The following is a 144,179-nucleotide window of genomic DNA, read 5'->3' on the forward strand; positions in this document are numbered from 1 at the left end:
TATACATAGAGACCCCATTTTTCATTTCCCGTAATAATATCGAGAATCCAATCGAAACTACGCTTCCAACTGAGCAAAGACTGCGACAGGTCGCAACTGAGCTTCATCTATGCATCAGTCAGTTCATGAGAAACAACTTGTCGGTATTTTGCTATTCTTCCAGATTCTTTTAGAAGTCTGAATATTGTTGCGGACGAAGGTCCAGTATGTGAAGATACTTCACGTACACTTGATCTATGCTCATCCTCTAGGACATCAGAGATATCATCGTCGATATCTAAACGAGGCCGACCAGAATGGGACTTATCATCAAGATTGTAGTTTTCTTCTTTGAAGTTTTTGAACCAAGTTGCTGCTGTTTTATAAGATATGATGTCCACACCAACGGTTTCGCTTATATTTCGATAAGTTTTCATTTCGCTCAATCCTGGGAGGTATCCCAACAAAAAACACCTTTTTAGAGCATTGCGATCTTTGGCGAGTACTTCTGCCGTGGTACGCTGTTCTGGGGACTTGCAAAACAGAAATTTTTCTTGAGGGTAACAGTACAAGTTAATAATAAAAAAAGGTCAAAAAAATGTCATGGGGTCACAGCGCAGTACGTTGAAAAAAAGTGTAAAGACTTATGAAACACCCTAATATTATCAATGCTATAGGGATACCGATCAGAAGGATAAGGATTAAAAGGAAACCGATAAAAAGAGGAGAACAGAGTATAAGTAGGAAGCAGATAAAAATTGTGTCAGAGTTGATATCTTCAATAACACATTCATTACAGCATTCCGGACATTCAGTGCAGCAGTCATTCGAGTAAAGTACCGTACAATTCTTGAAGTCAATCTAGAAAAAATTTTAATTATTGCTGGTTTAATATTTAGAAAACAAACCATATTGTAAGTCCACGATTTATGATGGTAGTCATAAGTGAGCTTAGAACAAGTTTCAGCCTGTTTCAGAGTCATCTCTTTAACTTTTGAAACTTCTTTCGTCTCTCCGTAAACTCGAATCGTATGAGCACAAGTTTTCAAAACATTTCCATGATTTTGACGGAAATGGAATTGAACTTTTCCAATTGAAGAATGATTTGAATTGAATGGAATTGAGCAGAATTGTTCTTGTTTGTTGTCTCCAGTTGCTATATATTCACAATTTGAGACAAGTGGTTCTAGATTGTTACAGTAGTAATCGAGACAAGCCTGAAAGAATAGAAATAAATTGAATACTCACTAGATAATGAATAAACTCACAAGTACATCATATCTTCTCGGTGCACCATCTGGAACCATTCCTGACCATTTCGAGTGTTGATAAGACACTGAAATTGGTCTGATATACTTTGCCAAATCAATAGTCAGAATTGGATTCTCCTCATTTGAACACCATGCTTTATCTGATGGTGGATCAGATCTATCAATCAATACATAACCACTTTGATCTCTTCCAATTAACGGATTATTGTCTGACTTGGATGATCGACTTGAATCAACTGTTGCTCCGAGAATAAGACTTGCTGCATTTATATGGAAAACTGAGTTATTCGAAGATGAATTATCTTTAGTTGGGGTGGTTTGTTTCGGATATTCTTTCGATTTCTGATTATTCTCAATCGATGGATTCTTGATATCTTTTATCACTTGTTCTACAAATTCTTCTATTTTCTTATTTCCTCCGTCCAGATTCGTAGTGTCCGTTGGTTTGGAAGCTCGATTAGATTCAATATCTATTTTGAAGTTTCGGAATTCCGATTGAATACTTGAAATCTGAAATCAACTCAATCATAAATCAGTTTCTGTTTGATATTCCATTACCAATTCGAGAGTTTTATCATTTTGAGATGAAATATGGCATAGTTTCCATAGAATCAAAACGAGACAAATCGAAAACAAAAATTCCAGAATCAAATAATGGCGAAGTCTGTGTCTGATCCATTCATACCTAAATATTCTTTGTTTTTCAAATTTAAAATGATTCCAGACTTACCATATTTCTTTTTTGGTTGTCGATTCTTCGATTTGAAATCTATCTTTTTGAAGTTTGGCATTTGAAGATTCTTTAAAACCATTTGCTGACTCGATATCTTTTCCAAATGTTGCTTGAACCATTTTAATTGATATTGTCAGTATTCATTAGCTACCTAAAAGTATAAATTGAATTTTACATGCATATAACAATGTTAAAGAAATTGACTCACCTACTAGGGACGCGAACAGAGAAAGTAGTGACCACTCCAACTGCTGGGGGACCATGTGAGTCTCCTCATTGTAAATAAAGGGTATTTGCATACTTCTCCCTGCCTCTTCTATTGGCGTATTCTATTTGAACGTCTTTAGGTTTGCCCTAGAAGACAAATACTTGTTCAAATAGTAAAGGTTCCTGACTTTGTTAGAATCTGTTTTTTTTTGATTAACTGATTTTTTTATCAAAATGATTTAGGAAACGTTTTGTGAAACTGTCAGCTTTTTTAACTCGACATCAAATAACTGGAAGTAACACAATATACATAATTGAGCAGAAGAAAAAATAGTAGTTTCGGAAAAAGCAATTAACTTTCTCTGAAGGTAATCATTATTGAAACATATTATTTGCATGTTTCTCCAGAAAATCTTTCTCGTTCATATTCCACGCTGTGAAAAATATTGAATTCGATTGAACTTTGAATGATGCGACGTATCCATCTGATTCCCATACTATATAGTATTGACTCGAGAATTGAAGAGACTTGAACACGTTGGGATGAATCTTATTTCTGAAAGATACATTTTGAATTTACGATTGTGGTGAAAAGTGAAAATGGAGAGCTAACCTTTGTTTATAATGAAAAATTGGAAGATTTTCCATTGAATCGAAAGTTTTGAAATTGCATTGACTAATGATGATATCATGATGCAACTCGTATGATTCATTAACAATCATATTAACAACCTTCAAGTTTAGATATCCATGATTCGATTTCGAGTCATTCAAAAACTTGATCACTGTAGAATCGTTTAGTTCTCCTTTGTATACGTATAACTCTCTTCCTTTGAAATTAGCCAAAAAAATATCTCCCTTGCCACCAGTCCAGTAATACAAAACCTGCGTCTCTGCAAGTCCTGGAACTTTCTCAGTGTTCGACCCTCTCCATTCAATTAAACAGAGGTATTCTGGAACAGGAGAGTAACTCAGAAACGATGTCAACTGTGATGCCGCTGTCTTAGAGTCCAAAAGCTAAATCTGACTGCTTGTTATGTTTGTCATTCTTGGTATATAGTAACAGCTATTCAATTCGTATTTGATATTCGATCCGATCCAACTAAGGAAAAAGTTATGAATTGTTCGTAAAACTGGTTCTACTTCTCCTTCGTCGCAACAAATAATAAACTCTTCGCTCTCCGTTGGAATACTGAAATTGATGATATTCATTTACAAGTGGATACGATACAGTATAACTCACCAACACTGTAAATCCATTCCCATAAAATTCGTTTGAATTGGAATTCAATCACATATTTCTGATTTCAATCTTATTGTAAGAAAAAACTCTCCTCCTTTGTAATTAGAAGCAATTTTAGTATAATCCGGTGAGTAGCAATGATAAAAAAATGTTTCGAGTTTACTTGATTCCCATTTCATAATGTTTACCACAAATTTTCGTAATTTTCTCGAACAGAATGACATGAAATTCAGCTCAATCAGATTCATGCTTCTCATAATTTATTTTTGAACAACCCAAGGAAACTTTGAAATTTTCATCCTGAAAAACAAATGAGGTCTGGAAAAAAGTGATGTGAGTACAAAACAAAACGAAAGAAACTCCGTTTTGTATTCAGATGATGTGGACCAAATGGCAAAAGAAGAAGAAGACGAATGTCAGCTGTCGGATAATCTGAGAAACATTTGCGGTGAGTTGACCCCCAGAGGGTACAGTCATATGGGTCAGACGAGGAGAAGTGTAATCCTCGTCTTCTTTTTTTACGCAAAGAAACCAGAATTACGAAATCATTTTTTTATCATTGCTACTCACCGGATTATACTAAAATTGCATCTAATTACAAAGGAGGAGAATTTTTTCTAACAATAAAATTAAAGTCAGAAATAGGTTATCAAATTCCAATTCGAATGAACTTTATGGGAATGGATTTACAGTGCAGGTGAGCTATACCGTATATAAATAAATATAAACAATTCAAGTGTGCCAACGGGCATGACTCGGGCCGAGGCTTTCCAATGCTACACCAAAATTGATACTCTCTTATCTTTTTTCTGTAATGCCACAGCATGTTTCAGAATTTATTGGAAACGAAGGGGATTATACATATATGAACAGACAAGTTACGCTATAATATACATATTTGTATTTAACTCTGAATTATCAATGACTTACAAACAAACTTTCAACCAATGAGCCAATTCCAATTTAATACATATTCTTTCAGAGTATTCGTTTCGTTTTCTGAGTTATTACTCTATCTAAACTTAGGTAGATTGTTTTCGTTTGCAAAGCAAACTATCTATTTTCTGTTTTAGAACTTTCATCAATTCTATACTGGCAGCGATAACAAGGATTAAAGTAATACCGGTAAGAAAGATAGGAAGGATAACGATAAGAAGGATAAAAATAGGAACAAGCATCATAAATACGAAGCAGAAAGCAACTGTGTCAAAGTTGGTGTCTTTAATAACACATTCGTCACAGCATTCCGGACATTCAGTACAGCAGTCATTCGAGTAAAGTACCGTGCAATTCTTGTAGTCAAACTGTAAATAATATAAATTATTGCTGGTTTAATATTCAGAAAACAAACTATTTTGTAAATCCACGGGTTATGATGATAGTCATAAGTGAGTTCAGAACAAGTTTCAGCCCGTTTCAGAGTCATCTCTTTAACTTTTGGAACGTCTTTCGTCTCTCCGTAGACTCGAATCGTATGAGCACAAGTTTTCATGACATTTCCATGATTTTGACGGAAATGAAATTGAACTTTTCCAATTGAAGAAAGATTTGAATCGAATGGAATTGAGCAGAATTGTTCTTGTTTGTTTTCTCTAGTTGCTCTATATTCACAATTTGTGACAAGTGGTTCTAGATTGTTACAGTAGTAATCGAGGCAAGCCTAAATGAATCAAAATGAATTGAATACTCACGAGATAATGAATAAACTCACAAGTACATCATATCTGCTCGGTGCACCATCTGGAACCATTCCTGACCATTTCGAGTGTTGATAAGACACTGAAATTGGTCTGATATACTTTGCCAAATCAATAGTCAGAATTGGATTCTCCTCATTTGAACACCATGCTTTATCTGATGGTGGATCAGATCTATCAATCAATACATAACCACTTTGGTCTCTTCCAAATAATGGATTATTGTCTGAACTGGATGATCGACTCGAATCAACTGTTGCTCCGAGAATAAGACTTGCTGCATTTATTTGGAAAACTGAGTTATTTGTAGATGAATTATCTCGGGTTAGGATGACTTGTTTAGGATATTCTTTCGATGGATTCTTGATATCTTTCATCACTTGTTCTACAAATTCTTCTATTTTCTTATTTCCTCCGTTCAGATTAATAGTGTCCGTTGGTTTGGAAACTCTATTAGATTCAATATCTAGTCTGAAGTCTCGGAATTCGGAATGAATACTTGAAATCTGAGATGAAATATGGCATAGTTTCCATAGAATCAAAACGAGACAAATCGAAAACAACAATTCCAGAATCATATAATGGCGAAGTCTATTTCTGATCCATTCATACCTGAATATTCTTTGTTTTTCAAATTTAAAATGATTCCGGACTTACCATATTTCCTTTTTTGTTTTCGGTTCTTCAATGGCATTTGAAGATACTTTTGAACCATTTGCTGACTCGAGATCTTTTCCAATCGACGGTTGAACCATTTTAATTGATATTGTCAGTCAGTATTCATTAGCTACCTAAAAGTACAACTTGAATGGCTCTAACAATTTCAAAGAATTGGCTCAGCTACCAAGGAATCGAGCAGAGAAAGTAGTATCTACTTCACCTGCTTTTTGCTGAGGGCCAAGGTAGTCTCACCATTGAGTAAATAAAGAAGTATTTGCATACTTCTTCTCCGTACCTCTTCTATTGACTTATTCATTCTGTAGACTTGTCCAAGAAGACAAATATTTCATTATTACCGAATGGATTAATTTTTTTCAAATAGTAAAGGTTCCTGACTTCTTTTCTGAATTCGTTAGAATCAAAACTTATTTTTCTGATTCTTTTCTTTTTCAGTCTCTCTTCATGGTAGTCGATAGTAATTCAACTTTTCAAATTCTCAGTATCGAAATGGGCATAAACGAAAAGAACTGGAGAATGACTCACACAATGTTTGCCTCCTGATTCCGAACCTATATTCAGTTTTTGCATTCTCCCTCCCAATTTTGAGAAATTCAACTCCAAAGTTTGGGGAAGTTTTAGTGCTCAAACACATGTTGCCACTCTGCGTGTCGAACCCTCGAATCGGTAGGTATCGATTATTTCGCACCGCTAAAGTACAAAGTATAAAGAATACGCCAATAGAAGAGGCAGGGAGAAGTATGCAAATACCCTTTATTTACAATGAGGAGACTCACATGGTCCCCTAGCAGTTGGAGTGGTCACTTCTTTCTCTGTTCCATTCCCTGGTAGGTGAGTAAATTCTTTGGCACTGTTATAGACATGTAAAATGCAAGTTGTACTTTTAGGTAGCCAATGAATACTGACTGACAATATCAATTAAAATGGTTCAAGCATCATTTGGAAAAGATATCGAGTCAGCAAATGGTTCAAAGGAATCTTCAAATACCAAACTTCAAAAAGGTGGATTTCAAATCGAAGAATCGACAACCAAAAAAGAAATATGGTAAGTCTGGAATCATTTTAAATTCGAAAAACAAAGAATATTCAGGTATGAATGGATCAGAAGTAGGCTTCGTTATTATATGATTCTGGAATTGTTGTTTTCGATTTGTCTCGTGTTGATTCTATGGAAACTATGCTATATTTCATCTCAGATTTCAAGTATTCATTCCGAATTCCGAGATTTCAAACTAGATATTGAATCTAATAGAGCTTCCAAACCAACGGACACTATTAATCTGGATGGAGGAAATAAGAAAATAGAAAAATTTGTAGAACAAGTGATAAAAGATATCAAGAATCCATCGATTGAGAATAAACAGAAATCAAAAGAATATCCAAAACAAACTACCCCAACTAAAGATAATTCATCTTCGAATAACTCGGTATCCCAAATAAATGCAGCAAGTCTTATTCTCGGAGCAAAAGTTGATTCAAGTCGATCATCCAATTCAGACAATAATCCATCAATCGGAAGAGATCAAAGTGGTTATGTATTGATTGATAGATCTGATCCACCATCAGATAAAGCATGGTGTTCGAATGAGAAGAATCCAATTTTGACTATTGATTTGGCAAAGTACGTCAGACCAATTTCAGTGTCTTATCAACACTCGAAATGGTCTGGAATGGTTCCAGATGGTGCACCGAGAAGATATGATGTACTTGTGAGTTTATTCATTATCTCGAGAGTATTCAATTCATTTTTATTCGTTCAGGCTTGCCTCGATTACTACTGTAACAATCTAGAACCTCTTGTCTCAAATTGTGAATATAGAGCAACTGGAGACAACAAACAAGAACAATTCTGCTCAATTCCATTCAATCGAAATCATTCTTCAATTGGAAAAGTTCAATTTCATTTCCGTCAAAATCATGGAAATGTCATTAAAACTTGTGCTCATACGATTCGAGTCTACGGAGAGACGAAAGTTAAAGAGATGACTCGGAAACAGGCAACTTGTTCTGAACTCACTTATGACTACCATCATAACCCGTGGATTTACAAAATAGTTTGTTTTCTGAATATTAAACCAGCAATAATTTATATTATTTTCAGTTGGACAACAAGAATTGCAAGGTACTTTACTCGAATGACTGCTGTACTGAATGTCCGGAATGCTGCGATGAATGTGTTATTAAAGATATCAACTTTGACGTAATTTATTTTTACTCCGCACTTATAATCTTTTCTCCTTTTTTAATCGCTATTCTTTTTCTCAGTATTGCATTAACAATACAACATTATTTCAGCAAATGAAAGTAATCTAATTAAGTTTTGAAGAGTAATAACTCAGAAAAACGAATATTGTTAGAGACGAATATGTATTGAATTGAAATTGGCACATTGGATGAAAGTTTATTTTGTAAGCAAAATAAAACTACTTTAGGATTGAATCATTGATAATTCAGATTTAAATCCAAATATATTATGGAGACTGCTGTACTGAATTCCGGGAATGTTGTAATGAATGTCTTATTAAAGACACCAACTTTGAGACAATTCTTTTCTGCGTCGGATTAATAATCGTTGTTTCTATTCTATTCCTTCTGGGCGTTATCCTTCCTATCTTAGTTTCAGTATCTTTTTAATCTTGACTATCACTATCGGTATAGATTTGATAGAAGTTTTAAAACAGAAAATAAATAGTTTTCTGTGCAAACGAAAAAAATCTAATTAAGTTTAGAAGAGTAATAACTCAGAAAACAAAACGAATACTGTGAAAGTGAATACATAAAAATTCAGCAATTGATTATCAATTTATTCTTATCACCCTTTCTTCGCCTCTGGGTCTTCTTCTTGTTCCTCCTGTCTCGGCACTCTACGAATTGTACGAGCATAAATTTCATCATCATCGTCTGGTTCGTATCGCGCTGGCTGTCCGACTACCATCAGGTCACTACTTCTCACGAGAAATCTTGGGAATAAGCCTTCTTTTCTTTTTTTCTATTATCGAAACAAAAAAGTTCCGACATTTTTTTCCGACGCACGAGAAATGCGCCTTGAGCTTTTGGCAACGCCCACTTTTGCAACATGCGGCGCGCGCTTTTCGCAAGGTGTGGGCGCACAAGGTTGGTTTGCTGTCGACAGACTATTTTTTAATGATTTTATTCGCAAAAACTCTATTTTTCCATCAAATTTCTTTATTTTTTCAATGAAATGTTACTTAAAAACGCTGTATTGACAAGGTTTGAATGTGATTTATACAATTTTATCTGTTTTTGTGTTGAAATCGTTTGATTTTCGCCGTTTCCTTTTCCGTTCTGTTTTTTTCCCATTTATTGCATGATTTTTGTTTTATTTCAGATTCAAAAAGGCCCACATCCATTCTCCGAACAATCGAGTCTCAAGGATTCTTAGTTTTTGTGTTAGTTTGTCTCGAAACTTTTGTTTTCTCTCCGCCCAGTTTTAGTTTCAGAACCGCCGATTCATTCGAATAACCATCGGGCACTCTTGGAAACTCTTAGTCAACGACAGTCCTCAAAAACGAAAGATAAGGGATTTTAGTCGTGTTAGTTGAAGAAGAAACTATTGTTTTTCTCTCCGCCAATAATTTACAGGTCCACGTGGCGAATCGACAGAGAAGACAATCTGAACAGGAAAGAGGAAATGATTTCAGTATGAAAGGAGATGAAAGCGAAAAGGAAAACGAGAAGAATGAAGGGAGGATAGGAGGAAAGAATATGGAAAGTAAAGGTGGAGAACAGAAAGACACAAAGAAGAGATGAAGGACAAAACACTTCCTTTGTAAATGTAAAATATCCGCTTAAAGATTCAAATATATTTGTGCGAAATGACAATAAATGTTGTTCTCTTTTCATTTAAATTGTTAAACAATTGGGTGGCTGGAAGATGACGTTTCAGATGCAGAAGACATCAGCGATGATGAGATTCTGAATGGAGTTCTCGAGGAACGTGACGGTTCTGCTGGCTATGAGCTCTTCGATTAGAATTCTTGTTTTTTCATTTCACTGTCGATTCGCCACGTGGACCTGTAAATTATTGGCGGAGAGAAAAACAATAGTTTCTTCTTCAACTAACACGACTAAAATCCCTTATCTTTCGTTTTTGAGGACTGTCGTTGACTAAGAGTTTCCAAGAGTGCCCGATGGTTATTCGAATGAATCGGCGGTTCTGAAACTAAAACTGGGCGGAGAGAAAACAAAAGTTTCGAGACAAACTAACACAAAAACTAAGAATCCTTGAGACTCGATTGTTCGGAGAATGGATGTGGGCCTTTTTGAATCTGAAATAAAACAAAAATCATGCAATAAATGGGAAAAAACAGAACGGAAAAGGAAACGGCGAAAATCAAACGATTTCAACACAAAAACAGATAAAATTGTATAAATCACATTCAAACCTTGTCAATACAGCGTTTTTAAGTAACATTTCATTGAAAAAATAAAGAAATTTGATGGAAAAATAGAGTTTTTGCGAATAAAATCATTAAAAAATAGTCTGTCGACAGCAAACCAACCTTGTGCGCCCACACCTTGCGAAAAGCGCGCGCCGCATGTTGCAAAAGTGGGCGTTGCCAAAAGCTCAAGGCGCATTTCTCGTGCGTCGGAAAAAAATGTCGGAACTTTTTTGTTTCGATAATAGTAACGGGGATTGCGGTAAACCAACGGTCTGATCACTAATGTTAAGTTCTTGCATATCGAGAGAGAGATAGTGTTTCAGTGGAGGGTGGGGACGAGTCTTCTGAAGTTGTTACGTCATCAAAAGCAGATTCTGAAACGGTGCGCCATGCATCCACGTGTATTGTCCTATGAACGCGGGAGGGCATTGGGTTGGGCGGAATGACAGTTGTCGGTGAAATACCATACTTGCAAAATATCGGCCGGGCCGGCCCGGCCCGGCCCGGTCCGGCCCGGAGTCAAATAATGAGCACAATTTTTTCACAACATTTTCCGAAATTTTTTAAAATTTCCATCAAAAATAGTCAAAAATCCTATGTACACTTGAGTTTTACCGATATGTAAAAACATAGTCGAAATTTCGACTTTTTTGCGTAAAAATAAAAAAAAATTTCAAAAAAATTCAAATTTTTGTACTGTGACCCGGGCCGACCGGGCCGGTGAAAATTCTCAAATCGGCCCGGCCCGGCCCGTTGCAAGTATGTGAAATACTAGTTTTCGGTTTCGGCGCTCGAGATGTTTCCTGAAAATGTTACAAAGATAGGGATTGCGGCTTACTTTAATATTGTTACAGCCTTGCACGCAAAACATTTTAATATATCCGCGAACAAGACTGTAAACTGAGAAAGAAACAGGCCGCACAGCTCAAGGGTTTTTTCAGTTTAATTACCTTCCCCGTCTTGTATTTGTGCTTCATCGGTTTATCGCGTCCCATGCTTACTGAAAGCAATGGGTTCTGTAAAATGAGCAATTTCGATAAAGAAAATCGAGAGATCAGCGTTTTGACAAAAGAAATAAGATTATGACCGCACAACAACTTACCCTATTGAATTTTCAATAAAATGATTTTATACCGACTTATTGAATGAGTGAAGATAGAGAGAAACGTCTTTGAATATCAAAATACGAATGGATTATGAGAATAATTAAAGTTAGGCTTACAATTAATCAACAGAAATAACTGAAAATAAATAAACAAGTTGACATTTAATTATCGATTTATTTAGTGCCCTCAAGTCTCTTGCTTCTCCGTTTCATATCCTTTGGAGCTTCCTCATCGCCTTCGCACGGGTTTTCTCGTCTTCTAGATGTATTACTCGAGGATTTCGAAGACGTCGATGGCATGGGTTCATCACTTGGACGTTGACTGTAACTTGGTTCATCGAGTGGTATTGAACCGGTACCAGGTCTCGAGAAGTCTGATCCGTTGTCCGAGGTGCGACTAGATTCTCCTGAACCAGGCCTCGAACCGAACTTGGACGAAGCTGGACTGACATTACCAGATCTCATTTCTCTTCTTTGAAAACTTTCTAGGGCTGCTGAACCACGTCTTTCTGAATTGGGATTTTGACGAACTGCCTCGTCATCTACTTCCTCTTCTTCATCAGAATTTCTGTTTCTGTTGACGATGTTGGATTCCGGGGGTTCGTCATTCGATGAAGTTAATGCCATCTGAAATCATACCAACTCAATTAAATTCCTTAATTAAAATACAAACAATCACCTCAGTGGAAGATTCTGGAACGGCATGAGAAGTGGAAGTGGATGGAGCGTTGTTTGAGCTTCTGCGTCTATTTCTCCTGACTTCTGAGTCTTCTGTTGCTTCATGTGGTGTCTGAAATGAGAATTCCATGATTTTGGTATTTTCTGAGACCGCTTGACGAAAAGAGGAATTCTAGAATTGGAATTCAACCAATGGTCCGCAAAAGTGCGTCACGGTGTCGGTGGTGGTTGCAGACTGCGTACCGTAGTCGCGAAAGAATTAACTTATTGCCGGCAACTATTTTGAGAAATTGTCGCGAAAAGGTACAGAATTCCTCGGTAAACAAAATTTAACAAAATTAATTGACTCTACTCGACAAATCCCACTTTTCCGCCGCTCGAGACTCACCATTTCTTCATTGTTTCCGTCTGGAACCTCGTTCTGACCCGTCTCTTGCTTCTTATTTCCAGTGCGACCCGATGTTCTGCGTGTCATGGTTATTGAGACTGAAATATGCAAGTTCTAACACAAATAATGAGAAAAACTGGCAAAAAGCAGAGAGACAAAGGGAACGTGGTAAAAAAATGACAAAATCAGTAAAGAAATTACAAGATTCGCGGTTTCGCGGATCAATTTCATAAATATCATTGGTGATCTTCCACACAACAAATTAACAAATAAAAAGTTTTAAAATAAAAATTTTGTGGGTGTGAATAATATTTATTCCGAAATATTGAATGGAGAGACATTTTTGAATGTTATGATATGAATAGGTTATGGTATAAGTGGTTAAATTCGAGTACAAATAAATAAAAAGAAAGAAAGATACATGAGAAAATTACAAGGTATTATTAGATTACTGGAGGTAATTTATTCGCAACGCTTTTTGATCACGTTCCAACAGCCTCTGGCGATTTCTGATAGCTGGATCGGTGCGTAGTTTTTCGACAGCCGATGGCTCGGATTTTGTGTATCCAGCACACACGAATGGTCCATAGCGTTGAGGTTTTACAGAAGAGATGAGTGTATCGATGATTTCTTGACGGACATCGGAGAAGTATTTCAAGTAATCTGGCGATGGTGGCAATGTTTTCTGAAATAATAATCAATTGAATTTGAAAATATTATTTGAAAACTCACGATTTCACGGATTCTTTTCTCGGTTCTCTTCGTTTTTCTGCTATCCGTTCTCTGCGTTTGCCTGCGTTCAGTTGCCTGTATTCTTCTCTTTTCAGTCCTATTCATGTTTTTGAACTCCTTCATCTTCGGTGTATAGCGTTCCACGATCATTGCGGCGACGAAACCTGTAAATAGGAGAAATTTCAACATGAAAACAAAGTGGAAGACGGAATACGAAGAAAAGCTATTAAGGAAGCAGAAAACGAACAGACAAACAATGGGAATTTTTGAGATCGCACAAATCGGGAAAAACGCAAACCGTGCGGCAAAGTTGCGAAAAGCGCGCGGAGGTTGCAAATGTAGTATTTCAGAGGCCAAAGGGATATCCATGTCTCTGAAAATACTTTATTCGCAACCTGCGCGCGCGCTTTTCGCAGCTTTGCCGCTCGGTTTGCGTTCTTCCCGATTCGTTTCTTCTCGATTGGTACGGTCTTTTGGTTGTAAAAATTATTGAAAAGTTCTGAAAAGAAGTGTTACTTCGCTACATAATGAGAATGAGCGCAGATTTATTGCAAAAACTTCCAAAAATCGCATAAGTTCGGAGGAAAAAAACGAGGTACAGTGGAAGGCGGAATACGAAGCAGAAATCGTTTTTTTGTTGTAAAAATAACAGAAAAGTACTGAAAAAGAGTGACGCTTCACTACACAATGAAAATTAGAGCGGATGTATTGTAAAAAGTTTCAAAATCGCTAACGTTTTCGGCAAAAATTGGAATCAGGAGAGCTGAAAGCTTGGCGACGGCGGAAATCAATGAAAACCCAAAAAGAAAATGACGAAACTGTGAGAAAAGCGAAAATTATTCAGATGAATGAGAAAAAATGAACAGAAAAGACACGAAAACAATAGAAAATGGGAAGATTTGCCGCGCGGAGGTCAAATGTTGTTGGTAGGTCAAATATAATTATTTGACTGTTTTTTTTTTTAATTTTAAGTACAGAATCTTTATGAAATGAGATCAGAACTTCATTTTTTCAGCAAAACTAGTTTTAAAATTTGCATTTAAAACTTGCGCTGAAAAAAAAATTATAAAAGAAAAATAATGCAGACGCGCTTCATTGACACGCATTAGAGAGAAGAGACACAGAGATTTCAGTCATGGCGCTGCATTTTTCAAATTATTTCTCGGACGTTTCGTGCGTATTTCTCCTAAATAGTTTTCGCACAAACTTGAAGAATGTTTGTTTTTTACAATGAGTGAACAAGGGAAAAACTGAATACTACACATTTTTAACCCAGAAGTTATCTGTTCGGGTTTATAAGCCATGGCTCTGAAGTGAGCTTTTTATAATTTTAAATGAAAGATAATTATTTATAAAAAATTTTTAGAAACTCACGGGACCACCTTCCCATCCCAGAATTAATTCTAGAATTATCATGTTCGCTCATTTTTAAGAAAATGGACAGGCACAAATTGGAATCTACAGTATTCCCCTATCCCCACCCTATAAGCCCCGCCTATTTCTCATAGTAACTATAGCGACTGGCAGAACCCGTGAGAAGTCGGGCACATTGGTAGAGGTGGGTATATATATATATATATATATATATATATATATATATATATATAACTTGTCGATTCATAAATATATGTGTAGGAGTACAGAATGTTAAGCGATGAGCATCTGGTGACTGGATGTTCAGCGATGAGCATCATGTCAGCACCAGAAGGATCAGCAGCCCAGAACTTGAAGAGGAGGAGTCCTCGATAACCTTAGAACCTGAGAAGGAGCTCATGAGGAGCCCGCACTTGGAGGAGTACTCCATTCTCGGAGGAACCCACAATAATTTTTTTAATTTTCTCCGAAACTAACTAAACAACATTCTGTCAGGAAAGTGCAATGAACAAGTGGGAAACGAGTAGTTTAAGAGAAATTAATTATGAAAGAGTATCATTTCGGGTTAGACGAACTAATTCTTTAAAATTCATCCAGGAATAGCACCTCATTAATTTCTGTCAAGAAACTGTGTGTGTTGGGCCCATAATCCAAGGGTACATCGAAAAAGGGTACATCGTGATCATAGGGTACATTGAATCGAAGGGTACAGTGAATCTTAGGGTACATCGAGGACCTATGATCATGGGGTACATCCATGGGGTTATCATAGGGTATATCGAGTCAGAATTTTCATAAAATTTCAGACGTCTTAGAACTTTCATAAATTTTTGGGAAAAGCTTTACGACGGAGTTCAATTAGCATGTTACTGATTTTTTCAAAGGGATGAAGTAACATGAAAACTATTCTAATAACCATTTGCAAGATGACCATATTGGAGCTTTCATAATTGATTCAAACATCTTCTTAAATGCTAAATCTTATTATTTCATCCCTCTGAAAAAAGCAGTGACATGTTCCTTGAACTCCCTATGTAAAGCTTTTCTCAAAAATTGATGATAATTCTAAGACTTCTGAAATTTTATGAGAATTTTGACTCGATGTACCCTGTGATAACTCTATGGATGAACCCAATGATCATAGGTCCTCGATGTACCCTAAGATTCAGTGTACCATCTGATTCAATGTACCCTATGATCAAAATTTTCATAGATGTCCTTTTTCGATGTACCCTTGGATTATGGGCCTGTGTGTTGTGTTCTTTCTCTGGGACTGAATTGAAGGAAAGAAATTTCAGACAATAGATGGCAAGGTGGTCCGTGAGTTTCTAAATATCGCTTTATAAGTAATTATCTTGGCGCTAAGTTAGTTGGGGGGGGCCACTCAAATTTTCGAAATTTTAGGCAATTTTTTTGGCTGAAGGTGAGTGGCTGGAGGCGTGGGAGAGGCACTTTTTTTGCTACCGAACCTTTCTCTTAGGCTTAGGTTTCTTAGAAATTCGGGAAAAAAATGGACAAAAACTATTAATTTGTCAATTTTTGTCGTTTTTGTCAACTTTTTTCCGAATTTTTAAGAAACCTAAGCCTAAGAGAATGGTGAAAAGTGGTCCCCCACAAGAATCACACAGATTTTGTAAACTTTACTCCTCTTTCTGCAAACTGATTCGGAGTCCCCAAAAAAAAAATTTTTGAGTGGCCCCCCCCCCCCCCCCCCCCCCAACTAACTTAGCGCCATTATCTTTTATTTATATTAGGCTGGTGCATAAGTTTCTTTCTTTTTTTGAGGTTGAACTTTGATTCACGGTTTCTAGATACTGTGATTGTTTACCGACCCAAACTTTTTTGCATTCTAATGACCTTCTCAGTGGCTAACAAATACAGTTTTAAGTTGGTGCCTAGACAGTCCGCTCGTGAAAACGATAGTTTTTTCGGTGGTCAACCAAATGCCTGTTTTGAAAAGTTTTTTGGTTCTAGCAGCATTGGTGTAAAAATTTGAAGATCTTTACGAGAAGTCGAATGAAATTCATAGAAAAATACTTTATCTTGTTTTCACACTTTAGTTTTCGGTCGAAATGTTAAAAACAAAAAAGTTATAATTAGACTCTCGACAACAACGAGAAATCATTGTTGAGCTAGGTTCAAACAGATTACAGAAATAATTGAAAGCGCATTTATACCAAATTGTTTGTAAAAGTTCGAAGGTAACATGAGTAAGTTATGCCACAAAAAAAATTTATGACAAAGCCATCAAATTAAATGATAAAACTTGGGTGATGTGTTTGCAATGGTTTTTGCGCTTTTGAAAAATTTTGTGTACTAGACCTGGGTGAAGTCAAGGTCTCTTCTCAACGCCCACAAACAAGTCTGAATTATTTTGTGACAAGTGATTAACAGTAAATACATTGCTCAGTAATTGTGCAAAAAATCTAGTGGATTGCTTTAGAGGTACGAGCAGAAGGCTTCATCAAACTCAAAAATCATGTGAATTTGATAAAGTTGACTTCGCGCTTCTTGCAAAAAAAGACAAATGGCGTGAATATCTGAAACAAAGTAAATTTAGAAACATCAATGTCTACTTTACTCAATAATAAACATTTCCACCAATTACCCTATCTAACGTTAAAGAAAAATCGAAAATACTCGCACATTCCTAAATTGCTGATCTTCACCTTTCTTCAGAGGCGGGCACTGAACAAGCGTTGCTCAGTTGGAATGTCTTTTTTATTTTTTTGAACACAACTTTTCTTGCTTGTTTAAATTTTAAAAAACTGACCCTTTCTTGTCAACATTTTCTAGGAAAAAAATGGAGACGAAGAAAAAAGGGTTCCTCGAGTATTTTGACTTGTCTACGGCTGAGATTAAGCAGATGGCAGACGTCATGTCACAGGTATAATCACAATAAGTTGTAGGTACGAAATAACTATATTTCTCATTATGTGAGTTATAAGCCTTCTAGAAATTTCATGACAAAAATGATCCGAAAAAAGAAAGAAACTTATGCACCAGCCTGATAAATAGAACAAGCTAACTTCAGTTACTTTTAAACATGAACAAATAACTTCTAGGTTAACACTTTTCTAATTTCTGCTTAGAAATCACTTTTTATGTCAATTTTCGTGTCAAGTTTATAAATAGTATTCCGTTCTTCCGTAGTTTATTCAAAAAGAACAAATATTCTTTAAATTTGTGCAAAAAATATTTAGAAGAAACACGCACAAAACGGGAGAGAAATAATTTGAAAAATGCAATGCCATGACTGAAATTTCTATGTCTCTTCTCTCTCATGCGTGTCAATGAAGCGCGTTTGCATTATTTTTCTTTAACAATTTTTTCTGCTCTGACATTAAAAGCGAATTTTAGAGCTAATTTTGCTAAAAAAAATGAAGTTCGGATCTCATTTCATAAAGTTTGTGCACTTAAAATACTTCAGAATCACTTCATAAACAATAAAATAATTATCGTAGACCTACCATCCACATTTGATCTCCGTGCGGCAAGTCGTCTCATTTTCCCTTGTTTTCGTCTTTTCTGTTCACACGGCCTCTTGCAGAGGCCCTCTCAAAGTACTGTGCGAAGTGCATTGAGAGGGCCTCCGTCGGAGGCCGTGTGTTCATTTTTCTTCATTAATCTGAATGATTCTTGCTTCCCCACAGTTTCTCTTTTCTTCTATCAGCGTTTCCTCAATTTCAGCCTGCGCCAATCTAAAATTTGTTTCCGCTTTCAACTCTCCTCATTTCAATTAATTTGCTCCGAACTTGTGCGATCTTTGAAATATTTTGCAATACATCTGCTCTCATTCTCATCTAGCTTCTCTCTTTTTCAGTACTTTTCAATAATTTTTACAACGAAAAATCCCATTGCTTTCTTGATCGCAAATTATAGATATATTTATCCTCGAATCCGCGAATTTTCTAATTTCCTCTTTTTTTGCTGCTGTTATTTTTCATTTTGAAATACGATTATAGAATCGTGAAAATGTGAATAAAATCAAATACAACCGATTCTAGTTCAGAATAATCAGGGTAGATGTGTCTAGTTTTGGGTAGATCATAAAACCCAAATTCCTTATAGTTTCCTCACGTCGCACTAAAGATCCATCTACGATATAGTCGAATATTTTTGGTTTGGCACCCAGCGATATCTAGGAAGTTGTATCTTTATTGAGAGCTAGCCGATGATCTTTGGACCATTTATTGATAAATTCGATGGCTCCAGGGAGAGGGCTAGCGACGGCGTCTTCTGGCAGAATCGAATACAGTTTCAGATCATCCACAAATTGCTTACAGCGAACGTAAAGCACTCGGAATAGTGTTCACAAATAGACCAAACAGAACTGGCGAGATTACGGAGCCCTGTAGAACACCAAAGACTGCTGTTCTATCGCTAGAGAACGAAGAAACCACTTTTCAAAAATGCACTTATCCACGAGACTAAATTATTTTTATCTTCAGCTCTTGGAGTTTATCGAGCAGTTGGCAGTGGGGCACGCGATCGAAAGCTTTGGCGAAATCAAAAATCTACTTGGCATCCCTTGTCCATTCATTCATTGATTCCAACATACAGGTTGTTGTAGATTTCCTAGGCAGAAAGCATCTTTCGAACATTCTACATATGTTAGATGTGATGCTAATGGGTCTGAAATCGGTGAGAGCTTTTGGTTTGCTGACTTTATTTAGCGGATTTGGGCTATTTGACTACATATTAGAGGAGCGATAAGCTTTACAATCTTGAAGGGGACTTCGTCGGGTGTTAGAGAGCAGGAGTTTTTTGCTTTGGAAGTCATAAATAGTGTTTCATAGTCACTGACCCACGGGATTTCTTGTTTCGGTGGTTAATTAGAGCTCAAGGAGAATGATTTCAACGCAATGTTAGTGTATTGCAGTTCAAAATTGAGCGCTAAGGCTTCCGCTTTTTCATAATCAGTAGTTGCAGGCAATCCATCCGGATGGGTAAGGTTGGGAACGATAACAGTTTTTGGCTTTAGTAATGCTTTTGCGTGGTGGGAAAACCTGTTGCTCCCTTTTGATTCCAAATTCTTGAATTCGGCGTTTTTCGTGAATTTAAGGAGCTTTTTCCGAAACTTCCTAGCAGCTTCGACGTAGTCAAGAAAGCACCCGGCGGTTCTGGTTTTTATGTTTTTTTTTGGTAGAGGTTCTCGGCGTAGGATTTATATGATCTCAGATAGTTGGGTAGGTTAAAAAAAAATGGCACCAGTCAACCTCCTTCAAGTATTTAGTTTTGCAGGTATCCCAATCAATTTTATTAAAACCCCAAAAGCATGATATCTCCGATTCAGTTTTGCTTAGAATATCGAAACATAATACTATTTTATTGTGGTCACTTGACCCGATTGGAGCTTGTGTTTTAGTGTGTTTGATGGCAAAGTTGGTAAATGTAATGGCTAAAGTATTCAGTTTTCTTGTCGGTGGTTAAAATGGTGCTGGAAGTTTTGCACTTTACAGAAATTTATGAGAAAATACCACAGTTTTCTTTCGGTATCTTGGTTTGGTCTATTACCGTCCACTCCAGAAATTTTTAATTTAATTCATCTTTGACGTTCCCTCACTATTTTTATCCATTTTTTCTCAGAAATTGAGTTAGAATTTTCATATTTCAGTCTCCGCCGCGTCTGTGTGACCATGACACGGAGAACATCGAGTCGCACTGGAAATAAGAAGCAAGAGACGGGTCAGAACGAGGTTCCAGACGGAAACGATGAAGAAATGGTGAGTTTCCTCTTTTGCAGGGCAGCAGAATTGGCCGAGTAGAATCTATCAATTTTGTGAACACTCTCAAAAACTTCCGCTAAAACAAAAAAACATGCATAACATCGTGGCATGCCAAAGCTTACTGTGTGACGACTTTATTTTCAAGAAAAATTGAAAATTGACTCCATATACTAAAGAATCTTGTAAATTTGTGTGTAATAGAATTCAAACTAGATAAAAAACTTCAATTCTGAAATGCTTTCCTTCCAGAAATATAATTGTTTATTTTAAACTTTCTTCAGACAGAAAGAATAGTATAAGCTTACAAAGTGAAACAAATCTACTAGCGGCTTTTTAGGCTAGTCGAGCGTTGCAAAGCTCACAGACAATTGTAATGTCGACAATCACCTTATCCATCTTTTGTACTACATTTCAATTATTTAAATAACGAAGAATCTCGTCATATTTCGCGACAATTTCTCGAAATAGTTGCGGCCCATTGGTTGAATTAGAATTTTAGAATTTCTCTTTTTGTTTCTAAAGACTACTCTTCCTTCTTCACCAGCGCGCTCAGAAAATACGAAAATTACGGAATTCTCATTTCAGACACCACGTGGAGCAACAGACGACCCAGAAGTCAGGAGAAATAGACGCAGAAGTTCAAACAACGCTCCATCCACTTCCACTTCTCATGCCGTTCCAGAATCTTCCACTGAGGTGATTGTTTGTATGTTAAGGAATTTAATTGAGTTGGTATGATTTCAGATGGCATTAACTTCATCGAATGACGAACCCCCGGCATCCAACATCGTCAACAGAAACATAAATTCTGATGAAGAAGAGGAAGTAGATGACGAGGCAGTTCCTCAAAATCCCAACGAAAAAAGTGGTTCAGCAGCCCTAGAAAGTTTTCAAAGAAGAGAGATGAAATCTGGTAATGTCAGTCCAGCTTCGTCCAAGTTCGGTTCGAGGCCTGGTTCAGGAGAATCTAGTCGCACCTCGGACAACGGATCAGACTTCTCGAGACCTGGTATCGGTTCAACACCACTCAATGGACCAAGTTACAGTCAACGTCCAAGTGGTGAACCCATGCCATCGACGTCAGATCTGGAAATCGTTGAAAGGAAACAGACTGAACACAAGGAACGAGAAACGACGCACGATGAGGTTTCAGAAGGAGACGATGAAGAATATGTATGTTTTTATGTCGGAAATTTTAGATTTTCTTCGGGGAAAAATGGAATGGGGAGCAGAAAGCCATTATGAAGAAGACAATTTCCAAAACTAGCATTATTTTTCAGACAGCGACACCTTCAGACCCCACTTTGATATGCGAATTCGTTGGACGGTTTCTTCAAACCGCAAGAATTCCGCCGTGTTTCAAAAATGAATCAAGTGTTATCTGCTCTACCTGTCTTGATTATTTCGAGTGTTACTGGGTACCTATTCTTTCATACGGGTCAGCGAGGAGATCTCGCAGATTGAATGAACTCAAACGACCACAAGGTTATCTTCTACGGAATATTGGAATTCGACCCCTTGGCGCCTACATTTCCGCCTCACAAGATTCGATAATATGTGACTGGACTGGGAGAAGTCTACGATTCGTTCGAAATCCACCATGTGTTCAGGGGAACCCCATCAATATCTGCAATACATGTCGGAAGACTTTCAAAATGAAGTGGAGGCCTCCAAACAAAATCTATCAAATCGGTGTAGCTGTCCGCAAAAGTGGAGTAGTTCCAAGGTCAAGGGGCTCTGTCATGGTTGCCAAATCCAAATCTCATGCAACTCCGAAAGTCCCACTCATCTGTGAATACTCTGGTATTCATCTTCAACCCAATCAGTGGCCACCCTGTAATTTCGACTGTTCTGTTCAGACGTTATGTTCTGTTTGTCTGAAATTCCTACAAGAAAATTATGAATTCTTAAAAGCTAAAGGGTGGCCAAAAAAAGGATTTCGGAAGTTGGTAGGGATTTTCTAAAATTTTCTTTGGGTTCCAAACTTTTTCTGTTTCAGAAGAGATCGCCAACAAAACAAGATCCAAAGCGAGTTCCAGGACCAGACAGAGTTTTGAGTCCGTCCCCGTCCGAGTTAGCACCGGGGCCCAGCCAGCCAACGCAGCCGCAAATGAATCGTCCAGCACCAAAAAGACGGAGAGACGTGGATTCAGAAGAGAGCGAATGAGATTTCTGTTTTATTATTTGACTTTCATGAAATATTTTGTATATGTACTTATTTATCGATCGGTGTTATTTATACTTAACCTTTGCGTAGGCTGAAAGCTTCTGAAATATAAAAGTTTTCTTTGAATCAATATTCTTTTAGTAACCTCTATCCAACTTTCCATTTGTTACGCGTTTCTTTTGATTTAACATGGAATGTACCAGTGTTGTTGGGAATTCCGACTTCCGACTTCCGACTTCCGACTTCCGGGTTTTTTTCACTTCCAACTTCCGACTTCCGACTTCCGGATAAGAAATTTCACTTCCGACTTCCGACTTCCGACTTCCGGATAAGGAATTTTACTTCCGACTTCTGTCATTACATAACGGTGAAATTTCGGAAAAGTAAATTTCGCAGAAATACATGGAAAAATTGTCTAGAAGGACAGAAAATAAGATTTTCTTCAGCCAAAAACTAATTTTCCACTGATTTTCGGCAATTTTATGGTTTTTCTCTTGGGGTTTTTGAATATTTGCGAAAAAATCTAATTCCTACTTCCGACTTCCGACTTCCGACTTCCGACTTCCGGGCGTTTTTTCACTTCCGACTTCCGACTTCCGGATAAGAAATTTTACTTCCGACTTCCGACTTCCGACTTCCTGATAAGAAAAATCACTTCCAACTTCCGACTTCCGACTTCCGGATAAGAAAATTTTCACTTCCCAACATCTCTGGAATGTACCCCACAACTTGCGAGTTTTTTGGCTCATTTGATAGATTCTGTGAGAAAATGACCAATCCAGAAGCTTTTTCGGTGAGTGGATCTAATTTTCGAGATATTGAGATTTTTAGAAAACCTATTTCATCATGTTTTTTGTACACAATGCAGCATGGAGAGGAAATAGATAATGATTGTACTAGATAGATAAAGTCTTTGGCTACAAAAAACAAAAATTTGAATCAAAAAATTATTTTCGAAGTTTTTGAATTTTTCTAAAAACTGAACCCTCCAAAAAAACTTTTTTAGACCGGGAAGGTGTGAGAGTTATTGATTTGTAAAAAATAACAACTCATTTGAAGCAGACTTGTCAGGGGCGGGGCCGAGCCGAAATTTAAAAAATCTCGGTCCGGTTGGACCCGGCCCGACCCGTTTTGAAATATGTTTTGAAAAAAAATTTGAATTTTTGGATTTTTTTGACATTTTTTGAAATTTTTTAGGAAAAAGTATATCTCAGCGGGATGGAAGGGGATATTAAATCGCTTTTACAACTCTACCCTTCGAGAATCAACAAAGAGCAATACAAAATACATATTATTCTAATGACTGATGAACATATTCAGTATGTCAGAAAATAAAGATTTCATGTTTTCTTGTGTTTATTTCTTTCTCTGCATCCTACAATATGATGAAGAAAGTTGTAAAAGCAATTTGAATTTTTGAAAATTTGGCAACGACACTCAGCTATACCCTTCCATCCATAAACCTTCCGGCGTCCTTCCAAACTTTCCCGCTGAGTATCAGCTCGGCCCGCTTCTTACAACCGCGCTCTACCGAAACCGAAGAAATTTGTGTGCGAAATTGAAAGACTCAGAGAAAAAGAGAAATTTTTTAAAGGCATTTCGGTGGAGCGCAGTTGTAAGAACTGTGCCGAGCTAATATGTATAAAAATTTAACATTTTCACTTTATTTTTTCGAAAAAATTCGAAAAATTTCAAAAAACTTTGGTAAAAAATGGGTACCCACTTTAAAATCCGGGCCGACCCGATTTTTGACAAGCCTGATTTGAAGTAACTTTTCAAAAAATAATTTGGGGGTAAACGCAAAAAAAAGAAATAAATTTTGTTGAAAATTTTGGTTTCTGAAGATTTTAGTTTTAAAAACATATAATTTTTGAAGAGCAGTAGTCATTTTTGGTTCGTTATGTGCTTTTGAGCCTGTTCGCTTCAGTTTTAGAGGAGTTATGAGCAATTGTTATGACAAGAGAAGACAACATTTATCTACTTTTTTCTTGAAAAAGGAACACATTCTGAAAATCATTATTCCTAACAGATTTTATTTGGAGCTTATTCAATGCCAGGAATTCGAACTCATTTCCGACATGTCTCATATTTTCGAAAAATGAAAACAATCAGAGCTATTTTTCCTTAATTTTTGATCGGGAGCAACTATACTGGAGTATAGAAAAATGATACAGATGAGTTGTATTTTTTTACCACATCTAATCACCTCTGCCGTCCTTGAAAAAAATTTTTGGAGGGTGTCACATTTTCAAATATTGGCTTTATTGGGTGTGGATGTGTGGATGTGAAAATGTGTTTCATATATTCCCCAAGAACTACATAAAATTTGCTACAATTATGTGTGAAGTCCATTTTTTTAACAAACCGGGAAAGTAGACAAAAAAATTCATGAAAATATTCCATTTTTTGTAAAATCTCAATTTTGTAAAACCATGTCACGTCACAAAAAAAATTTTTGTTTCAAAACGGGCCTTTCAAATTTTGTTTCAAAACGGGCCGAGAAAAAATGTTGATTGTGGACCGGGTCCAGTAAGACCAGTTGTTATTACTGTTCAGTTTCCCAGAACCTCTCTGTCACTCAGATCCTTCTCGAACATTTTTATTCCTCCTCCTATCACACCTCTTCTTCGTACTCATTCACATTCCTATAGCTCACTTAATTTGTTGACAGTGTAGCTAACACACATCCACACCCAATACGACCAATATTTGCCATTCCCATAGCAATCTATTCTTGACAAGAACCTTCTCGAACGTTCTTCTCTCCTCTCCATCCTTCACTCCTACTCATTATATCTCTCTCAACCTACTATTACTCGTCTGTCGATTTCCTTCTCCAAAATGAACCAACCCAAACCACTCCCAATCCTCCGTCTACCATTTCTAGCTATTGAAGAAATCTTCAAAGCAATGCACCCAACCGAAATGTAAGTTACTTAAACTTTCTCAAATTGTAAAAAAGAATTTCTCTTCCAGAATCAATTTCTCAATGATTTCCAAACGGGCAAGATCAGTAACAAAAAATAAGACTTTCTATTCAAAATATGATATCCGTCTTTATATAGATAAACCCTTGGGAATAGCAATTCAGGGAACAAATAATCTGGTGGTATGTCTTTATCTAATGGCATCAGGCGAAGAAATGAAGGAAAAAACTGCGGATATGATAGGTAGTGATTACATTATACGGAGGGTATTCAAGTATTCAAAAGATCCAATAGAGGATTGGAAACAATTGTGTAAACATGTATTGGAAATATTCAAGAGAGAGGCAATCGACGTTTTATCAATGCGAATGGATGCATTCGTAGATCAAAACATTTCGATTATTGACTTTTTGAAGACTAATGTGAAATCAGTGGACAAATGCAGTGTGCGTCAGTCGGAAGAAGAGAATGACGTAGATGAACACGCCGCATATCTTCTGGATAATTTAAAAGTTAACATTGAGTTCAATTCTTATCTACATATTAAAAACGCCAATTTCTATAAGAAAATTCCAAAAAATCTGAAGGAGTTATATATTCGCAACTCGCAATGGATCAGATATGAGAGACTGCTGGAAATAGATTGTGAGCATGTATCGCTGGAAAATAATCAGTTCACAAATACAGGATGGAATATGTTTATTAAGAAATGGATAGCAATGGAGACTCATTTGAATTTGAAATGCTTGAAATTTGATTTCAAATCACTGGAAGATCTCACAGTGTTTGTGTTGCATGATATACCGCATGAAGTGGTGGACGAAAGAGTCAAACGAACCCTGATAACGTGAGTTAATAATGGTTCAGTGTCACCTTTTTGTACAGTAGCCAGTTCGGTATATTTCCACAATCGCCCCCCACTCCGGAAGGACCCCCCACGTTATGGTATCACCCCCCATCCCACAGGTTTGGGGTATGATTCCATAGTGGGGGGTTATAACAGAGCGGGGGGTGATCATGAACTTTCGACAGTCCATGATCGCCCCCCAAGAACGGGAATGGGGGGTCATTCTGAACCCTTAGGTATACTTCCACTATCACCCCCAATGAAGTTCACAATTGCCCCCCTACTTGTACGGTATATTATCTCCCCCCCATGGGGGGCAATCATGGAATCACTATCAGAGTGGGGGAGGAAAGTGGAAGTACTATATGTTTCCACAATTGCCCCCGCCCGGTTCGAGTAAAGACTGGATCTTTGAACCTAAGCCTAAGATCTAGAAGAATCCTAAGCCTAAGATTTAGAAGAAGCCTAAGCCTAAGATCTAGAAGAAGCCTAAGCCTAAGATTTAGAAAAAAAACCTAAGCCTGAGATTTAGAAAAAGCCTAAGCCTAAGATTCAGAAGAAGCCTAAGCCTAAGATTAAGAGAAAAACTAATTGATGAGCCTGAAAATGTGGGGGAGGAATGTGGAACTACTCCAAGTTTCCACAATCACCCCTCATAGAGTTCATAATTGACCCCCTACTTCTACGTGGGGGGTAATTATGGAATCCTTATCAGAGTGGGGGAGGAATGTGGAAGTACTATATGTTTCCACAATTGCCCCCGCCCGGTTCGAGTAAAGACTGGATCTTTGAACCTAAGCCTAAGATCTAGAAGAATCCTAAGCCTAAGATTTAGAAGAAGCCTAAGCCTAAGATCTAGAAGAAGCCTAAGCCTAAGATTTAGAAAAAAAACCTAAGCCTGAGATTTAGAAAAAGCCTAAGCTTAAGATTCAGAAGAAGCCTAAGCCTAAGATTAAGAGAAAAACTAATTGATGAGCCTGAAAATGTGGGGGAGGAATGTGGAACTACTCCAAGTTTCCACAATCACCCCTCATAGAGTTCATAATTGACCCCCTACTTCTACGTGGGGGGTAATTATGGAATCCTTATCAGAGTGGGGGAGGAATGTGGAACTAGTCCATATATCCATAATCACCCCCAATAGAGTTCACACATGACCCTTACTTACCCCTAATGGTCCCTACTTGCCTCTATAACCATCCTGGAGTCTTCGATAAGTCGAAATAAATAAGAAATCCTAATAAAAACGAACTGCTACTACGAACTCGAGGGACACGCGGTGCATTGAAAGGTCACGAATTTTTAAAACTGAATCGATAATGAAAGGAAAATGGGGGGCCATTCCCTACCGTGCAGGTGGGGGGCAATTGTGATAGAGGTGGGGGATGAAAGTGAACGTACACCGCCAGTTCGACTATTATTCTTTTTGTGAAGCATAATAATCTAAACGTTTCCAGTTTTTTTTTCCCTTGAAGTTTCCATTTATTTTCAGTGATCGTGATAAAACTGAAGAGATAAGCGGAGGCGTCGACATTAGAAGAATTGATGGAAAGGCGGCAACATTCTTTGCGGAATATGATATTTTTTCGATGATGATTGTTCACTGACATTTTCTTTCAATAATTACAGCTCTTTTGCGTCTCCATGCGCACTTCTATCTCTCACACATTGTTATTTTCTTACCATTTCACCTCTCACCCTTCGTTCTACACCCGTGGGTCACTCCCACTCCCGGACCAGTATACAAAGCCAAACGCAAGCTCATTCTAGGCCGATCCGGACTCTTAACTTTTTCTTTTCCCTCAGCGCCATTTTTATTTGTAACCTCTTAAGGTATAATAAATCCTAATAACGATTTATGGTTACACGATTATTATTCTTATATATACATACCAGCATCTCTTCCCCGCCTTCGGCGGGTTCAATCGGCTCACAGGGTCTAGGGGTGAGTATTGAAATCGTATGCGCTCCACTAGACATTTGCGGCAAATTCAAATTTTAATTTTTTTCAATTCGACCTTAAGCATTGCATTTTGATACGCAGCTTAATCGACCACTTTTTGAGCCGATTTATGTCCGTTTTCCCGCATTTTTGGCCAGTTTTTCGACTGTCTCGCATATTTTCAAGATCAATTCTATTAAATAAATAAATAAAATTTTAAAATAAAACATTTATTTTGAATTTCGCGCTAAAACTTTGGCTGATTTCAGCGGAGCGCGTTTATTTTCACTACTCATCCCGAGACCCTGTGTCGGCTGGCCTCTTCACATTTACGTGGCGAACCTTTTTGAAACGTGCACGCATGGCCGAGTGGTCTAAAGCGGCGGTCTTGTTCAAACACGCTAGTTCGGTTTTGCCCGCTGGCTTAGTTTCTATTCTCTTTCCAAAACCGTTGCGGACAGCGCCTCAGACAACGCCCAATTGTCTTTTATATATAAGAATGATATACCGGCTGTAGGCTCTGTCTGTGGATGAGTGTTTTTCAGGACGTCCTCATTTTACTTTCATTTCCAAAATTAACGCGCCGAAGACGCGTCAGCCTAATTTATAAAAAGAAAAAACATTACTCTAGGAGTGTGGCACACTTATTAACACCAATAATTCTAAAACTAAAATTTTCTTACTCCCGACAAAAAGATTTACGCTAAAAATAGAAGAAATAAAGTTGTAGACCTGCAATTTTCTCAAAAATGTCGTTTTGTGAGAGTAGATCAAAAATTTCCTTGTATTTCTTTTTGGAGACTGGGAGACCTTGCATTAGTTGTTCTTATTGTTTGGTTTCCCAGAACCCCTCTGTCACTCAGACCCTTCTCGAACAGTCTTATTCCTCCTTCCTTCGACTATTGTCTCATTCTCACTCATTCCTTGTCCCTCGTTTTCCCTTTTCGTCTATCGATTTTCTTCTCAAAATGGACACTACGAAACCATTTCCGATACTCCGTCTACCGTATCTAGCTATTGAAGAAGTTTTCAAAGCTATGCACCCATTTGAAATGTAAGTTGTCTAGTGTCAAAACTACAGTACTCTTCATCGTCTTTTTTTCAGCATAAATTTCTCTCTAATCTCTAAGAGAAGCAAACAAGTTACAAAGAGGATGACCTTTTATCCGAAATATACAGTTGTACTTTCTATTGATAAAAACCTGGAAATAGAAATTCGTGGAACCAATGAGAAAATCTCTTACAGTTATGTGATGACGTCAGATGAAGAATTGGGTAGAGTAATTAAGCAATGGAAAAAGGATGATTTCTTCAAGCTGAAAATATATAAATATTCGAAGAATACTATCGAAAGATTCCAAATCTTGTGTAAATATGTATTGGAAGTATTCAAGAGGCAGAACATTGATATTTTATCAATGTATATGGATGAATCCGTAGATCATAACGTTTCAATTATTGACTTTTTGAAAACAAATGAGATATCTGTAGACGGATGTTATCTCTTTCATACCGATTCTGATATCAACGTGGATGAGCATGCCGCATATCTCCTGAAGAATATAAAAACTAATGATCTAATGTATTTCTTTCTACATATCAATAACGAGAATTTTGATTTGAAATTTCCAAAAGGTCTGAAGAAATTAGAAATGGTCAAGTCGCAATGGATTGGATATGAGCGACTACTGGAAATAGATAGTGCCCAAGTGATTCTTGGAACAAATCAATTCTCAAACAAGGACTGGAATTCGTTCTTCAAGAAATGGATTGCAATGGAGGCTCATTTGAATCTGGAATTCTTGGACTTTGAATTCAAATCAATGGAAGAATTCAAAGAATTTGCGTTGCATGATATCCCATATGAAGAGGTTGACAAAGGAGTCAAACGAATCATGAAGACGTGAGTTGATAAGTGACTTACACTAGGGAAGGATCTAGACCTAAATAAAAGTTTTCTGCCTTGATATATATCATTTGAAAGTTGACTTTGTGAGAGTTACGAATACATGCTCAAACAAAAAAGTAAAAATCATATAACTAGGTCAGTTTTGGAAATAAGCAAAGTTTGAAAACACGTTTCGAAGTCACAATTTGTTAGCTTTCAAATGATATAGATCACTTCTGAAATTCACTATTTATTTTCAGTAGTAACGATGGTCCGATAGAGATAAACGGAGGCATCGACATCAGACGTATCGATGGAAAGACTGCAACATTTTCCGTTCGTCATACTTCATTGTGGGATGATTGTTTGGTGTTTATTAATTGATTTCAATTATCTTACCTCATTATTTAAATCTTTCGTCCTTCAATAAAAGTTTATAATTTTTCAAAAGCTTTTAATTTCATAAAATCATCGATGGTTTCGGAGGGTACATTTCCAAGTTTGCTTCTTTTTTAAAAATAAATCCGGGTTTCTAAAAATGTTGGATTGTGGATTTTGTTTCCAATTGTTATCAGGAGCATTTGTACCGACTATGAACAAAATTTGATCTCCATTATTAGGCATCTGAATTTTATTTGTAGCATTGGTTCTCTGCCATTTTCTGATTTACCAATAGGTTACAATTTTCAGGAAACTCTTACAGAGAATCCAAATATATGGAATAGTAAGAAAAAGCGAAAGCATTGAGATTAGAAGTGACAGAAATGTGAGCAAATTGAATTGAAAAAGTTTGAACTATTTGTAGAAACGTTTTGAAACGGTAAGTCTTGACGCTTTTTGGAGGTTGTACACAGCGGAGAGCTATGATAAAAGTCAAGAGTTGATTATGAGATGTTTTGAAACAGTAACGTTTCAAAACTTTTATTAGCACGACACACATCTTACAACCGCGCTCTTCCAAAACCAAAGTAAATTGTGGGAGAAATCGAGAGACTCAGAGAAAAATGGATATTTCTCAAGAGGATTTCGGTGGAGCGCAGTTGTAAGAGCTGTGCTGAGCTACTAAATCATAATGAGGAGAGCCGCGCCCTTGAGTTTAAAGTCTAGAGTTTAAAGACGTTGGAAAACTATAGCATGAACTATTTGAAGCGGTAGAAATTATCAATGTATAAAAACATATATCACTGTTCCAAGACTTTCACATCATGATGCGGGTACCATGACCCATATTGTCATAGTGATTTTAAGTCGGTTTCAGTACTCAAAGCTAAATGTTCTGATACAGCCGTGTTTGATTAAATCTGGAAATTCAAGTTTCCTGTTTCACAATATTCAGAATTATTAGGCACTCTTTCTTGTTGAAGTGAACAATTTCAAAAATTCTAGTTTTAGGTAATCTCGAATTTTATATCTGAATTTTCCTGTTTCAATAATTTTTCATTACGAACACGACTAGTTGGGTAATCTTGATTTTTTGACTTCTTGACACATTGACTTTTCTGAAACTATAAACCCTGTTTCAGAAATTCTTTTTTTTTCGATTATGTAACAATTCAACATTGCGGTTCTGTATTTCAGATAAAATTTCACTGTTTCACAATTTTTTTGAATTCTATTGTAATTGTCCGTAGTTGATAATTGTTCTTTAGATAATTCCGTAAATTTCACTGTTTCATGATCTTTTTATGAGATGTTCAGAAAAACAACACATTGGTAGATTTAGAAATATAACATTTCACTAATTTCCCAACAATTGCTTATTTAAATCTTTCTCACTATGCGAAAAAGGCGCACTTCAAACAAACTGTTCTGATACCGGAAGTTATAAAAAACTCACGATTAAAAAAAAAGATTCCACTAACAAAAAAGTTCATAAGGACTTTACAAAAACATTGAAACGGTACAAAATTATAACTTCCTATAAACATTTTCTGTTTCAATAATGTTGTTTTTTTTCTAAATAAAACTATGCAATCACTCTCTGAAGCATAGAAAGAACATTTGAAACGTGTATCCAAAAACATTGACTGTTTCACAGGCGACTAATAGTTTATGAGAACTGACCCTGGAGTTCTCACAATCAGCATAATTAATGATTTTCTCCTTTTAGAGAATGTCATGTAAAAAGTGGAAACGAAAATACTGAAAATAAAAGAAATTATTTCAGATAAAATTTTATTGTTTCACAATGGTTTTCAGATCTATCGTAATTGTTCGTAATTGATAGATATTGAGATATTCAATCAAAAACATGTTACTTTTTCATATATTTTATTGTTTTATGAACTTTTTATGAGATTTTCAGAAAATACATAGTGGTAGACATTATCGCAGCATTTCAATCTTTAAAAATCATTCCCACTACGCCAAACAGGTGCACTTCAAACAAACTATTCTGTTACCGAAAGTGAAAAATCGAAGCAGTGAATGTTTTAAAAACACCTGTTTTAATTAATTTGTCAGAATCCACTAACGGCAGTTCCATTAAGAGAACGTGTTCAAAAGAACTTTACAAAAACTGTGAAACAGTACAAAACTATAACTTTCTATAAAAATTTTCTGTTTCAAAAAAGTTGCTTATTTAAAAAAAGAAACTATGTAATCAATCCCCATAGAATTTAAAAAACTGGACAAACCATATTTGGAAAGAATGGGTTTTACGCCAAGAAGCATAACGACACACAACTTTTAAATGGGCTACAAACATTTGTACGTTCTAAAGGCGTATCGTGGTCAGTTATGATATTTTGCTATAATTTCGGAAAAATGTGTCAGTTCACAAACCAAAAGTTTTCGACCCCTGAACACTCACCTGATTTTCAATAGCAGTGTGCTCAATCATCTTTTCAATCGTCAATAAATTACAGCTTCCAGTGAACTGTCTAATCGATTTCACCAGATCCTTTTCATGTTTTTTCAACTGTTGTGGGTTCAATCCATAGATAATCATCTTAAATCTATTGGTCGACTCGATTACATTCACAACAACATCTGCCTTCGAGCACAACTGCTGACCGGATATTGGCGAGTCACAAGCGGATACCTTGAAATAAATTATTTGAATTTCGAAATACTTTTCAGGTAGAACTACTTACTCTAAACTCGAATTGGCAACGGAGGAAACTGCTCCGAAGTAAGTGGTCAATCCGAGATCCGAATCATAAACAAATCTAGGCACATTGTCATTCACATCCAGTACAGTAATCGAGACAAGTGCATAGTCGGTGTGAGTTCCAGCGGTTACGGTCACATTCAGGAGGTATCTGTAATTAAGAATGAAATGGGGAAGACGATAGGGTGATTGAAATTATATTACGGCACAATACTTTATGCGATAAACGCTGCATTCTATTTGTTTCTATCACTAATAATATCACTAATAAATTCTAGATTTTTCTGTTTTTCGTTCCCTGAAAATCGTGATTTTTGTCTGCTAGCGCCAACATAAATAAAATTAAGACGCTGGGAATCTGAAAATCGTCGCTTTGAAACTTGAAAGTTTCAAAACTTAGGTGAAATTTCTGTTTTAATGTTTCGATACCAAAAATCGTTGAGAGCTATATTTTTCTCGAATACCAGGTCTCGCGGGCAAAAACTAAGTATATATTCGGAATGAGCGTTTTCTCAGCTGTCCAATTATATAAGTCACGTCCCATAGATCAAAACTGACTCCATGACCTTGGCTAGTAAATTTAGAAAATGTAAAATCATCACTCACTCATTCAACGATTAAAAATTTTCGTGAATTTTTAATAGACCTTATTGAAACAGAACATTTAAACTTTCAAATTTGAAAATAAAAAAATGCGATAATTAATTGTAATTTTCAGTAAAGTCTCCCTTTTTATTTCTGAAACAGTAAAAATAAAAACTCACCTCTCAACAGTCTCCCTATCCAACTCCATCTGCGTTCTCAGCTCACAATTTCCATCATTTCCAGCAGTGACTCCGAATGCTCCACGATAATTTCCAGATACAATATTACAAATGATAAATCTGGTATCTGTTGGTTTATTCATCACTGACAGTACTTGGACCAAATGGGGTGGACGGACAGCTTCAGATACAGAAGCACTGAAAAAGTTATAATTTTAATTGGAGTAAAAGTTTAAAACTCACGTATAATTTCTCAAACTGAACTGCAACTCTCCCTCATTCGGTGTATTCAAGACAGGCGATGCGTCAGGAATCAAGTGAGATGATGTGGCAATCACGTTGATGAGTACTGTAGTTGTGGAGGAGAGTGGTGGCATTCCACTGTCGGCTCCCTCGATTCGCAACTGAAATCAACCTTTTCCAGTCACGATAAAGACAGTAACCTACCGTAATCTTCTCCCCGGCGAATGCATCAATAGGCCTTGCCAAAGTGATCAATCCACTCTTAGCGTTCACATTGAAATGGGCTTCCAGACCACCTGCAGACAGGAGACGGTACCGGATACGGTTGTTTGGATCCTGAAAATTGGGAGAGATGATCAGAGATTTGACAATTGAGAGAAGATTTAATGATGAAACAGAAAAATATTTTGTAACAGTTTCGGAAATTGTATTATTGTTGTGAATACTGTCAGAGGTAGTCCTGGTCGCTTTTTACTCACAAAACAATCAGCACAACGATTACCTGATTTCTAGAGCTTCAATGGTTATTCTACTAAAAATATGAACAAAAAAGTGCTGTTTCTCCAGTTTCAGAAATATCAATGAAGTGTCAATCTGTCATTGGAAGCTCTGCAAGTTTTCGAGTTTCTCATTTTTTTGTGGAATGAGCTTTCAAAAAAAATAAGCGTTTTGTTTCAAATCTTACTTGACTTTTACACCAAATATCCCTGTTCCGGATGTTATATGAACGTGCATAAGGAATTTATAAGATAATAAAACTCCTGTCTAACTTCTTAAACAATTCAGGTAAAGATGGATAAAATGAAAACATAACTTTTTTTGCTGTTTCAGTCCGGTAATATTTTAACTTTACACTGATGGAAGTAGTAGAGTTCGATAAATAGAATGACCAATTAGTTAATTCGATTTTTCAGATTTTCGGTTTTAAGTTGAAAAAATTAATATGTGATTAAAATGCTCGGTTTCATAGCTTTATAAAAACAAATTCTTGTGAGTTCGTTTTACTTGAGAAATCTTGTCCATAAAACAAGGAAATAAATAATTTAAAATATGAGGAGAGAACTTGGAAACTTACATTTAACTCCTTTTTTAATATTTAAAATTACGAATTTTACAGTTTCAATAATGTTAACAAGTGTGATAGATTTTTTTTTGAATTATGGATTTTTCCGCATACTTAAAAATGCTCACAAGTGTAGCCATACAACAAAATTATGCGGTTTCAAATAAAATTTGAAGTCGGGTTTCAGAACAATTAGTAATGTGCAGAATATACACTGGACAAATAAGGTTTGTACAAAATAAATCCCTCTAATTACTTATACTGTTTCAACAGGTATGTGAATTCATCTAAAAAACTACGAAAATTTGTTGGAAACATTAAGAAAACGAAGAATTGAACAAATCCGAGAGGACTACACGGCCGCGCGGAAAAACTCTTCCACGAAGGTTCGTTCAGAGTCAGGAAAACGGGAATTGTGGCGTTCAGAGCAATTTTTAGCATATACTCTAATGATGAAAGCTTCTTAATATTGTCTGAAGAATTCTAACTAGGGAATGACTTACACAAAGTATGGAGAAACACAACATGATATATATCGCTGGAAAGCTGACGTTTCCCTGATTCCGAATCTATATTCTGTTTTTGCAGTGGCCCTCTCAGTTTTGAGAAATTCGGCTCCAAAGTTAGGGTAAATTTTAGTGCTCAAACTCAAGTTGTCAACCCGCGTGTTTTCAACCGCTGATTTGTCTACCTACCGAATGGATTCACGTTTTGGGGCAACACGCGGGTTAACAACTTGAGTTTGAGCACTAAAATTTACCCTAACTTTGGAGCCGAATTTCTCAAAACTGATGTGAGAGGGCCACTGCAAAAACAGAATATAGATTCGGAATCAGGGAAACGTCAGCTTTCCAGCGATAAAAATCATGTTGTGTTTCTCCAACCTATGTGTAAGTCATTCCCTAGTAAGCTTGAAATAAAAATTATTTCAGCCCTCCTTTAAGACATTATTAATTAAAATTTACTGTTTCATAACTTTTTAAAAAAACTAACTCTTGTGAGTTCGTTTTACTTGTGCACGCTTGTACATGTGGGTATATTTACTTTTCGTCCCCCCCTATATTGAAGAATGACCCCCCCAAAAAGGACCTGGGAAAAGCTCCCCACCTGATTGATTATTGACCCCCCACCCATTGAACATTAGCCCCCCTCCCTTTTCTCTTTTTTCGCTTATACTCCTGAACCATTTAGTCCAAAATAATTCAACTATACCCGAATCTTCAGGCTTAGGTAAAAAGACCCGGAAAGACATTTTCGGCATAATTTATATTTATGATGTTCAAGCTTATAGTCTGAAAACGTGCTTCCATTTGTTTCATTCATAGTGTGGAATTCAATAGTGGGGGCCTGATGTTCTATGATGGGGGTCTATTGTTAAACAGTGGGGGTTTTAAAGTCATTAATGGGGGACTTATATTCAATGATGGGGGTCTAATAATCCATAGGTGGGGGACCGATGTTCAATGGTGGGGGCTATCAATAAATGATTACAGCTAAAGATAAACAGTAAGAATTACGACTCCACTCCCGGTGGGGGGCTCTAGGGGGGTGGGGGCGATAAGTCATGAATACCAGGTTCTTGAACAATCGCCCCCCACTTTGTACTGGTGGGGGGTCATTGTTTCACACCAAAACAGAAGTAGAGCCCCCCGCCGTGAGGAAAAAGCCCCCACCTGTTTTGTACTGGGTGGGGGGCTCTTCCTAGGTAAATTTCAACGTGGGGGACTCTACTGATGTGGGGGGCGATAAGTAAAGAATCCCGTACATGTTTTACTTGAGTTTCACCACAACACAAAAAACGGAAATATTATTTTTTTTTAATGAGGAGAAACTTAGAAACTTACATTTAATTCCTTTTTCAATATTTAAAATTACGAATCACCGGGCCGAACTTTGGTAAAAACAACAAAATTATGCTGTTTCAAACAAAATTTGAAGTCAGGTTTCAGAAAAATTGGTAATCGACAGTAGAGACACACTTGTTACATAATAAATTCTGCTGAGTTAACCTTCAAACCTAATTACTTCTACTGTCTCGAAAACGACATGTGAATTCATCTTTAGTTTCATAAAAATATTCAATCGCTCCCAGTTGAATGTAAAATTCACAGTTCCAAAGTGTTTTCACCAAACTCACATCTCTATCCTGATCAAATGCATTGACTTGTCCCACAATAGTCCCCGGAAGAGTGTCTTCCTTAACATCGAATTCATATGATCCACTTTCAAAGTTTGGAATCCAGTCGTTCTTATCAGCGACGTTAATTGTGATGCTAACGAAATGAGCGAGTTTTGGATCCACTTCCATTGTTTGGGTTTGGAGAAAAATAAATAAATAAAAAGTAAAAATAAGAAAATAAACCTCCGAAGTGGAAACTTGAATAGTGACAGTCGAATTGGCCTCTGCATCCAATGCTCTCAATAAATTAATAGATCCAGAATAAGAAGAAACAGAGAAAAGACTGGGATCTCCTTTAGGAGCTTTCGTGCCACTTGAGACTCATTTTTATCCATTTTTTACTGTGATTATATTTCAGAACAATTTGAAAAAAACGTATTGTTATCTTCCCGTTTTGACTGACAAACAATTTCTTCATAAAAATATTTTCTGTTTCAGTTGCTTCCCAATGTATTCGAAATAGTATGTGTATTCTTAATTCCTTTTCTGCGCTTTTTGCAATAAATCCAGGTTTCTAAAAAATGTTTGAAGTTTCTTCCAATTCCAGATTTTGTTGCCAATGGTTATCAAGAGCGCTTTCTATGAGCAAATGTTGAGCTCGGCATCTGAATTTACTTTGAGGTTGCTGTGGTTTCTGGCCATTTTCTGATTTTCCAATTGGTTACGATACATTTCTCTGTTTCAGGAACTCTTGAAAAGCAAATTTGTATTATTAGCTCAATACGTTCTGTTTCTTATTCTGAATGCAGTCTATACTCGAGTGATAATCAAAAAAAAAATGTTTCAGAATAAAATTATAAGTTAATCAATTACGCATTAAAACCAATTGTATCGCAATCGGAACGCATTTTTAAGATAATTTTTTATATTTCAATTAATAAAATTATTCAAATAAACTTCATACATTAATAAATAAATACACCGTTTCAATCAATATGTATACATATTATAAATCTTTTAAAGTTTAATAATAACATTAAATATTATGATTTAAAAAAAAAAATTGTCACTGAAACGGCGGTGGACAAATCACTGGCAAATTGGAGAGAGGATTGGGAGGAGAAGTTATAGAAATTTCAGAAAGAATTGAGCACCTATGTTTGGTTCACAAGGAGAGAAAATTGAGCGGAAAAATGCTAAAACGAAAGAAAAAATGGGAGAAGAAAAAGGGGGGGGGGGAACAAATGAGATTCTGTGGGATGAAAGAAAATGAGAAATAGAAAAAGGACAAAGTTACAGTATACTTTTGTGTTGATTCGGATGAGTACGCTGATGATAGTCGGGTGTTGGAATCACGATTGCCTGTATACGTCTGAAAAAGAGAGAACTTATAGTTAGGTATGGTGATGTCATGAAACAGAGAATCCAAATATTTGGAGCAGTAACAGAAAGCGAAGATTAGAAGTGCCAGAAATGTGAGCGAATTGAATTGAAAAAAGGTTGAACTATTTGGAGAAACGCTTGAAACGGTAAGTTTTGGAAATTCAGAAGGCTGTGGAGAAGGCTGTGGAGAACTATGATAACTATGATAAAATTGAAGAGTAGATTTTGAGATGTTTTGAAAGAGTAATGTTTTCTATTAGCATTACAAACGTCTAACTCTAACGAAACGAAAGAAAATTGCGTGCATTTCTCAAAAAGATTTCGGTGGAGCGCAGTTGTAAGAGCTGTGCTGAGCTAATAAATCATAATAAGAGTAACCGGGTCCTTGAATTTGAAGTCTAATAGTCAAAAGACGTCAAAACATGAAAAGTGCTTTTTGAATCAGTAGAAGTTACCCAAGCATAAAATAAATATCCCTGTTGCAAGACTTTTAAATCATAATGAAGATGACATGACCCATATTATTATCGCGTTATTGTTTGATAGTTGTGAATAAGACTGTTAATTTAAAATCAGATTCCCACTGAGCTCAACTTTTGAAGTCAAATCGTAATTTAAAAGAAAGAAACGTGGAAGTTGCAGATATCTGAATATTCAAGTTTGCTGTTTCACAATATTCAAAAATTGAAGTTTTAATAAATTTCGAAATTCGTATCTGATTTTTTCCTGTTTTAATAACTTTTCATTATGAAGACAATTAGATGGCTAACCTTGATTTGATTAACAGTGTTGTTTCCAAATCAACTTATCTGACACTAAATAATTTCCCTGTTTCAGAAATCCAATTTTACTTTATTATGTAACAATTCCACATTGTCGTTCTGTTATCGATTGTTGTGTTGATAATTTATTGGTTTTTTACAGTAAAAACTATCGAATGAGATTTCATGTTGGGCTAATAGGTGTCTGATAAAACAGAAAAAAATTGAAAGCTCAACAATTAACAGAACTGTTCCTTGAAATTCACATTAACATTTCTCAATTTTCAGTAAATCAGTGTCTCATAGTCGGTGAGATCTTAAAATATTAAAGCGGCCATTTCTTTTATTAAACTAAAAGTTTACTAATTCAAAAAAAGCTGTTCCGCATGTACTGTCAAATAGTGTCGGAAAATTTTAAAATGGAACAGTTGAAACAGGAAGTGTTGGGGTTTAATATATTTAACTATCCCAACAAAATCTGAATTCAATTACGGAACTAGATTACTTTGAGAAGAAAACAATAGCAATAAAATTTAAAATTTTCTGTTTCCCAGAGTTTTCATCAAAAACACTAACTGTACTAACTGCGTACTACTGTAAGGCGTTTCTGGAATTCGAAGTAGGAATGAGACCTAATTTACCCATCTGATTCGATAATTGTCTATCAATGTAATTTGATTTAAAAAAAAAGAAAACATGAAACAGTAAAATGCATTTACTTTTTGAATGTAAGTTTTCTGTAGTACCAACTTCTTACTAAACGTTAGACATTCAGATTTTTTTCTCATTTTTGAGATTTATCATTGCTGATCCTTACTAGTTAAAGGTTATGACCAAATCCTACTATTTCAAACTTCATCCTTGACATTCTTAACTCCACTCTCAATTAACATTTACATTTCCTAGTCTTAGTTACAGTACCCTTTAATGAAACTGAAACAATGTAATAAAGCCATGCAAAACAGAGAAGCGCATGTCTCGTCAAGAAACCGATTGGATTAGAAAACGAAAAGAAGCATTAAAACCGAAAGCGTTTTGATATAGATATCTTACTTGTTGTTCGCGGTAAATTCGTCGGAAGAATTACTCGACTGAAAATTATATTGAGATGATACAAATGAAAGTTTAGAATTTAAAAAAAGGGCTGAAAAAAGGTTAGGAATGAAACTCACTTCGTAACCGGATCCAGTCGTCCTGATGGATTAATTGCGTACATCGATTCTTCTATGCTGAAATAAGGCATTTTTAGATAATGGGAAAAAAACGCAATATTTTTCACTGTAGAGAATCACCTTCACATTTTTGTGAAACAGTAAAATTTTGAAAAACTTATTAGCACATCACGCTTCTTCAAACCGCGCTCTACCGAAACCGAAGAAATTGTGTGCAAAATTGAGAGACTCAGAGAAAAAGAGACATTTTTCAAGAGGATTTCGGTGGAGCGCAGTTGTAAGAACTGTGGCGAGTTAATTGCTTTAGAATAAATTTTCATCCAGCTTGAAAAACGCGCGTTTTTCGTTTAAATGGACTGAAAAAGCTGAAAACAAGGCGAGTTAAAATCAGACACCAATTTGTTACAACAAACAACTTTTTAAAAAATTAGAACATTTTCACAGATTCGCGAAACAGCAGAATTTTAATAAATTTAACTTTAATTCAACTTGAAAAACACGCTAATAATGTATCAGAACAGCCGATTTCGAAGTAAGTTCTGACAGTTTGAAGTTCGGCGAGAGACACAGAGAAGCTAGACATTCTCGTTTCTCTGCGCCCTCTCACTCTCTTCTCCTGAACTTTGAATAATCATAACTACACTCAAACCTTCTCGTTTTTAAAACACTTTTTTTCTCCCTACACTCACCTAAAATCTCCTTCGTAAGCCGTACTCTGTGCAGGCCTATATCCATAAGTTCTATAACTCTGATTTCCTCCTCCTCCACCCCCTCCTCCATTCATCTGTGGTCCCCCAGGTCCTCCGAATCCAGGACCTCCAAACTGTGGCCCTCCACCACCCATTCTCTGATGTGCTGGCACTCCAATCGATCCACTCTTCATTGTCAAATCCTCATCAGAAATCAACATATTCACATTTTGTGTCTCATAATCATACTCTGTTCGTGGATCCATTCCCATTGTTGGATGATAGATTGGACCCAACTTCTGAGGATATGAGTGGGAGAAGTTGGATGCATTCCGTTGCGCTGTCTTGTATCGATTCCAGAAGACACAAATGGCACAGATTCCAATTATAGCTCCGAGAGCAACGGTGACAGCGAGGATGATCAAAAGAATGTTGGATGTCTTCCAGTTGGTTGACAGAATCCCTCCATTCGACATATTTCCTTCCTCTCCGGCCTGTAACAAATTGATTTCTGAAACTAAATGGAAAAACAATACTCACATCCTCTGAAATTCTTTCCAGTCTGAACCATGGCTGCACTTTTCCAGCAATCAATTGAACATTCGACGTCTCGAACAACTTTCGAATGTCCTGTTTCTTGCAAATCTTCTTTGTTGTGGGGTTCACTGCGTACCAGTAGATGTCCGTTCGGATCTGGAAACCGATTTTTTTGATTGTCGGAAAATTTGTAACTTGTTTTCAAAAATATCGACTGTTTTACAGGTGACTAAAAGTTTATGAGAGCTGGCCCTGGAGTTCTCAAAATGATTTACGATTTCTTTCTTTTAGAGAATGTCATGGAAAAATTGGAAGCGAAACAGTAGGATATTTCAGATAAAATTTCACTGTTTCACAAATTTTTTGAATTCTATTGTAATTGTCCGTAGTTGATAGTTCCTCTATTTAGATAATTCCATAAATTTCACTGTTTCGTGGTCTCTTTATGAGAGTTTCAGAAAAAAACACACCGGTAGACTTGGAAATATAATGTTTCACTAATTTCCCAGCAATTGCTTATTTAATTCTTTCTCACTATGCGAAAAAGGCACACTTCAAACAAACTGTTCTGGTACCGGAAGTTATAAAAAACTCACGATTAAAAAAAAAGATTCCACTAACAAAAAAAGTTCATAAGGACTTTACAAAAACATTGAAACGGTACAAAATTATAACTTCCTATAAACATTTTCTGTTTCAAAAAAGTTGCTTTTTTTTCTGAATAAAACTATGCAATCACTCCCGGATTCATAAAAAGAACATTTGAAATATGTATCCAAAAATATCGATTGTTTCACAGGCGACTAAAAGTTTATGAGAACTGACCCTGGAGTTCTCACAATCAGCATAGTTAATGATTTTCTCCTTTTAGTGAATGTCATGTAAAAAACTGGAAACGAAAATACTGAAAATAAAAGAAATTACTTCTGATAAAATTTATTGATTGAAGGACCAAAGGCCGCTTATACATATCAAGGTAAAAAAAATATATACGAAGTAAAAATACGAAACATTAAAAGTTAAAATTGTTGAGAATCAGAAAATTGTCAAAGTTATATGATGCAATATGGGATTTGAAAACAATAGATGAGGGACGTTGGGGGAAAAAGTGAGAAGGGAGGGCATTCCAACAACGCAAAGTTCTGTTAATGAGAAATTTGGAACCTATTTTAGAGGAATTCGACAGGAGAGAGCGTATATGGAAATTATGCCGACGTAAGTTAGATACATTAGAAAATTTTACAAAAGAAATATTCGGAATAATTATTTCTTTGGAGACAAGGAGTTTATGACGCACTCTCTGACTCGTTCGATCACCCATGTTCACCCGAAAAAAGTCGACCATCTCCGATTTGCCAATTCTTTTGATCGAAGATAGTATCAAGTGTTCTCCGCAAATGGGGGTACTTTTTGGCCGGGTCCGTCACCTAGGTACCTAGGAAAACCAAAAAATCTATATTTTTCGAAAATTTTTCCTGAAGTAGTTAGCTATGAAATCTTGACGGGAAATTAATGTAGACACTATTTTAAGCATTTTTTGTGTTCAAAAGAAAATTTCAGCTCAACACCTTCATAGTGAAATATTTCAAAATGTGTGGAATTTTCGGGTTTTTTTCATGAAATTGTTCTTATCTCGGCAGTGATCCGAGAAGACAGCGTTTTTTATTTGAAATTCGTAATCTACATAAAATTTGGTATTGGGTGCATGCTGTCCCTACTTGTAACTCTTTCTCCAAAGAACGGTTTTTTAGGGAAGTATGAGAAAAACTGCCATTTCAATTTTTGAGGCATTCCGGTAAATCATTTTGGATGTTTCAAAATGATGGTTTCTTTAAGTTTTTCATTCAATCATGACATTTTTCAGCAATTTCAACACAATATTCGATCATACCACAAAAAAATTTCAAAAAATTGAATTTTTGATTTTTTTGAAATTTTTTCTTGAATTGAATCATTCGAACTGAAATATTAAGGATATCATTATAAAATCAAAAGAATATAGTCAGAACATAATTTGGGTTCATGAAACAACTAGTTTCGATTATCGGGTCATCTGCAACTTACGTTTTCGAGATGAAATTTAGAGAAATGTTCCACTTGGGAAGTTGATGAAATGGTACATCACACTTTCAACGTTATTTGACAGAGGATTGCAAGGAATGTAACTGGAAAAGTAAGAAAACTGCAAAAATTGATTGATTTAGCAAAATTTTCAAAAAGAAAATTGAAAAAAATAAGACTCATACGTATGCAATGGACTGATCTTTTTGTGGAAGTCAGAAAAGTGTTTTTCAATTTTCTTTTTGAAAATTTTGCTAAATCAATCAATTTTTGCAGTTTTCTTACTTTTCCAGTTACATTCCTTGCAATCCTCTGTCAAATAACGTTGAAAGTGTGATGTACCATTTCATCAACTTCCCAAGTGGAACATTTCTCTAAATTTCATCTCGAAAACGTAAGTTGCAGATGACCCGATAATCGAAACTAGTTGTTTCATGAACCCAAATTATGTTCTGACTATATTCTTTTGATTTTATAATGATATCCTTAATATTTCAGTTCGAATGATTCAATTCAGGAAAAAATTTCAAAAAAATCAAAAATTCAATTTTTTGAAATTTTTTTGTGGTATGATCGAATATTGTGTTGAAATTGCTGAAAAATGTCATGATTGAATGAAAAACTTAAAAAAACCATCATTTTGAAACATCCAAAATGATTTACCGGAATGCCTCAAAAATTGAAATGGCAGTTTTTCTCATACTTCCCTAAAAAACCGTTCTTTGGAGAAAGAGTTACAAGTAGGGACAGCATGCACCCAATACCAAATTTTATGTAGATTACGAATTTCGAATAAAAAACGCTGTCTTCTCGGATCACTGCCGAGATAAAAACAATTTCATGAAAAAAACCCGAAAATTCCACACATTTTGAAATATTTCACTATGAAGGTGTTGAGCTGAAATTTTCTTTTAAACACAAAAAATGCTTAAAATAGTGTCTACATTAATTTCCCGTCAAGATTTCATAGCTAACTACTTCAGGAAAAATTTTCGAAAAATATAGATTTTTTGGTTTTCCTAGGTACCTAGGTGACGGACCCGGCCAAAAAGTACCCCCATTTGCGGAGAACACTTGATACTATCTTCGATCAAAAGAATTGGCAAATCGGAGATGGTCGACTTTTTTCGGGTGAACATGGTCTGTTGATCGATGCTCGATCGTCTCTGAGAGTGCGTCTTATACAGTAGCGAGCATAAGTGAGTATACCTCCATACTTTCATATGTATCTCAGCTGAAACAAGTCCGTTTTGCATAAATTTTTTTTTCAAAGATAGCTGATGTATCCAGTAAAATTGACATAAGTTTTTTGTTTGAGGTGATCAGCTGATTTTTAAGATTATCGATTTTTCCTGATCTTGATTTCAAAATCCAAAAAAAAAACTTTTTATTTTTGAACTGGACCCTACGATTTTTTAAATCAAAAATGTTGAGTAATGTTCATAAAAACAAAATATAATGTTAGAATGCTTCTGTGAATCTTCATCATCGTGCTACAGCTCCAGAAGTCCAAAGTGGTATGCTTGGCTAAATCGCCATAACTCATTGAAAAATGATTCAAATTGGTTGAAAATTGCGGGAAAAGATGCGTAATATGTTTATCAACAATCTTATATTCAAAAATAATAATTTTGAGAACTTTTTTTTTCGAATTTTTTTCACTCGAAAAATTTTGGTTTCCAACTTTTGCCCAATTTTTCATGTTTTTTGATTATAAAACAGTAACAATTTGCGAATTTTAGTTGAATTTTACATGAAACATCGAAATTAGATTTTCATTAATTCTATTACAGCTATTTTATAATCAAAAAACAGGAAAAATTGGGCAAAAGTTGGAAACCAAAATTTTTCGAGTGAAAAAAAATTCGAAAAAATGTTTTCTCAAAATTATTATTTTCAAATATAAGATTGTTGATAAAGATATCACGCATCTTTTCCCGCAATTTTCAACCAATTTGAACCATTTTTCAATGAGTTATGACGATTTAGCCAAGCATACCACTTTGGACTTCTGGAGCTGTAGCACGATGATCAAGATTCACAAAAGCATTCTAACATCATATTTTGTTTTTATGAACATTACTCAACATTTTTGATTTAAAAAATCATAGGGTCCAGTTCAAAAATAAAAAGTTTTTTTTCGGATTTTCAAATCAAGATCAGGAAAAATCGATAATCAAAAAAAATCAGCTGATCACATCAAACAAAAAACTAATGTCAATTTTACTGGATACTTCAGCTATCTTTGAAAAACAAGTTTATGCAAAACGGACTTGTTTCATCTGAGATACATATGAAAGTATGGAGGTATACTCACTTATGCTCGCTACTGTACATGAAAGAAAGATCTAATAATAGTCTGCGCCGCTCTAGCGGCTCTAAGTGGCAATGTAAAAGTGAGTCAAAATAAGAGGAGTAGTTGATATGAAATTTTTTGAAAACACGAAAAACGAAAGATTTTTGAAACGATTCTAATTTTCTAATTTGTTCTTTTGTGATAGGGGAGGAAATAATTGTGCCGTATTCTAAAAGAGGCCTAATATAGATTGTGAAACATTTAATGAAAATTTCGAAACAAGCATTTTTAAGGACATTAAAAAGAATATTTACCCTTTGGTTAGCTATTCGGATGGAATTTTCTAGATGAGATGAAAAAGTACTATCAGAAGAGAAAAGTAAGCCTAAATCTCGAATTTTGTCTGTGCTTGGGAGTAATTGATCATTGATGGTGAAATCAACTTGGCGGTTAGTTGTTTTTCTGGAGTGGACAAAAGTTATTACTTCACATTTGTTGGGTGCAACAGACATTTGCCACTCTTTGCACCACAAAGATAGACAGTTCAGATCACTCTGAATCTGGCTAGCATCTGTGGAGAAAAGCTTCAAATCATCGGCATATAGAAGGAAATCAGATTAAAAGTCGTCTCCGATATCATTGATAAACAATAGAAACAGGAGAGGTCCAAGAACTGATCCTTGGGGGACGCCAGACAGTACAGGTTTTTCGAAAGACAAAACATCGTCAACACAAACTTTTTGAGTCCTGTTTGTTAGAAAAGCGCATAACCAATTCACGTATTCCATAGCTTCTGAGTTTGGTTTGGAGTTTCGGAATGGACACCGTGTCTTCTGATAAAATTTTACTGTTTCACAATGGTTTTCAGATCTATCGTAATTGTTCGTAATTGATAATTCCTCTATTGAGATATTCAATCAAAAACATGTTACTTTTTCATATATTTTACTGTTTCATGATCTTTTTATGAGATTTTCAGAAAAAAACACAGCGGTACTGTTTCACAAATTACCCAGAAATTGCTTATTTAAACAATTCTCACTATGCCGAACAGATGCAATAAACTATCATGCTGCCGGAAGTTATAAAAAACTCGAAGACAAAAATAATCATTCCACCGAAAAAAAATATTCATAAGAATTTCATAAAAACATTGAAACGGTACAAAAATATAACTTTATATAAAAAATTTCTGTTTCAAAAAATTTGTTTATTTTTCTAAATAAAACTATGCAATCACTACCTGAAGTTTTCTAGTTCTGATAAACTTGTTATTGAAAAGAGCAGTCTATTCGAACCACTACACCACGAAAAGGACAAGATATTCATCTGGTTCTAATTTAAAGATCATCAGCAAATGCGATGGAATACACATCTGATGGAAGGGACTGAATCAGATCATTGATATAAATCAAGAACAGGAATGGACCCGTTACAGTACCTTGAAGAACACCAGAGACGTTATTAAAACTATTATCTGAAATGTAGTCGTCTATTTTGACTCGAGATTCGCGGTTGGACAAAAAGGATCTGAACCAATCGCAAAGCCTATTCGAACCACTACACCACGAAAAGGACAAGATATTCATCTGGTTCTAATTTATTCAGAACGAACCGGAAAAAACCATATCTGGAAAATGTGGTTTTTAAGCCACGAAGCATAAAGTCACACAACTTTTAATTTCGAAAAATGTGTCAGCTCTCGAACCAAAACTTTTGGACCCTGAACACTCACCTGATTTTCAATGGCAGTGTGCTCAATCATCTTTTCAATCGTCAATAAATTACAGCTTCCAGTGAATTGCCTAATCGATTTCACCAGATCCTTTTCATGTTTCTTCAACTGTTGTGGGTTCAATCCATAGATAATCATCTTAAATCTATTGGTCGACCCGATTACATTCACAACAACATCTGCCTTTGAGCACAACTGTTGACCGGATATTGGTGAGTCACAAGCGGATACCTAAAAACAAATTATTTGAATTTTGAAATACTTATTAGGTAGAACTACTCACTCTAAACTCGAAAAATTGAAGTCGATTTCTGCTTAAAATCGTTGACATGCTCTGTTTCGTACTGATTTCACCGAATGGAGAAATGGAAAAGTATTTGGAATGGGCGGAGAGTGGATCCAATGCATAGTTCACGAGACTACTGTTTCCAAGATCTGCGTCTTCAGCCTAAAATATATATTAGAGGTTAAAGGCGTATTGCGGTCAGGCGGTCAGTTATTATATTTTCATATCATGATGTATCCGTTTCGGCGAGTTCATTTTCATACTTCAATAATTTTTCAATTCGGCCCACAACCCACTGAAAATGAGCGCTGGAAAGTTTTGTCAGTTAAATGACCGAAGAAAATTGGGTGGCGGTGGCCTAGAAATTCAACTTCGGCCGCTGTGAATTTTTTGAGTTTTGAGGGTATTTGATTTTTTTTTCTCACTGACCAAACTTTTCTGCGCTCGCGTTCAGCGAGTAGGGCCCGGAATTAAAAAATTCTTGAAGTATGAAAATGAACTTGCCGAAACGCGCGCATTTTGATACGAAAATATCATAACTGATCCCAATTTACGCAGATAAGTTACTATCACAGAAAGTTTTCTAAAAACTCATATTATTAATGAAACAGTAACACTTACCTTCACTGTGAGCACCTTTGTGAACGCATTGGCCACCGAGGAAACTGCTCCGAAGTAAGTGGTCAATCCGAGATCCGAATCATAAACAAATCTAGGCACATTGTCATTCACATCCAGTACAGTAATCGAGACAAGTGCATAATCAGTTTGAGTTCCAGCGGTTACGGTCACATTTAGGAGGTATCTGTAATTAAGATTGAAAGGGGGAAGACGATAGGGTGATTGAAATTGCTTTGAAGATTCAATACTTTATGCAAAAAACTCCGCATTCTATTTGTTTCAATCACTAATAAATCCTAGATTTTTCTGTTTTCGTTCCTTGAAAATCGTGATTTTGGTCTGTTTGCTCTAACGTTATAATTTGTAGTCAAACTTTCAGACCAAAATGATGTTGGTCTGCTAGTTCGACTACAAAATACTGCTAGTAGACCAATATAGGTTTTGCGTCGAGTTTTGATATAACACTGGAATTTTTTGCTTAAAAATAGTGAATAGATAAATTAAGACGCTGAGAATCTGAAAATCGTAGCTTCGAAACTTGAAAATTTGAAAAATTAGGTGAAATTTCGGTTTTAAAGACTTAATTCTAGATACCAAAAATCGGCAAATAGTAGATAATTTTATTTTTCTCGAATACCAGGCCAAAAGTAAATAATCAGCGTTTTCACAGCTTTCCAATGATATATAACACATCCCATAACTCCAAACTGACTCCATGACTTTCTTTAGTAAATTTTGAAAAATTCAAATCATCACTCACCCACACAACGCGTAAAAAATGTCGTAATTTTTCATAAGACCTCATTGAAACAGAACATTTAAATTTTCAAATTGGAAAATAAAATAATGCGATAAGTATTGATAATTCCCGGTACAGTCTCCCTTTTCATTTTTGAAACAGTAAAAATAAAAACTCACCTCTCAACAGTCTCCCTATCCAACTCCATCTGCGTTCTCAGCTCACAATTTCCATCATTTCCAGCAGTGACTCCGAATGCTCCACGATAGTTTCCAGATACAATATTACAGATGATAAATCTGGTATCCGTTGGTTTATTCATCACTGACAGTACTTGGACCAAATGGGGTGGACGGACAGCTTCAGATACAGAGGCACTGAAAAAGTTATAATTTTAATTGGAGTAATAGTTTCTACAATTGAACTCACGTATAATTTCTCAAACTGAACTGCTATTCTCCCTCATTCGGAGTATTCGAGACAGGCGATGCGTCAGGAATCAAGTGAGATGACGTGGCAACCACGTTGATGAGTACTGTAGTTGTGGAGGAGAGTGGTGGCATTCCACTGTAGGCTCCCTCGATTCGCAGCTGAAATCAACCTTTTCCAGTCACTATAAGTACAGTAACCTACCGTAATCTTCTCCCCAGCGAATGCATCAAGAGGCCTTGCCAAAATGATCAATCCACTCTCAGCGTTCACATTGAAATGGGCTTCCAGACCACCTGCAGACAGGAGACGGTACCGGATACGGTTGTCTGGATCCTGAAAATGGGTAAGATGAAATATTGAAAAACAATTTGAAAATTGCGAGAGGATTTAGTGATGAAACAGAAAAATGTTTAGTTGCTGTTTCGGTAATTGTATTATTGCTATCACAGGTAGTCCTTGACGCATCAGCACAACGATTACCGGATTTCTAGAGCTTCAATGGTTATTCTACTAAAAATATGAACAAAAAAGTACTGTTTCTCCACGCTGTTTTGTTTCAAAATATGAAAACTAACAGCTTTGTTTTGAATCTCTCTTGAAGTTTTACGGCAAACATCCCTGTTTCAGATGTTTTTTGAATGGCACAACGAGTTTTATCGATAATATTGTTGGACGTTGAACTTAATGTACACAAATGGAAGTAGTAAACACTGTGTTCAATAGAACAATTAATTAATTAAATTGATTTTTTTTTAGCTTTTCGGTTTCAAGTTCAAGAGCTTAATAATTAAATGTACTGTGTCATAACTTTTTAAAAACAAATTCTTGTGAATTGGGTCGAAAATCTCCTTTTTCTTAGTTAGTTCAGTTCTTCTTTCAATATTAATATTACAAACTTTACTGTTTCAATAATTTTATTGAGTAGGAGATAATTTTTTGATTTATTGATTGTTCCGATAGACTACAAATTTTTACTTACGCAGCCATATTACCCATAGCCGTTGGCTGGCTGCTCGCTCAGTTCAGGATGAGGTGTAGGTCTCGTTGCGACTACCGTACTTTAAAACTTTTTTATGGGTAAAGTTCGATAGAGAGCTACCGTAAATCGAAATTCTGTAACGAGACCCACACCTCGTGTATTGACCGAACTTTGAGAGCCACTTGCAGAATGGGTAACACAACAAAATTATGCGGTTTCAAACAAAATTTGAATATTAGTTTTCAGAAAAATTATTAATCGGCAGAATAAACAGCCCTTTAACATGGTTTTTACAAAATAAATTCTGCTGAGTGAACACCTAAAACCTAATTACTTCTCTACTGTTTCAACATTCATGTGAATTCATCTTTAGTTTCATACAAATATTGACTAGATCACATCTAAAATTCACAGTTCCAAAGTGTTTTCACCAAACTCATAAATAAATAAAAAGTAAAAATAAGAAAATAAACCTCCGAAGTAGAAACTTGAATAGTGACAGTCGAATTGGCCTCTGCATCCAATGCTCTCAATAAATTAATAGATCCAGAATAAGACGAGACAGAGAAAGATCTCCTTTATGAGCTTTCGTGATACTCGACACTCATTTTCATTGATTTTTTACTGTGATTATATTTCAGAACAATTTGAAAAAAACGTATTGTTATCTTCCCGTTTTGACTGACAAAAAATGTCTTCATAAAAATATTTTCTGTTTCAGTTGCTTCCCAATGTATTCGAATTAGTATGTGTTTTCTTAATTCCTTTTCTGCGCTTTTTGCAATAAATCCAGGTTTCTAAAAAATGTTTGAAGTTTCTTCCGATTTGTTGCCAATGATTATCAAGAGGTTGTCTTGGTTTTCGGCCATTTTCTGATTTTCCAATTGGTTACGATACATTTTTCTGTTTCAGGAACTCTTGAAAATAAATTGTGTATTATTAGCTTAATACGGTTTGTTCCTTAATCTGAATGCAATCTATACTTGATAATCAGAAAAAATTAATGTTTCAGAATAAAATTATCACTTAATCAAATACGCATTAAAACCAATTGTATCGCAATCGGAACTCATTTTTAAGATAATTTTTTATTTTTCAGTTTAAAAAAAATATTCAAATAAACTTCATATATTAATAAATAAATACACCGTTTCAATCAATATGTATACATATTATAAATCTTTTAAAGTTTAATGATAACATTAAATATTATGATTAAAAAAAAAAAATAATTGTCACTGAAACGGCGGTGGACAAATCACTGGCAAATTGGAGAGAGGATTGGGAGGAGAAGTTATAGAATTTCAGAAAAAAGAAAGAATTGAGCACCTACAGTAGCGATCATAGGTGAGTACACCTGCATACTTTCATATGTATCTCAGCTGAAATAAGACCGTTTTGCAAAAACTTTTTTTTCAAAGATAGCTGAAACATTCAGCAATACGAAAATCAGTTTTTTGAAATGGTTCCAATTCTGATTTTTTTTTGATAATCGATTTTTCCAGATCGTGATTTGAAAATTCGAAAAAAAACTTTTTATTTTTCTCTTGGAGTTATTGAGTTTTTAATGTCAAAATGTTGGAAAACACTCAAATAAACAAAAAATTATGTTGAATCGGCATTCTACCTTCTGAGCATCGTGCCACAGCTCCAGAAGTCAAAAGTGGCGCCCTCGGGAAAACTTTCATAACTCATCAAAAAATGCTCCAAATTAGTCAAAACATGTACCAAAAGATGTGTCTTGAGCTTATCTACAAACAAACATCAAAAAGTTACATTTTTAGAAAAAAAAATTTTTTCTAATTTTTTTCACTCAAAAATTTTTTATTCCCATTTTTTTTCCTAATTTTCGATATTTTCTGGCTATAAAACAAAGAAAGAATGCAGAAATGTGTTTGATTATGTGTGAAAAAACACTTCGTGCCCAGTATGTGAGAGGTATGTTCGTTTTGTAGCCAGAAAATATCGAAAATTAGGAAAAAATGGGAATAAAAAATTTTTGAGTGAAAAAAAATTAGAAAAATTATTTTTTCTAAAAATGTAACTTTTTGATGTTTGTTTGTAGATAAGCTCAAGACACATCTTTTGGTACATGTTTTGACTAATTTGGAGCATTTTTTGATGAGTTATGAAAGTTTTCCCGAGGGCGCCACTTTTGACTTCTGGAGCTGTGGCACGATGCTCAGAAGGTAGAATGCCGATTCAACATAATTTTTTGTTTATTTGAGTGTTTTCCAACATTTTGACATTAAAAACTCAATAACTCCAAGAGAAAAATAAAAAGTTTTTTTTCGAATTTTCAAATCACGATCTGGAAAAATCGATTATCAAAAAAAATCAGAATTGGAACCATTTCAAAAAACTGATTTTCGTATTGCTAAATGTTTCAGCTATCTTTGAAAAAAAAGTTTTTGCAAAACGGTCTTATTTCAGCTGAGATACATATGAAAGTATGCAGGTGTACTCACCTATGATCGCTACTGTATGTTTGGTTCACAAGGAGAGAAAATTGAGCAGAAAAATGCTGAAACGAAAGAAAAAATGGGAGAAGAAAAAGGGGGGAAACAAATGAGATTCTGTGGGATGAAAGAAAATGAGAAATAGAAAAAGGACAAAGTTACAGTATACTTTTGTGTTGATTCGGATGAGTACGCTGATGATAGTCGGGTGTTGGAATCACGATTGCCTGTATACGTCTGAAAAATAGAGAACTTATAGTTAGAGATGGTGATGTCATGAAACAGAGAATCCAAATATATGGAGTAGTAAGAGAAAGCGAAAGCATAAAGATTAGAAGTGCCAGAAATGTGAGCGTAACGGAATTGAAAAAAATTGAACTATTTAAGGAAATGTTTAAGCATTTAAAAAATCGTTGACATGCTCTGTTTCGTACTGATTTCACCGAATGGAGAAATGGAAAAGTATTTGGAATGGGCGGAGAGAGGATCACTGTCCACTGTCGGCTCCCTCGATTCGCAGCTGAAATTCGGAGCTCATTTCTATTTTTCAGCCACAATAAGAACAGTAACCTACCGTAATCTTCTCCCCTGTGAATGCCTCAATAGGCCTTGCCAAAGTGATCAATCCATTCTCAGCATTCACATTGAAATGGGCTTCCAGACCACCTGCAGACAAGAGACGGAACCGAATACGGTTGTTTGGTTCCTTCAACATAGGAAAGATGAAGAATTGAAAAAGGATTTGACAATTGAGAGAAGGTTTAATGATGAAACAGACAAATATTTTGTAACAGTTTCGGAAATTGTATTATTGTTGTGAATACTGTCACAGGAAGTCCCTATAACTTTTGAGTCTCATACCTGATTTCTAGAGCTTCAATGGTTATTCTATTAAAAATATGAACAAAAAAGTACTGTTTCTAAAGTTTCAGAAATATCAATGAAGTTTCAATCTGTCATTGGTAGCTCTGCAAGTTTTCGAGTTTCTTATTTTTTTGTGGAATGAAGTTTTCAAAAAAATAAGCGTTTTGTTTCAAATCTTATTTGACTTTTACACCAAACATCCCTGCTCCGGATGTTATATGAATGGCATAAGGAATTTATAAGATAATAAAACTCTTGTCTAATTTCTTAAACAATTCAATTCAGGTAAAGATTGATAAAATGAAAATATAACTTTTTTGCTGTTTCAATCTGGTAATATTTTAACTTAACACTGATGGAAGAAGCTTAACACTGATGGAAGACTTGAGCAGGCTTGTCCATAAAACAATAAAATAAATAATTTAAAATATGAGGAGAGAACTTGGAAACTTACATTTAACTCTTTTTTTAATATTTAAAGTGACGAATTTTACTGTTTCAATTATGTTAATAAGTGTGATAGTTTTTTTTAAATTATTGATTTTTTCGCATACTTAAAAATGCTCAAAAGTGCAACCATACAACAAAATTATGCGGTTTCAAATAAAATTTGAAGTCGGGTTTCAGAACAATTAGTAATGTGCAGAATATACACTGGACAAATAAGGTTTGTACAAAATAAATCCCTCTAATTACTTATACTTTTTCAACAGGTATGTGAATTCATCTAAAAAAAAAACTACGAAAATTTGTTGGAAATATTGAGAAAACCAAGAATTTAACAAATCCAAGAGGACTACACGGCCGCGCGGAAAAACTCTTCCACGAAGGTTCGTTTAGAGTCAGGAAAACGGGAATTGTGGCGTTCAGAGCAATTTTTAGCATATACTCTAATGATGAAAGCTTCTTAATATTGTCTGGAGAATTGTAAGTCTGAGATAAAAATTACTTCAGTCCTTTAAGAGATTTTTAATTAAAATGTACTGTTTCATAACTTTAAAAACAACTAATTCTTGTGAGTTCGTTTTACTTGAGCAAGCTTGTCCATACAATGAAACAAATATTTTAAAACATGACGGGGAACTTAGAAACTTGCATCTAGTTCCTTTTTGAATATTAAATTTACGAATATTACTGTTTCAATAATGTTATTAAGTGAGATAGCATTTTTTGACTTATTGAGTTATATACGTACCGCATACCAATTTTCACTTATGCGGCCATATTACCCATTCGCCGATGGCTGATGGCTCGCACAAGTTTCGGCCCGGGGACGCGGGGTGGGTTTCGACGTGACTACCATACTTTAAAACTTTTTTATGGGTAAAGTTCGATAGAGAGCCGCTGTATATCGAAATTCCGCAGCGAGACCCATACCTCGTCCCAGGGCCGAACTTTGAGAGCCACTGGCGAAATGGGTAATACAACAAAATTATGCGGTTTCAAACTAAATTTGAAAAACAGTTTTTTTAAAGAAATTAATAACACAAATGTTCTGTTTCATAACTTTTTTAAAACAAATTCTTGTGAGTTCGTTTCATTTGAACGAACTTGAAGAATGGCAAAATTCTTTTAAAAATTGAGGAACAGAGAAACTTTGATTTAGTTCCTTTTTCAATCTTAAAATTACAAATTTTACTGTTTCAATAATGTTAATAAGGGAGATAGAAGTTTTTGAATAATTAACTTAAGGCATTCAACAAAATTATACGGTTTCATAAAAAATTTTAAGTTCGGTTTCAGAAAAATTGGTAATCGACAGTAGAGACACACAAAAGTTACTAAATAAATTAGGATGAGTTAACACCTAAAACCTAATTACTTCTACTGTTTGACCGATAAGTGAATTCATCTTTAGTTTCATGAAAATATTCACTCGCTCCCAGTTGAATCTAAAATTCACAGTTCCAATGTTTTCCCCAAACCTCTATCCTGATCAAATGCATTAACTTGTCCCACAATAGTCCCCGGAAGAGTGTCTTCCTTAACATCGAATTCATATGATCCACTTTCAAAGTTTGGAATCCAGTCGTTCTTATCAGCGACGTTAATTGTGATGCTAACGAAATGAGCGAGTTTTGGATCCACTTCCATTGTTTGGGTTTGGAGAAAAATAAATAAATAAAAAGTAAAAATAAGAAAATAAACCTCCGAAGTAGAAACTTGAATAGTGACAGTCGAATTGGCCTCTGCATCCAATGCTCTCAATAAATTAATAGATCCAGAATAAGACGAGACAGAGAAAGATCTCCTTATCAAGAAGATCTCCTAGAGATCTCCTTATCAACCTGTCAAATTATAGATCTCGGTGAGCTCTACTCAAATCTATTTTCAGTTTTACTGTGCGTTCAGTGAGAGCCGCAGTACAATCCATTTAGTGGCCGGGCCGTGAACAGCCGGGCCTTGAATCACGGCCCGGCCACTAAATGGATTGTACTGCGGCTCTCACTAAACTTACAGTAAAACTGAAAATAGATTTGAGTAGAGCTCACCATCTATAATTTGACAGGTTGATCGACTCCTAATTTTCATTTTGAAGCAAGTTATTCAAAGGCCCGCTCACGGCCCGGACAAGGCCCGGTTGCAAGTATGGTAGTTGTGGAGGAGAGTGGTGGCATTCCACTGTCGGCTCCCTCGATTCGCAGCTGAAATCAACCTTTTCCAGTCACAATAAGTACAGTAACCTACCGTAATCTTCTCCCCAGCGAATGCATCAAGAGGCCTTGCCAAAGTGATCAATCCACTCTCAGCATTCACATTGAAATGGGCTTCCAGACCACCTGCAGACAGCAGACGGTACCGGATACGGTTGTTTGTATCCTGAAAATGGGTAAGATGAAATATTGAAAAAGAATTTGAAAATTGAGAGAGGATTTAATGATGAAACAGTGAAATATTTTTTTACTGTTTCGGAAATTAGGTAATTGTTGTGAATACTATCACAGGTAGTCCTGGTTGCTTTTTACTCACAAAACAATCATCACAACGATTACCTGATTTTTAGAGCTTCAATGGTTATTCTATTAAAAATATGAACAAAAAAGTACTGTTTCTAAAGTTTCAGAAATATCAATGAAGTTTCAATCTGTCATTGGAAGCTCTGCAAGTTTTCGAGTTTCTTATTTTTTTGTGGAATGAAGTTTTCAAAAAAATAAGCGTTTTGTTTCAAATCTTACTTGACTTTTACACCAACAATCCCTGTTCCGGATGTTATATGAACGTGCATAAGGAATTTATAAGATAATAAAACTCCTGTCTAACTTCTTAAACAATTCAGGTAAAGATGGATAAAATGAAAACATTTTAACTTTACACTGATGGAAGTAGTAGAGTTAGATTAGTAGAATGACCAATTAGTTAATTCGATTTTTTCAGCTTTTCGGCTTTAAGTTGAAAAAATTAATATGTGATTAAAATGCTCGGTTTCATAGCTTTATAAAAACAAATTCTTGTGAGTTCGTTTTACTTGAGAAATCTTGTCCATAAAACAATGAAATAAATAATTTAAAATATGAGGAGAGAACTTGGAAACTTACATTTAACTCCTTTTTAATATTTAAAATTACGAATTTTACAGTTTCAATAATGTTAACAAGTGTGATAGATTTTTTTTTGAATTATGGATTTTTCCGCATACTTAAAAATGCTCACAAGTGCAGCCATACAACAAAATTATGCGGATTCAAATAAAATTTGAAGTCGGGTTTCAGAACAATTAGTAATGTGCAGAATATACACTGGACAAATAAGGTTTGTACAAAATAAATCCCTCTAATTACTAATACTTATTCAACAGGTATGTGAATTCATCTAAAAAACTACGAAAATTTGTTGGAAATATTGAGAAAACCAAGAATTGAACAAATCCGAGAGGACTACACGGCTGCGCGGAAAAACTCTTCCACTAAGGTTTGTTTAGAGTCAGGAAAACGGGAATTGTGGCGTTCAGAGCAATTTTTAGCATATACTCCAATTGTTGAGGAGGTTTATAGGGTTGGTGAACCCAAACCAACTCAAGAAGTGAAAGGTACAGTAACTTAGAAAGCAAGACAAAGAGGAATAGATTAAAACGGTTTATTAAAGTTATTCTCAAGAAGATAGATACCTTTGCCTGGCGACGAAGAACGCACGGTTCCAGTGGAGGAAGTACAAAAATGTTTGAAGTTTCTTCCAGATTTTGTTGCCAATGGTTATCAAGAGCGCTTTCTATGAGCAAATGTTGAGCTCGGCATCTGAATTTACTTTGAGGTTGCTGTGGTTTTCGGCCATTTTCTGATTTTCCAATTGGTTACGATACATTTCTCTGTTTCAGGAACTCTTGAAAAGCAAATTTGTATTATTAGCTCAATACGTTCTGTTTCTTATTCTGAATGCAGTCTATACTCGAGTGATAATCAGAAAAAAATAAATGTTTCAGAATAAAATTATAAGTTAATCAAATACGCATTAAAACCAATTGTATCGCAATCGGAACGCATTTTTAAGAGAATTTTTTATATTTCAATTAATAAAATTATTCAAATAAACTTCATACATTAATAAATAAATACACCGTTTCAATCAATATGTATACATATTAAAAATCTTTTAAAGTTTAATGATAAAAAGTATAAATAAAATAATAAATATTAAATAATTGTCACTGAAACGGCGGTGGACAAATCACTGGCAAATTGGAGAGAGGATTGGGTGGAGAAGTTATAGAATTTCAGAAAAAAGAAAGAATTGAGCACCTATGTTTGGTTCACAAGGAGAGAAAATTGAGCGGAAAAATGCTGAAACGAAAGAAAAAATGGGAGAAGAAAAAGGGGGGAAACAAATGAGATTCTGTGGGATGAAAGAAAATGAGAAATAGAAAAAGGACAAAGTTACAGTATACTTTTGTGTTGATTCGGATGAGTACGCTGATGATAGTCGGGTGTTGGAATCACGATTGCCTGTATACGTCTGAAAAATAGAGAACTTATAGTTAGAGATGGTGATGTCATGAAACAGAGAATCCAAATATATGGAGTAGTAAGAGAAAGCAAAGATTAGAAGTGCCAGAAATGTGAGCGAATTGAATTGAAAAAAGGTTGAACTATTTGGAGAAACGCTTGAAACGGTAAGTTTTGGAAATTTAGAAGGCTGTGGAGAAAGCTGTGGAGAACTATGATAACTATGATAAAATTGAAGAGTAGATTTTGAGATGTTTTGAAACAGTAATGTTTTCTATTAGCATTACAAACGTCTAACTCTAACGAAACGAAAGAAAATTGCGTGCATTTCTCAAAAAGATTTCGGTGGAGCGCAGTTGTAAGAGCTGTGCTGAGCTAATAAATCATAATAAGAGTAACCGGGTCCTTGAATTTGAAGTCTAATAGTCAAAAGACGTCAAAACATGAAAAGTGCTTTTTGAATCAGTAGAAGTTACCCAAGCATAAAATAAATATCCCTGTTGCAAGACTTTTAAATCATAATGAAGATGACATGACCCATATTATTATCGCGTTATTGTTTGATAGTTGTGAATAAGACTGTTAATTTAAAATCAGATTCCCACTGAGCTCAACTTTTGAAGTCAAATCGTAATTTAAAAGAAAGAAACGTGGAAGTTGCAGATATCTGAATATTCAAGTTTGCTGTTTCACAATATTCAAAAATTGAAGTTTTAATAAATTTCGAAATTCGTATCTGATTTTTTCCTGTTTTAATAACTTTTCATTATGAAGACAATTAGATGGCTAACCTTGATTTGATTAACAGTGTTGTTTCCAAATCAACTTATCTGACACTAAATAATTTCCCTGTTTCAGAAATCCAATTTTACTTTATTATGTAACAATTCCACATTGTCGTTCTGTTATCGATTGTTGTGTTGATAATTTATTGGTTTTTTACAGTAAAAACTATCGAATGAGATTTCATGTTGGGCTAATAGGTGTCTGATAAAACAGAAAAAAATTGAAAGCTCAACAATTAACAGAACTGTTCCTTGAAATTCACATTAACATTTCTCAATTTTCAGTAAATCAGTGTCTCATAGTCGGTGAGATCTTAAAATATTAAAGCGGCCATTTCTTTTATTAAACTAAAAGTTTACTAATTCAAAAAAAGCTGTTCCGCATGTACTGTCAAATAGTGTCGGAAAATTTTAAAATGGAACAGTTGAAACAGGAAGTGTTGGGGTTTAATATATTCAACTATCCCAACAAAATCTGAATTCAATTACGGAACTAGATTACTTTGAGAAGAAAACAATAGCAATAAAATTTAAAATTTTCTGTTTCCCAGAGTTTTCATCAAAAACACTAACTGTACTAACTGCGTACTACTGTAAGGCGTTTCTGGAATTCGAAGTAGGAATGAGACCTAAGGGTCCTTGAAAAAAATAATAAGAGTAACCGGGTTCTTGAAAATTGAAGTCTAATAGCAAACACTGAGGGTCTTCCAGCAAACACTGAATTCAATTACGCAACTAGATTACTTTCTGAAGAAAACAGTTGCATTAGAATTCCTTAATCTGAATGCAATCTATACTTGATAATCAGAAAAAATTAATGTTTCAGAATAAAATTATCACTTAATCAAATACGCATTAAAACCAATTGTATCGCAATCGGAACTCATTTTTAAGATAATTTTTTATTTTTCAGTTTAAAAAAAATATTCAAATAAACTTCATATATTAATAAATAAATACACCGTTTCAATCAATATGTATACATATTATAAATCTTTTAAAGTTTAATGATAACATTAAATATTATGATTAAAAAAAAAAAATAATTGTCACTGAAACGGCGGTGGACAAATCACTGGCAAATTGGAGAGAGGATTGGGAGGAGAAGTTATAGAATTTCAGAAAAAAGAAAGAATTGAGCACCTACAGTAGCGATCATAGGTGAGTACACCTGCATACTTTCATATGTATCTCAGCTGAAATAAGACCGTTTTGCAAAAACTTTTTTTCAAAGATAGCTGAAACATTCAGCAATACGAAAATCAGTTTTTTGAAATGGTTCCAATTCTGATTTTTTTTTGATAATCGATTTTTCCAGATCGTGATTTGAAAATTCGAAAAAAAACTTTTTATTTTTCTCTTGGAGTTATTGAGTTTTTAATGTCAAAATGTTGGAAAACACTCAAATAAACAAAAAATTATGTTGAATCGGCATTCTACCTTCTGAGCATCGTGCCACAGCTCCAGAAGTCAAAAGTGGCGCCCTCGGGAAAACTTTCATAACTCATCAAAAAATGCTCCAAATTAGTCAAAACATGTACCAAAAGATGTGTCTTGAGCTTATCTACAAACAAACATCAAAAAGTTACATTTTTAGAAAAAAAAATTTTTTCTAATTTTTTTCACTCAAAAATTTTTTATTCCCATTTTTTTTCCTAATTTTCGATATTTTCTGGCTATAAAACAAAGAAAGAATGCAGAAATGTGTTTGATTATGTGTGAAAAAACACTTCGTGCCCAGTATGTGAGAGGTATGTTCGTTTTGTAGCCAGAAAATATCGAAAATTAGGAAAAAATGGGAATAAAAAATTTTTGAGTGAAAAAAAATTAGAAAAATTATTTTTTCTAAAAATGTAACTTTTTGATGTTTGTTTGTAGATAAGCTCAAGACACATCTTTTGGTACATGTTTTGACTAATTTGGAGCATTTTTTGATGAGTTATGAAAGTTTTCCCGAGGGCGCCACTTTTGACTTCTGGAGCTGTGGCACGATGCTCAGAAGGTAGAATGCCGATTCAACATAATTTTTTGTTTATTTGAGTGTTTTCCAACATTTTGACATTAAAAACTCAATAACTCCAAGAGAAAAATAAAAAGTTTTTTTTCGAATTTTCAAATCACGATCTGGAAAAATCGATTATCAAAAAAAATCAGAATTGGAACCATTTCAAAAAACTGATTTTCGTATTGCTAAATGTTTCAGCTATCTTTGAAAAAAAAGTTTTTGCAAAACGGTCTTATTTCAGCTGAGATACATATGAAAGTATGCAGGTGTACTCACCTATGATCGCTACTGTATGTTTGGTTCACAAGGAGAGAAAATTGAGCAGAAAAATGCTGAAACGAAAGAAGTCGGGTGTTGGAATCACGATTGCCTGTGTACGTCTGAAAAATAGAGAACTTATAGTTAGAGATGGTGATGTCATGAAACAGAGAATCCAAATATATGGAGTAGTAAGAGAAAGCAAAGATTAAATCAGAATTGGAACCATTTCAAAAAACTGATTTTCGTATTGCTAAATGTTTCAGCTATCTTTGAAAAAAAAGTTTTTGCAAAACGGTCTTATTTCAGCTGAGATACATATGAAAGTATGCAGGTGTACTCACCTATGATCGCTACTGTATGTTTGGTTCACAAGGAGAGAAAATTGAGCAGAAAAATGCTGAAACGAAAGAAGTCGGGTGTTGGAATCACGATTGCCTGTATACGTCTGAAAAATAGAGAACTTATAGTTAGAGATGGTGATGTCATGAAACAGAGAATCCAAATATATGGAGTAGTAAGAGAAAGCAAAGATTAGAAGTGCCAGAAATGTGAGCGAATTGAATTGAAAAAAGGTTGAACTATTTGGAGAAACGCTTGAAACGGTAAGTTTTGGAAATTTAGAAGGCTGTGGAGAAAGCTGTGGAGAACTATGATAACTATGATAAAATTGAAGAGTAGATTTTGAGATGTTTTGAAACAGTAATGTTTTCTATTAGCATTACAAACGTCTAACTCTAACGAAACGAAAGAAAATTGCGTGCATTTCTCAAAAAGATTTCGGTGGAGCGCAGTTGTAAGAGCTGTGCTGAGCTAATAAATCATAATAAGAGTAACCGGGTCCTTGAATTTGAAGTCTAATAGTCAAAAGACGTCAAAACATGAAAAGTGCTTTTTGAATCAGTAGAAGTTACCCAAGCATAAAATAAATATCCCTGTTGCAAGACTTTTAAATCATAATGAAGATGACATGACCCATATTATTATCGCGTTATTGTTTGATAGTTGTGAATAAGACTGTTAATTTAAAATCAGATTCCCACTGAGCTCAACTTTTGAAGTCAAATCGTAATTTAAAAGAAAGAAACGTGGAAGTTGCAGATATCTGAATATTCAAGTTTGCTGTTTCACAATATTCAAAAATTGAAGTTTTAATAAATTTCGAAATTCGTATCTGATTTTTTCCTGTTTTAATAACTTTTCATTATGAAGACAATTAGATGGCTAACCTTGATTTGATTAACAGTGTTGTTTCCAAATCAACTTATCTGACACTAAATAATTTCCCTGTTTCAGAAATCCAATTTTACTTTATTATGTAACAATTCCACATTGTCGTTCTGTTATCGATTGTTGTGTTGATAATTTATTGGTTTTTTACAGTAAAAACTATCGAATGAGATTTCATGTTGGGCTAATAGGTGTCTGATAAAACAGAAAAAAATTGAAAGCTCAACAATTAACAGAACTGTTCCTTGAAATTCACATTAACATTTCTCAATTTTCAGTAAATCAGTGTCTCATAGTCGGTGAGATCTTAAAATATTAAAGCGGCCATTTCTTTTATTAAACTAAAAGTTTACTAATTCAAAAAAAGCTGTTCCGCATGTACTGTCAAATAGTGTCGGAAAATTTTAAAATGGAACAGTTGAAACAGGAAGTGTTGGGGTTTAATATATTCAACTATCCCAACAAAATCTGAATTCAATTACGGAACTAGATTACTTTGAGAAGAAAACAATAGCAATAAAATTTAAAATTTTCTGTTTCCCAGAGTTTTCATCAAAAACACTAACTGTACTAACTGCGTACTACTGTAAGGCGTTTCTGGAATTCGAAGTAGGAATGAGACCTAAGGGTCCTTGAAAAAAATAATAAGAGTAACCGGGTTCTTGAAAATTGAAGTCTAATAGCAAACACTGAGGGTCTTCCAGCAAACACTGAATTCAATTACGCAACTAGATTACTTTCTGAAGAAAACAGTTGCATTAGAATTCCTTAATCTGAATGCAATCTATACTTGATAATCAGAAAAAATTAATGTTTCAGAATAAAATTATCACTTAATCAAATACGCATTAAAACCAATTGTATCGCAATCGGAACTCATTTTTAAGATAATTTTTTATTTTTCAGTTTAAAAAAAATATTCAAATAAACTTCATATATTAATAAATAAATACACCGTTTCAATCAATATGTATACATATTATAAATCTTTTAAAGTTTAATGATAACATTAAATATTATGATTAAAAAAAAAAAATAATTGTCACTGAAACGGCGGTGGACAAATCACTGGCAAATTGGAGAGAGGATTGGGAGGAGAAGTTATAGAATTTCAGAAAAAAGAAAGAATTGAGCACCTACAGTAGCGATCATAGGTGAGTACACCTGCATACTTTCATATGTATCTCAGCTGAAATAAGACCGTTTTGCAAAAACTTTTTTTTCAAAGATAGCTGAAACATTCAGCAATACGAAAATCAGTTTTTTGAAATGGTTCCAATTCTGATTTTTTTTTGATAATCGATTTTTCCAGATCGTGATTTGAAAATTCGAAAAAAAACTTTTTATTTTTCTCTTGGAGTTATTGAGTTTTTAATGTCAAAATGTTGGAAAACACTCAAATAAACAAAAAATTATGTTGAATCGGCATTCTACCTTCTGAGCATCGTGCCACAGCTCCAGAAGTCAAAAGTGGCGCCCTCGGGAAAACTTTCATAACTCATCAAAAAATGCTCCAAATTAGTCAAAACATGTACCAAAAGATGTGTCTTGAGCTTATCTACAAACAAACATCAAAAAGTTACATTTTTAGAAAAAAAAATTTTTTCTAATTTTTTTCACTCAAAAATTTTTTATTCCCATTTTTTTTCCTAATTTTCGATATTTTCTGGCTATAAAACAAAGAAAGAATGCAGAAATGTGTTTGATTATGTGTGAAAAAACACTTCGTGCCCAGTATGTGAGAGGTATGTTCGTTTTGTAGCCAGAAAATATCGAAAATTAGGAAAAAATGGGAATAAAAAATTTTTGAGTGAAAAAAAATTAGAAAAATTATTTTTTCTAAAAATGTAACTTTTTGATGTTTGTTTGTAGATAAGCTCAAGACACATCTTTTGGTACATGTTTTGACTAATTTGGAGCATTTTTTGATGAGTTATGAAAGTTTTCCCGAGGGCGCCACTTTTGACTTCTGGAGCTGTGGCACGATGCTCAGAAGGTAGAATGCCGATTCAACATAATTTTTTGTTTATTTGAGTGTTTTCCAACATTTTGACATTAAAAACTCAATAACTCCAAGAGAAAAATAAAAAGTTTTTTTTCGAATTTTCAAATCACGATCTGGAAAAATCGATTATCAAAAAAAATCAGAATTGGAACCATTTCAAAAAACTGATTTTCGTATTGCTAAATGTTTCAGCTATCTTTGAAAAAAAAGTTTTTGCAAAACGGTCTTATTTCAGCTGAGATACATATGAAAGTATGCAGGTGTACTCACCTATGATCGCTACTGTATGTTTGGTTCACAAGGAGAGAAAATTGAGCAGAAAAATGCTGAAACGAAAGAAAAAATGGGAGAAGAAAAAGGGGGGAAACAAATGAGATTCTGTGGGATGAAAGAAAATGAGAAATAGAAAAAGGACAAAGTTACAGTATACTTTTGTGTTGATTCGGATGAGTACGCTGATGATAGTCGGGTGTTGGAATCACGATTGCCTGTATACGTCTGAAAAATAGAGAACTTATAGTTAGAGATGGTGATGTCATGAAACAGAGAATCCAAATATATGGAGTAGTAAGAGAAAGCGAAAGCATAAAGATTAGAAGTGCCAGAAATGTGAGCGTAACGGAATTGAAAAAAATTGAACTATTTAAGGAAATGTTTAAGCATTTAAAAAATCGTTGACATGCTCTGTTTCGTACTGATTTCACCGAATGGAGAAATGGAAAAGTATTTGGAATGGGCGGAGAGAGGATCACTGTCCACTGTCGGCTCCCTCGATTCGCAGCTGAAATTCGGAGCTCATTTCTATTTTTCAGCCACAATAAGAACAGTAACCTACCGTAATCTTCTCCCCTGTGAATGCCTCAATAGGCCTTGCCAAAGTGATCAATCCATTCTCAGCATTCACATTGAAATGGGCTTCCAGACCACCTGCAGACAAGAGACGGAACCGAATACGGTTGTTTGGTTCCTTCAACATAGGAAAGATGAAGAATTGAAAAAGGATTTGACAATTGAGAGAAGGTTTAATGATGAAACAGACAAATATTTTGTAACAGTTTCGGAAATTGTATTATTGTTGTGAATACTGTCACAGGAAGTCCCTATAACTTTTGAGTCTCATACCTGATTTCTAGAGCTTCAATGGTTATTCTATTAAAAATATGAACAAAAAAGTACTGTTTCTAAAGTTTCAGAAATATCAATGAAGTTTCAATCTGTCATTGGTAGCTCTGCAAGTTTTCGAGTTTCTTATTTTTTTGTGGAATGAAGTTTTCAAAAAAATAAGCGTTTTGTTTCAAATCTTATTTGACTTTTACACCAAACATCCCTGCTCCGGATGTTATATGAATGGCATAAGGAATTTATAAGATAATAAAACTCTTGTCTAATTTCTTAAACAATTCAATTCAGGTAAAGATTGATAAAATGAAAATATAACTTTTTTGCTGTTTCAATCTGGTAATATTTTAACTTAACACTGATGGAAGAAGCTTAACACTGATGGAAGACTTGAGCAGGCTTGTCCATAAAACAATAAAATAAATAATTTAAAATATGAGGAGAGAACTTGGAAACTTACATTTAACTCTTTTTTTAATATTTAAAGTGACGAATTTTACTGTTTCAATTATGTTAATAAGTGTGATAGTTTTTTTTAAATTATTGATTTTTTCGCATACTTAAAAATGCTCAAAAGTGCAACCATACAACAAAATTATGCGGTTTCAAATAAAATTTGAAGTCGGGTTTCAGAACAATTAGTAATGTGCAGAATATACACTGGACAAATAAGGTTTGTACAAAATAAATCCCTCTAATTACTTATACTTTTTCAACAGGTATGTGAATTCATCTAAAAAAAAAACTACGAAAATTTGTTGGAAATATTGAGAAAACCAAGAATTTAACAAATCCAAGAGGACTACACGGCCGCGCGGAAAAACTCTTCCACGAAGGTTCGTTTAGAGTCAGGAAAACGGGAATTGTGGCGTTCAGAGCAATTTTTAGCATATACTCTAATGATGAAAGCTTCTTAATATTGTCTGGAGAATTGTAAGTCTGAGATAAAAATTACTTCAGTCCTTTAAGAGATTTTTAATTAAAATGTACTGTTTCATAACTTTAAAAACAACTAATTCTTGTGAGTTCGTTTTACTTGAGCAAGCTTGTCCATACAATGAAACAAATATTTTAAAACATGACGGGGAACTTAGAAACTTGCATCTAGTTCCTTTTTGAATATTAAATTTACGAATATTACTGTTTCAATAATGTTATTAAGTGAGATAGCATTTTTTGACTTATTGAGTTATATACGTACCGCATACCAATTTTCACTTATGCGGCCATATTACCCATTCGCCGATGGCTGATGGCTCGCACAAGTTTCGGCCCGGGGACGCGGGGTGGGTTTCGACGTGACTACCATACTTTAAAACTTTTTTATGGGTAAAGTTCGATAGAGAGCCGCTGTATATCGAAATTCCGCAGCGAGACCCATACCTCGTCCCAGGGCCGAACTTTGAGAGCCACTGGCGAAATGGGTAATACAACAAAATTATGCGGTTTCAAACTAAATTTGAAAAACAGTTTTTTTAAAGAAATTAATAACACAAATGTTCTGTTTCATAACTTTTTTAAAACAAATTCTTGTGAGTTCGTTTCATTTGAACGAACTTGAAGAATGGCAAAATTCTTTTAAAAATTGAGGAACAGAGAAACTTTGATTTAGTTCCTTTTTCAATCTTAAAATTACAAATTTTACTGTTTCAATAATGTTAATAAGGGAGATAGAAGTTTTTGAATAATTAACTTAAGGCATTCAACAAAATTATACGGTTTCATAAAAAATTTTAAGTTCGGTTTCAGAAAAATTGGTAATCGACAGTAGAGACACACAAAAGTTACTAAATAAATTAGGATGAGTTAACACCTAAAACCTAATTACTTCTACTGTTTGACCGATAAGTGAATTCATCTTTAGTTTCATGAAAATATTCACTCGCTCCCAGTTGAATCTAAAATTCACAGTTCCAATGTTTTCCCCAAACCTCTATCCTGATCAAATGCATTAACTTGTCCCACAATAGTCCCCGGAAGAGTGTCTTCCTTAACATCGAATTCATATGATCCACTTTCAAAGTTTGGAATCCAGTCGTTCTTATCAGCGACGTTAATTGTGATGCTAACGAAATGAGCGAGTTTTGGATCCACTTCCATTGTTTGGGTTTGGAGAAAAATAAATAAATAAAAAGTAAAAATAAGAAAATAAACCTCCGAAGTAGAAACTTGAATAGTGACAGTCGAATTGGCCTCTGCATCCAATGCTCTCAATAAATTAATAGATCCAGAATAAGACGAGACAGAGAAAGATCTCCTTATCAAGAAGATCTCCTAGAGATCTCCTTATCAACCTGTCAAATTATAGATCTCGGTGAGCTCTACTCAAATCTATTTTCAGTTTTACTGTGCGTTCAGTGAGAGCCGCAGTACAATCCATTTAGTGGCCGGGCCGTGAACAGCCGGGCCTTGAATCACGGCCCGGCCACTAAATGGATTGTACTGCGGCTCTCACTAAACTTACAGTAAAACTGAAAATAGATTTGAGTAGAGCTCACCATCTATAATTTGACAGGTTGATCGACTCCTAATTTTCATTTTGAAGCAAGTTATTCAAAGGCCCGCTCACGGCCCGGACAAGGCCCGGTTGCAAGTATGGTAGTTGTGGAGGAGAGTGGTGGCATTCCACTGTCGGCTCCCTCGATTCGCAGCTGAAATCAACCTTTTCCAGTCACAATAAGTACAGTAACCTACCGTAATCTTCTCCCCAGCGAATGCATCAAGAGGCCTTGCCAAAGTGATCAATCCACTCTCAGCATTCACATTGAAATGGGCTTCCAGACCACCTGCAGACAGCAGACGGTACCGGATACGGTTGTTTGTATCCTGAAAATGGGTAAGATGAAATATTGAAAAAGAATTTGAAAATTGAGAGAGGATTTAATGATGAAACAGTGAAATATTTTTTTACTGTTTCGGAAATTAGGTAATTGTTGTGAATACTATCACAGGTAGTCCTGGTTGCTTTTTACTCACAAAACAATCATCACAACGATTACCTGATTTTTAGAGCTTCAATGGTTATTCTATTAAAAATATGAACAAAAAAGTACTGTTTCTAAAGTTTCAGAAATATCAATGAAGTTTCAATCTGTCATTGGAAGCTCTGCAAGTTTTCGAGTTTCTTATTTTTTTGTGGAATGAAGTTTTCAAAAAAATAAGCGTTTTGTTTCAAATCTTACTTGACTTTTACACCAACAATCCCTGTTCCGGATGTTATATGAACGTGCATAAGGAATTTATAAGATAATAAAACTCCTGTCTAACTTCTTAAACAATTCAGGTAAAGATGGATAAAATGAAAACATTTTAACTTTACACTGATGGAAGTAGTAGAGTTAGATTAGTAGAATGACCAATTAGTTAATTCGATTTTTTCAGCTTTTCGGCTTTAAGTTGAAAAAATTAATATGTGATTAAAATGCTCGGTTTCATAGCTTTATAAAAACAAATTCTTGTGAGTTCGTTTTACTTGAGAAATCTTGTCCATAAAACAATGAAATAAATAATTTAAAATATGAGGAGAGAACTTGGAAACTTACATTTAACTCCTTTTTAATATTTAAAATTACGAATTTTACAGTTTCAATAATGTTAACAAGTGTGATAGATTTTTTTTTGAATTATGGATTTTTCCGCATACTTAAAAATGCTCACAAGTGCAGCCATACAACAAAATTATGCGGATTCAAATAAAATTTGAAGTCGGGTTTCAGAACAATTAGTAATGTGCAGAATATACACTGGACAAATAAGGTTTGTACAAAATAAATCCCTCTAATTACTAATACTTATTCAACAGGTATGTGAATTCATCTAAAAAACTACGAAAATTTGTTGGAAATATTGAGAAAACCAAGAATTGAACAAATCCGAGAGGACTACACGGCTGCGCGGAAAAACTCTTCCACTAAGGTTTGTTTAGAGTCAGGAAAACGGGAATTGTGGCGTTCAGAGCAATTTTTAGCATATACTCCAATTGTTGAGGAGGTTTATAGGGTTGGTGAACCCAAACCAACTCAAGAAGTGAAAGGTACAGTAACTTAGAAAGCAAGACAAAGAGGAATAGATTAAAACGGTTTATTAAAGTTATTCTCAAGAAGATAGATACCTTTGCCTGGCGACGAAGAACGCACGGTTCCAGTGGAGGAAGTACAAAAATGTTTGAAGTTTCTTCCAGATTTTGTTGCCAATGGTTATCAAGAGCGCTTTCTATGAGCAAATGTTGAGCTCGGCATCTGAATTTACTTTGAGGTTGCTGTGGTTTTCGGCCATTTTCTGATTTTCCAATTGGTTACGATACATTTCTCTGTTTCAGGAACTCTTGAAAAGCAAATTTGTATTATTAGCTCAATACGTTCTGTTTCTTATTCTGAATGCAGTCTATACTCGAGTGATAATCAGAAAAAAATAAATGTTTCAGAATAAAATTATAAGTTAATCAAATACGCATTAAAACCAATTGTATCGCAATCGGAACGCATTTTTAAGAGAATTTTTTATATTTCAATTAATAAAATTATTCAAATAAACTTCATACATTAATAAATAAATACACCGTTTCAATCAATATGTATACATATTAAAAATCTTTTAAAGTTTAATGATAAAAAGTATAAATAAAATAATAAATATTAAATAATTGTCACTGAAACGGCGGTGGACAAATCACTGGCAAATTGGAGAGAGGATTGGGTGGAGAAGTTATAGAATTTCAGAAAAAAGAAAGAATTGAGCACCTATGTTTGGTTCACAAGGAGAGAAAATTGAGCGGAAAAATGCTGAAACGAAAGAAAAAATGGGAGAAGAAAAAGGGGGGAAACAAATGAGATTCTGTGGGATGAAAGAAAATGAGAAATAGAAAAAGGACAAAGTTACAGTATACTTTTGTGTTGATTCGGATGAGTACGCTGATGATAGTCGGGTGTTGGAATCACGATTGCCTGTATACGTCTGAAAAATAGAGAACTTATAGTTAGAGATGGTGATGTCATGAAACAGAGAATCCAAATATATGGAGTAGTAAGAGAAAGCAAAGATTAGAAGTGCCAGAAATGTGAGCGAATTGAATTGAAAAAAGGTTGAACTATTTGGAGAAACGCTTGAAACGGTAAGTTTTGGAAATTTAGAAGGCTGTGGAGAAAGCTGTGGAGAACTATGATAACTATGATAAAATTGAAGAGTAGATTTTGAGATGTTTTGAAACAGTAATGTTTTCTATTAGCATTACAAACGTCTAACTCTAACGAAACGAAAGAAAATTGCGTGCATTTCTCAAAAAGATTTCGGTGGAGCGCAGTTGTAAGAGCTGTGCTGAGCTAATAAATCATAATAAGAGTAACCGGGTCCTTGAATTTGAAGTCTAATAGTCAAAAGACGTCAAAACATGAAAAGTGCTTTTTGAATCAGTAGAAGTTACCCAAGCATAAAATAAATATCCCTGTTGCAAGACTTTTAAATCATAATGAAGATGACATGACCCATATTATTATCGCGTTATTGTTTGATAGTTGTGAATAAGACTGTTAATTTAAAATCAGATTCCCACTGAGCTCAACTTTTGAAGTCAAATCGTAATTTAAAAGAAAGAAACGTGGAAGTTGCAGATATCTGAATATTCAAGTTTGCTGTTTCACAATATTCAAAAATTGAAGTTTTAATAAATTTCGAAATTCGTATCTGATTTTTTCCTGTTTTAATAACTTTTCATTATGAAGACAATTAGATGGCTAACCTTGATTTGATTAACAGTGTTGTTTCCAAATCAACTTATCTGACACTAAATAATTTCCCTGTTTCAGAAATCCAATTTTACTTTATTATGTAACAATTCCACATTGTCGTTCTGTTATCGATTGTTGTGTTGATAATTTATTGGTTTTTTACAGTAAAAACTATCGAATGAGATTTCATGTTGGGCTAATAGGTGTCTGATAAAACAGAAAAAAATTGAAAGCTCAACAATTAACAGAACTGTTCCTTGAAATTCACATTAACATTTCTCAATTTTCAGTAAATCAGTGTCTCATAGTCGGTGAGATCTTAAAATATTAAAGCGGCCATTTCTTTTATTAAACTAAAAGTTTACTAATTCAAAAAAAGCTGTTCCGCATGTACTGTCAAATAGTGTCGGAAAATTTTAAAATGGAACAGTTGAAACAGGAAGTGTTGGGGTTTAATATATTCAACTATCCCAACAAAATCTGAATTCAATTACGGAACTAGATTACTTTGAGAAGAAAACAATAGCAATAAAATTTAAAATTTTCTGTTTCCCAGAGTTTTCATCAAAAACACTAACTGTACTAACTGCGTACTACTGTAAGGCGTTTCTGGAATTCGAAGTAGGAATGAGACCTAAGGGTCCTTGAAAAAAATAATAAGAGTAACCGGGTTCTTGAAAATTGAAGTCTAATAGCAAACACTGAGGGTCTTCCAGCAAACACTGAATTCAATTACGCAACTAGATTACTTTCTGAAGAAAACAGTTGCATTAGAATTGTCATCATTGTGATGTACACAGATCATCGTCTATCAATGTAATTTGACCAGTCGGTTAACGCAGCCTAACGGCTGCTCAACCTCCTTCTCTACACCACCCTTCTGGGTGTTACAGCGCCTGCGGCGCTTCTTAAATGGTTCAAACTATCAAAGTCTCAGAATTTTCTCCTTCTCCTGGATTGTATTAATTTTCTTCACTTGTCGGTAGTTTTTGTTAGCTAAACAGCCCGTTCCGGTAGAGAACAATTAAAACATCTCTGCATTTCTGATACGATTTCGACAAATTTACTCGGTGACTTTTCTATCCTGAGGAAAAAAGGATTTCAATATGAGCAGTTTTCAATTCACTAATCGAAACTGTGTTCATTTTTTCTGCTTTTTCTAACATACTATTTCAAAAGAACAGGAACTTTTAACTCTCCGTTCTCCCTCCTCAAGAGGCGAGTCATCTTTCAAATATTAATGTCAAACTTCGGCGACAATGCTGTCTCCCTTCTCTGAATATGGCAGACTGAGACCATGTTTTAACAAATCCTCATCCTAGAAATTATTACCTTTTGAAGGTAACTGATCAACGACAAAGTTACTTATTCACAAATCACCACCACTTTTTGAGTAGTGTTTTTTCATTCAATTTATTTCTATTAAGCTTCTGACTGTTGAACTTCTTTAATGATGGAGACATCCGAAGTCTCAGAATGAATCGTACTAAACACAGCAAATGACTTTTTTGGCTTCAGACTGAGAAAGCCTTACCAACTCTTTTACTGAAGCTTAGAAATTTGGAAATTTTTCTATTCACATCTTTAAAAAATTAACCTAAAGTACTACTTTTAAGTTTTTGACTGATCGGCAGTCATGCCGCCTCCCTCCCCAAAATCTTTCAAGATTGTTTCTCATATCCACGGAAATCTTCTCTTCAGTCTGGTTTGATCTGAACTGTTCTGCTTTCTGATTTTTTTTCTCTAAAAGACTTCAAAGCTATTCTACATATTTCTAAGTGTGAAAGTTAGACAGCCGGTAAAAATGGAGTACAGTAATGGCCATAAATCGAACAACTTTGACCGTTTTTCAGTTAAAAATGTCCAACTTTGAAAGGGTGTCAAGAAAAGAGATTCTATTCCAGTTTAGATGTCTTTTGAAAACTCGAACGTCCCTTAAAACACTTAAACGTTCTTTAAAACACTTAGACGTCCCTCAAAACATTTAAACGTTCTTTGGGGTCCCAAAAATGCTCAGAAATGTCTAGACGTCCCAAAACCGTTCAGATGTCCCTTGAAATCCCAAACTTTTATTTAACCGTCGTTCAAAAAATATTTGGACGTCCCTTAAACTTTCAAAACCAAGAGCTTGCTGTGACACCTGCAAGTAGTGATTGCCTAAAAACAAAAACGTCCTTGAATCTTGACATGATAATGGCTCAGCACCCGGGAAGTAGTGGATTCCTTAACACAGAGACATCCAGCATCTAGCTTAAAGTTATGGAAAAAAGTGCAAGCAAGCATCAGTGTGTCTATGTTTTAAGGAAGCCACGTCTAAACATTTTATGGAACTTTTAAACGTTTTTTGGGACAACTAAATGTTTTTTGGGACGTTTGAACACTTGAAAAGAAGTCTTAACTTTCGGAAAAAATTTAGGGCATGACAGGGCGTTTAAGTGTTTTAAGGGACGTCTTAGTGTTTCATGGAACGTTCGAGTTTTCAAAGGATATCTAACCTGGAATAGAACCAAAAAAATTGTTTAAACCCACGCATTTTTCCTGACAATTTGAAGAAATGAATTCATATGAAGAATGAAAAAGTTCTATAACTATTTTCCCCGTGAACTCCTATTTCCCTATTACGGAAATGAAAGCCACTGAAAGGCTTGAAAACCACTTTTTTTCACGTAGTGACCTAATTTAGAACTATTTTAACTAAAAAAATAGACGGGCATCATCCGGGACAAATTTCCAATCGATCTGTGTAAATTTCATTGAAAACGGTTCAGTACAGAAGGCGCTAGAGTCGGCGACAAACGGACAGACAGACAGATCTGCTGAATATTATTAGTAAAGATTTGATAAGAGGAAAACATGAAATAGTAAAATGAATAAACTTTTGGATGTAAATTTTCTGTAAAACTTTAGAATTTTTGAGATTTCAAAGAGTTTGCTTTACTGTTTCACGGATTTTGCATTACATTTTGGAGATTCATCGTTGTTGGTTAAAGGTCATTGACGAATCGTACTATTTCAAGCTTTATCTTTTACATACTTAACTCCACCCTCAATTAATATTTGTAGTCCAAAATCTTAACTACAGTACCCTTTAATGAAACTGAAACAATGTAATAAAGCCATGCAAAACAGAGAAGCGCCAGTCACGTCTCGTCAAGAAACCAATTGGATTAGAAAACGAAAAGAAGCATTAGAACCGAAAAGCGTTTTGATATAGATATCTTACTTGTTGTTCGCGGTAAATTCGTCGGAAGAATTACTCGACTGAAAATTATATTTACGAAAGAAAGTTTCGAATTAAAAAAAGGGCTGAAAAAAAAGATAAGAATGGCACTCACTTCGTAACCGGATCCAGTCGTCCTGATGGATTAATTGCGTACATTGATTCTTCTATGCTGAAATTAAGGAACTATTTGAAAATGGGAAAAGGAAATCAATTTTTTAATCAGTTTCATAGCTTTATGAAACAGGAAAGTTTTGAAGAACTTATTAGCGCGGCACGTATCTTACAACCGCGCTCTACCGAAACCGAAGAAAATCGTGTGCGAAATTGAGAGACTCAGAGAAAATGAGACATTTTTCAAGGGCATTTCGGTGGAGCGCAGTTGTAAGAACTGCGTCCACCGAGTAGCCATATAATTTATGTCCAGCTTGAAAAGCGCCCATGTTATACTTCAAATTTTGCTGAAAAAAGATGAAAACAAGGTTTTAAATCAGAAACCACTTTGTTACAACAAACAACTTTTTCAAGAATTAGAAAATTTTCACAGTTTTTCGAAACAGGAAAGTTTTGAAAATTTTCATAAATTTTACTTTAATTCAACTTGAAAACCTCGTTTTTAGCTTCAAAACGCGATGAAAGTGGATCAGAACAGTCGAATGTTTGGCGAGAGACACAGAGAAGCTAGACATTCTCGTTTCTCTGCGCCCTCTCACTCTCTCCTCCTGAACTTTGAATAATCATAACTACACTCAAACCTTCTCGTTTTTTCATTGATTTTTCTCCCTACACTCACCTAAAATCTCCTTCGTAAGCCGTACTCTGTGCAGGCCTATATCCATATGTTCTATAACTCTGATTTCCTCCTCCTCCACCCCCTCCTCCATTCATCTGTGGTCCCCCAGGTCCTCCGAATCCAGGACCTCCAAATTGTGGCCCCCCACCACCCATTCTCTGATGTGCTGGCACTCCAATCGATCCACTCTTCATTGTCAAATCCTCATCAGAAATCAACATATTCACATTTTGTGTCTCATAATCATACTCTGTTCGTGGATCCATTCCCATTGTTGGATGATAGATTGGACCCAACTTCTGAGGGTATGAGTGGGAAAAGTTGGATGCATTCCGTTGCGCCGTCTTGTATCGATTCCAGAAGACACAAATGGCACAGATTCCAATTATAGCTCCGAGAGCAACGGTGACAGCAAGTATGATCAAAAGAATGTTGGATGTCTTCCAGTTGGTTGACAGAATCCCTCCATTCGACAGATTTCCTTCTTCGCCGGCCTGTAACAAATCGATTTCTTAAACTAAATGGAAAAAACAATACTCACATCCTCTGAAATTCTTTCCAGTCTGAACCATGGCTGCACTTTTCCAGCAATCAATTGAACATTCGACGTCTCGAATAACTTTCGAATGTCTTGTTTCTTGCAAATCTTCTTTGTTGTGGGGTTCACTGCGTACCAGTAGATGTCCGTTCGGATCTGGAAGTTTTTTGATTTCCAGAAAATTTGAAACATTTTTTCAAAAATATCAATTGCTTCATAGGAAACTTAAAGTTTATAAGATTTGACCCTGGAGTTCCCTGTAGTGTAGGATTTCCTCCTTTTAGAGCTATGTGAAAACTGAAAGTAAACAAAATATTTCAGATAAAAATTCACTGTTTCACAAATTCTTTGAGATCTATAGTAGTTGTTTGTAATTGATAGTTTCGTTAATTGTAAGAGATATCCAATCAAAAACATGTTAGTTAACCAAATATTTTACTGTTTCATCATATTTTTTAAAGATTCTTAGAAAGAAAACACAACGGTAAATTGATGAATATAATGTTTTCCTAAATTTCCAAAAATCCCTTCTTTTAAGATGAAATAGTCATTAACGTATCGTTTAATACTTGAAAAATCATTCCCACTACGCCAAACAGGTGCACTTCAAACAAACTATTCTGTTACCGAAAGTTGTGAAAAAATCGAAGCAGTGAATGTTTCAAAAACACCTGTTTTAATTAATTTGTCAACGGCAGTTCCATTAACAGAACGTGTTCAAAAGAACTTTACAAAAACTGTGAAACAGTACAAAACTATAACTTTCTATAAACAAATTTCTGTTTCAAAAAAGTTGTTTATTTTTCTAAATAAAACTATGCAATCACTCCCGGAATCATACAAAGAACATTTGAAATATGCATCCAAAAATATTAACTTTCTCGAAACCAGTTTATAAAAAAATGTTATAAAAAACTCACGATCAAAAAAAAAGATTCCACTTACAAAACAAGTTCATAAGAACTTTCCAAGACATTGAAACGGTAAAAAATTATAACTTTCTATAAACATTTTCTGTTTCAAAAATTTTGTTTTTTTTTCTAAATAAAACTATGGAATCACTCTCTGAAGCATAGAAAGAACATTTGAAACGTGAATCCGAAAATTATCGACAGTTTCATAAGGGACGAATATTTTAAGAGATATGACCCTGGAGTTTTCAAAATAGTTTACGATTTCCTCCTTTAAAAAAAATTCATGTAAAAAATTGGAACCGGGACAAAAAATTTCAGATAAAATTTTACTGTTTCACAATTGTTTTCAAATCTACCGTAATTGTTCGTAATTGATAAATTGGTAATCGAGATATCAAATCAAAAAATATGTTATAACTTTCTATAAATATGTTCTGTTTCAAAAATGTTGTTTATTTTTCTTAATAAAGCCTTGCAATCACTCTTGGAAACACCTACACTGAAAAACAATATCTGAAAAATTTGGTTTTTAAGCCGAGACACATAACTTTTAAGTGAGCTACAAGCATTTGAACATTTTGAATGATGCACCATTTCACCTCCCAAACCAAAACTTTTCGACCCCTGAACACTCACCTGATTTTCAATAGCAGTGTGCTCAATCATCTTCTCAATTGTCAATAAATTACAGCTTCCAGTGAATTGCCTAATCGATTTCACCAGATCTTTCTCATGTTTCTTCAACTGTTGTGGGTTTAATCCATAGATAATCATTTTGAATCTATTGGTCGACCCGATTACATTCACAACAACATCTGCCTTCGAGCACAACTGCTGACCGGATATTGGCGAGTCACAAGCGGATACCTTGAAATAAATTATTTGAATTTTGAAATACTATTCAGGTAGAATTACTTACTCTAAACTCGAAAAATTGAAGACGATTTCTGCTTAAAATAGTTGACATGCTCTGTTTCGTACTGATTTCACCGAATGGAGAAATTGAAAAGTATTTGGAATGGGCGGAGAGTGGATCCAATGCATAGTTCACGAGACTACTGTTTCCGAGATCTGCGTCTTCAGCCTAAAATTTTTATTAGAAGTTACTGCCATTCAATGAATTACTATCACAAAAAGTTTTCTAAAAACTAATATTATTATTGAAACAGTAACACTTACCTTCACTGTTAGCACTCTTGTGAACGCATTGGCCACCGAGGAAACTGCTCCGAAGTAAGTGGTCAATCCGAGATCCGAATCATAAACGAATCTAGGCACATTGTCATTCACATCCAGTACAGTAATCGAGACAAGCGCATAGTCGGTTTGAGTTCCAGCGGTTACGGTCACATTTAGGAGGTATCTGTAAAAAGGATCGAATTGAAGGGGGGAAAACGATAGGGTGTATGCATTTATTTTGAAAACACAATATTTTATTCGTAACGTTTTTTTGAAGCAATACTAACTAAGGAAGGTCATGGAGTCAGCTTGGAGTTGTAGGACGTGACATATATTATTGGAAAGCTGAGAAAACGCTGATTCCAGACGTATATTCAGTTTTTGTTCTTGAGGTTTGGTGTTCGAGAAAAAGAAAAGAAGGTCAACGTTCGGAAAAATGAAAAATTATCGGTTTTCTGTTTTCATTCCCTGAAAATCGTCATTTTGGTCTGCTAGTTCCAATTTTGTAGTTTGTAGTGAGCTAGCAGACCAAATGGGTGTGCTGGTTCGACTACAAACTACTGTCTTTGAGCTAGCAGACCAATATAGGTTTTGCGTTGCGTTTTGAAATAAAACTGGATATGCTGAAAAACGATGCCTAGATAAATTAAGACGCTGGGAATCTGAAAATTTGAAAATTTAGGAAAAACTTCTGTTTTACAGTTTCGACACCAAAAATCGTTGAGAATTTTATTTTTCTCGAATACCAGGTTTCGCGGGCAAAAACTAAAGATATTTTTGGAATCAACCTTTTTTCAGCTTTCCAATTATATAAGTCACGTCCCATAGATCAAAACTGACTCCATGACCTTGGCTAGTAAATTTAGAAAATGTAAAATCATCACTCATTCAACGATTAAAAAATGTCGTGAATTTTTAATAGACCTTTTTGAAACAGAACATTTAAATTTTCAAATTTGAAAATAAAACAATGCGATAATTAATTGTAATATTCGGTAAAGTCTCTCTTTTCTTTTTTGAAACAGTAAAATAAAAAAACTCACCTCTCAACAGTCTCCCTATCCAACTCCATCTGCGTTCTCAGCTCACAATTTCCATCATTTCCAGCAGTGACTCCGAATGCTCCACGATAGTTTCCAGATACAATATTACAGATGATAAATCTGGTATCCGTTGGTTTATTCATCACTGACAGTACTTGAACCAAGTGAGGTGGACGGACAGCTTCAGATACAGATGCTCTGAAAAAATTATAATTTTAATTGGAGTAATAGTTTTTTTAAACTCACGTATAATTTCTCAAACTGAACTGCAATTCTCCCTCGTTCGGTGTATTCGAGACAGGCGAGGCGTCAGGAATCAAGTGAGATGACGTGGCAACCACGTTGATGAGTACTGTAGTTGTGGAGGAGAGTGGTGGCATTCCACTGTCGGCTCCCTCGATTCGCAGCTGAAATTCGGAGCTCATTTCTATTTTTCCAGTCAATACAGTAACCTACCGTAATCTTCTCCCCGGCGAATGCATCAATAGGCCTTGCCAAAGTGATCAATCCACTCTCAGCATTCACATTGAAATGGGCTTCCAGACCACCTGCAGACAGGAGACGGTACCGGATACGGTTGTTTGGATCCTGAATATGGGAGTGATGAAATATTGAAAAATAATTTGAAAATTGAGAAAAGATTTAGTGATGAAACAGAAAAATTTTTAGTTGCTGTTTCGGTAATTGTATTATTGTTGTGAATACTGTCAGAGGAAGTCCTGATTGCCAGTACAGCATTTACCTGATTTCTGGATATTCAATGGTTATTCTACTCAAAAATGAACAAAAAAGTACTGTCTCTCCAGTTTAAGAAATATCAATGAAGGTTCGATCTGTTATTAGTAGCTTCATCTGTTTTGTTATTTTTGTGAAATGAAGTTTCCTGTTTCAATTAAAAAATGATTGTTTTGTTTCAAAATTTTCTTGAAGTTTTATGGGAAACATCTCTGTTTCAGATGTTTAATGAATGGCATAAGGAATTTTATACATAATAACACTAACTTCGGACATTTTGTAAATAATTCAATTCAGCTAGTTAATTAACTTGATTTTTTCAGCTTTTCGGTTTCAGAAATGTTCGGTTTCAAGTTTAGATAAGACGAAAACCACAAACTTTTTGGAATTAGTGAACTATGTCTAAAGGAAATACTAATTAATTAATTGGCTTTACGATTTTAAGTATAAAAAAATTGATAATTAAAACGTACTGTTTCATAACTTTTAAAAACAAATTCTTGTGAGTTTGTTTCACTTGAACGAACTTTTAAAATGAAGAAACTTAGAAACTTACATTTAGCTTTTTTTAGACATTAAAATAATTAATTTTACTGTTTGGTAAAATAATGTTATTAACTGAGCTAGAATTTTTTGAATTATTGACTTTTCTGCTTTTCATATTACCCATTCACCGGTGGCTGACCTTCAAACAAAATTTGAAATAGTTTACAGAAAAGTTTTTAATGTGCAAAAAATACACTGTACAAGTAAGGTTTTAACAAAATAAATCAAGATGTGTTAATCCTCAAACCTAACTACTCCTACTGTTTCAACATTCATATGAATTTTTTTTTCATAAAAATATTATTCACAGTTTGAATGTTTTCAGTTTTGAAACCTCACAAACCAATGTGTTTCCCCAAACTCACATCTCCATCCTGATTATTTTTTATTTAATTTTTACACTGATGTAACTAGTAAATTCTTCGTTTCAATTAGTTTGATTTTTTCAGCTTCTCAGGTTCAGGTTTAAGAAATTAATAACAAAAATGTTCTGTTTCATTATTTTTCTAAAGTAAATACTTGTGAGTTCGTTTCACTAGAATGTAATACGTTTTTTTAATTGAAAACTTAGAAACTTTGATTTAGTTCTTTTTTTAATATTAAAATTACGAATTTTACTTTCAATAACGTTAGTCAAATATAACTTTTTTGGATTATTAAGTTAATCAACAAAATAATGCTGTTTCAAAAAAAATTTGAAGTTAGGTTTCAGAAAAACTAGTAATCCAAAGAGGAGACATCCCTTTAACATGCTTATTACAAAAATTATGAATGGTATGAGCAATTTTATAGATAATAAAACTCTTGCCAAATTTCTGACGTTTTCTAAACAATTCAGTTAATTAATTAGTTTGATTTTTTCAGCTTCTCAGTTTCAGGTTTAAGAAATTAATTACAAAAATTTTCTGTTTCATAACTTTTTTAAAACAAATTCTTGTAAGTTCGCTTTGCTTTAGCTACCACAAAAAGCAAAACTATTATTTTTTTAATGAGGAGAAACTTAGATACTTACATTCAATTTCTTTTTCAATATTTAAAATTCCGAGTTTTACTGTTTCAATAATGTTATTAAGTGAGATAGAATTATTTGAATTATTGGATAACGCGAAAATACAATCAATTTTCACTATACTACCCATTTTCCGATGGCTCCGTGCTCGCGCAAAGTTCGACCCGGGGTGTGGTAGAGAGGCGCCGTAAATAGAAATTCCGCAACAAGAAACACACCGCATCCCAGGACCGAACCTTGAGAGCCACTGACGAAATGGGTAACACAACAAAATTATGCGGTTTCAAACAAAATTTAAAAATCAATGATCAGAAAAATTATTAATCGGCAGAACAAACAGCCATGGTTTTTACGAAATAAATTCTGCTGAGTGAACACCTAAAACCTAATTGCTTCTCTACTGTTTCAACATTCATGTGAATTCATCTTTAGTTCCATACAAATATTGACTCGATCACATCTAAAATTCACAGTTCCAATGCGTTTCCCCCAAACTCACATCTCTATCCTGATCAAATGCATTAACTTGTCCCACAATAGTTCCCGGAAGAGTGTCTTCCTTAACATCGAATTCATATGATCCACTTTCAAAGTTTGGAATCCAATCGTTCTTATCAGCGACGTTAATTGTAATGCTAACGAAATGAGCGAGTTTTGGATCCACTTCCATTGTTTGGGCCTGGACAAAAATAAATAAATAAAATGAAAAAATAAGAAAATAAACCTCCGAAGTGGAAACTTGAATAGTGGCAGTCGAGTTGGCTTCTGCATCCAATGCTCTCAATAAATTAATAGATCCAGAATAAGAAGATACAGAGAAAAGACTGGGATCTCCCTTATGAAGAACGTATGTAATCGTTCCAGACAACCCATCTGGATACGTGGCATGGGCTTTCGTAATCTCTACTTGTGACTCATTTTCATCGATTTGTACTGTGATTTGAGATGGTTTGAAGACTGGAGCAAGTCGTTTTTGAGCTGGTTGAGGAGGCGGAGCTTGAGTGACTGGTGGAGCCATTTTTGTTGTTGGGTGGGATGGAAGTTCCTGGAACAAAGAGTATGATGAGAGGGAATGAGAGAGAAGAAGTAGATCAAGCACAAGGCAGAAAATGGGAATGATGCAAATGCGCTCTATTGGAGTGTATTTTTTGTGATAAGAGATAAGAGAGCACAGAGAAACAAGAGTTTCTGGCTTCTCTGCGTCTCTTACTAACCTTACAGTTTGAGAAGAAAGTTGAGCTAAGTTTTGTAAAGAAAAAAGTTCAAAATTATGAGAAATATTATGTTTCAATCATTACAAAAATTGCCGGATCTGTTTGAATACTTATTAACAAGCGCAACGTCTCGAGCAAATTATTAATTCACAGAAAGTATGATTACCATCAAAATGAGCCAAAAGATGAGCCAAAAACCATCCAAAATGTGGGATTTCCACGAATTTATGATCTTTCAAAAATAGAGGGTGAGAGATGAGAGATCGCAGAGAAACAAGAGTGTCTAGCTTCTCTGCGTCTCTAACCTTACTTGAAAAACTTGTTGTAAATAGGTTTTCTGAACATTTTGAAAATGAATTGAGATGGTTTCAGTTATTTTGAAAAGTGAAAAAAAAACTTTTTCTTAAACAAAATATTCCGTTTCAACCGTTACGAAAATTACCGAATCTGTTTGAACACTAATAGACAAGCCATAATCTCCAACAAGTTATTGATTTACAGAAACGTTGATTACTTTCAAAATGAACCAAAAATCAGCTCAAAATGAGGGATTTCAACAAATTTATGACCTTTCAAAACTAGAGGGTGAAAGATAAGAGAGCGCAGAGAAACGAGAGTGTCTGGCTTCTCTGCGTCTCTTATCAAATATGAAACTACAGGTTTTCTGAATAGTATGAGAAGAAAGTTGGCATGGTTTAAATTATTCTGAAAAATGAAAAAAAAAACTGTTTTTTCTTAAACAAAATTTTCTGTTTCAACCGTTATGAAAATTGCTGGATCCGCTTGAACACTAATTGGCAAGAGCAAAGTGTCTAATTAATTTTTAATTGAAAAAAAAACGTTGATAACCTTCAAAGTGGCTCAAAACGTGGGATCTCAGCGAATTTTTGATCTTTCAAGAATAGAGGGTGAGAGATGAGAGAGCGCAGAGAAACAAGACTGTCTGGCTTCTCTGCATCTCTCTTTCTCCAACTATCAATAGAGCGCATTTGCATTCCCTTATTTCTCAAAGACCCATTTCATGACCACCAATCTAGCAACGTCCAAGCAAATTCCAAACAAATAAATAAATGAAAAAAAAGAAATATTGTTAGTTAAAGTGCTCGAGGGGCGTAGAAGCATGCACTACCTGACTGGTGCCGAATTCCTCTTGCCACGAATTCTCGATCTCTGCATTCTCTGCATTCTCCGTGGATGGTTCTGTGTGATTCTCAGGCATTTCGGTGGTTTCCAGTGCGATATCGGGTGTTTCAGGTGCAGTTTCAGGTGCTGGTGCAGTGGATTCGGTATCTGGGGGCACTGTGCCAAACGTGTCGGTTTCAGTTGTCTCAGGGAACTCGGATATTTCAGACCAAACGCCGTGTACTTGAGTCGTGCTACTCGTGCTACTTGCCTCTTGTCCATATTCTTCCGAATAATCCGGTTGGGGTACTGTAGCCGTCGGTACGGTGGGTACCGTATCCGGATACTCTTCAGGATTCTCGGTTTCCTCTTCTTCGGTTTCCTCGTCGATCTGGAATGGATATGAACTGAGGAAAATGAGGGATGGTTTGGAATTTAAGAACTTAAAAAGGGGGAGGAACTCTGAAATTTGAAACTGAAATCGGAATTGGGACGGAGAAACTGAAAAAGCGTGAAGTTGACATAAAATAAGCGGGAAAAGAGGGAAACTAATATGGAATAATGAATCTGAAACTCTAAATAAAATTTTTGACACAACTCTGAAACAGTGAAACTAACCTGAGGATGTGGACTGAGTGTTGGGAAAGTGGGGAATTGTGGGAATTCTGGTTCCGGAGCAGACGTCTGTACAGGTGCCGGGAACGAGGAGAATATCTGTTGAGGGACCTGGTTTTTGGTGGATGGAGGCATGGTGACGGTTTGAAGGAACTCGTCTGGATTCGTGGTTTGTGGCTCTTCTTCGACGCTTGAAGTGTACTCGAATACTTCGTTCTGAAATTATTTTAATGAGAATTTTGAACATGGGATGGGCTAAGAAACTATTTACTGTTTCAACAAATTTTTGAATTTTTGAAAAAGAAACTTGAGCGTTATCATTGTTGATTAAGTGGCCTACAAAAGAAGTTCCGAATCTTATAAACGAGTTTTTCGTGCATTCAAATTTAGTAAATAAACACATCTCCCTTGTTATGTTTCTCGAGAGATTTCTCTTTCAACAATTGAAATGAATTTTGTCGAATTAATTTTAATTGCAATGGATCTCTATAGTCATCTAAACCCTGTTCATATATGTCAAGCCTGATGTTTCAGAGCTAAACATTCATTATGCAGCTTAGTGTTTTTCTACTCAAAAAACGTGTCGAATACACATAAATTAATAACAATAAAAGTTCCTGTTTCTCAAATGTTCATAAAACTTATTGAATGTTTTTTTATCAATCCGTCTAAACCCATTACTGTTTTCAACAAAAACTAAGTTGTCACAAAAGTTCTCCTGTTCCAATATTAATCAGATAGTGATTTTTACAGTTTTCGAATCTTATAGGATATGTGAAAGACAAAATGTTTCAAACTAGAAACTATCTCTTACTCACCGTCGGCGCTACCGTTGCCATAGTGATCAAAGTTCCGAATATAGAAATTTGCACTCTGGCTCTTGTTTCAAGTGATGGTTCTCCATGATCTCTTGCTACAATTGTGACATCATGCTCTCCAAAATGAGCAGCAGTAAAGTCTCCATTGACACTCAGAATTCCTTCATTGGAGATAGCGAACAGTCTGAAACAGAAATTTTAAAAAGAAGCTGTTTCCATCGGGCATAGAGCTCACTTATTGTGTGGTGGCATTATTCTCAATTCCAATCTTCCGTTATCATCAGCATCTGCATCTTCTACTCCAATCTTTCCGATGATCATATTTGCAGTCAACTGCTCGATGTCATCAATACTTAATCTTAGACGAATTGGCTGTGGATCAGTGAAAATCGGTGAGTTATCATTGACATCCATTACAGTAACCTGGGCAAGTGTCCAATATAAATGTTGATCTGGATTACGAGATCTCGTTTCCACTTGGAGAGAATACATTGCTGTCTTCTCACGGTCCAACTCGTCAGCGGTTACGATGGTGCCACTGAAAAGTTTTTCGGATATCGAAGAACTATTAAAGTGTGTATGCAGAACGCATTTAAGTAATTTCTGTAACAGTAAATTCAAAAATAAACTCACGCATCATCAATAGCGAATTTGCCTTCCTCATTGCCACCGACAATGTTGAAATACGTCAAATCTTTGGAAGACTCATCACCCAATGAAACCACAACCGTGTTAGCTGGGGTGTTCTCATTGACTTCGGTGACAAATGTTTGGATGGTTTCTTCGGATTCTGGAATTAAAATCGAAAAAAATGGAGCAAAATTGATTGAGCTTGAAGGGAGATACGAAGTTTTGAAGTTTTGGAGCTGAAGATCAGAGACGCAGAGAAGCTAGATGCCCTCTCCGTCTCAAAAATCTTTGCCGATACCAACCTGCACTAGTGACCATAGTCCCTGGAGTCGTAGCCATAGCCAATGGATTCGGCATAAAAGTTTCCATCCCTGGAAGTGGTGCCAACGAACTAAACGTGTGTTGAGATGGATCCATTGCCAGGACAATCACAATAGCCTGAGAGCTTCTGCCACCTCCATCAGTTGCTTCTATTACAACTTGATATCTCTCTCCAGGAGTCAAATGGCCAGTAGCCAGGAGCATATTGGTAGCTGGCTCGTAACGGAATTTGTCTTCGGCTCCGTTGGTTACCTGGAACAAGATTTTATAATGAGACATTTATTCTGTTTCCCGATAAAACCTGAGCAATAGCATAAGTGACTTGTCCAAATGCTCCGGAATCCACGTCCGTCGCCACCACTCTGACCACATCTCTTTCCTCTCCATTTGCAGTCGTATTCGCCATATAAATCGGTTGTTCGAATTGTGGAGAATTGTCGTTTACGTCCAAAATGTGGATTGTGATGGTGACGGGTTCACTTCGACGCGTTGGGATTGTGTTCACCTCGCGGGCTTCAACCTGGAAAAGAGAATTTTGCAGTTTCAGAGAATATATTTGGAAAACATGTGGTGTTATTTGATTGGTGGATATGGCCTTAGTTAAGCGACACTCAAAAATGGACAGGCGTGCCGATTTGGAGTGGGCGGAGCTAGTCCAAAAAACAAGTTTCTATAATTTTGAGGTGCAGTCATTTTTTGAATAACTTTTTTCGTTGTAGAGATTTTCGAAAAGTTATTTTCTGTCCGTCTTATATTAACATAAGTAAAATTTACTGTTTCATTCTTATATAAACAAATAATTCTTGTTAACATGTTTGCTGAAATTGGCTCTATTTCGAACTATGTATTTTAAGTTTGCATAGTATCGACTCTGAGTTATCACTATTATCAGTTCAGGAACACTTGCCAGAAGGTGTTAAAGACGCATCTAATTTGTTTGAAATGGTCTCAAAGCGTAAAACGTGATTTGCAGTACTTTTCTGACCTGCCAAGCTCAAAAACACGGCATTTGATCTTTTTGAGACCATTTCGCGAAACCTCCAATAAACTAGATGCACCTTCAACACCCTCGGCACGAGTTCGCAAACCGATAATACCAGCGATATGGAGCCAAGAAAAAAGCTCGTGGTGTCACATAAAATTTTAGAAAAAAAATCTGTTTCATAATTTCACTAACCTTAAAATAAAAACTACCGTTCTATTAGTCCTAGTATTTTCAAAACAACTCACATTCAACTGATAGGTCGATGGATTTGGTGGATCCGCATCAATTTTTGGTACATTCAAATACACATATCCTCTCTGGTCAACTGCGAAGATAGTTGCTCCGAGACCAGTCAGAATGTATTGATACGTGGCAGGTGGCATTCCAGGTTGCTGAAAACATTGAAAGGGTTCAGAGAGAGGATACTCAACAAAAGAGTACAATTCTTGAACTCAATATTATAATGAAACTTGAAACAGTGTATTATTTCATTGTTTCAGGTACAAAAACTTACCAAATCCTCATCATTCACCAAAATCTGCAACGATTCTGATTGACTATTTGGCGAGACCCGAACCGTCGTTCCAATTTCAGCAGTTTCAGCCAAAAAGCCCTCTGTAGACGAGACTTGAAGTACTGGAGCATGATTTGAGATGATCGGTTGATCCGATATTTGTGGGTCTTGAGTGGAAATTGAGGGGACCGATGAGGAGAAGGAAATAAGAAAAATGAGGAAAATTGAAGTGGAGGAACGTCGTCGATGCCTCATCATTCGGTCATGTGATTGTGGATGTTGATTACTGGAGAAAATAAAAATAAAATACGAGTTCAAAAATTTGATTGCGGTAACGAGGAAAAAATTGAATATGGCTTATTTCAGGAATTTTTGAAAGTGCAATACATTTTTGAAATATTGTGAAAATGAAAATCGAATAGCGAACGACATCCTAACGATAAAAATTACTCAGAGCGAATCTTTGAAACAGTGAGGAAATGTGAAATGTGAAAGATAGAAATCCAGCAACAAAAGTGAGATAAAAGGATGTTCTCAAAGTTTGGAAAAAAACTGAAACAACAAATTTTAAATTTGAGCATTCTAAAATTCAAATCCAATTTAAAAATAAACCAATAATCAGTTGACAGTTAAAAATACTCAAACAAAAACGAAAGTTGAAAAGTTGAGACACTAATTTTTATACAAAATATTTAGAACAAACATTCTGCTCTATTTTACAGAAAAATTCAGAAAATTCCGGAAAATTCTGAAATTACAATGGTAATGACGAGACCAGTACATATATATATTTGAGAGTTCTATAACTAATAGTTTTGAAACGGTAAATATGGAAAACAATTTTCAGTAGTAAAGTTCAAATTGTGAAAGAATTTGTAAGAACGTTTACAAAAAGTTTAATAATGTAAAATTTAGAAATAAGAGGATTGATAGATTTGAAGAAAAAGTCTTATACGAATTTGATAAAAGTGTGAAATTTAAGAAGTTGATCCTTTGAAACAGTAATGTTCGCAAATATTTATGATAGATGTGAAGCAAAAATCACGAAAGAATGTCTTCCAAATGCAAACATTTAGATTATAACATTTTTAGAAACAGTATTTTTCAAAACTTGTGTTAGAGGAATTCGACAAGTCAAAATGGAAGTTATGGTTATTTTAGTTGTGCAAAAATCAACTGCAAATCTAACGGAATATGTTTTTCTTATAAATTTATAAGTGTAATGGTGGAAGCGGTAAAAATTAAATGACAATTATCTCTGTGAGTTGCATAACAACTTTTATTATGTTTTAGTTTACAAATTTAACACATGAAACAGTAATTTTTTGAAATAGTGGAAATAAATTATGAAGTCACGAAACTTTGAAACCCCGACAGGACCGTTAGCTGCTTTGTTGTGAAACAGTAAATTCTTGTACTTTTGCTCCATTAATAATTAGTTACTAAACTTAAAGAATTGAAAGTTGAATTTCCAATAAATCAGTTTTACAAATTGATACTTAAATTCCAGAAAGTTCTGAAACAGTAAAACTCTCAAAATCAATCAATGAATGGGTATGTGTCACTGACAGAACGGATACAAACACTAAATGACCGCAATCAGTGAGATCGAAAGGGGGGTGAGAAGCGTGCTCAAACAAAAAGAATGCAAGTGATATAGAGGTATTTGTAGGGGTGGAATAGAAGGGGTATCAGTAACATAAGTGATCAGTCAATTGTCAGAGACATCTTAGGTTAGGTTAGAGAGGACAAGTGGTTGGTGGTCATGTTTTTGAAACAAAAGACATTGAAATCGAACGAGAGAAGCGTAGAAAAAGTTGTCAAATAGATACACTCAAAAGTGCTGACTCTCTGCTCCCCCAAAATTGTTGTTTTCTCGCTTCTCCTCTCCGCAGACGTTTTTTTCATTTACCCAAAAAGATGACCATTGTTCTCTGTCATCTCTCGTTACTCTCTCTCTCTCTCCATCCAATACGTGCGTGAGCACGGTCAAAAGGTAAATATTCGGGAGGAGCGGAGCCTAATGAGTGAAAGAAAACAAAACGATATTTTCTTAGCTTTAGCTTTTCGGAGGAGGAGGGGTCAATGGTCAATAGAAATGGGAGAGAAAAGACAAAAAAGTTTTGAAGATTAGGTTTCGAATTGACTAAATGGGTTTGAAGGAGAGAGGAGCAAGAGGAGGTATTGTTTTGAGTTGGAGGGTATGAACTATTTCTGGAGCAGACAGAATTTGGAATGGGGAAGAAAACAGGAAAGGTGATGTTACAGAATTTAAATAAAAATACCAGACTTGTCAAAAATCGGGCCGGCCCGGGCCGGGCCGAGATTTTTCCTGATTTCGGCCCGGTCGGGCCGGGCCGGGCCGGGCCGAGATTTTTCTTGACCGGGCCGGGCCGGGCCGAAATTTCTCTTGGCCCGGTCTGCCCGGATTCAAAAATGGGAACCCGTTTTTACCAAATTTTATTTGAAATTTTTAGAAAAAATAGAGTAAAAATGCTTAAATTATCATACATATTCACATTTTTCAGAAAATTTCAAAAAATTCCAAAAAAATTCAAAAACTCAAAATGTTTCAAAACGAGCCGAGCGGGCCGGGCCGGGCCGGGCCGAGATTTTTCCTGATTTCGGCCCGGCCCGGCCCGTGACAAGTCTGAAAAATACTGTTTCAACAGACAGGTTTGTAAATTTTTAAGAAAGTTAGTTTACTGTATCATTCACCTGACTGAGTTTGAGTACTGAAAGTAAACGCGCTCCACTAGACTTGGAGGCAGATTAAATTTTAATTTTCCAATTTGACCGGCATTTTCATACACAGCTTAATCGGTCACCTTTTGAGGCGATTTATGTCACCTTTTCCGCTTTTTTGGACAGTTTTTCGGCAGTTTTATATTATTTCTATTTTAAAAACTTTTGAATTTATTTTGAATTTCGCGCTAAAATTTTCGCTGATTTTAGCGGAGCGCGTTTAATTTCAGTACTCACCTCCAGACCCCGTGATCAAGCTCACTGATTATCTTTACTATTAACAAACGCAAACGGCTGTATGTTTGTCTGTCTGTCGCCGATCCTACCGCCCTTCCTACTGAACCAATTTTCTTCGAACTTGGACCAAAAGATCAGAAATTTCCACCACTCGATGCCCGTCTTTTTCTTTTTTCAAAAATATCAAATTTGACGTCTTCTGGAGACGATACCGATTTCAACAGTAAAAAGCGTTGAGAAAAGGTGTGTCCCGACAGGGTGGTAGAAAGCTCAACTGTTGACTCGGTGTTTCTTGACTGCATTCTTGAGCGCGCACGGCCGCGCGTGTTTGGTGTATCGGTCTACGTAGATGACTCTTACGCATGGGGTGATGAGTTCGTTCCCGCCAGGTCGGAAAAGTTTTTTGGTTTTTTGTTTTGATAAGAACATAGACAGGCAGTATATGAAAGTTGTAAATAACTTCGTTACAGTCTAGATTTCGTAGATCAAAAGGGCTAACAGTGATTATGTGGCTAACAGTGGCTGTAAGTGATTATCTGCGCCAATCTTTTGACACTGTTCACACCGCTACGATTCCATCATAATGGGTAATTGAGTTCCAACTTTGACGGTGTTCAAAAAATTAGAATCCCACAAAAACCGTGTCAGAAGCTGATGGTAGTTTACAATAAGACTTTTGTCCGCAGCTTCATATCAAAAACTCAAAAAAACTGTAAGTACATTTTTTGAAGAAGAGAATAGGAAATCTGAATTTCTAAAAGGGGAATTGACTTTCCGTGCGCCTTGAGAATTCTCTATAAATTTGCACCCCGATAGTTTCGATCTGCTCTAAAACTTAAATATAATACTTTAAATGGATTATATTTTTGGAGGTATAGGAAAGCATCCAAATTCCTGAGCTTCAGTAAAAACATGTTCAAACTGAGGAAAATATAGAAGAACAAATTCCAGCAAAATTATTTCGGTAAAGGTTTTTCAGTCTCAAGCCAAAAAAGACATTCCCCGTATTTAGCTCAATTAAGTCTGGGACCTCGGATGTCCAGACCATTAAAGAAGCGCCCTAGGCGCTGTTACACCCAGAAGCTTACTATTAGGAGTATACTGAATGGAAGAATACTACTCACGAAGAGATGGTGATTTGTGAATAAGGAACTTTGTCGTACCTCGGTTACCTACAAAAAAGTAATAAATTCAAAGATGAGAGATGAGAGTTTGTTAAAGCACTGTCATAGTTTTCAATACCCAGAGCAGGGAGGTGGCTTTGCCGCCGATCAGTCAAAAATCAAAAATTGATATATCAATGATCCCTTCCCCTTTCGAGAAGGAAATCAAAGGAAGAAGATCCCGATTATTAAATTCAAAAACCGTTCTTTCTAAATTCCATATTCCATCAGGAGATTTTTCAATTGTTCTCTCCCGTAACGGACAGCTCAGCTTACAAAATCTATCAACAGGTGAACGGAAGTTTACGATCCAGAAGTCGGTGACCTTTTAAATGGCCCGACAGTCTGAATTATTTAGAAAGCGCCGCAGGCGCTGTAAAACTGAGAAGGGTGGTGTAGGGAAGGAGGTTGAGCAGCCGTAGGCTGCGCCAACCGACTGGTTAATATAAAAACAGACCATTACAAACTGACTGTTTCATAAAATATCTATGTACTAACTGACTAGGTAATTGAAATTTGCGAATAACGAGTTAATAAAAGTATGACTAGATCTATTCCAAACAGATTTTGTTATAAAAAATACTGTTTCAGTTACTTTTAAAATGTTTTTTCTCTAAAACTGTCCTAATTCTGTTAAATTTTTGCAGGTTTTTTCTTAAAGCTTCTTTATCACTGTTTTGGAGAAAATAATCCGTTTATCTTCTATTTCTAAAATTTAATTAGCCGCCACTTTCAAAGTACTTATTATCTGGACTAGTCTTTGCCTCTTAACCAATAAATTTAAATAGAAATTGAAATTGAAATTTTCACTTTTTCATAAAAATTCGAAGTGTTCGGGGTAAAAACTTACTATGATTCCTTAAACAGCACTGGCATTTATAAAAGTTTTCAGTTTTGGAATTTCCTTTATTATTTAAATAGTCTTCCGCAAATCTTATTCAAAACTTTTACTTTTCGATTATCTTTACTAATAATATTCAGCAGATCCGTTTGTCTGTCCGTCTGTCGCCGACTCTAGCGCCCTATGTACTGAACCGTTTTTAATGAAATTTACACAGATCGATTGGAAATTTTCCCCGGATGATGCCCGTCTATTTTTTTAGTTAGAAAAGTTCAAAACTAGGTCACTACGTGAAAAAAACGTGGTTTTCAAGCCTTTCATTGGTTTTCATTTCCAAAATAGGAAAATAGGAGTTCACGGGGAAAACAGTTATAGAATTTTTCATTCTACAAATGATTTCATTTCTTCAAATTTTCATAATGTTTTGAAAGGTTTGTACTACAAGTCTTGGGTCAGATCTATTCTGCAAACGTTGACCTGTTTTTTGCTATAAACAGTTGGATGTGGACGAGACGAGTCAGATGTTGAGGTGCAGGTTAGATAATATTCAACCAATCTGTTGTTTATCTGCTAATAGTAAGGAATCTGACTACTTTCAGATGATGATTTTCATTCACTCGAAATTTTGAGAAAATTCCAGAAAAAAAAAGGTGGTTTTTTTAAACTTTTAAACTTAGAAATATAAGGAGCCATTACCGACGAACAGTCAAAAATTCAGGAAGCAGAATTTTTTGGATAAAACCATACTAAACAATCTTGAAAGATTTTGGAGGAGGGACGCGGCATTGCCGCCGATCAATCAAACACTTAAAAAGATTACTTGAAGTTAGAGACCGCAACATTTTTTTCAAACTCATTTTTTTCATAAAAAATCTCCATCCTGGCCTGTTCTTCAGGTAAATGGAAGTACATTCTTAATTTTTTTCCCTAAAATATTCACAGTCTCCGAAGTTACTTGGAGAAATTCTTTTGTTTTCCTGACCACGCAAAAAATATCTTCTATTTTCACGTTCAGTCAGTCAAATTTTTTGCAAAATTTAGGAAAGTTCGAACCAGAAACCCTTTGATTAAAACCCCTGCGTGTTATCCACTCAACTAAATGACCACAAATGTGACGCTGATAATAGGAAAAAATATTTTTGACGATTTTTTGAAATTCAAGAGAATTTTTTTGAAGGATATTCAGCATATTTCGAGATAAAACATCAAATATCTAAAATTCGACAGCACGAAATTTTTTGTTTCCAAGTGGATCTAGATCGAAATTTTGCGTAGAATCTGAATCCGTCAAAAAATGATGCGTGTTTGACCTTCTTTAACCTAAAATGTCGGGAAAACTGATTTTCTTTCTGAGTCTGTTGTCTTCCGACACAGAGGAAACTACATTTTACAAATCAATAAGCTTCAAAATTTTGGGACAGGTACCTGAAGAGATGTCCAAAAAGAATATGTCAGAAAATAGATATGTTATCACAGAAAGTTTTTTGGTGTGATGCCTCGCAGTTCAGATGGCTCCCAAAAAAATTCGACAGCACGAAAAACGAATTTTCTTTCAAAACATATTAGAGTATGTCCAGGACTATTAGAAACTGTCAAAAAATGATGCGTGTTCGACCTAGAACAAATTAAACGTGACATTTTTCTGAAAAAAGCAAAACGTTTTTTTCAGTTTTCTGAGAAAACTATACAATTGGGTGGAAGGAAAGTGTGCTCATCGAATTCTACGTACTCGATTACATAGGGGTAAAAAGTCTTCATTCTGTTTTATCGTACTGGGCTCTCAGAGCAGTCCACCAAACATTTCAATAACCTCCCCATGACGTCCCAAGAGAAGAAAATGAAAAACTCCGCCCACGTTCATTGCGGTCCCTACTTGAAGTGCATGTTTTGAAGACGTGAATAGAATAGCGAAAAAACATAGTAGACCAAATTTCAGCAAAATGGTTTTGGTAAAGGTTTCATAGTCTCAAGCCAAAAAAAGACAGTGAAAAACACCCAGAAGCCTACTAGGAGTATTCTGAATGAAAAAATACTACTCAAGAAGTGATGGTGATTTGTGAATAAGGAAGTCGAAACTTAAAATGGATATTTGAAAGATCACTCGCCTCTTGAAGAGGGAATTTAACTGTTCGCTACCGGAACAGGCTGCCTTAGTTAACAGAGTTGAGCGGAATGTGGTTTTTGAAATGCCAGAATGCGGAAGGCAGAATAAGAAGTCATATTTCAGAAGACGATTTTGTTTTTATTTTGTTGTGAAAAGCTTTTTTGAAAAAACCGATAGCCTCGGTGCAAAAAATCTCAGTAAATTCGAGTAAGCCAACTAATTTTTCAAGCTGATATTCTCTAAGCAGAGGAAAAATTCTTAAAATGACGAAAAGCGAAAATAGGAAAATTGTTGGCGGAAAGAAGAAAGTGGAAGGCGGAAAGAAAAAAGTGAATAATTCCGCTCGCCTCTCTTAGTTAACAAAAACTACCGACAAGTGAAGACGTTTTACGATCCAGGAGTAGCAGAGAATTCTGAGGCCTCGATAGTCGGAACTATTTGAGAAGCGCCGCAGGCGCTGTAACACCCAGAAGGGTGGTGTAGAGAAGGAGGTTGAGCAGCCGTTAGGCTGCGTTAACCGACTGGTAATAAATATATTGCTTGTTCATGAGCCTTATGCTTATTTTTTAAAATCAAAACTTCTCTGTTTCACTGATTTGATGTTAATTTTGAAAGAAAAATTATTCTAGTAAAGGTACTATAATGAATGCCAAAAACTGGTTAAAAATTATTTCACTGTTTCATGAATTCTATAGGTCTGTGGAGATTTTAAAAGTTTACTTTATCCATATTTGACGTGAAATTTGTTTAACTCTTCTAATAGATTCTAGTTTTTGTGAAAAGACAAGTTAAACAAAACGTTTGGTATAAAACTCACTGTTTTACAGAATATTATCTTGACACGTTAGTTTCTCATTTGAATCTGATGAATGCTTATTTCAATCAGTAAGTTTCTGTAATTTTATTGAACGATGTATAGGGATGTTAAAAATGCGTTTTACGGTAACCTTCGCCTTTTTCATTTTCGCCGACGGCGATATTCGCCGCTTCAATTTCAGGCGAAGGCGGCCTTCGCCTTTTTCATTTCCGGCGAAGGCCGCCTTCGCCTGTTTTTAAAACGCAACGTTTTGACGCGTTTCATTTCCCAGTGGTAAAAAATGCAGTTTTTTCTAATTTTGTGTAGAAATTAATTTCAAAAAGCGTAAAAAAATACTTGCCGAAAAATGAAAAGCGGTAATGAAAACCTGCGAGAAAAAAACTAAACAGGCGAAAATCGCCTGTCTTAGAAATGAATACGGCATTTTTCGCCTGATTGGGAAATGAAGCAGGCGCAGCGTGAAGGCGAAGGCCGCCCGCAACATCCCTAACGATGTATCGTCAAACTGTATACTGAACAACAGGAAAACTGTTAAAAAATGTTAAAATTGCTTGAAACAGAGAAATTTATTTCTGATTTTCCTTATTTAAATGAAAAACTCGGCCAGAAATTTTGAGCCGGCAAAAATGTGAAAAGAATTATATTTTTAAATTACAAAAGTCTCTGTTTCACTCATCATGGAAATTAGAATTTTATCGGAAGCATTAATCTTTAACTGATATGTAAGGAACTATCACCAAAAGAGTAGATCAAAAATTACAAAAAAATTGTACAGAAAATGAGAGCACGAGACTTCAAAACATGCATTCTCCATCTTTTCCCATTCCGAAAATAATTCAGAATACAAAGAAGATTAGGCGCAAGTTCTTCTTCGTTCGGAAACAAACGCGGAGCTTCCCTTCTGTATTGGCGGAGCACGAAAGAGGGATGAGCCAAGAGAAGAGAAAGAAGGCGATTAGGTGTGTACGGACAATAGGAGAGGGTCAAACATGGAATTATTCTGTTATGCTATGCAAGGAGAAAACAAAATGGGAAAAGTTTTTGGCAGGATGCATTGTTTGTGGGACGGATGATTTTGAGAGGAGAAGGAGAAGGATGGAATGGAAAATATGGAAAACTGGAACAGGGAAAAGTTTGAAATTTACGGAGGGGAATTGACAAATAATGGATAACGAATAATGTAGAGAAATAACTGAAAAAAATTGAAACAGCAAAATTTTGTGGTACTTTGGGATACGATAAACAGGCGAGAAAATGGACAGTTTGAATGGTCAAACTCCAACAGATTGAATATTTCTTTTTTAATTTGAAGCAGTACTTATTTGTTCTAAACTACCAGGAGATTCTTATTATATACTTGGCACGCAGTAACACTTTATAAATTTGAAAAAATTAAGATTTAGTTCTGAAACAGCATTTTTTTTACTAGAGAGATTGTGGCAATCAGTGAAAAAATGATTTTAATTAATAGTATTGTGCTTGCAACAACCAGTACATAATTAAGATTAATTAAATGAAGATGAGTTATTGAAACGGTGAAAATCTGATTTGATATCTAATTAGTTATCACTTCAGATCTGGGATTTCTGCGAGAAGATTTCAAATAAAATAGCTTGGCGAAGGAGTCTCCATGTCTTCCAAAATTAGTGAAACGGTGAATGTTCCTCATGTTATTTATCGTGAAAGTTGTTTTAATGAAATCTCGAAAAATATATGAAAACTATGATGATTAAAAAAAATAAGGGAAACAGTAAATACTGAAGAATTTGCTGTGATAATAACATTTGCTTGAAACAGTAATTTAAAATATATATATTTTATGAAAACGACGACAGTTTAGTGCTAACAGAGCTGTTCACAGAAAATCGAGAATATAATAGTTTTGTGAAGCAGAAATTATTTTTTGTATCTTCAAAATTTACTGTTTCAAGACAATAAAAAAAATAAGAGAGCACGACAACCAGAATGCATTTCCAACCATTCGGACAAAAAATCCTGTTTCAGAGTTTTTACAATTGATATCTCATGAATTGGATAATTAATGAAAGAAAGCAAAAAGGTTCATCGCTTATTTAAAAAAAATCACTTGGAAACTAGCTCCGCCCACTTCTGGGTTACGAATCTAATTTCATTTGAAAATTCTCAAAGAAATCAACCGACGGACAAAGATCTTATAAGTCTAGGCTCCGCCCACTTCTCTCCTCAATAAAACTGTATAGCTTAATCTATATAAAATTGATATAAAAATGGATAAGATGAAAGAGTCAAAGAGATAGGGCTAAAGTCAATTTCTCCCTTTTGCGGGCTCACAGTCAGAGAGTACTGTATTTACTCTTCTCGAATATTTCTCTGAGGTTGAAGAGGGTGCGGTGATGTGATGGTGGTCACTTGGAGGCCAAAGGGAAACGAGAGAGTACACAAATCAGAGAGACACAGACACACGTGTGTGAGCACTCACAAATATAGACAGTTTAAAAGAGAGACACCGCACAAAGGGAGGGAGCACACGAACTTTTGGGTTTTAGGTGGTAGTGGTGTAATAGTTTTGTACTTCAAAAAGAATTGGGAGAAATCATGCAAAATAAATAGAAGAAATGAGGGGGGAACGGTTTTTAGGAACGGTTTTAGGAATGAAGTAAAAGTCAAAGATCCGAAATTTTTACCGTTTCATAGAAACTGAAATATATTGACATATTGAATACATTTTATTTTTTGAGCCATAATCTCAACTAAAAAAACTGAGCTAAATAGTTTTAAGCTAGACAGTTCAATGCTAATCACGCAAATACTGAGGTTACATTTGTTGAAGTGAGTTATAAAAAATTCGAAACAGTGAAAAATCTTACGGTTTCCAGACAGACATATAGAATTGTATTGAAATTTTAAAAAAGCGTTGTGATGTTTGGTTTCGCGATTGTATACAAAATTTTGGGTAAAAGCAGAACTCAATTCTTGAATTCAATACTATATCGAAACTTGAAACAGTATATTATTTCACTGTTTCAGGCACAATAATTTTGTATTAAATAAACCTAAAATTCTAATATTGTGGAGTGTTCATTTTTAATCTTTAGGAAAAGAAGAACTGTTATATCTTAAAACAGGGAAAGTGAGATCTGAAAAAATATAACTGTTACAAATTAGAGCTCTAGTCCAAAAGGAATCCGTTTGTATTAATTTTTCGCCTATTGATATCTTTCAACGTACTGCGCTGTGTCCCCATGACATTCTTTTGACCCTTTTTTATTATTAACTAGTACTGTTACCCTCAAGAAACATTTCTGTTTTGCAAGTCCCCAGAACAGCGTTCCATGGCAGAAGTACTCGCCAAAGATCGCAATGCTCTAAAAGAGTGTTTTTTGTTGGGATACCTCCCAGGATTGAGCGCAATGGAAACTTATCGAAATATAACCGAAACACTTGGTGAGGACATCATAAGTTATAAAACAACAATCACTTGGTTCAAAAAGTTCAAAGAAGAAAACTACAATGCAGATGATATGTCTCATTCTGGTCGGCCTCGTTTAGATATCGACGATGATATCTCTGATCTCTAGGAGGATGAGCCTAGATCCAGTGTACGTGAAGTATCTTCACATACTGGACCTTCGTTCGCAACAATATTCAGACATCAGAAAGAATCTGGAAGTACAGCAGAATACGGACAAGTTATTTCTCATGAACTGACAGATTCTCAGTTGAAGCTCAGTTGTGACCTGTCGCAGTCTTTGCTCCGTCGCAAGCGTAGTGTTGATTGGATTCTTGATATTGTTACGAGAAATGAGAAATGAGGTCTCTATGTATACAATACAGTAAAAAGCAGGGAGTTTTGGATAATGACGACCCGTTGACGGACCAGAAAAGAGAGATGCATGAGAAATAAATGATGCTATCAGTTTGGTGGGTCAGAAACGGGGTCATTTGTTACGAACTTCTTCCGGATTGTGTTATAATAACAGTCAACTTATACTGTCAACAACTCCAAAAAATTATCCAATTCCATCGCTCATCACGGCCGGAAATCGGTCATTTGGTTTTGTTGCATTACAATGCTCGCTCACACTCTGCTACCAAGAGTCGCAACTTCTTACAGGCTCAGGGAGTTGAAGTTCTCCCCCACCCGACGTATCCTTCAGACCTTGCTCTAACTGATTATCATCTTTTTTGATCATTGCAAAATTCGTTTTTTGGTCAAAAATTCGATTATCTAATGCAAGAGAAATCAGACCTTGATCGCTTCTTCAGCTCGCAGCCGCCAGAGTTCTGCGCGGCCGGAACTGCCCAACTACCACAATGTTGGCAAGATGTTATCAGTACTCATGGACAATATATAACTTATTAGAACTTCTTTCTCATTAAGAAAAATTTGATGAAAAACTGATAGAAAAAGTGCAAAGACTTATGAAACACCCTAATATTTTAGACGGTTCTAAATTGTCACCGTTCTATTCTTCAGCGCTCTCCAGTGACCCTTTGTAAATAATTCTTGATGATAACTAAATGTGTAAACTTTGAAACAGTGACAAAATCTCGAAAAACTAATTTTAATCGAAATTATTGTTTCTAACTTGGACTGTTTAAATACACTTCAAAATAATTGTATTGAATAACATTTGAACATATCAAAATTCAAATTCCAAATAGTTTTCAAAACTCTAACCTATTCTCAGAATACTACTGTTCTAGATAGTTATCTATCAAATCAATAAAGAAACGCTATTAAGGTACCCCCGATTGAAATCAATTATTAGAATTTCTTTGAAACAGTGACAAAATATTACTATATCTTGAAAAAGTCTTACAATTAGATAATGTTAAACGCCCAATCAACAATCTAGGTACATTGATTAACTAATTGTTTTAAAATATTTTGTTATCAAAATCAAGATAGGATCAAATACGCAAAAAACTTAAATATAAAAACTATTAATGGAAAAATAAATGTAAAAATTTAGAAACAGTAGAAAATTTCCAATTAAGCTCTTTTTGTAAAAGTACTTTTCTGTTTCAAGATTCAGGTTTTTTTAAAAAAGTTTTCCATTAAAATCTAGTTCATTCATCGCTATCGGTTCTTAGAAATGGCTAAAAAGTTTTAACTCAGTAAATAACAATTTTTATACTTTTAAACAATTTAATGGATTAATCATAAAAAAAAGAGAAGATTGATCAACCTATCAAAACCATTAGAAAAATCTAAAAAATCCTGAAACTACAACCGATATTTTCATGTATTCCTGTTTGAATTAGAGAATTTTTTAACAAAAGCAGAGAGAGAAATAAGCCAAATGAATGAGACACTGATATTTCAAAATATATATAGTAGAGCTGAAATATTGGAACAGTAACAAAATGTTATGTTATTTTTGACTAGAAAATTTGTTATGTATCTTACTTAATCAGGTAAGCTAAAAAAATATAAACCGAAAAAAAGCTATTTCTCATTTCTTTGAAATTTCAAATGCCCCGTTCTTGTTAGTTTTTGCAGTATATATGCCTGTTTTTCTGCTAGAACAGAACATGTATTTTTCTAATTCTTCAGGATAACTACACCATTACCAGGGTGCTGCTCGTAATCACAAATGTCAGAAATAGAACTATCTCATGCTTTAATAAGACGTTTAACCATCGGTTCTGAGTAATATAAATCATTTGTGAAAATGAGAACTTTGAAATTGATGACACCGTTCTTAACAACAAATTATGTAAAATGTAATCTAAACTTCGCTGTTTCCTGGAACAGTGAAAAATTTTAATTGAATTTTCAAAAAATAGTTTTCCGGTTTCAAACATCACACTTTACTCTACATCACTACACTTTGCTCAATGACCTGTCGTTCCAGTGTACGTTCCATTTCAATAATTTCGCGCGCTGAAGACGCGCCAGCCGGTTTGTAGTAAGAAGTAGTCTCTAACCAGTCAATCAGAACTGTTTATTTGATTTGTCTCCTTCTACTTCTTGGTGTCTGTTAGTTTGTTTTATGAAAGGAGACTGCTGAGAGAGAGATAAAGAAAAAGCAAGTGTCGAACGGTGTGGCACATTGCCAAACAATGTAAAGCTCACGGCTTAGGAAATCGAGTAGAGAAAGAGAAATCGAGGGAGGAGAAGAGAGGACAGTGGTCAGTGATGTGATAGAATTAAAGAGAATTGGAAAGGAAGATTACTGCTCAAATCCCGCTTTGATTATATTAATGTTGGAAGAAACAGTAATTATATGTACAGTTTTTTAAAACTTAAAGTCATATTGTGGTCAGCTATGATGTTTTCATATTATAATGCTTGCGTTTCGCCGAGTTCTATATCATACTTGAATTTTTTAAATTTCGTCCTGAACCGGAGAGCGAGCGTCAGAAAGTATGGTCATTGAAATGGCCAAAGAAAATTGGGCTCCGTGGCCTAGAAATTTGATTTGGATCGCGTTGTTTTTTAAATTTTGTCGGTATTTTCGGTTATTTTTGTTGTATTCTTCTATAAACTCTATAGAATATGGTAAATGTTGATAGAGCTTTCAGCGGATTGTGCACCAATTTAAATAATTCTTGAAGTAAGAAAATGAACTATTAGAAGATATTTTCGGATTCCAATGAAACAGTATTTTATAAAATAATTTTTTGTATTTTAAAATTTCTCATACAGAACTAGCTTTTATACACGACGTTGTAAATTGATTACTTTTTCGGTTATTAAAAATATTTAAAACAAAACAATCTACAATCATTGGAAAAAAAACGACAGTGCTCAATAACAATTATTGCTTCAGATAATTATGATCTAAAAAAAACATTGGAGTCCACAATAATTTAGTACCGATGAAAACATTACTACATTCTCAAAAATTGTACTGTTTCAAACTATATCTTTTTTGAAACCCAACATTTCACTCATTATTTCTTTTCCAGTTTCCAATTTGTTTCTCATGTCATTCAATCTTATTTCAACAAAAATTTCGGTTTTATAAGTCGAACCTTATCGGTTTTCTATGTAAAGAATCTAGTCAATACATCTAGTGAATGAATTCAATTAGATAATTATAATGAAACAGTAGATATTTGTATTAAAAGTTTTTTGAACACCGGCATTGGCAGAAAATGGAAACAAGACTTTATAAAACATAATTACTGCTTCAGGAACTTGTCTTGTAGTTTGAGGATTTTTTCAAAATTGAGACATACTTGAAAGTGCTAGAATATAAAATTTTAAATAACAATTATGTTTATGTAAATACAGCAATCCGCTTATTAGCAATTTGTTGTAGTTTCCTGATTTCATTAGTTTCTTGAAACAGAAAAAATTGAATGTCAGAAATCTAATGACTAGGGAATAGTCTAGATCTGACTCGGAGAAAATGTTTTCAAACTTTGCTTTATACATAAGTGGGAGGAGTTATAACGATTTTTGTCCTAAAATTAACAGTGTTATTAACACCATAGAATGTAGGGCATTTACGTAAAATATAACGGAAAAGCAAATAAATTGAGAACAAAAAGCCGTGTAACGAGGTTAGTTACTGGTTCGAAAACAAGTTTGGAATTCACATGATGTTAGCTTTCAAATTATATTACGTTGGAAAAAAGGTATTGATAATATTATCACATAAGTTACTCAGAGATATAAAGAAAAGTTTCGGAAACAGTAAATTTCCATGTTTTTTACGGTTACCTTTGTGATGGCCTGACAAAGTATGCACTAATACATACCAAATTCCTAATTTCTACTAAAAAACTTGAAACAGTAAAAAAAGTGTGCAATGATTTTCGGCCTAATTCTTGGCCTAAATGAATCAAATGGATTTCGCACCTCCAACAACAACAGGAAATTCGATACGGAATCGAAAAACAAACAGAAAAATAAATCTTTTCGGTTTTCTTCTTTCTGTTTCAAAAACAAATATATATTTTGAAGATCTAGAATTGTTCCCAATATTCTATAATCATTGATTTCAAAGATCTGAAACAGTACAAAAAGTATACAAAAAAGGGAATGAAGCGGGAAGAAAAGTTGTGAGATAGTTAAGCAGGGTCCAAAATGAGCACAAACAAATGAGACGAGAAAGGGGAGGAGAGGACTGTTTGAGGTTTACGGAGGAGCGGACGACGGACGGAAATGAAGAGAGAAAAGAGAACGGTTCGTTCTCCCGATGACAGATTAGGCTCTCTCTTTTGGAGCAGAGAAGACGGAGCATTTTGTTTTGTGAGAAGAGGGAAAGACAGTATAGATAATTGGTGGAACTTTTTGTATGTACACTAGTTTAATTGTCTTCTGAAATTTCAATTACCACATCAATGTTGTTTGAAACAGTAACCAAAAAAATTGTTGAATGTTGAAATTACATCGCTGACTATTATGAATTCTTTTTTTTTCTGTGCATGAGAAGTCCGCGCCGCACTCACGAGACGGCAAGGTCCATTTCTTGCAGCAAAAATCATGCGGCGCGAACTTCTCATGCACAGAAAAAAAATTCATAATAGTTGGTATAACGGTTAAACTAAAAATTATTTTAAAGCAATAGTTCTTGAAACAGAAATACACTTTTAAATTTTTTGAAAATTTTCCGTTTCAAGATTTTTAGTTATGGAAGCGTGGTCTTTGATTATTCAATGCGCATGTAACTCCATTTCGTAGAATGTTGAACTTGTTTTCAGGGGTTAGATTAGATAAAAAAAAAGGGTTACTATAACGAAATGAAGTATTCAAAACGTGATTCTTCAAAGTTTCTTTTTAGGCTGAATTTTTATGAATTAGCATTTAAAAAAGTAATCATAAAAAAACATACAGTTTAGTTCTCACAAGTTTTCACAAATCAGATTACCGTAAAAACTGTATTAAAACGGCACCAGTATTATAATAACCCATCTGTACTCAGAATTCATGAATATGATAATCAAAAAAATTAAAAGTGTAATGTTTTTTCTTGGTTTTGATTAGAAGCAGCGTGATTAGTAACTTTTTAACCAACAAACAGCCCGTCCAAAAATGTTTTTCCGTTTAACATAAATGAGTTTCTGAATCCACAAACTTTCTCTGAGAGGCAATTGAAAAAGATAACGGCCTGCCGTTATAATACACTTTTTACGGTAAATGGGAAAAAAACTGTTTTTTTTTCAATTAACACATCAACATTGAAACAGTAACAAAAAGGATTTCCTGTTGAGAATATATCCATGATCAGTTGGTTTAACGCTTCAACTAAAAAGTGGTGAATTTTGTTTTAGAACATAATTTCATGAAACAGAAACACACTTTAAATTTTTTGAAAATTTTCTGTTTCAAGATTTTCAGGTATGGAAACGTAGTAATTGATTATTCAGTGCATTTGTAACTGGCACTTCGTATAATGTTGAAGTTGTTTTCAGGAGTAAGATTAGATAAAAAAAAGGGTTACTATAACGAAATGAAGTATTCAAAACGTGATACTTCAAAGTTTATTTTTTATGTAAGATTAGATAGGGATTACAATGAATGAAATATTTGAAACATCTAATTCTTTAAAGTTTCATTTTTAGGCTGAGTTTTTATGAAATATCATACAAAAGTAACCAAGACACTTCTTGGAACAAAAAACAAAAAGCAAATGTGTGAACGAATTGATGAAAATCGATGTACATACGTGTTATGTGTTATGAGTGTTATGGATGTGAACATTACTGTTGTCTGAAATTTGAATTACCCGATCAATGTTATTTGAAAAAGTAACAAAAACGAGTCGGTTTAGTGCAGCAATTAAAAAGTGGTTGAATTCGTTCTAGAACAGTAATTCTTGAAACAGTAATATATTTTTAAATTCTTTGAAAATTTTCCGTTTCAAGGTGTTTAAGTATGGAAACGTAGTCAGTTGATTATTCAGTTCTTTTACAATTGACGTTTCAAATACTTTGTAGAATGTTGAAGTTGTTCTCAGGGGTTAGATTCGATTAAAAATGGATTACAATAACGAAAAGAAGCATTTAAAACGTGATTCTTCAAAGTTTCTTTTTTAGGCTGAGTTTTTATGAAATAGCATTAAAAGTAATCATAAAGAAACAGAAAAGCATTCAGTTTAGTTCTCACAAGTTTTCACAAATCAGATTACCGTAAAAACTGTATTAAAACGGCACAGGTATTATAATAACCCATCTATACTCAGGATTCATGAATATGATTATCCCGATGTTTTTTCTTGGTTTAGATCAGAAGATTAGTAACTTTTAATCAACAAACAGCCCGTCCAAAAATGTTTTCCGTTTAACATAAAGGAGTTTCTAAATCGACAAACTTTCTCTGAGAGGCAATTGAAAAAGATAACGGCTTGCCGTTATAATACAGTTTTTAAGGCAATTGGTGCGACTCGATATACACTTGTTTTTATAAATGTCTCAATTTGAAGATAACTGTTTTCTTTTTCTTTAAATTACCACATCAATGTTGTTTGAAACAGTAACAAAGAGGAATTCCTGTTGAGAATATATCCATGACCAATTGGTTTAACGCCTCAACTAAAAAGTGGTTGAATTTGTTCTAGAACAATATTTCTTGAAACAGAAATACGTTTTGAATTTTTTTGAAAATTTTCCGTTTCAAGATTTTTAGGTATGAAAACGTAGTAATTGATTATTCAGTGCATTTGTAACTGGCACTTCGTATAATGTTGAAGTTGTTTTCAGGAGTAAGATTAGATAAATAGGGATTACAATGAATGAAATATTTGAAACATCTAATTCTTTAAAGTATCATTTTTTAGGCTGAGTTTTTATGAAATAGCATAAAAAGTAATCAACAAGGAACAGAAAAGCATATAGTCTAGATCTCGCATGTTTTCAGAAATCAGTTTAAAAACTTTATTAAAACGGGACCTGTAATAGAACAACACGATTATTATAATATTATAAGGTCCCATCTATACTCAGAATTCATGAATATGATTATCCCGGTGTTCCTTTACTTGTTCTGATTGCGTGATAAGTAACTTTTTGAGCAACAAATAGACCATCCAAAAAAGTTTTTCCGTTTAATTTTAATGAGTTTCTGGAACAAAATTTCTCTGGGAGGCAGTAAAAAAAATAACTGCAATACAGCTTTTACGGTAATTGTTGAGACTTGATGTGCATACACTAGTTTTCATAAATCCCTTTATGGGAAGATTACTGTTGAGAATACATCCCTGACAAATTGATATAACTCTTAGATTAGAAAACAGTAGAATCCGTTCCAGGGATGAGCGGCAATGCCGTTGCCGCGTTGCCGAATTGCCGAAATTGTCGCTTTTTTAAATGGATTGCCGTTGCCGGGTTGCCGACTTTTTATTCGGCAATTTTTTTCTAAATCTGCTCAATTTTCAAGCTGAATTCGACAAACTTTTGTTAGAAAATGAGAACTAGATGGTGGTTGAAGGAGTACGAGCGGAACGTTCATATAAAGTAATACTCGGTGTTTTCGACTTCGAAATTTTGAATTTTAAGCGCCGCCTCCAAATATAGAAATAGTTAGAGTCTATTCTTGAAGTAGCACGTCATCTACCAACTTGAAATCGCTTTAGAAATGTCAAAACAACTTCAAAACCTCTCCAAAAAGAATCCCATTTCACAGATAGTTTGCTAGCGCGCGCTCATTTCTCTCGATTGAATGAAAATATAGGTTAATGAGTGAAATAACTGCTCTGTACACCCCTAGATGACATTTCGAACCCCCACCACTGCGTGGACACCTTTCTCTTTTCTTTCTTCACAGATATTTGGTCATATCGAGTTTGGGGAAGATGGAATAGGTCACATATATGTCAGTGTTTTGATTCGAATAAAGGGAAAAGTAAGAAGTTGTTGTTTTAGAAAGTTGTTGAGGAAGGGAGATTGGATCTTTAGGCTACAGTAATCAGTTCGGTAGAGCGCACGCTGAGCTGAAATTGATGATCATCGATACCTAGCTCTATACATCTAGTAACAGCCCACACCTATCTTCTAGCTAGGATCGTTAGCGGTTTAGTCAGTCTGAGCGTAGTTTGTACTTCCCTTTCTCAAAACGGCCCAAAACAATATTAGTATGATTCGAAACCTATTAGTTGAAAATATTTGTTCAATATGGCTCTTCCTTTTAGAGAAATGGAATCTTATCACTTATCCATTTCTCAGGTGCCACTTCCAAGTTCCATTCATCACACCATTCGGTTATTATATAACGCGTTCTCAGTAAGACTCGATCAACGTGTGCCCTAGGGCAAGATTTTTATAAAAACAGATACTATTGGTCATTAGTAACCCATACAAAAATTTTTGAGCTTGGGCTCCGGGTTACGGTAGTACTGTAGGTGCTCAAAGAGCAAAAAATTTGTTTTGTTTTTGAACGTAGAACGCTCTAATTTTTGGCTTGAAATGAATAAGGTAAGTGTATTTTTTTTGCAAAATTTTAAAACATGAGAATGATTTTTGACCAATAACAAAATCAGTCCGTTTTTTCGGAAATTTTGAAAAAAAAACTTCCAACCCGCGTCTACTGAAGAGAACTTCAGCCCGGATATTATAGACTACTACATCCTCTGATCGACGAGTCTATCCGGTACCGACACAGATAAGAATGGTGGGGGAAGTTAACTTCATAAAAAGTACCCTGTTTTTAGGAACTTCAATCGTAATTTTATTGATTTCTAGTTTAAAAAAGTCCTGTTTTTAGGAATTTTAATCGTAATTTTATTGATTTCTAGTTTAAAAAAAAGTCCTGTTTTTAAGAATTTCAAACCGGTTCCGACACAGGAAAGAATGGTGGGGGAAGTTATTTCATAAAAAGTACCCTGTTTTTAATAATTTCAATCATAATTTTATTGATTTCTAGGTTTAAAAAAGTCCTGTTTTTAGGAATTTCAATCATAATATTATTGATTTCTGACCCGGGAGGATTCAAACCCGCGTCTACTGAAGAAAACCTCAGCCCGTTTATTATAGACTCCTTCACCCTCTGGTCGAAGTGTGTCTAACCGGTTCCGACACAGATAAGAATGGTGGGGGAAGTTAATTTCATAAAAAGTACCCTGTTTTTAGAAATTTCAATCATAATTTTATTGATTTCTAGGTTTAAAAAAGTCCTGTTTTTAGGAATTTCGATTATAATTTAATTGATTTCTAGGTTTAAAAAAGTCCTGTTTTTAGGAATTTCGATTATAATTTTATTGATTTCTAGATTTAAAAAAGTCCTGTTTTTAGGAATTTCGATTATAATTTCGTTGATTTCTAACCCGGGAGGATTCAAACCCGCGTCTACTGAAGAAAACCTCAGCCCGTTTATTATAGACTCCTTCACCCTCTGGTCGAAGTGTGTCTAACCGGTTCCGACACAGATAAGAATGGTGGGGGAAGTTAACTTCATAAAAAGTACCCTGTTTTTAGGAACTTCAATCGTAATTTTATTGATTTCTAGTTTAAAAAAGTCCTGTTTTTAGGAATTTTAATCGTAATTTTATTGATTTCTGACCCGGGAGGATTCAAACCCGCGTCTACTGAAGAAAACCTCAGCCCGTTTATTATAGACTCCTTCACCCTCTGGTCGAAGTGTGTCTAACCGGTTCCGACACAGATAAGAATGGTGGGGGAAGTTAATTTCATAAAAAGTACCCTGTTTTTAGAAATTTCAATCATAATTTTATTGATTTCTAGGTTTAAAAAAGTCCTGTTTTTAGGAATTTCGATTATAATTTAATTGATTTCTAGGTTTAAAAAAGTCCTGTTTTTAGGAATTTCGATTATAATTTTATTGATTTCTAGATTTAAAAAAGTCCTGTTTTTAGGAATTTCGATTATAATTTCGTTGATTTCTAACCCGGGAGGATTCAAACCCGCGTCTACTGAAGAAAACCTCAGCCCGTTTATTATAGACTCCTTCACCCTCTGGTCGAAGTGTGTCTAACCGGTTCCGACACAGATAAGAATGGTGGGGTAAGTTAATTTCATAAAAAGTACCCTGTTTTTAGAAATTTCAATCATAATTTTATTGATTTCTAGGTTTAAAAAAGTCCTGTTTTTAGGAATTTCAGTCATAATTTAATTGATTTCTAGGTTTAAAAAAGTCCTGTTTTTAGGAATTTCGATTATAATTTTATTGATTTCTAGATTTAAAAAAGTCCTGTTTTTAGGAATTTCGATTATAATTTCGTTGATTTCTAACCCGGGAGGATTCAAACCCGCGTCTACTGAAGAAAACCTCAGCCCGTTTATTATAGACTCCTTCACCCTCTGGTCGAAGTGTGTCTAACCGGTTCCGACACAGATAAGAATGGTGGGGGAAGTTAATTTCATAAAAAGTACCCTGTTTTTAGAAATTTCAATCATAATTTTATTGATTTCTAGGTTTAAAAAAGTCCTGTTTTTAGGAATTTCGATTATAATTTAATTGATTTCTAGGTTTAAAAAGTCCTGTTTTTAGGAATTTCGATTATAATTTTATTGATTTCTAGATTTAAAAAAGTCCTGTTTTTAGGAATTTCGATTATAATTTCGTTGATTTCTAGGTTTAAAAAAGTCCTGTTTTTAGGAATTTCAATTATAATTTCGTTGATTTCTAACCCGGGAGGATTCAAACCCGCGTCTACTGAAGAAAACCTCAGCCCGTTTATTATAGACTCCTTCACCCTCTGGTCGAAGTGTGTCTAACCGGTTCCGACACAGATAAGAATGGTGGGGGAAGTTAATTTCATAAAAAGTACCCTGTTTTTAGAAATTTCAATCATAATTTTATTGATTTCTAGGTTTAAAAAAGTCCTGTTTTTAGGAATTTCGATTATAATTTAATTGATTTCTAGGTTTAAAAAAGTCCTGTTTTTAGGAATTTCGATTATAATTTTATTGATTTCTAGGTTTAAAAAAGTCCTGTTTTTAGGAATTTCGATTATAATTTAATTGATTTCTAGGTTTAAAAAAGTCCTGTTTTTAGGAATTTCAATTATAATTTCGTTGATTTCTAACCCGGGAGGATTCAAACCCGCGTCTACTGAAGAAAACCTCAGCCCGTTTATTATAGACTCCTTCACCCTCTGGTCGAAGTGTGTCTAACCGGTTCCGACACAGATAAGAATGGTGGGGGAAGTTAATTTCATAAAAAGTACCCTGTTTTTAGAAATTTCAATCATAATTTTATTGATTTCTAGGTTTAAAAAAGTCCTGTTTTTAGGAATTTCAGTCATAATTTAATTGATTTCTAGGTTTAAAAAAGTCCTGTTTTTAGGAATTTCGATTATAATTTTATTGATTTCTAGATTTAAAAAAGTCCTGTTTTTAGGAATTTCGATTATAATTTCGTTGATTTCTAACCCGGGAGGATTCAAACCCGCGTCTACTGAAGAAAACCTCAGCCCGTTTATTATAGACTCCTTCACCCTCTGGTCGAAGTGTGTCTAACCGGTTCCGACACAGATAAGAATGGTGGGGGAAGTTAATTTCATAAAAAGTACCCTGTTTTTAGAAATTTCAATCATAATTTTATTGATTTCTAGGTTTAAAAAAGTCCTGTTTTTAGGAATTTCGATTATAATTTAATTGATTTCTAGGTTTAAAAAAGTCCTGTTTTTAGGAATTTCGATTATAATTTTATTGATTCTAGATTTAAAAAAGTCCTGTTTTTAGGAATTTCGATTATAATTTCGTTGATTTCTAGGTTTAAAAAAGTCCTGTTTTTAGGAATTTCAATTATAATTTCGTTGATTTCTAACCCGGGAGGATTCAAACCCGCGTCTACTGAAGAAAACCTCAGCCCGTTTATTATAGACTCCTTCACCCTCTGGTCGAAGTGTGTCTAACCGGTTCCGACACAGATAAGAATGGTGGGGGAAGTTAATTTCATAAAAAGTACCCTGTTTTTAGAAATTTCAATCATAATTTTATTGATTTCTAGGTTTAAAAAAGTCCTGTTTTTAGGAATTTCGATTATAATTTAATTGATTTCTAGGTTTAAAAAAGTCCTGTTTTTAGGAATTTCGATTATAATTTTATTGATTTCTAGGTTTAAAAAAGTCCTGTTTTTAGGAATTTCGATTATAATTTAATTGATTTCTAGGTTTAAAAAAGTCCTGTTTTTAGGAATTTCAATTATAATTTCGTTGATTTCTAACCCGGGAGGATTCAAACCCGCGTCTACTGAAGAAAACCTCAGCCCGTTTATTATAGACTCCTTCACCCTCTGGTCGAAGTGTGTCTAACCGGTTCCGACACAGATAAGAATGGTGGGGGAAGTTAATTTCATAAAAAGTACCCTGTTTTTAGAAATTTCAATCATAATTTTATTGATTTCTAGGTTTAAAAAAGTCCTGTTTTTAGGAATTTCAGTCATAATTTAATTGATTTCTAGGTTTAAAAAAGTCCTGTTTTTAGGAATTTCGATTATAATTTAATTGATTTCTAGGTTTAAAAAAGTCCTGTTTTTAGGAATTTCGATTATAATTTTATTGATTTCTAGGTTTAAAAAAGTCCTGTTTTTAGGAATTTCGATTATAATTTAATTGATTTCTAGGTTTAAAAAAGTCCTGTTTTTAGGAATTTCAATTATAATTTCGTTGATTTCTAACCCGGGAGGATTCAAACCCGCGTCTACTGAAGAAAACCTCAGCCCGTTTATTATAGACTCCTTCACCCTCTGGTCGAAGTGTGTCTAACCGGTTCCGACACAGATAAGAATGGTGGGGGAAGTTAATTTCATAAAAAGTACCCTGTTTTTAGAAATTTCAATCATAATTTTATTGATTTCTAGGTTTAAAAAAGTCCTGTTTTTAGGAATTTCGATTATAATTTAATTGATTTCTAGGTTTAAAAAAGTCCTGTTTTTAGGAATTTCGATTATAATTTTATTGATTTCTAGGTTTAAAAAAGTCCTGTTTTTAGGAATTTCGATTATAATTTAATTGATTTCTAGGTTTAAAAAAGTCCTGTTTTTAGGAATTTCAATTATAATTTCGTTGATTTCTAACCCGGGAGGATTCAAACCCGCGTCTACTGAAGAAAACCTCAGCCCGTTTATTATAGACTCCTTCACCCTCTGGTCGAAGTGTGTCTAACCGGTTCCGACACAGATAAGAATGGTGGGGGAAGTTAATTTCATAAAAAGTACCCTGTTTTTAATAATTTCAATCATAATTTTATTGATTTCTAGGTTTAAAAAAGTCCTGTTTTTAGGAATTTCGATTATAATTTAATTGATTTCTAGGTTTAAAAAAGTCCTGTTTTTAGGAATTTCGATTATAATTTAATTGATTTCTAGGTTTAAAAAAGTCCTGTTTTTAGGAATTTCAGTCATAATTTAATTGATTTCTAGGTTTAAAAAAGTGCTGTTTTTAGGAATTTCAATCATAATATTATTGATTTCTAACCCGGGAGGATTCAAACCCGCGTCTACTGAAGAAAACCTCAGCCCGTTTATTATAGACTCCTTCACCCTCTGGTCGAAGTGTGTCTAACCGGTTCCGACACAGATAAGAATGGTGGGGGAAGTTAATTTCATAAAAAGTACCCTGTTTTTAATAATTTCAATCATAATTTTATTGATTTCTATGTTTAAAAAAGTCCTGTTTTTAGGAATTTCAGTCATAATTTTATTGATTTCTAGGTTTAAAAAAGTCCTGTTTTTAGGAATTTCGATTATAATTTAATTGATTTCTAGGTTTAAAAAAGTCCTGTTTTTAGGAATTTCGATTATAATTTTATTGATTTCTAGATTTAAAAAAGTCCTGTTTTTAGGAATTTCGATTATAATTTCGTTGATTTCTAACCCGGGAGGATTCAAACCCGCGTCTACTGAAGAAAACCTCAGCCCGTTTATTATAGACTCCTTCACCCTCTGGTCGAAGTGTGTCTAACCGGTTCCGACACAGATAAGAATGGTGGGGGAAGTTAATTTCATAAAAAGTACCCTGTTTTTAGAAATTTCAATCATAATTTTATTGATTTCTAGGTTTAAAAAAGTCCTGTTTTTAGGAATTTCAGTCATAATTTAATTGATTTCTAGGTTTAAAAAAGTCCTGTTTTAGGAATTTCGATTATAATTTTATTGATTTCTAGATTTAAAAAAGTCCTGTTTTTAGGAATTTCGATTATAATTTCGTTGATTTCTAACCCGGGAGGATTCAAACCCGCGTCTACTGAAGAAAACCTCAGCCCGTTTATTATAGACTCCTTCACCCTCTGGTCGAAGTGTGTCTAACCGGTTCCGACACAGATAAGAATGGTGGGGGAAGTTAATTTCATAAAAAGTACCCTGTTTTTAGAAATTTCAATCATAATTTTATTGATTTCTAGGTTTAAAAAAGTCCTGTTTTTAGGAATTTCGATTATAATTTAATTGATTTCTAGGTTTAAAAAAGTCCTGTTTTTAGGAATTTCGATTATAATTTCGTTGATTTCTAGGTTTAAAAAAGTCCTGTTTTTAGGAATTTCAATTATAATTTCGTTGATTTCTAACCCGGGAGGATTCAAACCCGCGTCTACTGAAGAAAACCTCAGCCCGTTTATTATAGACTCCTTCACCCTCTGGTCGAAGTGTGTCTAACCGGTTCCGACACAGATAAGAATGGTGGGGGAAGTTAATTTCATAAAAAGTACCCTGTTTTTAGAAATTTCAATCATAATTTTATTGATTTCTAGGTTTAAAAAAGTCCTGTTTTTAGGAATTTCGATTATAATTTAATTGATTTCTAGGTTTAAAAAAGTCCTGTTTTTAGGAATTTCGATTATAATTTAATTGATTTCTAGGTTTAAAAAAGTCCTGTTTTTAGAAATTTCAGTCATAATATTATTGATTTCTAGATTTAAAAAAGTCCTGTTTTTAGGAATTTCAATCATAATTTCGTTGATTTCTAACCCGGGAGGATTCAAACCCGCGTCTACTAAAGAAAACCTCAGCCCGTTTATTATAGACTCCTTCACCCTCTGGTCGAAGTGTGTCTAACCGGTTCCGACACAGATAAGAATGGTGGGGGAAGTTAATTTCATAAAAAGTACCCTGTTTTTAATAATTTCAATCATAATTTTATTGATTTCTATGTTTAAAAAAGTCCTGTTTTAGGAATTTCAGTCATAATTTTATTGATTTCTAGGTTTAAAAAAGTCCTGTTTTTAGGAATTTCGATTATAATTTAATTGATTTCTAGGTTTAAAAAAGTCCTGTTTTTAGGAATTTCGATTATAATTTTATTGATTTCTAGATTTAAAAAAGTCCTGTTTTTAGGAATTTCGATTATAATTTCGTTGATTTCTAACCCGGGAGGATTCAAACCCGCGTCTACTGAAGAAAACCTCAGCCCGTTTATTATAGACTCCTTCACCCTCTGGTCGAAGTGTGTCTAACCGGTTCCGACACAGATAAGAATGGTGGGGGAAGTTAATTTCATAAAAAGTACCCTGTTTTAATAATTTCAATCATAATTTTATTGATTTCTATGTTTAAAAAAGTCCTGTTTTAGGAATTTCAGTCATAATTTTATTGATTTCTAGGTTTAAAAAAGTCCTGTTTTTAGGAATTTCGATTATAATTTAATTGATTTCTAGGTTTAAAAAAGTCCTGTTTTTAGGAATTTCGATTATAATTTAATTGATTTCTAGGTTTAAAAAAGTCCTGTTTTTAGGAATTTCGATTATAATTTTATTGATTTCTAGATTTAAAAAAGTCCTGTTTTTAGGAATTTCGATTATAATTTCGTTGATTTCTAACCCGGGAGGATTCAAACCCGCGTCTACTGAAGAAAACCTCAGCCCGTTTATTATAGACTCCTTCACCCTCTGGTCGAAGTGTGTCTAACCGGTTCCGACACAGATAAGAATGGTGGGGGAAGTTAATTTCATAAAAAGTACCCTGTTTTTAATAATTTCAATCATAATTTTATTGATTTCTAGGTTTAAAAAAGTCCTGTTTTTAGGAATTTCAGTCATAATTTTATTGATTTCTAGGTTTAAAAAAGTCCTGTTTTTAGGAATTTCGATTATAATTTAATTGATTTCTAGGTTTAAAAAAGTCCTGTTTTTAGGAATTTCGATTATAATTTAATTGATTTCTATGTTTAAAAAAGTCCTGTTTTTAGGAATTTCAGTCATAATTTTATTGATTTCTAGGTTTAAAAAAGTCCTGTTTTTAGGAATTTCAGTCATAATTTAATTGATTTCTAGGTTTAAAAAAGTCCTGTTTTTAGGAATTTCGATTATAATTTAATTGATTTCTAGGTTTAAAAAAGTCCTGTTTTTAGGAATTTCGATTATAATTTAATTGATTTCTAGGTTTAAAAAAGTCCTGTTTTTAGGAATTTCAGTCATAATTTAATTGATTTCTAGGTTTAAAAAAGTCCTGTTTTTAGGAATTTCGATTATAATTTAATTGATTTCTAGGTTTAAAAAAGTCCTGTTTTTAGGAATTTCAGTCATAATTTTATTGATTTCTAGGTTTAAAAAAGTCCTGTTTTTAGGAATTTCAGTCATAATTTTATTGATTTCTAGGTTTAAAAAAGTCCTGTTTTTAGGAATTTCGATTATAATTTAATTGATTTCTAGGTTTAAAAAAGTCCTGTTTTTAGGAATTTCGATTATAATTTAATTGATTTCTAGGTTTAAAAAAGTCCTGTTTTTAGGAATTTCAGTCATAATTTAATTGATTTCTAGGTTTAAAAAAGTGCTGTTTTTAGGAATTTCAATCATAATATTATTGATTTCTAACCCGGGAGGATTCAAACCCGCGTCTACTGAAGAAAACCTCAGCCCGTTTATTATAGACTCCTTCACCCTCTGGTCGAAGTGTGTCTAACCGGTTCCGACACAGATAAGAATGGTGGGGGAAGTTAATTTCATAAAAAGTACCCTGTTTTTAATAATTTCAATCATAATTTTATTGATTTCTATGTTTAAAAAAGTCCTGTTTTTAGGAATTTCAGTCATAATTTTATTGATTTCTAGGTTTAAAAAAGTCCTGTTTTTAGGAATTTCGATTATAATTTAATTGATTTCTAGGTTTAAAAAAGTCCTGTTTTTAGGAATTTCGATTATAATTTAATTGATTTCTAGGTTTAAAAAAGTCCTGTTTTTAGGAATTTCGATTATAATTTAATTGATTTCTAGGTTTAAAAAGTCCTGTTTTTAGGAATTTCAGTCATAATTTAATTGATTTCTAGGTTTAAAAAAGTCCTGTTTTTAGGAATTTCGATTATAATTTCGTTGATTTCTAACCCGGGAGGATTCAAACCCGCGTCTACTGAAGAAAACCTCAGCCCGTTTATTATAGACTCCTTCACCCTCTGGTCGAAGTGTGTCTAACCGGTTCCGACACAGATAAGAATGGTGGGGGAAGTTAATTTCATAAAAAGTACCCTGTTTTTAATAATTTCAATCATAATTTTATTGATTTCTAGGTTTAAAAAAGTCCTGTTTTTAGGAATTTCGATTATAATTTAATTGATTTCTAGGTTTAAAAAAGTCCTGTTTTTAGGAATATCAATTATAATTTCGTTGATTTCTAACCCGGGAGGATTCAAACCCGCGTCTACTGAAGAAAACCTCAGCCCGTTTATTATAGACTCCTTCACCCTCTGGTCGAAGTGTGTCTAACCGGTTCCGACACAGATAAGAATGGTGGGGGAAGTTAATTTCATAAAAAGTACCCTGTTTTTAATAATTTCAATCATAATTTTATTGATTTCTAGGTTTAAAAAAGTCCTGTTTTTAGAAATTTCAGTCATAATATTATTGATTTCTAGATTTAAAAAAGTCCTGTTTTTAGGAATTTCAATCATAATTTCGTTGATTTCTAACCCGGGAGGATTCAAACCCGCGTCTACTAAAGAAAACCTCAGCCCGTTTATTATAGACTCCTTCACCCTCTGGTCGAAGTGTGTCTAACCGGTTCCGACACAGATAAGAATGGTGGGGGAAGTTAATTTCATAAAAAGTACCCTGTTTTTAATAATTTCAATCATAATTTTATTGATTTCTAGGTTTAAAAAAGTCCTGTTTTTAGAAATTTCAGTCATAATATTATTGATTTCTAGATTTAAAAAAGTCCTGTTTTTAGGAATATCAATTATAATTTCGTTGATTTCTAACCCGGGAGGATTCAAACCCGCGTCTACTGAAGAAAACCTCAGCCCGTTTATTATAGACTCCTTCACCCTCTGGTCGAAGTGTGTCTAACCGGTTCCGACACAGATAAGAATGGTGGGGGAAGTTAATTTCATAAAAAGTACCCTGTTTTTAATAATTTCAATCATAATTTTATTGATTTCTAGGTTTAAAAAAGTCCTGTTTTTAGGAATTTCAGTCATAATTTTATTGATTTCTAGGTTTAAAAAAGTCCTGTTTTTAGGAATTTCGATTATAATTTAATTGATTTCTAGGTTTAAAAAAGTCCTGTTTTTAGGAATTTCGATTATAATTTAATTGATTTCTATGTTTAAAAAAGTCCTGTTTTTAGGAATTTCAGTCATAATTTTATTGATTTCTAGGTTTAAAAAAGTCCTGTTTTTAGGAATTTCGATTATAATTTAATTGATTTCTAGGTTTAAAAAAGTCCTGTTTTTAGGAATTTCGATTATAATTTAATTGATTTCTAGGTTTAAAAAAGTCCTGTTTTTAGGAATTTCGATTATAATTTTATTGATTTCTAGATTTAAAAAAGTCCTGTTTTTAGGAATTTCGATTATAATTTCGTTGATTTCTAACCCGGGAGGATTCAAACCCGCGTCTACTGAAGAAAACCTCAGCCCGTTTATTATAGACTCCTTCACCCTCTGGTCGAAGTGTGTCTAACCGGTTCCGACACAGATAAGAATGGTGGGGGAAGTTAATTTCATAAAAAGTACCCTGTTTTTAATAATTTCAATCATAATTTTATTGATTTCTAGGTTTAAAAAAGTCCTGTTTTTAGGAATTTCGATTATAATTTAATTGATTTCTAGGTTTAAAAAAGTCCTGTTTTTAGGAATTTCAATTATAATTTCGTTGATTTCTAACCCGGGAGGATTCAAACCCGCGTCTACTGAAGAAAACCTCAGCCCGTTTATTATAGACTCCTTCACCCTCTGGTCGAAGTGTGTCTAACCGGTTCCGACACAGATAAGAATGGTGGGGGAAGTTAATTTCATAAAAAGTACCCTGTTTTTAATAATTTCAATCATAATTTTATTGATTTCTAGGTTTAAAAAAGTCCTGTTTTTAGAAATTTCAGTCATAATATTATTGATTTCTAGATTTAAAAAAGTCCTGTTTTTAGGAATTTCAATCATAATTTCGTTGATTTCTAACCCGGGAGGATTCAAACCCGCGTCTACTAAAGAAAACCTCAGCCCGTTTATTATAGACTCCTTCACCCTCTGGTCGAAGTGTGTCTAACCGGTTCCGACACAGATAAGAATGGTGGGGGAAGTTAATTTCATAAAAAGTACCCTGTTTTTAATAATTTCAATCATAATTTTATTGATTTCTAGGTTTAAAAAAGTCCTGTTTTTAGGAATTTCGATTATAATTTAATTGATTTCTAGGTTTAAAAAAGTCCTGTTTTTAGGAATTTCAATCATAATTTCGTTGATTTCTAACCCGGGAGGATTCAAACCCGCGTCTACTGAAGAAAACCTCAGCCCGTTTATTATAGACTCCTTCACCCTCTGGTCGAAGTGTGTCTAACCGGTTCCGACACAGATAAGAATGGTGGGGGAAGTTAATTTCATAAAAAGTACCCTGTTTTTAATAATTTCAATCATAATTTTATTGATTTCTAGGTTTAAAAAAGTCCTGTTTTTAGAAATTTCAGTCATAATATTATTGATTTCTAGATTTAAAAAAGTCCTGTTTTTAGGAATTTCAATCATAATTTCGTTGATTTCTAACCCGGGAGGATTCAAACCCGCGTCTACTAAAGAAAACCTCAGCCCGTTTATTATAGACTCCTTCACCCTCTGGTCGAAGTGTGTCTAACCGGTTCCGACACAGATAAGAATGGTGGGGGAAGTTAATTTCATAAAAAGTACCCTGTTTTTAATAATTTCAATCATAATTTTATTGATTTCTAGGTTTAAAAAAGTCCTGTTTTTAGAAATTTCAGTCATAATATTATTGATTTCTAGATTTAAAAAAGTCCTGTTTTTAGGAATTTCAATCATAATTTCGTTGATTTCTAACCCGGGAGGATTCAAACCCGCGTCTACTGAAGAAAACCTCAGCCCGTTTATTATAGACTCCTTCACCCTCTGGTCGAAGTGTGTCTAACCGGTTCCGACACAGATAAGAATGGTGGGGGAAGTTAATTTCATAAAAAGTACCCTGTTTTTAATAATTTCAATCATAATTTTATTGATTTCTAGGTTTAAAAAAGTCCTGTTTTTAGGAATTTCAGTCATAATATTATTGATTTCTAGATTTAAAAAAGTCCTGTTTTTAGGAATTTCGATTATAATTTCGTTGATTTCTAACCCGGGAGGATTCAAACCCGCGTCTACTAAAGAAAACCTCAGCCCGTTTATTATAGACTCCTTCACCCTCTGGTCGAAGTGTGTCTAACCGGTTCCGACACAGGAAAGAATGGTGGGGGAAGTTAATTTCATAAAAAGTACCCTGTTTTTAATAATTTCAATCATAATTTTATTGATTTCTAGGTTTAAAAAAGTCCTGTTTTTAGGAATTTCGATTATAATTTAATTGATTTCTAACCCGGGAGGATTCAAACCCGCGTCTACTGAAGAAAACCTCAGCCCGTTTATTATAGACTCCTTCACCCTCTGGTCGAAGTGTGTCTAACCGGTTCCGACACAGATAAGAATGGTGGGGGAAGTTAATTTCATAAAAAGTACCCTGTTTTTAATAATTTCAATCATAATTTTATTGATTTCTAGGTTTAAAAAAGTCCTGTTTTTTTAGGAATTTCGATTATAATTTAATTGATTTCTAGGTTTAAAAAAGTCCTGTTTTTAGGAATTTCAGTCATAATTTTATTGATTTCTAACCCGGGAGGATTCAAACCCGCGTCTACTGAAGAAAACCTCAGCCCGTTTATTATAGACTCCTTCACCCTCTGGTCGAAGTGTGTCTAACCGGTTCCGACACAGATAAGAATGGTGGGGGAAGTTAATTTCATAAAAAGTACCCTGTTTTTAATAATTTCAATCATAATTTTATTGATTTCTAGGTTTAAAAAAGTCCTGTTTTTAGGAATTTCGATTATAATTTAATTGATTTCTAACCCGGGAGGATTCAAACCCGCGTCTACTGAAGAAAACCTCAGCCCGTTTATTATAGACTCCTTCACCCTCTGGTCGAAGTGTGTCTAACCGGTTCCGACACAGATAAGAATGGTGGGGGAAGTTAATTTCATAAAAAGTACCCTGTTTTTAATAATTTCAATCATAATTTTATTGATTTCTAGGTTTAAAAAAGTCCTGTTTTTAGGAATTTCGATTATAATTTAATTGATTTCTAACCCGGGAGGATTCAAACCCGCGTCTACTGAAGAAAACCTCAGCCCGTTTATTATAGACTCCTTCACCCTCTGGTCGAAGTGTGTCTAACCGGTTCCGACACAGATAAGAATGGTGGGGGAAGTTAATTTCATAAAAAGTACCCTGTTTTTAATAATTTCAATCATAATTTTATTGATTTCTAGGTTTAAAAAAGTCCTGTTTTTAGGAATTTCGATTATAATTTAATTGATTTCTAACCCGGGAGGATTCAAACCCGCGTCTACTGAAGAAAACCTCAGCCCGTTTATTATAGACTCCTTCACCCTCTGGTCGAAGTGTGTCTAACCGGTTCCGACACAGATAAGAATGGTGGGGGAAGTTAATTTCATAAAAAGTACCCTGTTTTTAATAATTTCAATCATAATTTTATTGATTTCTAGATTTAAAAAAGTCCTGTTTTTAGGAATTTCGATTATAATTTAATTGATTTCTAACCCGGGAGGATTCAAACCCGCGTCTACTGAAGAAAACCTCAGCCCGTTTATTATAGACTCCTTCACCCTCTGGTCGAAGTGTGTCTAACCGGTTCCGACACAGATAAGAATGGTGGGGGAAGTTATTTCATAAAAAGTACCCTGTTTTTAATAATTTCAATCATAATTTAATTGATTTCTAGGTTTAAAAAAGTCCTGTTTTTAGGAATTTCGATTATAATTTCGTTGATTTCTAACCCGGGAGGATTCAAACCCGCGTCTACTGAAGAAAACCTCAGCCCGTTTATTATAGACTCCTTCACCCTCTGGTCGAAGTGTGTCTAACCGGTTCCGACACAGATAAGAATGGTGGGGGAAGTTAATTTCATAAAAAGTACCCTGTTTTTAATAATTTCAATCATAATTTTAATGATTTCTAGGTTTAAAAAAGTCCTGTTTTTAGGAATTTCAATCATAATTTTAATGATTTCTAGATTTAAAAAAGTCCTGTTTTTAGGAATTTCGATTATAATTTAATTGATTTCTAACCCGGGAGGATTCAAACCCGCGTCTACTGAAGAAAACCTCAGCCCGTTTATTATAGACTCCTTCACCCTCTGGTCGAAGTGTGTCTAACCGGTTCCGACACAGATAAGAATGGTGGGGGAAGTTATTTCATAAAAAGTACCCTGTTTTTAATAATTTCAATCATAATTTTATTGATTTCTAGGTTTAAAAAAGTCCTGTTTTTAGGAATTTCGATTATAATTTAATTGATTTCTAACCCGGGAGGATTCAAACCCGCGTCTACTGAAGAAAACCTCAGCCCGTTTATTATAGACTCCTTCACCCTCTGGTCGAAGTGTGTCTAACCGGTTCCGACACAGATAAGAATGGTGGGGGAAGTTATTTCATAAAAAGTACCCTGTTTTTAATAATTTCAATCATAATTTAATTGATTTCTAGGTTTAAAAAAGTCCTGTTTTTAGGAATTTCGATTATAATTTAATTGATTTCTAACCCGGGAGGATTCAAACCCGCGTCTACTGAAGAAAACCTCAGCCCGTTTATTATAGACTCCTTCACCCTCTGGTCGAAGTGTGTCTAACCGGTTCCGACACAGATAAGAATGGTGGGGGAAGTTATTTCATAAAAAGTACCCTGTTTTTAATAATTTCAATCATAATTTTAATGATTTCTAGGTTTAAAAAAGTCCTGTTTTTAGGAATTTCGATTATAATTTCGTTGATTTCTAACCCGGGAGGATTCAAACCCGCGTCTACTGAAGAAAACCTCAGCCCGTTTATTATAGACTCCTTCACCCTCTGGTCGAAGTGTGTCTAACCGGTTCCGACACAGATAAGAATGGTGGGGGAAGTTAATTTCATAAAAAGTACCCTGTTTTTAATAATTTCAATCATAATTTTAATGATTTCTAGGTTTAAAAAAGTCCTGTTTTTAGGAATTTCAATCATAATTTCGTTGATTTCTAACCCGGGAGGATTCAAACCCGCGTCTACTGAAGAAAACCTCAGCCCGTTTATTATAGACTCCTTCACCCTCTGGTCGAAGTGTGTCTAACCGGTTCCGACACAGATAAGAATGGTGGGGGAAGTTATTTCATAAAAAGTACCCTGTTTTTAATAATTTCAATCATAATTTTATTGATTTCTAGGTTTAAAAAAGTCCTGTTTTTAGGAATTTCGATTATAATTTAATTGATTTCTAACCCGGGAGGATTCAAACCCGCGTCTACTGAAGAAAACCTCAGCCCGTTTATTATAGACTCCTTCACCCTCTGGTCGAAGTGTGTCTAACCGGTTCCGACACAGATAAGAATGGTGGGGGAAGTTAATTTCATAAAAAGTACCCTGTTTTTAATAATTTCAATCATAATTTTAATGATTTCTAGGTTTAAAAAAGTCCTGTTTTTAATAATTTCAATCATAATTTTAATGATTTCTAGATTTAAAAAAGTCCTGTTTTTAGGAATTTCGATTATAATTTAATTGATTTCTAACCCGGGAGGATTCAAACCCGCGTCTACTGAAGAAAACCTCAGCCCGTTTATTATAGACTCCTTCACCCTCTGGTCGAAGTGTGTCTAACCGGTTCCGACACAGATAAGAATGGTGGGGGAAGTTATTTCATAAAAAGTACCCTGTTTTTAATAATTTCAATCATAATTTTATTGATTTCTAGGTTTAAAAAAGTCCTGTTTTTAGGAATTTCGATTATAATTTAATTGATTTCTAACCCGGGAGGATTCAAACCCGCGTCTACTGAAGAAAACCTCAGCCCGTTTATTATAGACTCCTTCACCCTCTGGTCGAAGTGTGTCTAACCGGTTCCGACACAGATAAGAATGGTGGGGGAAGTTATTTCATAAAAAGTACCCTGTTTTTAATAATTTCAATCATAATTTAATTGATTTCTAGGTTTAAAAAAGTCCTGTTTTTAGGAATTTCGATTATAATTTAATTGATTTCTAACCCGGGAGGATTCAAACCCGCGTCTACTGAAGAAAACCTCAGCCCGTTTATTATAGACTCCTTCACCCTCTGGTCGAAGTGTGTCTAACCGGTTCCGACACAGATAAGAATGGTGGGGGAAGTTATTTCATAAAAAGTACCCTGTTTTTAATAATTTCAATCATAATTTTAATGATTTCTAGGTTTAAAAAAGTCCTGTTTTTAGGAATTTCGATTATAATTTCGTTGATTTCTAACCCGGGAGGATTCAAACCCGCGTCTACTGAAGAAAACCTCAGCCCGTTTATTATAGACTCCTTCACCCTCTGGTCGAAGTGTGTCTAACCGGTTCCGACACAGATAAGAATGGTGGGGGAAGTTAATTTCATAAAAAGTACCCTGTTTTTAATAATTTCAATCATAATTTTAATGATTTCTAGGTTTAAAAAAGTCCTGTTTTTAGGAATTTCAATCATAATTTCGTTGATTTCTAACCCGGGAGGATTCAAACCCGCGTCTACTGAAGAAAACCTCAGCCCGTTTATTATAGACTCCTTCACCCTCTGGTCGAAGTGTGTCTAACCGGTTCCGACACAGATAAGAATGGTGGGGGAAGTTATTTCATAAAAAGTACCCTGTTTTTAATAATTTCAATCATAATTTAATTGATTTCTAGGTTTAAAAAAGTCCTGTTTTTAGGAATTTCAATCATAATTTCGTTGATTTCTAACCCGGGAGGATTCAAACCCGCGTCTACTGAAGAAAACCTCAGCCCGTTTATTATAGACTCCTTCACCCTCTGGTCGAAGTGTGTCTAACCGGTTCCGACACAGATAAGAATGGTGGGGGAAGTTATTTCATAAAAAGTACCCTGTTTTTAATAATTTCAATCATAATTTAATTGATTTCTAGGTTTAAAAAAGTCCTGTTTTTAGGAATTTCGATTATAATTTCGTTGATTTCTAACCCGGGAGGATTCAAACCCGCGTCTACTGAAGAAAACCTCAGCCCGTTTATTATAGACTCCTTCACCCTCTGGTCGAAGTGTGTCTAACCGGTTCCGACACAGATAAGAATGGTGGGGGAAGTTAATTTCATAAAAAGTACCCTGTTTTTAATAATTTCAATCATAATTTTAATGATTTCTAGGTTTAAAAAAGTCCTGTTTTTAGGAATTTCGATTATAATTTAATTGATTTCTAACCCGGGAGGATTCAAACCCGCGTCTACTGAAGAAAACCTCAGCCCGTTTATTATAGACTCCTTCACCCTCTGGTCGAAGTGTGTCTAACCGGTTCCGACACAGATAAGAATGGTGGGGGAAGTTAATTTCATAAAAAGTACCCTGTTTTTAATAATTTCAATCATAATTTTAATGATTTCTAGGTTTAAAAAAGTCCTGTTTTTAGGAATTTCAATCATAATTTCGTTGATTTCTAACCCGGGAGGATTCAAACCCGCGTCTACTGAAGAAAACCTCAGCCCGTTTATTATAGACTCCTTCACCCTCTGGTCGAAGTGTGTCTAACCGGTTCCGACACAGATAAGAATGGTGGGGGAAGTTAATTTCATAAAAAGTACCCTGTTTTTAATAATTTCAATCATAATTTAATTGATTTCTAGGTTTAAAAAAGTCCTGTTTTTAGGAATTTCGATTATAATTTAATTGATTTCTAACCCGGGAGGATTCAAACCCGCGTCTACTGAAGAAAACCTCAGCCCGTTTATTATAGACTCCTTCACCCTCTGGTCGAAGTGTGTCTAACCGGTTCCGACACAGGAAAGAATGGTGGGGGAAGTTAATTTCATAAAAAGTACCCTGTTTTTAATAATTTCAATCATAATTTTAATGATTTCTAGGTTTAAAAAAGTCCTGTTTTTAGGAATTTCGATTATAATTTAATTGATTTCTAGGTTTAAAAAAGTCCTGTTTTTAGGAATTTCAGTCATAATTTTATTGATTTCTAACCCGGGAGGATTCAAACCCGCGTCTACTGAAGAAAACCTCAGCCCGTTTATTATAGACTCCTTCACCCTCTGGTCGAAGTGTGTCTAACCGGTTCCGACACAGATAAGAATGGTGGGGGAAGTTAATTTCATAAAAAGTACCCTGTTTTTAATAATTTCAATCATAATTTTAATGATTTCTAGGTTTAAAAAAGTCCTGTTTTTAGGAATTTCGATTATAATTTTATTGATTTCTAGGTTTAAAAAAGTCCTGTTTTTAGGAATTTCGATTATAATTTCGTTGATTTCTAACCCGGGAGGATTCAAACCCGCGTCTACTGAAGAAAACCTCAGCCCGTTTATTATAGACTCCTTCACCCTCTGGTCGAAGTGTGTCTAACCGGTTCCGACACAGGAAAGAATGGTGGGGGAAGTTAATTTCATAAAAAGTACCCTGTTTTTAATAATTTCAATCATAATTTTAATGATTTCTAGGTTTAAAAAAGTCCTGTTTTTAGGAATTTCAGTCATAATTTTAATGATTTCTAGGTTTAAAAAAGTCCTGTTTTTAGGAATTTCAGTCATAATTTTATTGATTTTTAGGTTTAAAAAAGTCCTGTTTTTAGGAATTTCAGTCATAATTTTAATGATTTCTAGGTTTAAAAAAGTCCTGTTTTTAGGAATTTCAGTCATAATTTTATTGATTTCTAGGTTTAAATAAGTCCTGTTTTTAGGAATTTCAGTCATAATTTTATTGATTTCTAGGTTTAAAAAAGTCCTGTTTTTAGGAATTTCAATCATAATTTTAATGATTTCTAGGTTTAAAAAAGTCCTGTTTTTAGGAATTTCAATCATAATTTTATTGATTTCTAGGTTTAAAAAAGTCCTGTTTTTAGGAATTTCAGTCATAATTTTATTGATTTCTAGGTTTAAAAAAGTCCTGTTTTTAGGAATTTCAGTCATAATTTTATTGATTTCTAGGTTTAAAAAAGTCCTGTTTTTAGGAATTTCGATTATAATTTCGTTGATTTCTAACCCGGGAGGATTCAAACCCGCGTCTACTGAAGAAAACCTCAGCCCGTTTATTATAGACTCCTTCACCCTCTGGTCGAAGTGTGTCTAACCGGTTCCGACACAGGAAAGAATGGTGGGGGAAGTTAATTTCATAAAAAGTACCCTGTTTTTAATAATTTCAATCATAATTTTAATGATTTCTAGGTTTAAAAAGTCCTGTTTTTAGGAATTTCAGTCATAATTTTATTGATTTCTAGGTTTAAAAAAGTCTTGTTTTTAGGAATTTCGATTATAATTTCGTTGATTTCTAACCCGGGAGGATTCAAACCCGCGTCTACTGAAGAAAACCTCAGCCCGGGTATTATAAACTACTACATCCTCTGATCGACGAGTCTATCCGGTTCCGACACAGATAGGAATGGTGGGGGAAGTTAAAATTAAGAGCGATAAAGTATCTCGATTCTAGGCTTTTTAACTTACGTCTATCAAATTGATCGTCATTTGATTCGTCTCGATCCATTACTTTCTTGTCCACCGTTTCTTGCACTCGAGCGTTGTTTATCTCAGTTTGGTCGGTTTGCTTTTTATGCACTGTGCTTTAGCACTGAAAAAAAAAACATTGGTTTATAAACGAACTGAGAAAATAGGGAATATATGTACGAGATAAATCATGGTTATGTGGATATCTCAAAGATGTCCAAAAAAGAGAAGATAGAAGAGTCAGCATCCAGTACGGAAAGATGGTGGACGACTGAGCCAAGAAGATGATGATGAGGAGACTGGGGGCCAGTGGGCGGAGACTAGCAGCCATCTGGTGGCCTAATAGGATCAGTGATTTCCCAAGGAGATAAGTGAGCCTCTATCTATTATATGTTCTCTTGGGAAAGGGCACGGAAACAGGAGGAAAGAGGTTGATGAGGTCAAACAAAAACAAAAAATGCAGTCATCTGACAAAGGACAGGTGGGCCCTCTTATCCTACCATTCAAGGTTCCAAGTTTCCCTTAAATTCATCCGTTCGGACCGATTTCCCAAAGAGATAAGGAGACAGATGGTAAGACGTAAAAATCAATGTCCCTGACAGTATATCGGGAGACACAATGTGTAAATTAGTTGACATGTCTACGTTGAAAAATGGATATTTCAAACATGGATATTTTTCGATTTTCTAAAAGAATTTTTTGAATTTTATCCGAAAAAAACGGAAAATACTTTCATTTATTCAAAGCAACTGTCACTGGCGATATACAGTGTACTGTGCTCGCTTTTGTTTTTCTCCCGACTTAGGCAAAAAAAAAAAAAAAAAAAAAAAAAAAAAAAAAAATCGGCAATTGCCGGATTGCCGGATTGCCGAAATTTTCCGTTGCCGCTCATTCCTGATCCGTTCTAGAAGATTATTTCTTGAAACAGTAACACATTTTTAACTTTGTTTAAGTGTTTCTGTTTCAAAAGTTTTAGGTATGGAAACGTTGACTTTGATTATTCAGTGCATAACTAACTGAGCGATAGAATAATTTGTAGAATTTTGAAATTGTTATCAAGCATACTTGCAACGGGCCGGGCCGGGCCGGGCCGATTTGAGAATTTTCACTGGCCCGGCCCGGCCCGGTCGGCCCGGGTCACAGTACAAAAATTTGAAAATTTGAATTTTTTAAAAATTTTTTTGATTTTTTCGCAAAAAAGTCGAATTTTCGACTATGTTTTTACATGTCGATAAAACTCAAGTTTACATAGGATTTTTGTCTATTTTTGACGAAAATTTCAAAAAATTTCGAAAAATTTTGTGAAAAAATCATTTTTTGACTCCGGGCCGACCGGGCCGGGCCGGGCCGGGTCGATATTTTGCAAGTATGCTATCAAGGGTTGTATTAGATCAGAAATAAATTACAATGACGAAATGAAAAATTTGAATCACTTGGTTTTTCAAAGTTTCTTTGTTTGACTGAGTTTTTTTTCTGAAATAGCCTAAAAAGTAATCAACATACTTCTAGGATCCAAAAAAGCAAATAGAATGTGTGTGATTTCTGAAAACAGTTAACATTTTAAATAAACTTTGTGGGTCACCTTTCAAGATTCGTCAGTGTACTTCTCAGTTTCAGTATAGGCAATCTGAGTTTGATTTTTTTCTTTTTCATCTTGCTTCGGCATTTTTCTTTCAGGAAGACACATATATTAGGAGGAGTCTGAAGCAGTAACTATTTTTTATTGTCGCAAAAACTTATAACACAACAAACTCCTGAATCATTTACAGAAGTAAGATTCTTGGACAAGAATTCACAAAGCTATCCCAACAAATTCAAATCGAATCGTTGTTTGTGACAAATAATAACATATTAAATTTTTTCGTAACAGTAAAAAAAATTGTTTCTGATAAGAATAGTTATGTATTTTCTAAATATTTATTTGATCTCTGATTCTGATTTTTTATTGTAATTGCTTCAAATTTTGTGTTCCAGTAGAGAAATATACTTCAATTATTGAAAATCAAGAAATGATGGTAAAAATTTGAAATTTCAATTGAAAATTTTCCTGTTTCAGAAAAACATTAATTCAAGTGTAAGAAAAATGAGAACCAGTCTCATTTCTCTATCTTGTAAACTAGTGATTTCAATCATCAATAACCTTGTCAAGGCACAATGTAATACCATCTAAATTAGCATAAAGGATATGTAAACTTTTAGAAACAGTGAATAATTGTTTACAATTGACTACTTCCAGAAAATACTCAAGCCGTGTCAAAAGGTCCCCTTGGTCCTTCAATGCCAATTCAACTGAAAAAACCACGTACAAACAAGATCCCAGTAAAAGTGGAAAACAGTGATAGCCCATCACCGGCAGAACCAACGAATACGCATCACAGTGCACATGAAATGCCAACTAGAATGCAAAATAGTATTTTTGAGGTTAAAGGGAAGCTGCATGAACATGAAATCATTTTAGATGAAGTTCAGCACATGATGAATGTTCTCAACAAGGAACTTTTTAAAGGTATGTCAGAAAACCATTTGAATAGCTCCAATCCGACACTTTCACCGATGCAGCCTGGACAAAATAGAAGTGAGTATTAAGGGAAAGGAGACAAGTCTGTCTAATAACTACGAAAGTTTCAGACTTTGCACCGTCCGCGTCTCATTTCAATCCTTTCGGGCCGACTGCAGCACCTATTCCTCTCAACTTTTTGGCTCAATTCATGCCAAACTGCAGTCAAACTACACAAATGGGACCACAAAGGTTACCACATCGTAAGAAGGAATTTCATATTAGCCCTGTTTTCTAAATTTCGAATTTCAGAATATTACGGGAATCCAGCGTCGGGAACTTCTCTTTTGAATGCGACACCAACTTCGGAACCACCACCAAAAAGGATGAAGCATGATATCGAATCGATTTTGGGAATTGGTAAGTACCATTTCCAGACTATTGATCTAAACAACTGTAATTTCAGATAAACAAGTGAAGACCCGTCTCCCAGTGGCAGAAAATACCATGAAAAATATGGAGGTACTAGTGCAGAATGTCAAAAGAATCCATCCAAATCCCTTGGGAGACATCGTGCATCCGAAAGAAATCGAACCAAGTAAGATTTTTCATCATCATACAAGATACTCCCACCATAGAATAACAGGCCCCCCACTCTGTTTTTCTATATTGGGGCATGTTATTCTATAGTGAGGCCCTAATGTATAATGTGGGGGGAGGGGCGGATTTTCAATAGCTGTAATTCAATTATTACAGTTCAATGATTTTCTCACGAGGCAATAGGTTCTCTATTCTTCTAAAAAGTCTAGCATGCAAACATGCTCCCTTTCGAACTGGAGTTATATCTTGTAGCAGTTCATTTTTTCGTAGTTCTCCTTTTTCAGTTCTATTGTTGTCTGTTATGTATTGTCACAGTTCTATTCTTCCGTATTCAAAAATCAAATACCCCTCACATTTTAATGTGCCAATCTCCAATTGTAAATACTCTTTATCCTCTAACAAATCATGTTTTTGTTTCAGAAAAAGGACGAATGTATCGCAAAATCGTTGAAAACAATGTAAAATATCACAAAATTCGAAAAAACACCCCATTGGAGCGAATGTTCAATGATATGAAGAAAGAATTGAGTTGGGAATCTCCAGATATTAGATTGATTCAAAAAGAAGTCACTTTGATTTCAATACACACAGGAGCAAGACAATGTGACGTGAGTTAACATTGTGTTAAGTAATTCATTAACTTCATAGTTTTCAGGTGATTCAATTCTTTGGTCTCAAAGAAGAACCAGTTGTTACCAATGAAGGAGTTCCACAAGAAAACGAAAGTAGAGAAAGTGCAATGAAGAAACAATTTCAGAAACTTCTGGAAATGAATGTTTTGGAATATTTGTCAACAAGCAAAAACAATAACCCAAATTTCACAATAGGTGAGGAAGCGTATAGCGAGACTTGTTAACATTCATTTTTTCAGAACACGTTAAAATAGATAAAGAACAGGAAATGCAGGCAAAATGGTATCTCTTGAGTAGTAAGTTATATTTTTGTGGACATTTGGAAACAAATTCATTACAGAACACTTCGGGCCATCTCAGCCTCAAAGTCAAACTCAAGCTCCACTAAGAGTACCAACCACAGTGAAGTTTGCAGACATTGGAAAGTGTCCGGTGACGACGAATGCACCTCCGAACACATCAGAAAGTTTGTTTTGCATGATAGCGCTCTCAATCGCGTATAGTGTACCGTCTAAATGAATTAACATTACTGTACCTCTAGTTATTTAAACGCCAACTTATTTCTGAACATTTCCTTATTTCAGGAGTGTCTGCCATAACCCTTCAAACCAAAAAAATAATGCATAAAATGGATCGTTTTGGAACCACTTTGAACACCTTCTCCCACCAAAACTCAACAGTGACCATGAACAAATCCAACACAGATGCTCAAAAGGCTCAAGATCAAAAACCAATGGAAGTCGAAGCAAATGAATCTCAAAGATATCCGGATTTAGAAGCAAGTCAAGAGTTAGAGATAGATGAAGCTGCAAGAGCTCTTAATGACTTGCAATCTATGTGGAACACCACAGGAACGACAGCAGAGACGATTGAGAAGATTGGGAAACCGATAGCAGGAGAGTATAAAGAACCTCCTCGGAATGTTATGGAACCTCCGGTCGACCTGAAAATGTCAAATTCATCTAAGAGTCCAGTGCCACCTTCTAATCAAGATGTTAGCATACAGTCTTCATTACCTCACATGGCTACTGCTCCTGAAACTTCTCTATTCGTGCCTATGAAATCAGAAATTTCTGAAAAATCGTCACACAACCCTGGAGAACTTCCGGGAGCCGAAATTTTTGGTTCTGCAATCTCTCCGATTCTGCCGAGGAAATCTGATGGGCACAAAATGGTTCAAAGTCGGACAGAAGCTGAAGTTGAAGCTACTGGTGCGGAATTTCAAGCTATGAAAGTTCCAACTGAGAAACCCGTTTGGAAAACTGAAGATGTTCAAAAACCCATTGAAAGAGAGGGAGCGATAGAACCTAAAACTAAGCAGGAAACAGTTCGGTCATCTAAGAAGTCAGATGGTTAAAAAAAAACAGCATCCATTAGAGAAAGTACATAATTTTTGACAGGAAAAGATGTGATGGTTCCAAGACAAGAAGAGGCAATGTTTTACAACGAGCAATCATCAACAACTGTAATGCCTTCCATCCAAAAAGAGGCAACAACATTCGGAAAGCTTTCTGGTCAATCTGAAAAGCAGAAGGTTCTGGATGTTAAAAGTATTCTCGAATCTGAAGCAAAGAAAAGGATGGCAAGGTCATCAAGCAGGCAAAATGGTAAGAATCTAATTCTCCACTATTTAAAACTTTCACAAATTTTATCATTTCAGAAAAAGCTGAGGCTCCTCCGGCGTCTTCAAGCAACCAGATTGCTCCAATAATGCCCGAAAAGTATGGAAGGCCAACTAACAAACGTTTGAGCCAATTAGAAGAACAGAAAGACTCAGATATTCAGAACATCGGAAAACACAAGGCTAAAATAGAATCAAAGACAGAATTTAGCAAGCCAGAAAGTACAGTCTTAGCTGCTAACTATTTTAAAATATTCTGTCATTTCAGGAAAAGTTGCCATAGTTTCAAGACAAGAGATTTCATTGGCGTCTTCTAGCAACCGAAATGCTCCCACAACATTCGAAAATCTTGAAGGATCAACTGGAAAAGTTCAAAGGCCAATTGGAGACAAGCAACGTTTTGTGACTGACAAAACGATTGCCGCTCCTGGAAGTTTTTCCTTAAAAAGAAAGCATGGTAACTTCCTTATTTCCCTTATCTCTTTGAAACTAAATTTCATTTACAGAAGCAGATGATGAAGCTAACCAGCGATCCGCAAATCAACTGAAAATTGACGCGCTCAGAGAAGATTGTGTCAGAATAAGCAAAAAGATCAAGAAACATGTTTTGAGTAAATCGGAACATGTTTATGATTACATTCTGAAACAATACCATTCGGATCTGTGGGAGACGCTTCTGAAGCAGGATCTCAGCACCACCAATGGACCGGAACTCTTCAATCCGGAGAGCTTTCCAGACTGCGAGATCACTCAAAAACCTCTGAAGAAAGGAGAGTTGCCTCCTTGCTTCACTGAGGACTCCATTAAAATTGCGTGTCCGCAGTGTTTCCAACTGTCCTATACGGAACCAGAGGTGTCACAAGTGTATAGAAATAAAGTGAGGGACTCTCGGTTATACAGAAAACGATATTTTTGGTTCTCTTAGATTTATTTTGAATGCTGTTTTTGTATTTGCTAATCAACTTCTTGTTTTTTTTCTTTATCTAAATTGGTGCTAATTTTTAAATTGATTTTTGTTTGTACATACATATCGGTATTATCTTTTTTATTATGATCTTATTCTTCAATTTAAATTTGTTATTAATATTTATTGAGAATTTCTAAATAACTTTAATTAAATTTTTGATATAACCGCATTAATTGTTATTTTAATCTTAATAAAACTTCAGACGGAATCCTTTCAAAGTATAAGTTGAAAAAATACCTGTTTCGAGGGAACACAGAATTTTGTGTTTCAGATGGAGCTTTGATAAGTCTTTTCAAAATAACCTTTACCGTTCCTTGGAATTCCGAAATAAAAAATTTTGGCAATTATTTCAAAATTTGAAATTTTCAATATTACGTCTGCTTTCTTCAGGTCTAGCACGAGCCTCTCTAGGAGCATATCTCCCACAAATGTTACGTAAAAACTGGAAATTTCTGTTTCAAAATGTACATTTCATTGAATTAGTAGTTCGTTTTCTAATCGAATAAGGTTTTTTCATCCATCATTTATTTCAATCATGACAAGACGAATGAGTTCATCTCATCAAATCAAAAAACACGATATTTGAATTGAAAATGTCGTTCGGAACATTCGGCTTCCGCTTCAATCACATTTTGCCTGTCATTGAAACAGAAAATTTTCTTCGTCAATCGTCCATCTGTGAAACCGACAAAAATAAAATTCCCATGCCGGGAATCGAACCCGGGCCGCGTGGGTGAAAACCACGAATCCTAACCACTAGACCACATGGGAGGACAGATAACAGGAGGTAGAGGGGTGTACAGATTGCGGAGGGAAACGGAGAGAAGATTAGACTCACAGCGAGTCAAATAATAATATACAGCTAATCTGAAGTTTCCAAAAATAAAATTTTAATGTTTCAAATAAATTTTCTAAATACAAACAGTTAAAAGTACAACTGCTAATTCCTCTTTATTCTGCCATCTACACAACTCTTACTCCTTGCTGGCGCCAACCATTTTCAAATTCTCGTTCCATTTCGTTGTTTCCGGTCGTTTATCCATTTTTCGTGTACCCTCTTTTCCCTCCTCCTCTCTTAAAAATAAGGAATTCCCAATGGGGAACACAAGAACGAGGAGCATCTTATTTTTCGAATAAACGAGCCCCATTTTTCTCTCCCATTTTCACCTCTTTTCGGGAAAAGAGGAGGGCAAAAAACAGAAATACCCAAAAATGATCAGAGGTCATTATGACGTTTTTTTTGGGTTTGTGGGGGAGTTTTGGCGTTGACTGGCGCTACTTTGGCGCCTTTGATAATTTTTTACTTTTGCTGCTGTTGGGATAGTACCTAACTAAAATAACAGACGAAATTATCTAATTAAACTATTTGGAAACATAAACTTTTTTTCCATTTGTAAAAAATTTCTTAATGTTTCAATTTGTTTTATTTAAAAGTTTTGTCTTGAAACAATACTTCCTTCTTTGAATTTATATGAATGAACAAAAATATTTCTAGAAAAGTTAATCTTGGCTGAGGTTCCTTTGGAGCGGTTTGTAGGAACTTTCATTATGGAATATGACAAGATGTTTTCAAAGAAGTAGTACCGTCATATCTTCATAGCTGAGCTATCAGATATTTTTCTGAAACAGAAAATCTAAATTAATTTCTTGGATTTAATTTTTTCTTGGAAACTTCTATACATTTAAAAATAACCAGTTCAAACCGAATATTAGCAAGACTGTCTTCATAGATTAACGGATTTTTTACTTGTTTTGACGCTAGAGTTTTTGAAAAAGGGGTAGCTATGAACTGATATATTCTTAAATAAAATCTCATAGAAACAATCATAGAAACAGAAACTTTTTGAGTTTTAAACAGAAATCGTTACCAGTGTTGTGAAGAAACTACTTTAGTATTGTACCCGAAACAGTGAATTTGAGTTTACGGTTAGGAAAAAATCTGTTTGTTTAGGTAGAAACCAGCAGGAAATTCGCGGCTACGCCGCGATTTCGCTGGATTTAGTTGACTTGTGAAGTTCCTAAGCAGGAACTGGAGGAATCCTTTTTCTGAACTCAAATAAGCTTTTGAGACGATGATTAATGATAATTTTCTTATGAATCTCTTTTTTTCTGTTATTTTTCTAGAGGATGTTACCGCTGAAATTTCTAGAACCATTTTTACTTTGAGAATAGATCGAAAAACGGTGAAACGTTTTTACAAAACCAAACACTTCCTCATGAATACAACCTTTTCACTTCGTTTTAACTTTATCCAACACTGCAGTAACGCTAAAACCCCAACTTCTAAAAAAGTATTTCTGGACGTTACCTCGAAATGGAAACTCTTCCTTTCATCTTTCCATGATTTTTTGTTAGTTGCGCCGCTTTGCCGGTCAGCATAAAGTACGGTACAAAACAGAGTTGTCCGGATTCCGAAATTCCGGGTTTTTTGACATTCCGATTCCGGTTCCGGATTCCGGAAAATTAAAATTTTCATTCCGGTTCCGGATTCCGGATTCCGGTTTTCCGAGTTTCCTTTTTCCGGAATCCAGAAGTTGAAATTTTAAAAATTGTTTGAGTTTAAAAGACAACTAAAGTACTTCTTTTTCGGTTTTGATCCTCGAAAGTAGTTTTAAACTTTATTTTATCATTAAAAACACTCGAAAAAATGACTTACATTTAGCCTTGAAAATTTATCGAATCATTCCGAATTCCGAAATTCCGGATATCCGGGTTTTTTCGTCATTCCGGTTCCGGATTCCATATTCCGGAAAATGTAAAACCTCATTCCGGATCCCGGAAATCGAAAAATGTCATTCCGTACAACTCTGGTACAAAACATCTCTGACCTTCTTACTGTAGATATTCTTGATCGCGGTTCTTCCACAAAAATTTTTTACTCACTGTCAAGCCGGTGTCGCACCCTCAGTTCAAGAATAAATCTTTGAATGTTTTGAAAGTTTTAACTCAAAAACGTTTTTGGACTAAGACTGAATTATTTTCGAAAAAAAAGTTAAGGCGGGAAAACATTAATTCTGACAAAATTTGCTTCAATTCCTTGCAAAATGAAAAATTTACATTTGAGTTTAATCGCAGCGACGCTCCCGGAAACTCAAAAATGAGGAACGTTCCGAAAATTCAAATGATTTTCTGGAGGCTTCTGGAAGATTCCAGGATATTTGAATTCCCGCCAAAATGGAAAATTTTGAATTCTCTCCAAAATTCAAAAGATTTTCTAGAAGCTTCTGGAAGATTCCGGATTTTTTGAATTCCCGCCAAAACGGAAAATTTTGAATTCTCTCCAAAATTCAAAAGATTTTCTGGCGCACTAACGATTTGGGACTGTTGCGTTTTGGAACTGCTACGCTTTGGAACTGTAACGTTTTGGAAATCCTTTAGCCTTAGACCGCGCTTGCATTTTCCACTCAAATAGAAGATTTTAAGCCATATTTTAAATATTTTTTCTTCAATTTCTATCAAAAAAAGTAAAAATACCCATTCTTTTGTTAGAAAATGAGAAAAATGCCAAAACGGAAAATTTTGAATTCCCTCCAAAATTCAAAAGTTTTTCTAGAAGCTTATGGAAGATTCCGGAATTTTTGAATTCCCGCCAAAACGGAAAATTTTGAATTCCCTCCAAAATTCAAAAGTTTTTCTAGAAGCTTCTGGATGATTCCGGAATTTTTGAATTCTCGAAAGTTTTTCTGGAAGCTTCTGGAAGTTTGTAGAAGCTTATGGAACTTTTGGAAGCCTTTGGAATTTTCTCGAATTCTTTGGAAGTTTCTGGAAAGTTCTGGAAAAGTTTGGAATTTTTTGGAACATTCTGGAAATTCTTGGGAATTTCTGGACATTGTGGCCAAACTGGCTCAATTTTTTTGGAGTTATGTCTTTAGGTACCCAGAATGTCATTACCAAAGTATGGACCCCGTATTTTCAGTTGGAACCTGCTTTCCCGATTTTCGGGTTACTGTAGCTACAGTACCCCTTCAGGGGTATGGCAGTGGAAAATCTGCAAAGTGTCTCGAGGAAAAGTACGGGACTACAGAGTTAATAAATTTATCAACGTACACGAACAGTGGGAATCTGAACCTTCCAAGATATTCAGGTTCGACTGAAAATGTTCAAAACTCTGTAATTACCGTAATCCTACAGTAACTGGCCCAATTTTTTTTGGGTATCATACGGAGGGGAAAAGGTTGTTACCACCCAAGTCTGGTGTCCCATCGTTCTGTTTGGAACCCTTTTTCATTTTTTGGGTTACGGTAGCTACAGTAATCCTACAGTTATCTGGTACCTGGGGTCCAAAAAAATGAAGCGCTCGGAGGTTCATGGGTTTACCCCCAAACATCTTTTGAAACGGTTCAGAGAGAAAAAAGTTATTCAGTGAGAAGCGTTGGACACACACACAGAACTATTCCATTAGTAGGAAGAAGATAATCATACTTGTCACGGGCCGGGCCGGGCCAAAATCAGGAAAAATCTCGGCCCGGCCCGCTCGGACCGTTTTGAAACAGTTTTTGAAACATTTTTGAAAATTTGATGTTTTTTTGGAAATTTTGATGTTTTTTTGGAAATTTTTTGAAAAAAAAAAGTTTTCGAATAAAACTTCAAAATTCAATAAAAAGGTAAATATGTATGATAATTTAAGCATTTTTTCTCTAAATTTTCGAAAAATTTCAGAAAATTGTGTTACAAAATGAGTACACATTTTTGAATCCGGGCCGGCCCGATTTTTGACAAGTATGGAAATAATGAAATAGTGAGTTTTTCTAATCTCAAATTGCTTTATATACCTTTTTTTATCTTCTTATACCACTGGGTTTTTTGAGAAGTAGAGATTGTTTGGTGATATTTGAAACAGTAATTTTTTTTCATTGCTAGAAAAGTTTGTCTTAGCTTGGATGGGTTCCTTAGGCGGGATTTGTAGGAACTTCCATAATACAGCATGACAAGATGTTTTCAAAAAAGTAGTTGCTTAACATAGCCAACAAGAATTATCACATCGCGAGCTATCAGATATTTGTCTGTAACAGAAAAACATTTCTTGGAAACTTGTATGCTTTTAAAAATAACCAGTTCAAATGGAAAGTAACTGATATATAATTAAATAAATTCTCATAGAAACAATTATAGAAACAGTAACTATTTGAATTTCATACAAAAATACATAAGAGTGTATTTGTGTTCTTGCATTACAGTGTTATCAGGAAATTATTATGGTACTGTATTCGAAACAGTGAATTTAAGTTTTAAGTGAAATGGTCAGATAGTATGAGAACGTTTGGGTAGAAATGATGAAGTAGTGAGCTTTTCTGTTTACTGAAACACTTTTTCTAATTTAAAATTGTTCGATATGTTAGTAGCCCAAATAATACTGGGTTTTTCAAGAAGTCAAAATTGTTTAGTGATACTTGAAACAGTAATGTTTTGATGAAACTGCCGTTTCTGTTCCAAATTTTAAACGAAACCCTGAAATGTTTCAATTGTTTCAGTCATACTTGAAATTGTTATGAAAATTTTTTGAAACATTTGATTATTTCCATATACTATCAGAACTACGAGTTCTAAATTAAACAAAAAATATTCGAATGTTGAAGCTTTTTGTATATAGTCAAAATAATTTCCTAATATACAGAAACAACGATGTTTCACCACTGCAATAACTACCAAAAATTCATAAGTTTAACAGTTTTGTCTGAAACGGTGAAAATTTTTTAAATAGAATTTTCTCTCCTGCAAGCCAAAAAATAAGATAATGCCGTTGTTTGTAGATGGAAATATAGAGGTGTTCACTGATCTCTTTGTAAACGATCCATCATTAGAAATTTTTCGAAACAGTAAGTAAATCGAAACAGTAAGTAAGTTTTTCAATAAAACTAGAACAAATCTCTTTTTATTACGAGTGTCTACTAATTACATTCCAATACTGTTTGCTTTTGAACTTTATTTGAAACAGTAAATTATTTCAGTCGAATCTTTTGAAAGAGCTCAACTTTGAATTTCAAAAAGTCCTGTTTTATTGGGAAGAAATTGTGAAACTGAATATTAGCTCGGCATAGTGCTTACAACTGCGCTCCACCGAAATGCCCTTGAAAATTTTTTTTTGTCGTGCTAAAAAAATATATTCAATTTTATATAATTTCTACCGTTAAGTCCTTATGAATAATTTTTCAAAAACTGTGATTATCATTTAGCTGCCGTTCCCAATATTCTGTGAACTCGAGGCAGCACATCAAGAAAATGGAAATTTTCCACTGTTTCAGTATTCTTTGAATTTTCGTAGATTCAGTTGTTATTACTGGGTAAGATTAACTAGTTTTTGCATAAAATGAGGAGAATTTCTAGAATATCTGAAACATTGTCTTTTTTATATCTGCTGTTCTCTATTCCTGTTTATATACATAAGTGAATCTTGAAATACCAAAAAAAAACTATTTTTGGAATTATTCAGCATTCGTTGCAGCAAGATTTTGATTTTTTTCTGAAACAGTGAAATTATCCTATTCCTGGAACCCATTCCTCAAGTATACTTTTCTAAAAATAACCCCCCGAATCCAAGTGCACCTTCATTTCCTTTTTCTGCTCCTTCTCAATTCTTCTGCTCATCTTTTCCGTCGGGGGCACTTCGTTTCTGCTCAAAAACAATTTGAATTTTCCAATCTTCTTCTTTTTTCTTTTCTTCAATTATTCCGGATGTCTTCGTCAGACTTCTATTAGAAAATGACCAACTTCGTCTACTTTCCTTTTCATCACAATGGACTTTTGGCTATATCTATGACGAATTCCTTTTTATTGCAGAGATCACTTACAATTAGAAATCAAGTTTTTACTGTTGCAGTGAAATTATGAGAGAGCAATTATCTAGTTTGAAGTCATTATGATATTAGAAAATACTGTACAGCGAAATAAGAAACAATTTTTGTAGAAGGGTTACTGTCCTGCTGAAATATTATACTTCTCTGATTTGAAAAATTGTTGAAACAGCGATACATTTTTTTGGAAAGAGGTAATAAGAATAAAAATAGCAATGTTGGAAAACTTTTATTGAACTACTCACTGTTTCAGAACTCAGATTAAAAAAAATTTTCGGTTACGAATTAGTTTTGGAATTTGACTGCAATGTTCCTTCGTATGTATACATCATATTTACACTTAATAAACCTCAAAGGTCGAGTAAAATTCTAGTTCTTAAGTCTGACTTTCTTCATTCCTCCTAATATACCTGCACCGAAATGTAGGCTTTGAAAAATAGACTGACACGTGACACAAAATCCAGACAAGCCTGATCCGGATCACATTGCAGATATTTTTGCTAAGAACGCTCTCATTTTTTCCCTTTCCGTTCACTTTTTATACTTCTTTAGCAAGGATAGGGCTTCTTTTCTCCTTTTGTTTTTTAATCTTTATTTCCTATTTCTTAATGTGAGATTTTAACTTCCTCTGGTTTATCCTTCCTGTTGTCAGACAGAGGTGTATTTTTGAAAATTTGCTGTTTCAAACAATATTTAACCAAGGTAGCTTTCTTAACACGTAGTATTCCTTCCTTTATGTCAACATCCTTCAAAAGTTAACTATCTCAAAAATACAAGAAGGTTTATTCAATTGTTCACGTAGAAATATTATTCTTGGTTGGAATTTACAGTAGAAATATTAACATTTTTCGAAACTCTAAAATTAAAAGAAATGTACTGTTTCAGAAGTTTTGATTATAAGAACTGGAACAAAATATGTTGATAACTGAATTCCTCTAAGTTTTACAATTTGGTAAGTACTGAGTCCCGAAAATTTTTTCAATCGTTCTATAGTTGAGAAAACATTTAGCACCGATAGTTTTAGCATCATTAACATTTGAAATGTCCAACTGAAAGTTACTGTTTTGAAATGTACAATGTTTCAGTAAATTCTAGTTTTGATATTGTTTTGATATCAATAAAATCACAACATTTCACATAAATGAAAAATATAGTTCCAACTGCGTTTTTCTTCATTAGTAACTTTTAAAATTAAAATTTCAAGTAGTTTTCTATTTCACAAATGTATTCTTTATCTGAAGCACATATAATGACACAGGCATATAAATTCACTGTGTGTTTTGGTCATCTTTAGCTTTTTCATTGATATTCTATATGAAGTTCAATTGTCATAAGTTGAATACAATAAAAACAACGTCGTCGGTAAGATTTTTTAGTTGAAACAGAAAAATCTTACAATTTGTGACGCAACATGTCTCAAATTCAACCGATCAAGTTGCATTTTTAGGAAATGAAATTCTGTTTCAAAACTTTTATAATTGAAGTGCAAGTTATTCTCTGCTGTTTTTTCTTCATTTGCTTTAGAGAAACATTTTACCAATTAAAAATTGTTGGAAGTGATCAAGATTGTTTTTTGCTCAAGTTTTTTAGAGAGGATTTGAACAAACAAAGTATCAACTAAAAATTATAGGTTTAATAGACACAATTCTTAAAAATTAGAGACGCACTAGCAGACAATCTCAAACTCGACCTTTTCTTTTTGAAAAACTAAAACTGACGTCATGAACACAACAGGTTAATCCCAAAATTACTTTTTTTTCCATTTTCATCTCTCTTTAACCTAGAGCATCCATTCGAAATAGTACTCTAAATCGAGAGATTTCCAGAGAATCAGAGAAAGGATCACCACACCGCCGACGGCGATTTGTCCCCCCTCTTCTACCCTTCTTTTTTCTTCTTCTTCTTCCTTCTTCTTCATCTTCTAACTCAAAAAAAGAGACAACAACAACTGTTTCTTTTTCATTTCTCTTTCGACCAAAAAGACACCCGAAGAATAAGAGATTTCTCTCTGATTCTCTGGAGATCTCTCCCTTTATATCTTCTGATAAAATGAGCTCTTTTCCCTCCCAATGAGATCATCATTATCATCAGTGAAGCTATTTTTAGCAACCACCCTCTGAGTTTTATTGTTTCAATCGGTGGGAAAAAGGTGTGAAAATAATTTGTGGTGGTTGGTCAAAGAGGTCCAAAACTCATTGTTTTTTTTTGGGAAACTCTGACTTCTTTTCATATTTTTCAACAATTTCGATCACCTAGTCGTCAATATTTTACTGTTCCATGAGAGTTTGTAGTAATTTTCGAGTTTTTTGATTTAATGCTGTTCGATCTTAGTACATAGTATTTTTTTAAGCAGGACCACTAATATTCAGGAACTTTGAAGAATCGATTGAAATCGAAAGCTATTGTTTATGAAATAAACTTTGGTAAACTCCATTAAATTTAGCTGCAATCTATAAGAATTAGTCCGAAAACCCCGAATTTTACCCTGAAACCCTTGAACAAAGTCTTTTAAATTAAACCTTGTGATTTTACTTCGAAGCATTTTGAAACCATTAAAATTAGACTGTTTCAATCAAACACCAAATGAAATTATTGTATTTCTGCCTTAGTGTAAGGCGCGTTCAACGTTCTTTTTTTTAATTTCAAACTTGAAACTTTTTGTTTCAGAATAACCGTTTACGCTCTCTGTACTTTTTTATGAATAGTACCGAATCGCTTTTAGAATCGGAATGTCAAAAAATTAAAGAAGTTTCACCAAGATGTTTGTTTACTAAACAACCAAACTTTTTTTATTGGAAATCCATTTAAATATTTTATTTTTTGTTTCGTGAATCAGCGAACTTTTTGACGATAT

The 144,179-nt window shown here is 34.6% G+C and overlaps 14 protein-coding genes across 14 annotated transcripts; 4 read left to right on the top strand and 10 right to left on the bottom strand.

Moving 5' to 3' along the window:
- Window positions 1-2,565: 2,565 nt before the first annotated feature.
- GCK72_015192 (uncharacterized protein) lies at window positions 2,566-5,885 on the bottom strand (the record flags this gene model as incomplete). The annotated part of the gene is made up of 6 exons (XM_053730686.1): window positions 2,566-2,746; window positions 2,804-3,207; window positions 4,621-4,737; window positions 4,785-5,093; window positions 5,145-5,742; window positions 5,788-5,885. The coding sequence occupies 6 exons, from the start codon at window positions 5,883-5,885 to the stop codon at window positions 2,566-2,568; spliced, it is 1,707 nt and encodes a 568-aa protein (XP_053585458.1).
- An 846-nt stretch (window positions 5,886-6,731) lies between these two features.
- GCK72_015193 (uncharacterized protein) lies at window positions 6,732-9,801 on the top strand (the record flags this gene model as incomplete). The annotated part of the gene is made up of 6 exons (XM_053730687.1): window positions 6,732-6,853; window positions 6,899-7,517; window positions 7,569-7,862; window positions 7,910-8,008; window positions 9,412-9,547; window positions 9,716-9,801. 6 exons carry the CDS (start codon window positions 6,732-6,734, stop codon window positions 9,799-9,801), a joined length of 1,356 nt encoding a protein of 451 aa, XP_053585459.1.
- Window positions 9,802-11,490: 1,689 nt separating this feature from the next.
- Window positions 11,491-12,469, bottom strand: GCK72_015194 (uncharacterized protein; the record flags this gene model as incomplete). Its single annotated transcript, XM_003097312.2, has 3 exons — window positions 11,491-11,943; window positions 11,996-12,106; window positions 12,383-12,469. The coding sequence occupies 3 exons, from the start codon at window positions 12,467-12,469 to the stop codon at window positions 11,491-11,493; spliced, it is 651 nt and encodes a 216-aa protein (XP_003097360.2).
- A 361-nt stretch (window positions 12,470-12,830) lies between these two features.
- On the bottom strand, window positions 12,831-13,264 carry GCK72_015195 (uncharacterized protein; the record flags this gene model as incomplete). Its single annotated transcript, XM_003097324.2, has 2 exons — window positions 12,831-13,067; window positions 13,115-13,264. The coding sequence occupies 2 exons, from the start codon at window positions 13,262-13,264 to the stop codon at window positions 12,831-12,833; spliced, it is 387 nt and encodes a 128-aa protein (XP_003097372.2).
- Window positions 13,265-20,127: 6,863 nt separating this feature from the next.
- Window positions 20,128-22,384, top strand: GCK72_015196 (uncharacterized protein; the record flags this gene model as incomplete). The annotated part of the gene is made up of 5 exons (XM_053730688.1): window positions 20,128-20,214; window positions 20,803-20,913; window positions 20,962-21,390; window positions 21,498-22,166; window positions 22,217-22,384. 5 exons carry the CDS (start codon window positions 20,128-20,130, stop codon window positions 22,382-22,384), a joined length of 1,464 nt encoding a protein of 487 aa, XP_053585460.1.
- Window positions 22,385-25,225: 2,841 nt separating this feature from the next.
- GCK72_015197 (uncharacterized protein) lies at window positions 25,226-27,765 on the top strand (the record flags this gene model as incomplete). The annotated part of the gene is made up of 3 exons (XM_003097345.2): window positions 25,226-25,311; window positions 25,361-26,158; window positions 27,651-27,765. The coding sequence occupies 3 exons, from the start codon at window positions 25,226-25,228 to the stop codon at window positions 27,763-27,765; spliced, it is 999 nt and encodes a 332-aa protein (XP_003097393.2).
- A 5,314-nt stretch (window positions 27,766-33,079) lies between these two features.
- GCK72_015198 (uncharacterized protein) lies at window positions 33,080-37,478 on the bottom strand (the record flags this gene model as incomplete). The annotated part of the gene is made up of 5 exons (XM_053730689.1): window positions 33,080-33,251; window positions 33,865-34,062; window positions 34,108-34,268; window positions 34,312-34,443; window positions 37,308-37,478. The coding sequence occupies 5 exons, from the start codon at window positions 37,476-37,478 to the stop codon at window positions 33,080-33,082; spliced, it is 834 nt and encodes a 277-aa protein (XP_053585461.1).
- Window positions 37,479-38,582: 1,104 nt separating this feature from the next.
- GCK72_015199 (uncharacterized protein) lies at window positions 38,583-49,891 on the bottom strand (the record flags this gene model as incomplete). Its single annotated transcript, XM_053730690.1, has 8 exons — window positions 38,583-38,661; window positions 40,606-40,662; window positions 41,295-41,788; window positions 41,835-41,987; window positions 47,924-48,154; window positions 48,207-48,371; window positions 48,831-49,014; window positions 49,749-49,891. The coding sequence occupies 8 exons, from the start codon at window positions 49,889-49,891 to the stop codon at window positions 38,583-38,585; spliced, it is 1,506 nt and encodes a 501-aa protein (XP_053585462.1).
- Window positions 49,892-50,021: 130 nt separating this feature from the next.
- On the bottom strand, window positions 50,022-56,397 carry GCK72_015200 (uncharacterized protein; the record flags this gene model as incomplete). Its single annotated transcript, XM_053730691.1, has 5 exons — window positions 50,022-50,159; window positions 50,203-50,334; window positions 53,602-53,676; window positions 54,014-54,105; window positions 56,229-56,397. The coding sequence occupies 5 exons, from the start codon at window positions 56,395-56,397 to the stop codon at window positions 50,022-50,024; spliced, it is 606 nt and encodes a 201-aa protein (XP_053585463.1).
- Window positions 56,398-56,846: 449 nt separating this feature from the next.
- Window positions 56,847-58,602, bottom strand: GCK72_015201 (uncharacterized protein; the record flags this gene model as incomplete). The annotated part of the gene is made up of 3 exons (XM_053730692.1): window positions 56,847-56,948; window positions 56,992-57,123; window positions 58,546-58,602. 3 exons carry the CDS (start codon window positions 58,600-58,602, stop codon window positions 56,847-56,849), a joined length of 291 nt encoding a protein of 96 aa, XP_053585464.1.
- A 7,669-nt stretch (window positions 58,603-66,271) lies between these two features.
- GCK72_015202 (uncharacterized protein) lies at window positions 66,272-68,742 on the bottom strand (the record flags this gene model as incomplete). Its single annotated transcript, XM_053730693.1, has 3 exons — window positions 66,272-66,304; window positions 66,359-66,450; window positions 68,574-68,742. 3 exons carry the CDS (start codon window positions 68,740-68,742, stop codon window positions 66,272-66,274), a joined length of 294 nt encoding a protein of 97 aa, XP_053585465.1.
- A 449-nt stretch (window positions 68,743-69,191) lies between these two features.
- On the bottom strand, window positions 69,192-70,947 carry GCK72_015203 (uncharacterized protein; the record flags this gene model as incomplete). The annotated part of the gene is made up of 3 exons (XM_053730694.1): window positions 69,192-69,293; window positions 69,337-69,468; window positions 70,891-70,947. 3 exons carry the CDS (start codon window positions 70,945-70,947, stop codon window positions 69,192-69,194), a joined length of 291 nt encoding a protein of 96 aa, XP_053585466.1.
- Window positions 70,948-75,696: 4,749 nt separating this feature from the next.
- Window positions 75,697-88,819, bottom strand: GCK72_015204 (uncharacterized protein; the record flags this gene model as incomplete). Its single annotated transcript, XM_053730695.1, has 20 exons — window positions 75,697-75,757; window positions 76,379-76,872; window positions 76,920-77,072; window positions 78,467-78,697; window positions 78,750-78,914; window positions 79,010-79,193; window positions 80,053-80,250; window positions 80,299-80,459; window positions 80,509-80,640; window positions 82,842-83,021; window positions 83,067-83,387; window positions 84,686-85,069; window positions 85,297-85,509; window positions 86,112-86,295; window positions 86,347-86,649; window positions 86,745-86,901; window positions 87,044-87,314; window positions 87,364-87,582; window positions 88,293-88,439; window positions 88,562-88,819. 20 exons carry the CDS (start codon window positions 88,817-88,819, stop codon window positions 75,697-75,699), a joined length of 4,416 nt encoding a protein of 1,471 aa, XP_053585467.1.
- Window positions 88,820-130,494: 41,675 nt separating this feature from the next.
- GCK72_015205 (uncharacterized protein) lies at window positions 130,495-134,492 on the top strand (the record flags this gene model as incomplete). The annotated part of the gene is made up of 14 exons (XM_053730696.1): window positions 130,495-130,638; window positions 130,687-130,792; window positions 130,846-130,977; window positions 131,027-131,134; window positions 131,181-131,312; window positions 131,735-131,922; window positions 131,970-132,141; window positions 132,186-132,242; window positions 132,287-132,412; window positions 132,531-133,298; window positions 133,347-133,553; window positions 133,607-133,789; window positions 133,836-134,024; window positions 134,074-134,492. The coding sequence occupies 14 exons, from the start codon at window positions 130,495-130,497 to the stop codon at window positions 134,490-134,492; spliced, it is 2,931 nt and encodes a 976-aa protein (XP_053585468.1).
- Between the last annotated feature and the right edge of the window lie 9,687 nt (window positions 134,493-144,179).

This window comes from Caenorhabditis remanei, chromosome IV, assembly GCF_010183535.1.
Source record: "Caenorhabditis remanei strain PX506 chromosome IV, whole genome shotgun sequence".
In the NCBI taxonomy this organism is placed as follows: Eukaryota; Metazoa; Nematoda; class Chromadorea; order Rhabditida; family Rhabditidae; genus Caenorhabditis; species Caenorhabditis remanei.